The 121,896-nt window shown below is 35.2% G+C and overlaps 1 protein-coding gene across 1 annotated transcript; it reads right to left on the reverse strand.

Annotated features, from left to right (window-relative positions):
• Nucleotides 1-382: 382 nt before the first annotated feature.
• On the reverse strand, nucleotides 383-108,707 carry THEMIS (thymocyte selection associated; the record flags this gene model as incomplete). The annotated part of the gene is made up of 5 exons (XM_081141436.1): nucleotides 383-544; nucleotides 48,957-50,005; nucleotides 64,198-64,656; nucleotides 78,287-78,445; nucleotides 108,617-108,707. 5 exons carry the CDS (start codon nucleotides 108,705-108,707, stop codon nucleotides 383-385), a joined length of 1,920 nt encoding a protein of 639 aa, XP_080997562.1.
• Nucleotides 108,708-121,896: the final 13,189 nt, after the last annotated feature.

Consider the following 121,896-nt stretch of genomic DNA (forward strand, 5'->3'; position numbering starts at 1 on the left):
AATAAAAAACAATGAAGAGACCTCTCATTTGTGTGTGTTTAATACTATGCTGCACTTAAAACTATATTCCAATGAGATCTGCAGGTCAGACAGTCACTTTGACTGAATTATATATTCCAGACAAAACTAGTAGTAAGTGAAGGCTGGGGTGGGCGTGCGGGGATCAATGGGGGAAAAATAAGACATTTCTAATACTTTTAACAATAAAGATAAATTTTAAAAAATGCAAAAGCGGGAATTGGGAAAAAACACACACAACTATATTCCAATGAGATCTGCAGGTCAGACAGTCACTTTGAATTATATATTCTAGACAAAACAGTAGTAAGAATTTGTATATTGTGCATTTGTCACGTAGGTGGTTGAAACCAATATCATGTGGCTAATGACCTGTGGTTCCATCGGTGCCATCTACTACAGTTGTTCCACTCTTGCTTCTCTCTTTCTCCGGATCTGCCAAAGCATTTTGACAACCAACTGGTACTTTTAAATCCTGGCCAGCTTGATTGGTGTGCACTTTCTTGGATATATCTACATGGAGACTCTGAAATGAGACCGGCCAGAAGTGATTGATTTTACAAGTAAATTATCAGTCCAAAATAAATGCTTCCCAGAGATATGACAAGGGTGAACATTTATCATATGGCAAGTTATTTCTTATATCTGGAACAGAACATTCTATATGTCAAAGGGAGTTACAAATTATATTTTCATCAATACATTTTGGTAACCGAGGTGTGGGATTTTTGTGGCAATCTAATGGACTAGAATAAGAAGTCATCTCAGACAGAGAAAATCATCTCCAAAGGCCATTTGTATATATTGCTTTCTTCTTGTGGATCTTATAAAGTACTCTTCATTTAGAACATTTTCACTCAGTTTTTATTCCTATAGTAAATAATCCTGCATTTCTTTATATATTGCATGATTATACACTGTATAATGAAGAGATTTCACTTCTGTATTATTGTCATTCTTTATATAAAACAAATCATAACATCTGCCTAAAAATTAATCACACTGGTATCAGTATTACGCAAACTTGACAGAGCTCTTCAAGTCGATTTAAGAATAATAATTCATCATAACAATGAATTATTAAGGCACAACATCAATAAACCCCAGGATCCCAAAACTCATCACATATGAGTTGTCCTATAGTGTTTGGTATACTGGTATACTGTATGCTTCAAAAGAATCATCAGATAGGAGCAAAAATTAAAGCCCTAAACAAGAAATTGAACTTGCAGCACTGTTTTATACCCAAATTCAGACTGGGAGTTTTTCAGTTTGAGTGTGATTACAACACACTTAAAGATTCATAAAGTCAAAATGAGCTAGTTTTGGCAATCCACATAGCCATTTAAATTCACCAAAGGATAACATAATGAACATGAACAACTTTCCTTAAGTTCCTCCTATAGGTTGCTTATAGCATTAAATTCATTAAAAGCTTCCCTGAAAGCTTGAATCAAAGGCTTTAAAGCTTGGAAAAGACCAATAAGAAAGTGAGGGTCCAGCATGATTAAATGATTCACCCAAATTAACAGAATAGATAGTGCTGAGCCTTGGGGATATGTCTCCTGACTCTTAATTCAGTGTTCCCGTATCATTCTATGATCCATATGTTCATATAGTCATTCAGTGTGGTGGGCTGGTTACCGTTCTGGCCCCAATTCTTTACCCTTCTCTGTATCCATGTCCTGACCATGTAATTTTTTCAGTGCCCTCACACTCTGACTTTTGACTTGTCCATATGAATTCTGCACCATATGAGGATACTGGCCCATGTAACACACACAGACACTTGGAAGATGCTTGCATAATTGGTTTTTCTCACTTACCCTTCCACTATGCCATGAGAACATGCCTAGACCAGCCTGCTGGATGCTGACCAGGACAAAGAACAGATTCAAGTCATCCCAGTTATCCAAGTTGAGACAACCATAGCCGGAGGAACCCCAGAGATCTGGTCAAACCCAGCCTAGATCACCTGAAAATAACTCAGGTCAGCTGAACCCCATAGCCTCACGAACTAAATCAATGTTTGTGGATGTAGGCCCCTGAGTTTTTCTGGTGAGGAGGCAGCACTGTGTGGCAATAGCTAATGAGCACATCAACAACCATTTATCTGTATTATCCCAGATACAGGCTGCAGTGTGAGAATACAAGCATAAATATCACAGTCTCAGGCTCTAAATTGTTCAAACAGAATTTCTTAAATTGTTTAAGCAGAGAATTAAAACACAGTGTGGTACATCACTTTGTAAATAATTCTCCAATTTCTTTTCTAATGACAAAGGATGGGATCCTGGTGACGCTTTCAGTGACAACTTACATCAGAGTTTGAATGTTGGTATTAACTGGAACTAAACCACTACACTTGTTTACGTTGGACTCATCCACAGCCCACAAAAACATCCATTACTCACTACGAATTTATAAATTTATTGTGAGGCCTATCTTACTACATAACTTTGTTATAAGATAGGCCTTCTTACTAAGCACTTTCCTGGTAGCTTTGGGAAATACATGACTCTTCAGGTTATTAGCTGAGAATTAAATCTTGCTTTCTCCTTACTGAGGGGTACACCACACTAAAGGAGGGACTCTGCTTCTCGCTTTTTCATGCCAAATCCAATCGATAATATTAAGACATTGAGGGAAAATGTAAGAGGTCCATGTAAATTGTGTATTTACAATATATCCCAGACTTCAAAGGAAAAATGTTGAATTTAAGTAAAGTCCTTAAACCTGAAACCTAAAAGCTTAAGGTTTGAAAGGCCGAGAAAATGACTGATTGATTAGAATGAGTCAAGCATCACCAAGGCCTGGTGCTTCTTGATGCAAACCTCTGGCAGACTGTGCCTGTTATAAACATATCAGCACCTCAACAATTAAAACCCCCACATCGAGGCTCCTATAGTCAAGCCCCGTCAGGTCTTCCAATCTCTCTGTTTTACTATCACAGCTATGCTCCTGTTTCCTGCTCTCTAAGTAAAGAGAGGTAGATGTGTCTTAAGTTACTGAACCTGCCACAATCTCTCAAGCTTGTTTACTTAGTCAGCCTTCCCCCCAGTTCTCTGAGTCTCCAAACCAGGCCCAGATACTAATTTTCTGTTACAATAAAGCTCCCACAGTGCTCTGTTCTCCACTGCCCAGCTGGAGTCCTTTAGGTCCCTCCGTCCCTCCCTCCGCCTCTCTGTCTCCGCCCCCTTCCCCTTTTCTTACGTCTCAAATTATTCTATTGTGCCTTCAGAACTTCGCTCCATGGTTTGCAAATTGCACTATGTACTCAACTTCCTTTCAGAACATTGTATCTTTCTTCCTAAAGTTTCATTCTCCACTGAGCACAGCATTCCTGCAAATGAAGACGGCTGCCTCTTCCTCCACAACCTAGATGCCCTCAGGGATGATCCTCTTGCCCACAGTGCTGCCCACTGCATCCTTACCTCTGGGAAAAAGTCCCTGCTGCTTTGATATTTTTGCCATCTGGCTATGCACCATCTCCCTTCTTGTTAGAATCATCTACCTACTAATCTCTAGTTACAATCCATCCTTCATAAAAGGACTGGATTATTGTTTTCTCTTCTAGCCCCATGAGCCTGGATGATGCTCACATCTACACAAACATTACATTTTTTAAAATACCCTGACAGGATCTCCTTATTATAAATAAGCTTTTTATTTCTCCACCTTAGCTCTTCTCTCCCAGAACCACACCTGAAACCTGTCATAACCAGAATATTTTCCGCTTCCAAAATTGCTAAATGTCTTTCCCTCTCACCTGATCTCCTGTCTTCAAGTTTTTTGTTTTCACTCCAGCCAAAGCTCTTACCTTCAAGACTGCCCCCCTCGCCAACCAGGACTATTCTTGGACCTCAGTGGGAACTGAGATCCCCTGATATCTCTACTTTCTCTACAGCCACCAGCCCTCTAGGCTCTTTTCCCTGCCTTCTCTACGCAGCATTCATCCTAGTTCTAAAACTAGATGTCAGGCGAGACCTTTTTTTATCTCTCTGCAGCATTTGACATGTCTTGTCACTTCCTTTCCTGGCTTCTGGTGTCCCTCTTACCACTCTGACCACTCATTCTTGGTTTCCATTGACTGTTAAGTGTTTCTCAAGGTTTTGTTACTGATCTAGTTTTTTTTTAAACCATCCCTAGATAACTTGCATAATTACAGGGCTTAATTTACCATCTATATATTTATGACTCAGGGGAGGGGCCAGATTTAATAAATAAGATGAAGCAGAGATTGTATAACATGCCAAGCACTCTGGACTCCAACTCTAATGACCTCTAGTTCTACAATCCCACCATTCTCCCTTCCTGACTTAAGGCTTGGCTATTCCATTTACCTAGAGCATTATCACAAACTCTTCCTCCTTAATTTTACTAAATTTTTTAAGTTCATTCAAGTTTTCACTCACCATGTAGACTTTAGCCAGCATCTTTGTTTGTTTTCTAGTCTCTGAGCACCTTATACTTGTACTGCAAAGCAGTTTTCACAAATACAATGAAATAACACCTGACTTAATGTTTAATGTCTATTTCTCTGGTTAAAAAAATAAACCAAATGGAATAAGGACTACGTCTGTCTTAGTCAATGTTCTAAGTCCTTATTGCAGTGCTTTAAATATAGTAGGTATCAAATAACTATATATTAAATAAGTGGAGAAATGCTTGAATAAAATATAGACTCAAGTTTTTACAAACTTTTTCTTGATTCATTTATCAATGGCCATTACAAATTCGTATGTTCCTATGTGAAGAGTGATATCCAGTCACTCCTAACAGTAATCCTTATTATATAGTTGAAAAGCACACACCTTTTAGCTGGTTTTATTCATAGAAATACATATTGCAAGTCTTATGCTTTTAAATAAACTCATTTCTCTGGTTCAAGTTAGATTAGTCACTATATACTGAAATTATAAATCAAAGAATGGTTATGTAAGGGAAAGGGAGATCCTGAGAACTGAGTGTATATATACAGTGACCCCATATTCCTGAGGCACAAGACTGTGGCCCGACAATAATGAAAGAAATAAAACTCTCTGTCAGACACTGCTTCAAAGATGTCAAGCCTTCAACTTGTAGATGGAAATGTGGAAAATGAGGTACAGAGGAAAATGAGAAAAATAAAATGTGTGCAAAGAATAAAGAGGAAGACAGATAAATTTGAACTGGCATCATCAGGCCTTTGTGACCACTCTATAGCTGTGCTTCAAAAATAAATCCTGTTTATTTTGTGCAATTTCCACTTAACTTGTCGTTAGAAATGAGTCATTAGGATCCTGTCTGTTAATATAAAACAACTGTTAAATTATTTCTCGTGTTATTCTTGGCTTGTAGTTGGCATACTGCTTTTAGTGTGCCTGCTGAAAGCAATGATTCAATTACAAGGTTCTGAATATTTTTCCCATGAACAAAGAAAGGAACAAATAAGCGTTACCAAAAAATAAGATGTCCATGAAAAAAAAAAAGTAAAAGATTTCTTCAAATCTATCTTTCATCTCATACCTAAAGCCATGTTGTTGGGTAAACATCATCGTTTTCCAAACCATCCACTGAGATTCCCAGTGCGTGATTATATTCACTTGTGTCTCTTCTCCCCAAGGGCACATAAAGTTTGTTTTTCCTTAAAAAGCCACACAGAGCTTGTCATGGCCCAGGGACTAAATATCACTCACATTTAAAACAACATGAAGTATCCCAGATAATGCACTTCACTTTATACTTTGTAAAAAATCACTCCCTCTCCTAACGGACTAAAAAACCCTGCCTCCTTTTCTGCTTATATAAACAACTGCTCCTTCCCACTGCCTGTGCGAACTTCTTCTTTTACAAGAAAAGTAAACTCAGGTGATATTTGGGGGAAAATTTCTCAGTAACTAACTTTCTCCCTCAGAATTAAATCTGCTTAAATCAAGAACAAAAATAGTAATTCAGAGACTATGCATTAAAATAAATATTAAAATCGAATCATAAGAAATACAGGTTTGCAAGGCACATCAAAGTATCATTCCATGAGAACATGTAATCCTCTATGTAATGTTTTCTAATGTGTGTGTGCGCGCCATGTGTGTATTTTCTCTTTTGTTTGTTATACGGTTGAATCACCATAAATAATTTATAAGATTATCAAGAAGTTTAAAAAACTCCTAATATTTTTATTGTGCATTATATGGAAGAAAATGTCTGGTTTTTTTCCTGAAGAAAATGTTTAAACAAGCAAGAATGTGAAATGAAAAATCATCTAACGTTGATCATCCACATAAACAGTCCTCTCTTTCAGATGGTTATCTGATGTTTTATACAATTATCCATCTATACTCATAAACTGTCTTTTCTGCACAGAATGTATTCTTTATACCAAATGAAAGAATATGCTCTTGTGTTTGTTCCACCCAGGCCCAAAGACAAGCTGTCATTGACATGGTTCCTGTCCATGCAGTCTCAGGTGGTTTGCAGAGAGGCTGGCCAGACCTGTGACTGGTAGGCCTTATATTAGAAGCCCATTTTCATCTCTCTCACTTCTAGAGTTTCAGATTGTGGCCCTCCCTGGTGAGACTCCTTGCTGGCATCACTTACTCTTCTCAGCCAATGCTCTTCACCTCGTGATTATGCACACCTTCTTCAGATGGGACCATCCTGGCTGGGCTATGAGCTGGCAGTTGATTGGGAGCCTTAGTGGCAGTCACAGGTACATGAATGTGGCATGACATTTAGACACTCTTGGGCTCAACTGTAGTTGACAGATGGGACAATCCCTTTCTCCTCTCCCTGCTCCAAGTACCACCAGAAGTTCAGACGTTTAAAAGAGCTGAGGTTTTCTATCTGCCCTGCCCATTCCCTTGGGTAGGAGAAGAGGCAATTGGCCTATAGGAAAGAAAAACGCCTGTGTCTGCTTCCTAAGTTGTCCTGGTAAGAGACAACATCCCAATTCTTTAAAGACCTCCTCTACCTGCCGGACTTGCTGGGGCAAGACCCAAGAGAAAACATCCTTGTTGGAACTATGATTAGAGATCTTAACAAGTATTATATATCAAAGACCTTACCATGTTCTTTGGGAAAGAAATCCTTCATTTACTCTTGAGAAGACTTTAAATCTTTACATTCAAACACATGTTTCAAGAACATATTAATTGCTAAAGGAAGAGACTCACAGTACTCATATATTTCAGTTGTATCTTCCTCTGTTTTTCCTAGTGCAACTGGGAACTAGACAATTTAACATCTAGAAGTCTCACCATCCTTATTTGATGTTGATTTGACAACCCTCTTGGGAAAAATAAAATTCTAGCTCTTGGATGCAGGAAGAACTCAATATAATCACACACTTTGTTTGATCAAAACAAATTTAAGAATTTTGTTCCAGAGTACTCATGGTAGAGAAGCTCTTCACACCCTAGTCAAGCTCAATTCAATCTTCTTTTTGCTACTCTAATCTATGAATTTAGTCAAAGATGAAATGGACCCTTGAGCCAATGTTTAACCAATATATTTTTATTTTAAAATGCAGTCAGAATAGACAGCTAATCTCTAGAATTGTTATTCTTAAGAAGATAAATGAGCAGTCTGGCTGCCCTCAAAGATATTAGTGCTGTCACTCCCAGTAATGGACAAGCATGCAAAGGGGTTGCTATTTTAAAGATGTTGTAACAAGTGCATCCCCTTCAAAATACCAAGACTGGTTTACTTACAATGTTGGAATTGTGAACACTGGGATAGCTCTTTGCATATCAATTAATCTTCTTCTTTTACTTTATTTTGCTCTCCTGTAAATCTTAAAATTATTAATTCACATGGTTCTTGTTATAACTTACATAGCTCCTATTTTAATTGGGAAGTTGTAACTCTTCGTGTGAGGTAATCTGTGGCCAAAGGGGAGGAAAATTAATCTTAGTTTAAATGATAGAAATAGAAATTACAGTAGAATAAACTATATGACACATTTTCTGTTTAGATTAGCTTTTGGTGAAATTAGTTTTGAATCAGTGGACATATGAATAGCATTTGGAAAGTGTCCAGCAGAGCAACTCTTGCTGCAGATGGCAGATGGGGAATGCAGTGTACCACATAACAGTTCTGGATCTAGGAGAAGTATTCTAAATTCATTCCTTAAAAATTACATTTGAAATAATTTTAACCTTCTGGGTATTAAAACACAGCCTTTCACATGAGTCTCTGAAAGGTATCCATCCTGGCAATCTGATTGAAAACATTGCTATATTATTATTTGAGCTAGAAACAATTTTTAATAAGTATGATTCATCTCACCATTTCTTCAAGCATTCATATTATGTGAAATGGTAAATGGCATTCTTGCCACTAAAGTGTTGCTAAAATTAAAAAGCTCATGCTGTTGTGAACAAGCGCCCAACATAGGCTGTTGTCCTTGAAGGCCGGCTTCCCACCTCACCTCAACATTCCTTTGAGACCCTTTCCCACAAAGGCTGCCCTTCTCCCTGCTTCCTGCACACCCACCCTATTCTCCATCCCTTTATAAAGCACTGTCTGACACCACCACCCAACACCGTCTCCAGCTTTCTACAGCATTCAGGCATGACCCTTCCATTGTCTCTGGGATCCTGCTGCAAAGAGGGCTCATAACGCTCTCTTCATCTCAGGTCCTCCTCTGTCGTCCCTCTACCAGCTTGACAGCAGAGGCCCCTAGTGTTTACATCTAGTCGAACACTTTTTTCTATTCCTTTTTAGCCTCATGTAAGTACAGTCAGAACTTGGACCTCATTGTCCCTCAGAATTTCTCCACCATTGAGATCTTGGATTCTAAGACTTCCCTCTGTGCTCACACTTATCACTGTTCTTTCCTCTCAGTCTTCAATTCTTTTCTTCCTTTCAGCCTCTCCTTTGCCTCACTTGCTTTCCTACCCTCAGAGTCCTTAGAAACAGCTTAACAATTTTCTCACTGTGGTTATAAGATCCTCACTTTCCATTTTACCCTCTTTGCCAATCCCTAAAAATCACTTTGTTTTCTCACCTGTCAAAATTAATTCACTGATGGTAAAATAATAATAACAACAACAACAATAATTGTCTTGTAATTGTCCCAATTTGGCTCTGACATAAACTGGTGCTGCCTGGGGACATCGGGTCCTCAATGGTGCTGTTATCGGAGGATCTCTGCTTCAGTTCCTTGTGAGCAATCCATAGGAGATCTTCCAAATCTTTTCCTCTTTGATCTAGCTCACAACTGCAACCTGGCATTCCTCAATCGTAGGAAGTTATGTAATCACTTAATTCACTGAGATTGTGACCATAGGAAATCGATTCCCACAGCTCCCTTTGTCTTTTCTTAGAAGTGCACTTCTCTCTCATTTTTCCCACAAAATGTCCCACCCTCCTCCTCCTGCTTTGCCTGTGACACTTTCCCTCCCCCTTTCCTACTGACTGACTTAATCCACTGTCCTGCCCACTCCCAGTGCAGTCTCTGCCTCTCTGCCTCTCCATTGCCGTGTTCATTTTCTGCCAAGCTTTAGGAAAAGTAATCTTTTCTTCCCGCTCATTTTCCTTTCCTCCCACTGCCTTATTATATGGGTATTTACTGCAGAGCATCTGGTTTCTATTCCTACCACTTGACTGAAAATATTTTCACCAATAACTTTCTAACCATCAGTCATAAATCCCATGGCTTTTTCTCAGACCTCATAGTTCCTGCGCTTTCTGCTGCACATCACTCTGTTAACCACCTCATCATTTTTAAAAAACAATTTTCTCTTCAGTTTCCGGTAACACTGTACCCTCATCTTTCTTCTATCTTTTAAATTGTCACTCACTCCTCTCCTTTGCTGTCTTTTTTCCTACCACCCTCTAAATCACTGATCTCTAAACTATTCTGATTGTATCTTAACAATAAAACTTTTAAGCATGAACCATAAATGTGATTCATGTATATGTACATTTACTCTACTAAGATACCATGCACATCATAAAACAAACTCCAATTAGAAACATTAAAATTAGAGTTAAAGATATTTTAAGCAAAATTTTATTTTTGATAATAATATTGAGAAAAATGGTTGAGTAGTTTTCATTACTTTTAAAATCTTGATTTAATAGTTTGTGATACAGCAATTCAATTGTTTGCTTCATGATTCAGTTGACTTATATACTGAGTTTTAATAATTGTCACCACTAAAACATGTTGCTTCACAAACACACATGGATCCAAATGAAAAAAGTACATTGCTAATTGATCTGTCATTATACAACAATGTCACCTAATTTTGCAAAGTTGTTGAAATTGGCTAGGAAATTCCTATCTTCCCTGATGTCAAACTGTTTTTAAAAATTGAACAGATTAGAATGAGTAGGTAATTAAAATTTTAACTATTGCATTTAAAACCCACTGAAATTCTTCAGAAGATTTTATGAATGGTAAGAAATTTTGTTTCCTAGTTTTTAAAGTTTGCAAGATGAGAGGTTTTATAGGTTGCACTAGATACACTGCATTTACACTTATTTTCAGCAATAAGCAGTACATAACTTTATACCTATTTCATAACAATCCATTTTCAAATTTTCTATGTAGAATTATTCTTTTATTATAATTATTTTTGCCACTTTTAATTGAAAGGCCAGCTCAAGTGTGTATGTGTGTTCCTCTAGGTAGCAAGACTTCTAACAGGCACTTACTGTGAACTAGGTAGGCACATTTGAACACACCTTTTCTTGTAAAATAAATATTAATATTAATACATCTTTAATTTTTAAAAAAATGATTTGTCATAAGATAATCAGTAAATCTTTATATGGTGCAAAAGAGTGTCACAGTCACTCCCCATCTCCAAAGTGTCCTGAGGATTTTGCACATTTGTTTTACACTTTTGTTTCTGCAAATTAACCATATTCAAAACATTCTGCAGACCTTTATAAACTCCTGGCGACTATTTCTTTGCTGCAGTAACTTGCCTATAATGCTGGGAATACATTTCATATGTAGATTCATCTCTCTAAGCTTCCTTAAGGATTACTCTTAAAAATTCTAGACAATGCAGCTGCTATAGCAGTACTTGTACTTATTTAGTTTATCCATAAAGCAACGCTTTCAACTAAAGTCACTGAAGAAAAGGATAATGGCTTCTTCAATGCATTCTATTTTTTTTCATGGGTTTCATTATTGAAACACAATCTCACAAATATAATAAACATATATGTCAGGAAAAAACTGAACTCTCATGCACTTTATAGAAAATCTCCCTCACTGGAGTCACTTGTTCATTCAAATAATAACAATAGCTAACATTTATTTTGTGCTCACTCTGTGTCTATGCCTGTTTCATGTATTAGCATGCTGAAATCTTCTGCACTTTTAAAAACAACTTCCAGGAGTATTTTCAGAAAAAGAAATGGTTTTAATTTGCCATCACATTACTTCTTTGAATTAACTTGTCCATTTTTAGGAAGAACTGGTGTACTAGTAATATGTCACACTTTCTTTATTACTGTTAAAGAAAACTCAAAAGAGTTAAGGTTAACTTTAGTGAATTTTAAATGTAATGAAGTACTGGATTGAGTATAACGCAATTATAAGCAACACTGCAAAACTATAAACAACTGTTTCCATATTTTTGATGCTTAGCTTTAAAATATATTGTTAACCACCATTGCTTCATTTTCTCAGTTACTAATATAGCATAACACAGTATAAAAATATGATGAAGTTCACTCTCAGAGTGTTTGTAAATCTTCATTTCAATCTTGGTGATTTCAAATTTTTGGCTGACATCTTGAAGGGTATGATTCATCTTTTTTTCTTCTCCTAACATGGCTGATGGAGCAATATTACCAGTGTGAAAATTGTCAGTTCTACTTTTTAAAAAATCGCTCAGTTTTCCTTTGCTTTTATCATAAATACAATATTTTAATAAATTTACTTACTGAAGTATGTAATGCTTTTAGAAAGATGCACAAATAATAAGAACAGCTCAATGACTTGCTAGGAATTGAATGCCCCTATGTAACTACTACCCAGATCTGGAAATAGAGTGTTAATAGCCCTCAGCAGCTTCCTCATGCTAAACCCAGTAACGTTGCCAGTCCCTCTTCCCCAAAGCCACCTGCTAGTCTAACAGGTGAATCTACATATTATTTCTCTTTCTTGTTTGGAAACCTTTACACTTTGATTCAAAACCTTTACACTTTTACTCTTTTGTATATGGCTTTTTTTCTTTTTAACCATAACATTATAGAATACTCCACTGTATGAATACACAAATATTTATTTATCTACTCTACTACTGAAAAATATTTGAGTTGTTTCTTTTATCTATTACAAATAATGGTGCTATGGATATTCCTGTACACATCATTTAGAGCACATACATACACTTTTCTTTTGGGTACATATATGAATACATTTCTGTAGGCAGTAAATTTTGGTTAATAGGGTATGTGTATGCCCAGCTTTACCAAAAGGTTTTCTAGAAAATAGTCCAAGAAGGAGTATACAAAGTTTCAGTTTCTTCATATTCTTGCTAAGATTTGGTACTGTCATTTTATTTAACCATTCTAGCGATTCTATAAAATGTTATCTCGCTGTAGTTTTAATATATAGGAAGCCGTAGTTTGGACAATGTTGCAGGGAGGGGCACAGGGGTGCTCAGGACATGAGGTTACAATCTAACAACAAGGCTGAGCACATGAATAATACAGACTACATGATCATGATGTGTTCAAAGTCAGCACTGAGGATCACGAGAGGTACCTCGAAGAACAGGCCAGACATCTGAATCCGGTGACACTGCATTCAAGAGGCCTTGTGCTGTAGACCAGAAACAGTCTGCCTCGCACATTGAGAGCCTCCAAAAGTGACAGTCGCCAGGGCAACTCCTCTGATGTAAGGCATTACTAGGTGATAAAGCTGTTTCTCACATGGGCAACTCTGTGCTGTCTGCTCTATGACTTGGATTTGGAGACATTTATTTAATGATGATCAGTGTTTCTCCTAAGGGTCTTCAGGGAAACCAGCTAGCTAGTATGTGTTCTTTTTGAACATTTTTGGACACTAAGCCTCCAAGCATTCATTGAACTACATACATTCTTGGTTAGTGAAATCATCAGTAAATCCAGTCATGTAGATCTGGACTTTCCTGGAAGGATTTGTTGGCAGACAGTAACATAGACCAGATCCTCCACTGTGGCCAAGCTCACCATCCATCATGGCATTTGCTCTTGGTTAATTACAGAGGAATAAAGAGAGAAGAGAAGGTTGTTTGGATCCAGGTGTCTTTTCCACCTGTGTATGAAATTCTCACTTAATAACCAAAAATTTAGAAATGTCATTTCTCTTCTGATGTTTTGTAATGTATGTCTAAAGTATTGGATTGAGAGGAAATTAATTTTATGCTATGTAATTTATACAGGAAATGGAGAGATCTTAAATTTACGCTGAGAAAATACTATGAGGCAGAGCTGACGTATTCACACACACACACACACACACACACACACACACACAGAGCATTTGACATTCTGCAGAAAATGTTTTGACTCACACATTACTCTGGAGAGAAATTCAGTAGAGAAGAGAGTAGAACTGATGATAAGGGATATTTAAAAGCTGAGTATTTATTGATATGGTCTTTACCAAAATCTAGCCCCAGGATCATATAAACACTTTAAATACATTAAAACCTCTACACAAGTACATGATATGTCTTTATCTGTCAAGTTGAAACTCAGCTGACAGAGAAACTATGACAGTCAAAGCTGATAACCCAAACTCAAGTACAAAAGGATTCAACAACAGCCTCAAAGGCAAACCAGACTGGAGTCTAGGCTAAAGGTTCACCGTTTTCAGACCTATGTTCAGATTGCTTTTATTACCTGCCTTTTTTTCCTTCCTCTGTATCTGTTTTGATCTGATGTAGTCAGAATTGTGTATTACATTGCCCTTATGATAATTAGAAGGTTTATTCCAGTTTCTGAAAACTACAAAATAATGAGTAGGGAAAACTGAAGGACCAAATAAAATAAAAACAAGGTATCTGTCCTTGAGGTTTTTTCCACAGGTAAGAGGAAAGGTAAAACAGTAGAACAAAAAAACAGGGAGTTGTAAAACATTAATAAAAATATGGTAACTAATTAAAACACTGCTCAAGCGATGTTTGATTTAAAATATCATGGTGCTCCTGCTTTAAAAATTAGGTTGTCAACAAAGACTTGATCAAGCGTCAGGGAGGTTGTGACTGTACTTTGGTAGTAATTTTCTATTGCCACCAGATGGCAGTCTTCCCTGGCTCTTCACAGCCACCTTCGAGTCTGGCTATTCATGCTGACAAAGCCATGGCATTATATCTATGTACTCGGTTTGAACGTGGGAAATCTGCCAGGGCTCCGTGGCTCCAGGATTAAATGTCTCTCATTTGAAAAGAGACTTCCATGGGCAGAGGTTTTTATTTTTTCAAGGCATCCATTTATCTTCTGGACAAAGGCTATTTACATAAACTGCAGGCTTAAGTTGAGCATCTTAGATCGCAGTTGGCACCTTTTCTTGATGTTCAGGACTCCAAGAGGCCGGTAACTGCACTAGTGAGTGTTTCAGAGTATCGTATTTCTTAAAAGCACAGCCAAGTCAGAAATATTCAAATGCCACCCATATCTCTAGTATTCTCATCTAATCTCAACTCCTTTAGTATTTACTTAAAACATTTTCATTTTCTTGGCAAGGAACTATGTAAATGCACTCAATTTTGCCTTCCTTATACATACATCCTTGAGGTATTTTTGGCTAATGTGTTAGGTTTGAGAATTTTACTCTCTAACTACATGTGCACAAATATATCACAAACTAATTCCAGAATAAAAGGCTTACCTCAATGATCAGTGACATTTGCATTCAGGAATTCTGAGCAATTGAGAATTCATCCACTCCCCATTGCTAGAAAACCTAATACATTCTCCAAACTATTTTTAATTTGTACTTCTAACAGATGTATATCCCTGACATGGATCGGTATTGGTATCAGCGGATTACTTTTTCAATATGAGAATTCACACAATACTAGATGCTGTGTATCCTTTATATAGGGAGTAAGCTTCGAGCCTTCTCATAGGGTACCTGCTCAGGGGAGAGGGTGGGGCTTCGGGGAAAATGACTTCTCAGGCAAGGGCATGACAGTGACTCAGGGGGGCACCTGAGGTGGGGCTCTGTGCTCATCCCTTGGAGTTTTCTTGCTGAATGGTAGTAGAACACACCATCCCAAAATATGACTGTAAGAGTTCAGCTGGTTTGGTACATTAATTATTTTGAGTTGTAGGCACTGGAAAAACAGTAAATGCAGGGAGAAACGGTCTCTGAACTCCCCTTATGTTCCTCCAAAAGTAACTAGATTGTCATAAATCACCGCCCCCCCCCCCCAGGGGTTTCATCAACCAGAAGGTTGGGTCTTGTCACAGAAGTCATGACACCACACACAGATAACTTTGTCACAAACTGGCATACCTCCCGCCTATTCTTCTTCGGGTCCCTTCATCCTATCCTTCCTGAAACCATTTACTCTCCCCCAAGCAACCTACATCTCCCACCCCTTTCCCTATTAAGATGGTATTTAAGCTTAAGTTCTAAAGCTACCTCTTTCGGCTACTCAATTTTCCTGGGTATCTCCAGCATATACTTGAGTTCTACATGTTAACAAACTTTGTTTTTTTCTTCTGTCAATTTGTCCTTTATTGCAGGGTACTCAGCCAAGAAGTCCTAAGAGTAAAAGGAAAAAAATTTTCCCCTACATTACTCACACATAAAAGAGAAAAGCACAAGTTATTGAACAAAAACCTATGGGCAACATAACCCTGCCCTAGATTCTCAACCTAGCCTTTCACCCCCACTCCATACAATGCAATATGCTGCAAATCTAGAGAATTTAAATGATTTTTCATATGCATTAGAATTCAGTATACATTTAAAAACAATATTCATTATCCAGAACTAAATTCACAGTCATTCACAGAGAATAGGACTGTAATACAGTTGCCCAATAATGTAGCATGTGTGAATACAATCATGCACAGAAAAGGAAAATTTTCTGCACATAGCAAATTGGAGACCAAATTATTCAGGTAAACAATACAACAAGGAGAGGCTGTAGTATTGTCCATGCTAGTTGAAAACAGCTAAAGTTCTATCCTATTTCAATAGCAAAGAGTCATAGGTTTTTCATATAAAATTAGAGTTTTCGATTTAACTTCTCTACTTAAAATTCCTCTATAACTCTTAATCTATAGCCCAAAGATAAATTCCAGAGTAAATTCTGTGACCTTTAAGATATTCACAACCCAATTTCATGCCTCCCCTTCTACACTCTGCTCTGTAATTCTCTGAGTATGTCCTGACTGCTTATTTTCAAGTCCATCTTGCTACATAGTGTGCTCCTGGCAGTCTTTCTACTTCCTCACCTTTCTGATTTCCAGGGATTCCTCAATATATATTTGATGAATTAATTAATCAATTAATTAAATGACTCATAGTTGCTTTTCTGACTAGGCTGTTTCTAAAAAGTTCCAAAATACCTGGGAAATACATCTATCCACTCTTCCTTGGGAAGCCCTGGAATACCCGTGTAGTATATTTGTTTCCTAGAGTTGCTGTAGCAAATTACCACAAACTGGTTAGCTTAAAACAGCAGAAATTTATCCCCTAAAAGTTCTGGAGGTCAGAAGTTGAAATCAAATTGTCACCCTGGCCATGTTACTTTCAGAGGCTCTGGGGGAGAAAACATTTCTGCCTCTTCCAGCTTCTGGTGGCTGTTGACAGTCCCTTAGTTTCCTTGGCTCGTGGCTGCATCAGTCCAACTTCTGCCTCCATCTCCACATTGCCTTTTTCTCTGTACTTTTGTGTGTCTGAACTCCCTCCCTTTCGCTCTTGTAAGATATGTATAATGGCACTTAGAGTCCACCAGTTAATCTGGGATAAACTCCTCCTCTCAAGATCCTTAGCTTAATCACATCATTCCTTTCAGGGAAATATTCATTTTTTTTTGCCATGTAAAGTGATAGTCAAATATCAGGTGATTGAGATGTAGACATCTTTTTAGGGGTCACATGCAGCCTACCACAACCTGAGAGCAAATAACCCCATGAGAACATGAAATTCAAACTGGGTTCGGGGTTCCTATCTCCAACACAAGATTTTCTTGGTTAGACCTAAGTCCAGACATTTCTATAGTCCTGAAATGGAAATTTTACATACGGTACCCAGGTAGACTGCTATTGCTAAGTGAGCTCCAAATAAAGCAACACTTTCCTAGAGAACAAACCCATGCGGGAAACAGAAGTGATAAGAGGGTAACTCAGGAAACAGACTTGATCAATGCACTTTGGTCCTGCATGTTGGACAGGCCAGTGCTGTGAGTGCTTGAGGACAGAGATCTCAAACACATGCTGTCCAGAGAGCAGCATGTGGGAGCCAGATCCAAAATGTGGGTAAGAAGCTCAAGATGAAAAATCAATTTTCACTTCCAAGGAACAAAGATAGCGAGGGCGAACAACTGTGGGACAAAAATAAATCAAAGTGAATTCCACCTACCTCTGGGAGTGAAGAAAAAAGGAAGAACCAGCCAGTGAGAAGGAAGAGGTGGCAGGTGAAACAGGGAGGGCCTGGGCGGCCTGCTTAACGCTGTAAACTAACAGATTGTTCTAAACATATAACCTAAAATGTGGTTTTGTATGACTCTGCAACCTACCACTTTTCCAATATTCTCATACTCTCCAAGATTCCAGTATACAAATAGTTAAAAACACAAAGTGGTTTTTAATATTATTCATTGAAGGCCTCCCATTCACATGGTGTGCATATGTACTGAGCAGAACCGCACTGGTCCTCAGGCAAGGCATGCTATCGATGGCCAGGGCTCATACTCACTTTCTCCAGTGTCATCTATGACTGTATGCATGGTCATGTGAGGAGAGGGTGGGAAAAAGAGCTATTGGAGAAGGGGTCACTGGACGTTGAGGCAGAGATTATCCCCCGATTCCTCCAGAGGAAGAAGTAGGAAAATAGTAAGAGCTTTGGCAACAGGAAACTAATTGGCTTGTTTCTGCTGTATCATTTCTTTTTCTGAGCAGGTAGAAATATTTTATCACAAAGACCATCTAAAAGGGAAGGGATTAAAATGTATACAAACTGCCAGTTACAAAAACATTCATGGGGATGGAAAGAACAGCATATGGAATATAGTCAATAATGTTGGGTGATTATCTCATAAATTACATAACTATATAATCGCTATATTGTATATCTGAAATTAATATAAAATTGTATGTCAACTTTAATTGAAAAATTTTAAAAAGAAATTTTTTTAAAAGGCCATCTAAAAATAAAAATAAAATAAAAAATAAAAAAAAATAAAAAGGCCATCTAAAATCATTTAAAAGCCCATGACATCAGGTACTGCAAACTCAAACACTTTCAGAGCACATGAAGCAGGGATCATAGAATAAAAGGAAGGGCCGTATTTGTGATTGACTTCAGAGTTGAAGTTACCACTTTGTGATCCCTGATTAGTAAGAATATCTTGTCAGACAAACACTACTGAAGTCTGGAAGGCTCTAGTGGATTTGAACATTGCTAAAAATATTTATTGGATCTAAAGTTCGCACTGTTTATAGCCATAGCTCAATGATAGAAATAAAAAGGAACAAAAATGATTAATAAAATGATTTTAATCAAACTCAACTGCATAGCCAATCCAATCAATTCTCCCCAAAGTATCTCTTAATTGGCCTAAAACCTCCCAATGTCATTAAAACAATGACCATATGTAAGGCCAGCCTCATTTCACTGAGCTGCTATTCAAAGGCAGGAGAGCATAAACATCTTGACTCTCTTTTCCACTGCTATCTGAAAATAAAGCTGGTACATGGTTACAAACGGTTGTAGAGAAGGAGAGGCCTTATTTATTGAAGCAATCTGTGATGGACATAGCAGTAGGCCTCTCGAGAGCATTTGTGAGTTACTAGGACCCCAAGACAAAACTATAAACCATTTACTACAATGCTTTTTCAAGAAAAAAGAAGTAAGAATTTAGGGGGCATTTTATGAAATACATATATATTTTTTATATTACCAACAAGTGTTCTAACTAAAAATTAAAGCCTTTTTAAAATTTTTGCTTTTGTAATCATGTTTGAAAATAGGTCCATTTCTCTCTTCCCCTCATCGTATATATAGAAAGACATTTGCACAAGTTTGCCTGCCCAGACCTGAAGAGTACTTAAATTTTATAGATATCATCTATTAGGAACCAATAAAACCCTATAAATACTGTAGCTCTCTGTAAGAAATTCAGTTTTAAGTCTACAAACATATTATCCAACTTCACTTTCTCAAAAGACATGTGGTTAATAATCGTTGTTATTAACAGAAGCAGTAAAAGATAACAGTCTACAATACATAAATTATAAAAAATACCGGTAAGCTTACCATTTCTTTTAAACTTTGCTCTTAAGTTTTCTGTACCTTTAAGGGTCAAATAATGATCTACACCTCATTTAAATATAATTATCATTTTTATTTCTTTTGGTGTTTCTTCTGATCTTGATAAAGGCTCATAGTAGCATTGTTTGCTGTTGCTTATCAAATTTCATTTCAATATTACCGGCTTAGAATCGTAGTGGGAGAAAGACTCTGCCAGACATGTTATGCACTCTACTCCGTAACAAAATAAAGATGCAAAATGAAGCGAACGAGGAGGGTAAGCCAACTAATGACATACAAAGGTCCTAGAATGAATTCTTAAGGCTTGGAGCACACAAAAATCAAGAGACGCAGAAGGAAGTGTTCAGCTATATTTAATTTGATATCCAGCTTCTCCAGTTCTGTAAGTGACCTCTGGAAGTCATTTGTGGTTACTGTGCTTTTCAGCTAATCCTTTACTTATAACAACTCATTCTCATAACCGACCTCCTCGTCAATTTCTTAATCTGCAGAATGGGAATAACAGGTACTGGCTGGCCACGAGAATGGGTCGAGGCCTCTCAGGCTAGATGAAAGACAGAAGAAATCATCAGAACCCTGATAATTTTCCATTAGATTACATTTGATCCCCACACAAATAGTAACATGGCATCAATGAAAAATGACAAAAGGCTTGGTTGCTGCAGAATAAAGAAAAATAACTTAAGCAAGTTCTCTGTAGGGCAGCTAACGGGGAAAAGAGAATATGGATTATTGTGGAAAACAGTATGGTGGTTCCTAAATTAAACATAGAATTACCATATGATCTAGTGATGCAATTTCTGGACATACACCCAAAAGAACTGAAAGCAGGGACTTGAATGTATATTTTTACACAAATGTTCATAGTAGCGGTATTCACAATAACCAGAGGTGGAAGCAACCCAGGGTCCACTGACAGATGAATGAATAAACAAAGTGTTAAATATATATACAGTGGAATATTATTTGGCCTTAAAAAGAAATGAAAATCTGACACAGTCAGGCATTATGCTAAGTGAAATAACTCAAACACAAAAGGACAAATCTTGTATGATTTCACTTACATGAGGTACCTAGAGTAGCCAGATTCAGAGAGGCAGAAAGTAGAATGGTAGCTGCCACGGCCTGGTGGGGAGGGGAAGTGGGAAGCTACTGTTTAATGGGTACAAAGTTTCAGTGTGGGAAGACGAAGAGTTCCAGAGATGATGGTGGTGATGGCTGCACAACAATGTGAATGTACTCGAGGCCATTAAACTGTACACTTAAATGTTTATTAAAACGGTAAATATGCATCATATATATTTTACCACAATAAAAAGATATGAGGAATATTTCTTCCTGAGTTTTAAAAAATTTATTTATTAAAATCGCTATCATATAGAAAAGCAAAATTTCTTAGAAATACAATACAACATATGTAAAGATGAATTATTAAAGAAAGGACAGAGGTAAAGTGGACTATTCTCTTGATTCGTCAGCATGCCAAGCGGCTCATGGAGGACTAAAAGGCAAGAAGCACCACTAGGTGACTGTGTTCTCCAGATTAAAATAATGATATGTCTGCTCGGGTGATAGTTTTGCATTAGAGCATCTTAATTTGAAGTTTATCACTTGACTGCTAATCATCTGGGCACGAAACATAACAGATATGAAGTCTGAGCCTGAGAAAATGTCGTCACCCTCAATTTTTCTGACTCCCAAAGCCAAATTAAATGAAAAAGTTGGCTTGACCTTTAGAAATTCATAGATGTGAATGGAATGAAGGAAAGAAGTTCATGTTAGAAATATGCTTGGAGCTCAAGAGGGGTTAAAGAATGAGATAACTGAAAAAATAGTAGGACAGAATTGTAATGTTCAGAGGATGCACTATTCCGTCCTTAAATGTAATAGGGATGGAGTACAAAAGGTTTCTTAAGATAGAGTCTCTTAAGAAAGATGTACAAGGGTTTCATAGTTGCTATGGTATTAGCTTTGTGGGCAGATGCTTAAGTCAAACAAAAGTACAGTCATCTTATTGTGCCCGGGGAACTAGACATATGTGTGATGATGAAGACGATGATTAAATAAATTTCTTTCATAAATCTTAACTCAAATTTCTCAGGTTCACAATGTATCACAAAAGCAAATCTTGTATTTAGAATAAGTTCTGTTAAAACAATGTGTAAATAGTGAAAAGCAAGTCTATGTTTTTTCATTATTATTCTAGTCATTTCTGTATTATGCCTACTGCCTACATGTGTTTCCTTAGGCAAAAGAACAACAGCCTAGTAGGTTTTACTTCCAACAGTGTAACATGTTACCCTACGAAAACTGCTTTTGGCCCAGAAGAAAATAAACAGTAAATACAAACATCTGGAAATAAAGCCATTATTAAATCATTGAAATTGACCAACTTTCCAATATCTGATATCACATGCAATGATCAGAGTTGCCACTGGAACAGATGGCTCATTGACTACTCCAGGCAACTATTCTCCAATAAGTTACAGAAGCTACAAAATGTCTTTATGGGGTTTGCCAGAATTCTCTGGTCCCCTTAGCTCAGCAAGTTAAAGGACGTTGATCCTCTGGGAATTTTCACTGGAAACCAAGTTTCTCTTCAGTAGCCTCTTCTTGCTCATTCTCCTCCTTCAATCCCTTTATCCCCCTTAATACTCTTATGTTACCCCAGATACTTCATATTATGTCAACTATGCAATTATAAAGGAAGAGAGGGAAAAGACTAAAAGAGAAATAAAACACAATGGAACTCCTGCTGATGGCTTCTGAGCTTTAGAGATACTAAAACAGAATGCTCTAACTTTGCAAAGCAATCAACCAAGGTGATCAAAACATCATTCTCACACAATCTAACTTGGGAGAACTTAAATTATTTCTCAACCCTTATGGAACAGCTGATAGCTGTTAAATGAAAATGAAATGTATTTTAATAAACACTGCCATTATAATTATTCAAAGTGTGTATATATTTTTGGGACACCCTGTTATGTATCAAGGACTCAGATATTACTATACCCCTGACCAATAGTTCTACTGGTGGGATATCTGCCTAAGTAACAAATTTTAAATATAAAATGTTTTATAAAGAAAAATTATCAACGATCATTCAAATGACAATTAAAATCACAAGTAATGCAGAATAACTAGGGATATTGTGGTTAATCCATATGGTAGATTTTAAGTCATTTAAAAAGATAATCTATAACACATAAATATCTTTGTGCTATACTGAGAAAAGTAAATAAGAGCATAGATATATTAGATAATGTATTGTTCTGTTTGATATATAAACATGCTGTTCTGTTGGTATAAACATAATACATTAGTATTTTACCCTGTGGGTGGATTTGGATCCAATTCTCATTCAACATATTGAACTATGTTATTTGAAGGGGAAAAAAACAACTTCTTGTCTAGACTGATCCTCTTATATTTATAAACATGGATAGAATTCTCAAAGATTGCTCATACTACTAAAATAGGATTTAAAAGGATAAAATGCCTAATGTTGATATGTATACTTAGAACATTGAAACTATTTGGTTCAAACTCAGTTGATATCTAGCTATTTCTCTATTTCTTCACAAGTTAGGCTTTTATGTCCTTCTATTTCCAAGCAATAATATTTTATTAAATACCATTAGGTTCTCTCTCTCTCTTCCTCTCTCTCACTAACATCCTCAAAATACTGCTTCCTTAGCATGGTCAAGATAGCTGCTGAAGCTCCAGCCATCACATTCACTGCAATGACTACCTTCAACCTCCCTTTGAGACATTTCTTTGAATTTACATATACCATTTCATGCTTATGTTTCATTTGTCATAACTTTGTCACATAACCAACCTAGCTGCAAGGGAGGCTGGGAAAGATAGTGTTACACTTTAGCCATACCCTAAACATCAGGGATTCTATATTACAAAGGAGGAGGTACAGAAGAACAATGAGAAAACAAACAGCAACCTGCCACATAGCTTTTACTCTTCATTATATTCCCAGAGTACCTAGTGCTTGAACAAAATAAAAGTGTACAAAAATATTTGATTAATAGTATTTTTAAAATGTAATTCAACTTATGTAAGATTATTCAGTCACAAATTTTGGAGTATAATCTAGAAATGCCAATTCTAGTTATTTATATTATGTAATAAACCAAAGATGTGCTAAAATATTTAACAACAAGAATGCACTACTTATTAAAATACTATTTTTAATACTACTGAATTGAAAAGCATAAATGATCGACAATAGAAGACTGATTACATAAACTATAGTATATCCATAAATTATAACACTATGTATGAAAAATGTTGGTTTCATATGAATCGAATTGAAAAGAGCTGATTACAAATCAGATTGAGCACAGGGAAAAGGAACTGAAAGGAAATTTATCAGAATTATTAAGGTAATTAGCTAAGTATTGAATTATAGTAAAGTTTATGTTTCTGCTTACTTATCTCTTTTACAAAATATTTTTCTACAACAGTATTTATGCACAAAAGACTATTCACATTACAGTTATTTTTAGGCCATATTGGGATAAGTAATATCAGCATCAAAAGAGCACAGTGCTCACAATTCATACTGAAAATTCTTTATACTCTGGTCGAGCAATAATTGAGAGACACAAGAAAAATCCATCTTATTTTTTCTTTATTATGTATGTTTCCCAACTTTCCTCCCATTCTCTCTTAGACTCTTCTTTTTATCACATACATGCATGCACATACGCACACACAATTACATACTTGCACAGAAAACAAGCTTGCTATAAATAAAGAAAAAATAACTAAAAGAAACTTCCAGGGGAACCAAATCAGCTCTTAGTAAACTGAAAACAACCTAAAAAAAAAAAGCGACATTATACAGAGAGCACACCCACAAAGAGACCTGATGTTTCCGCTAGCATTTTCTACAATTAGCAAAGCTGTGAGTTTGGGCTAATGGCTGGCAGGATCTGCTGGTAGGACTACAGTGTTGCCTCTATTGGGCAGATTGTATTTCCCTGGATTTATTCACTTGGAGAGTCTGCTTTACCAACATATATATCAAGATTTGGTGGCCAGATGGAGGTGTTATGAATAGTGCACTGAAATGGGCATCAAAAAATAAGGTTATCTTGTTAAAGTCACAGTTTCTCAGAAACTTTGTTTCCATTTTAACATATAACGATATAATAATGTGCTATTTAGATGCTTTACTGAATTAAATTTTGATAGTCACACCTTAAATTATTTATACTTCAAATTATTTCATAATAAAAGCATGCCTGGATTGAAAGCTAAGGGACATTATATGTCCAGTTTCAGTTCCACCCCTAACTAGACAGTGTGTTCGGGGCTACCAGTATATCTCTACATGAAGGCATGGGATAAGATGAACTCTAAGGTCTCATTCAGTTTAACTTTCCATGATTCTTCAAGTACGGCCTAGATAACAATTTCACATGCCAGAATATTACCATTGGCAAGAATCTCCTTATATGTAAAACCTGACCAAGCCCTGAGTATATTATGCCTCACTGAATCTAGAGCTCACTGCAGGGTGAAAGTCGCTCTTCCTTTAGCTGGAAAAGCACATAATTATTTAGTCTATGCCTCTCACAGTGAGGGTAACTTCTTTAGTCTCCATCGTTCAAATCTGACAAGAGCATAATGATATGTGGTGATTATAAACTGCACGGAAAACAATTGAACTCATATTTATTTGAACCCCAGGACTGAAACTCTCAATGTCAAGTTAATGGGAAAGAAAAGTCTTCATAAAACTAGATATGAAGCACTGCACATCAGCAGCTTACTTTGAAAGAAGATTTGAAACAGAAAAGAATGATTCATGCTCATAAAAAGGCTCTATCACATTTCCAATTCTCCCTTAGGATTTTTGCTTCATGTGCCATATGCCTTGATAGGAAGCGGCATCCCTCATATAGCAAGCAGTAAACTTACAGGTAAGTCTGAAATGGATGCTATGATAGAACCAGAGACATTTTAGAGATCTGTGAAAAAAGGTTAAGACTCCAATTAAGTCATCTTATTCTGTAAGACCCTGATGAAGCATTACTGGGCCATAGGGCAAATGTTCCTGGACCTTACTAGATTGAACATGAAGCTTAAGCTATAAAATAAGCCTTATACTATCCTGGACACATAGCTGAACTGCAAGTTTATTAGAGCATAATACATCATGGAGAATTGCAGCCAGCTCCACTGACCACTATAACACCATGTCATGAGTTTTACAGAATATAGGAATAGATTTGGAGTTTTGAGTAGGTCAAAGTATTAATAAAAAGGCAATTTGCTTGATCTTTCCTGGGACACTAATACAAAGTCATTCCTAACCTCTGTTCATTTCTTTATGAAATAGGGCCCTACTTCATTGAGCACCTGGAAATGCTTATGAGAAATGTTCTACATAGAAAAAGTGTACAATGGCTTCATTATAATCATTGTTATTGTGGAGTATTACCATACTTCTGTCCAGGTGTCAATCAACTGAGCCTATTAAGCCTGGCTTGTAAAGAAACAGCAAGCCTCACAGGAAGAGAAAAAAATTACTGGTGTTCTAGTCTAATTCACAGCACATTCTAATCACCTTTAGTTGAAAAAAATTGTTTACTTTTAACTGAGAGAAAAACAAGGAAATATTATGGTTTATATATCATTCTTTTGAGGTAGGCATAAATTTTTGTCATGGCTTTGGCCTACATGAAAAAGTGTCTCTTCATCCGGCAGGTGTGGCTCAGCCAGCGGTTGAGTGTTGACCTAGGATCCAGGAGATCGCAGTTCGATTCCCGGTCAGGGCATATGCCCGGGTTGCGGGCTCGATCCCCAGTTGGGGGCATGCAGCAGGCAGCCAATAAATGCCTCTCTCATCATTGATGTTTCTATCTCTCTCTCCCTCTCCCTTCCTCTCTCTGAAATCAATATATATTTTAAAAAGAAAAAGTTTCTCTTCATATATACATTTCAAATATTTACTTTATTTTTATATACCTTATATTGTATTTTGTATGGTCAATATCAAAAAGAAAACACAAAACAACTCATTATTTATAGTTGATAAATTTGTGTCTGATCACAAATTCTAAACCAGGATGTCAATACATCATTATTAATACAGGAGCTGTTCTCCAAATAAATGTTTGGGTTTGGAGTCCCGTAACATTGGCACAAAACAGAGGCAAACTAGATCTTCTTATCTGATTTGACACAGGAAAAAAATCTGTTCTAAGGTTGGCTAATTACGGATACAATTTTGAGTTAATGGTTGAAATTCATGGGAAAATTATACTATGATAAAGAAGCTGTTTGGTACTCACTTTGCATTATTTAAATGCTTTACAAACAGAGACTATACAAGCAGTCTCCAGCCTACAGAGGGGATGTATTCCTACACTTCGGTAAAGAGATTTGGAGAATTTTTCTATAAAAGCTTTCTCAACCATGTGTACTGGTTTCTGGGCATTTTCATACAAATAATATTTTCAAATTGATATTTAATATATTATTTTCATTGTGAAATGTATATATATTTGCAACTCAGGATGCTATGGCTAAATAATGCTGTCATAGACCCAGACACTTGCTATCTCTCTACTCTGCCATTCTTAGGATGTCAATCCTGTCCACTGGCCAACGTTTCTCATGGTCACAAGACAGCTAGCAGCAGCCCTCAATAAAATGCTCCCAGTCCACATCCACTGGAAGACAGAGAAATACCTCCCTCAACTAAGGAATATCATTTCCTCCCTTCAAACTCATTGGGCAACCTTGGGTCATATAATCATCTTCCGAATGGTTATTAGGAAAATTGCCTTAAACAAATTATAAAATAACCTTGGAGTTTGGGACAAAGGTTTAAAAAATGGAGGGTTATATTAGGAAGAAAGAAGATAGCAATGCATTCTGGACATTCACAATACAGCTTTAAGGATTTGGGATGGCAACAGTGGAGACAATAAAAACATGAGGAAAGAATTAGTGAATTCTTTCCTATTCTTTCCTATTCTTTCACTATTCAAATTAGTGAATTGTTTATGAATGTTAACATTCATAATAAAACATGTATGTAGGGTTATATTTCTAGAAATTATTACAACTAATTAGAAAATTTTCCCAATAAGGCAGGTTAAGAATTATCTTAAAACTCCATTTTATCCATTCTTTTCAAAATACCTCATTAAAAAACGATATGACCGCTTGTTACTTTGGTAACATAGTCTTTGAAGAAAAATCTTGCTCCTCTAGTATGCAAGGCATCTTTCCTCCAAAACTGCCAGCATCTACAGAACATGTCTTCCAGGAACACATAACACTCCCAAACTGTATCTGGCATTACTATCATCATCACCAATCAGACTCAAGCAACACAGTTAGGGATTATTGCTCATGATAGGCATTGAGTCCCTAAATAAAAAAAGACCTAAATTAAATGTTATCATAAGGAACTGGCCAGTTTTGCTTCCCAGTAGAAGGAAGTTTTGGTTTTCTACTATGACAGCAATGGAGACATCAAAGAACAAGAATTATGAGGTTTCCAATAAATGTTTAATAGTTCACATTTTGATGAAAATAGACATTTTTTCCCATTACCCTACCGAATGCTGGAAGAAACCATCTGGAATATAAGATACCATTTTTTAAAGTTTTTTTTGGTTTTTTTTTTACTTTGGTATCAACTTACTGTAAATTTTAATTGTATGTTGCACAAATATTCTCCATAAAGTAAAAGCAGAAAATTGGCAACATTCTCATCTCCCATGTCATACTTTAGCAACAATATTCAACACTAACTCATCCAAATACAGAAAAGGATTCATAGTATACAACCAGATATGTCATTTAAAAATCTCCTCACCACCCTTTTTTTTTTAAAGTGTTATCATCAACTTTAAAAAGTTAAGAATGTCACTTTGGCCCTGTTTAATTTGACTTTCTAAAAGCCTACATGTAAAAATATCAATATGAAAGCAGGTTCTCATTTGTACGACTTTGGAAGAACAACTGTATAGAGCTGCTGGCAGGTTAAAAAGGTAGTGCATAAACATCTCATTAACTTGTAGATCAACGACACAAATGCAACCATAAAATCATAGACAAATTTTTACCAAACCAAAGGTTGTTACTAATCAATTTCACTTTTTGCAGCAGCACAAAAGATGAAAACTATTATATGACATTTTCTAACAGAATTATGTCCATGACCAAATTCAAATGTCTGCATGTCCATTGCCTCTAATGCTACTTTTGAAAAGATGATAATAAAAAATAATATGAGAATGATCAGTATACAAAAAACATTTCAGAAAACATTCTGGCACTTTTTAATGAAGCTTTTGGGGTTTTTTTTCTTCTGACTTCTCTGTCAGTCAACTGCATCCTCCTGTATTTTTCACTAATTATTAACTATTTACTAATATGACAGCTCCTTTATTTAGCTAACGAAATAAAGCCTATTTCGTTAGTGATAGTGTATATTCTGGTATTTTAATATGCTAATCAAGTTAATTCAAATACGAGTTTTATCAGAGTGGTTCATTGTTTACTTTTTTGAGGGTGTGGTAATGTCACTTTGAACTCCAAACGATGCCTGCTCTGCAATAACTGGACTGCAATTATTTATATCCTAATAGAAAATGTCACTGCAGTTAATCTTGAATTTTTTTCTGCTAAGTGGACAACATATAATGACTTTTCCTTCATTAGAATGTTCCTGTCAATTTGTTTTTGTGGCAAAAATAATAAAGTAGTATCATAATTAAAAAAATGAGCACCACCTTATTTGAGAAAGGCAAAGTAGGAAATCAAGAATATCTGTACTGCAAGTCAAAAGAACATCTACTTATTCCATAGTAGAGCATTCCAATATAACTTTCTGGGATGATAGACACGTTCTATCTCTTTGCTACCCATTACACTGGCCACTAGCCACATACGGCTACTGAGAACTTGAAATGTAGCTAGTTGAATTAAGAAATTATATTTTTAATTTCAGCTAACTGAAATTTAAATACCTCCACATGGCTAGTGGCTATATTAGCCATAATGTATGGCATAATATGTTACCTGATTCTATAATTACTGTCAGATTTTCTAATGATGTATCTAAACCTTGGGTAATATATAGGAAGTTATTTAATAGACACAAATATACTGAAAATGTGATCATCTCTAAAGGCACTAATATATTTAGGTACTCTATATGTAAAGTATCAATTCAGTCATTCAGATAGATAAGTAGAGTGAGAGACAGGGAGAGAGAGACTATATTAGCTTAAACTACTTAGTTGTGGTTATCAACAATCGCCAATTCTTAGCGAGTTACAACAATTTAGGTTATTTCTTATTCCTGTTATGTTTTTTTTCAGAGCTATAGGTAGGCTCTGGGACCAAGTGGGAGTGGCTACTATTTAGGTCTTAACAATTTCTTGGTAGAGAGAAGAGCACAATGGTGGATCCATATATTGGCTCTCAAAGTTTTTGCTCAAAGGTGGCATGTGTCACATACTTCACATTTCATCAGCCAAGTCAAGATATATGGACAAGCCAGATATTGGTGGTACTGATAATATTATCTACCTTCAGGCATAGCCTAGTCTGGTAGAGAGGAATCAGATAGAAAATGATAGCAAATATTTTAACAGTAACATAATTTTTTCTCTATAGATAGATATACCACAAATATGTATATATATGTATAGTTATGCATACATATATATTTACACAGCTTAATTTAAAAAGAGATGTGAATTGGTCAACAATTATATATGAAACCAACAGAATACAAAAAATAAAGAATTGAGAATACAATAAAAATACGGTATAGTAAGAAACGAGGGAGTATAAAAATATCAAATCATAGGTGTGTTGTAAATGGGTCGGTTCTGTTTTTCATTGTGTTTTTACCCTTCTACAATCCTTTCTTCATAGATGGTTGAAAGGAACATTTTCAAATGCAAATCAGATGATGTTAACTTCCCTACTTAAAACCCTCTGTTGGCATCTACTTTACTCAGAATAGAAATCTAAAGTTCTCATCATTGCCTACATGGTCTGGCTCCCTGCTAACTCTCAAATCTATATCCTACCTCTTATTTCTACTCCAGCCAGGACGGCACCTTTCTCATCTCGAGGCCTTTGCATTGCCTCTTCCCTCTGCCTCTGTTCTTCTCCCAGAAATAGGAACCACAGACTTGCTTACTTTATTCCCTGACACTCTATCTGATCAATTAAAATAGCTGTCCCACCCCCAACATTTTCTCTGCCTTTTCTAAAGTTTTCAATATTTATCAGGCACTGAAAATTATATTCAGCTTGATAAGTTGACACTGACCTTCCTCAAATTTATAATTTCTGTCATCTCTTCCTTATTATTTCTTTTGAAAAAACAGAAGGAAGACATTTTGCATTGCCTACCAACTTACCAACTTTCATAAGAAACCAACCAACCAAACAAAACTCCCAAAACAACCTAATTAATTGGTTCTCTATCTGCCCTAAAAAAGAGATAAATAATTTCTAATAACTAAATAATCATAGAGTCCTACGTAAGTTTGAAATATCTGGGTTGGGGAAAATGGGTGGAAAGACAAGGGGAACGCTTTCAAGTGTCCCTTTTCTCAATCAGTCCCAACCGAGCTTTGTTCTTTAACTTATGAATTTGAGATTTAAGATTTTGAGAAAGACAAGGATTTACCTGATTTCAGTGAATAACTTGTAAAGGAAAAGTCCATTAGAAAGGAAAGGAAGAGCATTGTTATTTTAGTTTAAGTACATGAACCAAACTTTCTGGGTGATTAAAGTATTCCTAATCCTTAATATGCATTATATAGTGCTTCACAGTTTACAGAATGCTTTCATGTGTGTTTTCTCATTGGATCGTCAAAATCAAGATGTGTGTTGTAGTTGTGACTGGATTAACTAATTAACATGATCAGAAACAAAAGTTACTTTTGAATGCCCAAAAGAATTGATAGTTGTGTGAGGCAGGTGTTTTTGAGCAACACTAGGCTTTTGCATAATAGAATAGGTTATTATTGTGATTGTAAAACAAAAACAAAAGCAAAAAGCATTTGTCCTAGCTTTGTTACACTCTCTACCTACCAAGGCCCATAAAAAATTATCGAATGCCCTTACAAATGACTGAAAATTCATAATTAGAGACGGCTTCCTTTAGCTTAAAGTTATTCCCTCTTTATATAGACCTGCAATATCCAATATGTACCTACTAGGCACAGGTGGCTATTAAATGCTTGAAGTGTGGCTAGTCAAAACTAGTATGTCGGCAAGTGTAATAGACACACCAAAAAAAAAAAAGTAAATAATCTCAATAAATTTTGATTACATGTAATCAATGAAATTAATAATATTTTGTAAGTAGAGGGATAAAACATATAAATCAAATTAATGTCACCTGGGTTTTTTGTTTGTTTACGTGATTACTAAGAAATTAAAAATTGCATATATGACCCATGTTTATGGCTCATATTATATCACTATTGGACAGATAATTCAGAGATAAGTTGTAATAGACAAATCTTATACATACATTCTTTAAAGCTGTTTTAATCAGATTTAATTAAGAAAGGATAAATGAGAACACAAAGATATCTATCTCCAGTTTAGAAAGACACTGGGAAGTGTGTAACATAATCTCTGTCCTAAGATTGGCTAATAGAGTCCCTTACAATTGGTTACAGGTACTGAGAGCTTAGTAGGTACCTGGCATTATGCATGCTTTATTCCATTTAATACTCATAAACCACTATGAGGTAGGTGCTAAATCAATACTAATGCCATTTACTATATATTTTTCCACGGCGATTTGCCAAAAATTAGTTCTTCTTTCCCTCTCATGTGGTTGAAGTCTGCAAACTTGAGGCTTTTTTATTCCAGCAGCTTCCCTCTAATTTTGGGATAGAATTAATACTAAAGAAATAGTAAAACATTAAAAAATAAAAGTGGTTATGTTGCTAGTGCATGAAACTCCCCTGTCGCTTGGGGAAGCACAGTTCTTGGGTACCGCTGAAAGAAGCATTTTTCAGAAGCCCCCACGGGAGGATGGGATGTGGAAACAGGCTTTGTTTGTGTAGTGGTACTTCTCGGGTTCCAAAGTCCCCTGCCCCTTAAGCCAGTCCTGGAAGAGGGGCGGCTGGGAGTTCAGCAGAGTCAGAAACAGGGCCAGTGTCCAGAGTTTCCATTCCATTTTGCGGCTGGGTGTGGTTCAGCATTCAGGCAGACTCAAGTCCATTAGTGCATGTGCAGTGCCTGACACGGCTGTGCGCCAAGTGCGCACAGGGGAGAGCACCCCCTGCAGCAGGAGTCCCAAGAGGGCCCGGGTCCCTGGTGCCAAGAGAGAGCCAAGAGAGCGAACTTCATTTGGAAGTTTGTATATTTAGATTTCTCATGCTTGCCGTGGCCATGCCCATCCTATTAGGGCCAATTACCTATTTCCAGGTGTGTTTGACAGGCAAGCATTTCCCATGTCACTCAGACCTTGCTGGGCATGTGTCTGTTTTTGTCTAGTCCCTTCCCCCATCAATGAGCAGGGAACAGACCTGGACTCTGTTAAATGCAGCTTTTTGGCAAAGCTACATAAATGGCATGTCTATATTTAGTCTTCCTTTCATTCCTTTCCTGTTAAGTAATAACCAGATTATTACAATGGTATCAGTTATAAAATATGTGTGTGCAGGAGAATTCTGTGGTCAACAAGATTAAAGTATAAAATAAACTCCTTATTAAGTGTACAGAGAGAGAGAATAGAGAGGGCTTGAATGGGACACTAGTCCACTAACACTGTCCCTTATCTACCCTTGACTACTTAAGACCCATTTCCTAAAATAATGCACTGGTAAGGATACAGGTTGGGCCCTAAGGAAGAGTGCTACTTGCTGGCTTTACCTGAAGGAAATGGCGATCATTGGTAATCACACTGTGAGTCAATAACAGTTTGTGTATTGTCTTACTTTTCACATTCTCTCATTCAATTTTTTAGTGTTTATATTTTTTAAGTTTTTACTTAAAATTTCCAGAAGTCGTTCCAATTCTGCTTTTCCTGAAGAGATTAATATAAATGTTGTTTGCTTTTTCCCCTCTCCTTTCTTCTTCCACATTTTAATAAAATTAGACTCCCCAACTACAGTAGGAGTTAATGCTTCATCTTGTTCTGACATCTCCATTTGTATAGGCCACCACCAGGGAAACCTCATTAACTGTGAATTTCAAAGCTTCATGTAAACTACAAGTGTCCTATTAATCTAATCCTGTTATAAGAGACCCTGGCTTTCTCAAGGGATACCCCCTGAGACTTTCTAGAATTCTCAAAGTCAAGGATACTCTTATATCACATAATTTCTTCCTTAAAAATTCAATAATGCAAAATGGGGAAAAAATATGTAAGTGGTCTCTTCAGACTTAATGGTTCTACAAACACAAGGCCAAAATCATGTATAAAGCTATGTGAGGGATAAGAATTGCTACTTTCTTAGGCCTCTTTACTTCCTACCAACAATATCAGTTGGCTATTTCCTGGGAAATATTTCACAAAGCAACAAAGTTTTCATCACATCATGAGTATAACTGTGTAGAAGATGATGAAGACAGAATAAAAACCCAAAATGAGATGAACTGTCAGCTAGGAAAAAAGGGTGGGGAAGCTTCCTACAGCACATTAGCTTCACAGCAAGAGTCAATTTCAGCTATAAATTACAAATTATTTTATCTATTGTTTGCAAAATAATGAAGAGAATTTTGTACTGCCAAATGTAGGGAATTATGCAAGCAATTTACTCAAAATTGAATTGTATTGGGTATATGTGGGTGCTAGCTGACCAGTACAGCAATCCATGGAAAAAACTAATTATCCTTAAATCGTACTGATAATCAATCTAGAGCAAGACTTCACTAGTGAAATGTAGAAACAAACAGATCAAATTCAGCAACCAAAATTCAAAGCATCTGCTCTCATAACTTGCAATATAAGGGACATACCTGAAATGGTTGCTTAATACTTTCTGTCCATGAGAATTTAACAGACTCTTCATCATCATCCAATGCACCCACCACATCGCAGCCTTAGCTCTTCCACCGACTGCTCACTTCTTCGTGATGGCCACCAGGAATCCCCAGTGTGAATGTCATACATCCCATGTAGCTTTTTTTGGTTTGTTGCATGCAGTAACTAGCAGTTTTATTGAAATGTAACACAAACTTGGTAGCATTTGTAAATTGTTGTTTTTGAAATGTTTAACTGAATGATCTTTTTGGTAAAACAACTGGTTATTAGACACAGGGTTAGCCACTCTTCCATTCTACTTCTGGAAAAAAAATAATTTCCTTCTTCAGGTAAGTAAAAAATGTAAAATATGTTCAATAGGCCCAATATAACAATTGGTGAGTATTTATTATGGTTTATGATAGAACCCCCTCCCAAATGTTCATAAGTACATTTTTCTGTTTCCTCTTACAATCTCTTTCTCTGAACTATAGCATACACAGACACACAAAAACATAATTTTCTCTATTTAGTTGTAAGTTAAGCTATTTAATGATTTTTCCACTCCTACAGGTTACACATTGGTGGAGGAATATGATGCTTCATTCATTTAACTAGAGAAGTGTAATTTCAGAGCAAAATAAGTGTTAACTATCACTATTTGTATTCTAGGGATTCATCTTCCATCCCTTCTAACTTAAGTGCCACGCTGTGTTTCTGGATTCGTTAACAACTCCAGGCACATTTCCCTCCACTTGCTTCTGTCAGCCCAGCAAGATGCTCCTTCTGACTTCAAAGCGTGAATATTTTTGCTTCACCATCAGTTTTGTAGTCTAAAGGGAGAGCTGGTTTACCTAAAATGAAACCGTACTTTACAGAGAAAACAATAGAATCGGGATACTAATTACTTCCTCCTTTTAAAATACGTGTGCCTCTTCCTCCAGAAAGAAAAAGACTAGGGAACTTCCTTTTGTGAAGGAAGAAAGGCAACGTGTGAAAGAGATCTTCAAGCAGTATTAACTATACTTTAAAAATTTAGATATTAAAATCACATAATTATCAGCTGAATTCTTTATGTATTCAGATAATTACCCAGATCAGAAACGTATCAGTTCCAAAAATATTAAAAGGTTTCTAAATAAGTTTCTAAGTTATTCATCATTTCTGCAGTTACCTGCACATAGCTCGATGATCAATGTAAAAATATCACTTTTATTCATCATATTGGCTTTGCTTTCCACTAACAGGTTCTAATCCTTTTGGTAGTCCTGGTCTTAGCTCCTATGGCACATAACGAATCTTTACTTATCAAACATGGCTAATCCTAGAGAATTTTTACCCTTAAGCAGCACAATGTTGAGCTCAGTCTAAATGTTACAGTGTTTCAAACACATCACCAGAAAACAGCATACATTTCCCTTTCACTTTGCAAACCTTTCTTTAAGTCTTTGTCTGAATTTTGGTCAACTTGTGACTCAGCAGGGAGATGGAAACATTAATTTCATTTGGGAGAATTATTTGACTTCTTAAAGCTACACTTCAAATGAAAGGTTTAATGAGGAAAGAAACAGACTGAAAAACATCTACAAATTTTAGGGATTCTATTATATTGGGTAATTCATTTGAGTTAGTGTCTTTGGTTTTCTTCACTTTGTTCTAATCAGTAATTAAAGGAGTTGTTTTAAACTTTTCAGTTATTTGTATTTATTATGAACTTACTATAAATAAAAATAGGTACCAATTTTTGAGCATTTAGGTGCTTGGCAGTGTATAAAGTGTTTCAACAATATCTTCTTTGATCTCTCCAAGGAACTGACTAGGTAGATATCATCTCCTCATTTTCAAGGGAAGAAAGAGAGGCACAGAGGTAAAGCAACATGTTCAATGTCACTAAGTCCATACACTCAGCCATTGCTGTCTACTGCCAATTATACTTACTTTTCGGGCTTAAGAAGATTTCATTTCTGCTCCATTAGATAAAAGACCTTAAAAATTAACTTTATTTTCCATAGCAATCACTAATCTCACATTGAAAGTTGGAACTGTGGAAGTCTATAATTACTTATGGTTCACCTAAAGCATGGTTTAAAGCCAAAAGATGCACCGTGGATTTTTTCTTATTCTTTTTATTTCTGCATAATCACAAAACTAATATATAAATATCCCTTACTTCACTATTTCTCCATCTTCCCTCCCCAGGGTCACTGAAATCAGCATGATATGTGTGTATCATACCACATGTATGTATCAGAATACATATATACGATTATATAGAAATGTATAATTCTGTTTTGTGGTTTTTTAATAACTAGAAAAATACTGTGTATTTTGTTTTAAACTTTCTTTTTTTACTTCATTATATATCTTGGGTACTTTTATTTTCCATTACTTCTACATCTGTCTCATTCTTTTAAAAATCTCCATAGTATGGATATTCTTTGTTTACATAATTATTCCTTTACTAATAGACATCTATATTGCTTGCTTCCATGTGTTCATTACTTGAAACATGGTAACTGATTTTTCTTATATGAATGCAGGTATGGGGGAATTTTCTTAGGTAGTGATAAGTGAAATTGCTAGGTCAAAAAGTATTCATATAGTGCATTAGAAAGGAAGCATGCTCTCTGATTAGCTTCTTAATTTTTGTTTTTTCCTATTTTTGTCCCTCGTGAATTAAAGTACCTTATTTTAAAATTTGTATATTATTGGTTTTTAGTGAGATTAAGAAGTGTTTCACATATTATTGGTCATTTGTAGTTATGTAAATTTTCTATCATTTGTTCATTTTTCAGAAAAAAGTGTTAATCTGTTCACTGAGGACATTTAAGAAAGAGTCCTTATATCAGAGCTAATAAAGTGTTTTTAAAAATAACTTAATTGCTTAAAGATTAAGCTCTTGAAATCATCCTCTAGGTAACAATCTTGGATGTGATGCTTCATTTCTGTATAAAAGAATCACTTGAACATCTTCCCGTCTCTATCATTCCATAGACTACACTCTTCTCTTTAGTAAGAATTCTTGCCAAGAGTCTAATTCCTATGGCCTCTGGGGGGAGCGGGGGCAGCAATATCCTTCCAATCTAATGTCGTTATCATGTTTACATTCCCAGAGAAGTCTAAAACTGCAAGAAGTTCTAGTGCATGATTTAGAAGTCCAATCTTTTCATTTAGGTAGCTCTCTAAAAGGGTGGGGGAAACTCAGTCTTCAATCAATTCTTATTCTATAAGAAGTAAAACTTGTTTATTAGACTTCTATTGGCTCTGTCATTCATGATCTACTTAGCATAAAAATGAAGTTATACTAAATCAAGTTGCTATTTCTGGATAAACTCCAGAATTCAATGTCTGTTTGCATATAAATACATGCTGATTCAAACTTAAGTATGTAAAGCCTGAAAGTTACTTTTTGCATGATTTTGAGGATAGAAAAATAATTAAGATGCTAAAGGTAATCCCAAGATTTTTGCTGACAAGAGAATATAACTTTAGCCTGAAATGCACTTCCTTAGGGAACATGGCAAATAATGCAGTTTTTATAATGGTCTCATATAATTAAACTAATATAGAACCATTGAGATCTATTAGAATGTTTTTGGAGTACCAATGTATAAAAGAATCACTGTTTCTGATCATCATACATACTCCTGATATATTTTTGCATGATTAGGAATCCAAATTCTTATGCTAGAAACTTCCAAAAAAGTATTATACGTCTAGAACATGTTTGGGGCTCTTTATCCCATTTTCTATCATTAAAATGAATACACTGTTAAAAATACTCAGAGATCTCTTAAAAACACTTTACGTATTTAAAAAAATTATCATCTTTCCTGTTACTGATAAGTAGCTACAAATATAAACTTCCACTAAAGGATGTTGAAAGATTTTTTAATGACAAGGAGATTATGGATATTTTCATCACAAACATGATATCTGGTATCTTCTTCCCTGCCAAGATCAACAAATAACTTAAACTGTCACTTAACTTTGTAAAAAGCAAACTTAGGTAAGAGGCCAAACAGCCAAAAGAATGATAATTAATATAGCAACAACTGTACAAGACTCTAATATTGGTGGCTTTGCACTTACATACCAGAGAAAGTTAAGATTAGCTCAAATTCAAAGAGAGAAATTAGACAATCTACTCATTTTTATTCTATATAATCTTATGTTCTTATACATAGTGGCTTACATGAGTGTCTCAGTTATCTATTCTGCATAACAAAATCACCTCAACATTTAGTGGTTTAAAACAACATCATTTTATGATCTCCACCATTCTAGGTATCATTTAGGCCCAGTTCCATGTGATGTCTTCTGGGTATGCGACATTCAAGGTGCCTTACTATAGGCCCCGCACTTGGTGAAACTGAGGTTGGAGGAAACCTCTTCTGGATTTGAAGACTATGAAAGAGAGAAATAAGCTATATGCCCTCACTTACCCAACATACAGTGGGAAAACATTGCTGAGATATTTCTATTAAAAAACAGGAATAATGCAAGCAATATAGAAGTCACTGGTCTGAAAAAAATCAGATCCAGAAGAGCACAAGTTGCCATTTTCCTTTGCTCAGAAGGAAGGGAGAATGTTGAGTGGGACTCAAGTATGTGCCCTGGGGGTTGTTCTTGGCTGCTGGTCCAAAGCTCTGGACCCGTGAAACGACCCTTTGCGTCTTTTTCTTAGGAAAAGGCCTAAATTTGCAGCTGAGCAGTGTTCTCTCACCTGCTTCCCCCTAGTAGGAAGTCTGGGGGCTCAAAGACTTTTTGTTTTGAAAGATCTGTTCCTTTCAGTTTAAGTTGGTATAATTCTTTTTAAAACCTATGAATTTAAAATGTGTAAATTATAATCAAATTATTTTGATTATTAAAGAGGTTTTTCTTTTATAAAAGAAGTTCCTCTTCAAGAACTTTTTCAATGGAGAAAAGAAATCAAACTGACAACTAGCTTAAATACATTAACTGTGCCAAATGTGAACCAAACTATTAACCAGTTATTGTATCTTTTATAGCAAAACTGCCTATAGCCAATGAGTTGTGTGGTAAAAAGATTTGTGGTAAAAGTGCTTGTAACAAAGATGTTTATGGCAAAGTGTTTATAGTGAAAACACTAGACATGGTATATTTCAAATCTACTACATCCATTCATCTGTTGATGGACATTTAGATTGTTTCTTGCCATTGTGAATAATGCTGCTATATATAGAGGAGTGCAAATAACCCTCCAACATCCAGATTTCAATATTTTGGATACATATCCAGAAGTGGGATTTCTGGTAGTTCCATTTTTAATTTTTTGAGGAACTTCCATACTGTTTTCCATAGTGGCTATACAATTTTACATTCCCACAATGATGTACAAGGATTCCAATTTCTCTATAACCTCAACACTTAGTTTAAAAAAATGAAAAGTCACCCTAACAGGAGTGGGCTAATCTCTGGTGATTTTGATTGGTATTTCCATGATGATTAGTGATGTTGAGCACCTTTTCCTATACACACTGGCCAGTCTTCTTTGGAGAAATGTCTATTTAAATCTTTGACTATTTTTTAACCAGGTCATTTGTTTTTCTACTGTTGAGGTGTTGTAGTTTCTTATATATTTTGGAAATTAACCCCTTATCCAATATATAATTTGCAAATATTTTCTCCCATTTCATAGGTTGCCTTTTAATTCTATTGATTGATTCCTTTGCTGTGAAGATGCTTTTTAGTTTGATACAGTCACCCCTGTCTATTTTCCTTCTGTTGCCTGTGCCTTTGTTATAATACCCAAGAAACTGTTGTCAAATCAATGTCAAGAAGCTTTTCCTACATGCTTTCTTTTGAAGACAGTTGTACACTCATTCAATATACGGCATCTGCTGTACAGATTATCCTAGGTGTAACAAAGGAGATAAGATATGTACATCAATATTACTATTAGAAAAAAAATAGCACACACACACAAAAAGCTAAGGAATTCCAGGGAAACTGTGGTAAAGATCACTTTATTACTTGGTCCAAAATGGAAAATTCTCCGTAGTGAATGAGGAATATTCATGAACTGAAATTTGTTCTGTCTCAGAGGAAGATAAAACAGAAGTAGAGAGACATTAATTTCATAATGTTAAAAAAATTGGTAGCAATGTTAATATGCAATCCATGTGTATTGGTTTAACACAGTCTTTGTTCACACGGTTAGCACACAGAAATACAGAATCAGTGCAGATCCAATGAGGAAAATGGTATACAACACCTGTCTCTCCAACAATGTGTCAGTAACATTGTTTTTTTATGAAAAGAAAAATGTGATTGCTCTAAACTTCTGTTACTGATGTGCCTAGTCACAATACCTTTCATCTCAAGAAAATAACTTCATTTCAAATAATAAAATTTGTAAATAAAACAAGAATAATTTAGTTGTCTTTTAGGTAGGACACATTAATTCCCTTTGATGTACTATGATTTTTAGACGTGTCATTTCTTTGGATTTTTTCTTTACAACCACCCAGTGAGAAAGATGCTATTGTTCTGTTTTGGCTATGATAAAAGCAATAAACAGGGATTCCATGCAAGAAACAGTAGGGTGGAAGAGTTGAGACATTCATATACCACCTTTCCAGGAGGTGTCACAGGACCATGTGAAGTGCCTGGGCTTTGTGGGCAGAAGAGAAGGGAAAAAGGCCTGCCCTGGCACTGGCTGCAAATCTGGGAACCTTGAGCAAGCTGCCTCCACTATAAAATGGTGATGATAATATCTGTATCACAGGGTTGTGTTACAGGGTTCAAATAAGATGAAGTATACAAAACCACTATGTATTATTATTATTATTACAGTTTCTAGGAAAGACACAACTTAAAGCATTCTTAATATATTTATCAATAACCAACATTAGGAAAATTTTAGAATCATCATTTTGATTGTTTCTGGATCTCTCTGAATGCATCTCATTTTGAACTATTTACTGAAACTCCTATGTTGCCAATCAAATCTGAATTACTGCTTAGCTCTACAGACCACTCTTTTGAAGACTGATTACCTTTTAAGCATGATTAGAAATTTAGTTTTCATAATAAGAAATAATGGTGTCTCAGAGTGTCTGGGAGGGCTTTACAGTACAGCTTCAGTCAGGCTGACATGTGTTTTTATCAACCATATTTCCCATAGCTGCAGAGACAATGAGAAATCAACTGTGAGCAGAACCAATTATAACTGAACAGGTACATTTTTCTCCCAGCCTGGTCATGATGTCAAAAGTCTGATTAGGACATTTGCCTTTAGCTAAATGGGGGTAAATTTCTTTCCATTTGCAAGAACAAGCTATTCCTGTCTTTCATTCCAAAGCCTCCTACTACCTTAATTCTGGTCTCTCAATGCCAAATAAAGTCACAAACACAACACCCTTGAGATGGGGAGAACAATATTGTTATACTTGTTTGAAAATGAATTGAGTTAGCTTCAGGAAGGAATAGGCTGCACACTGCACCCAATCAGATGCACTGTGTAAGGCAGGAGAGAACAGCGACAACTGACACATGAAGATGGGTCTCAGTGGAGGCAGCACGAGGACGGAGTTGGTAGGCCTGGAAAGGAATCTCAAGAAGGGGGACAAATACAGGGAAACTTTAAGATGACACAGATAAAAGGGTGAATGGGGATACTGCCATATGCATATTTAATGGAGTGACACAATCACCACAAATCAGGGTTTGGAAGTGCAGGACTAAAATAGGAAAGGGTGATTCTTAAAAGAGGCCGTTCTTGGGAAAATCCTCCCAGAGAAGTAAGAAAAGATAAAACTGAAGCCAATTTCCTACTAAATGCAGGATTGAGAAGACAAAACAGGCCCTATTAAGTCAAGCGTTGCAGACAAAAAGTACTCTTTAGGTGCCAAAGACAGAGAAACTTACAGGCAATGTCACCAGGGAGACTACCAACTTCCGCAAACACCACAAGCTCATTTTTGGATGCTTCTCACTTCTTCTCTTTAAAATTATTCAGCTACAGCAAAGCAATCTATTGATATTTCAAGGGACTCAAATCAAGATTTTTCAGTTACTTTTTACTCTTTACTGACCAGGATCTAGATACAGAGTCATAGATTAGTAGAATATTTAGGCTCATAGAAATAGTACTAATCATTTACTCCAACCTTATTTTATAAACAAGGATGCTAATATTATCCCAGATAACATGAAAAACTAGTAACAGAGCCAGGACAAGAATAATATTTTCTTAACTTCCAGATAATATTTATTAATGGGGAAAAGATATGTGTGTGTGTGTATTGACATTTTAGAAAATACTACATTGTGAACTACTGATTTAAGACAAACCAGGTAAATGAAAGAAATCAAGTAAAAAATTGAGAAGCTGCCTCCAGAACAGATGGGTAAAGAATAGTTTAGTAAATATATGAAACTGGGAAAATGTATTAACCATTTGTTTAAAAAAGGTTTCTGTCATATACTATATCATATAAACTTCTCATGGATTCAGGAGTTAAGTAAGAAAATATAAAATGATTTAAAATAATTATACACTGATATGATTTCAAAGCAGGTCAGGCTTTCTAAGCTTAAAACTACATAACTAAATTATGAGAGTATTTTGAATGCATTAGTAATAATAATTATTATTATAAAACAAGCAACCAACACATATGAGCTGATTCTAGATGGAAAAGCATTGATTTTGGGAGATGAAAAAACTTGGAGAGGGTTAAGGGTCAAGGCATCAGGGTTTAAAAGTTTCACTTCCTATTCCTAGCTATTCTCATTTGATCTTCAGCTAATTCACTTTTACCCAAAAGTGGATTGTTCATAGTTCCTTGAAAAAAATCAAAGAGAACAAATAGAATTCATATTTTGAGGCACTAAAAACCAGAGTAATCTGATATATTTGGAACACCTATATTGAGATAAAACATGAAGAGTGAAAAACAGTAATAAAGAAGGCAGGAGGAAACTTTTGGAGGGAGTAGATAAGTTTAAAGCATAAACCGTGTTGATGGTTTCACGGGTGTATACTTACCACTAAACTCATCAAGTTATTTAATTATGTATAGCTTTATACGTCAAAAATATAAAATTTAAAAAATGAAATTGAGGAAAAGAGTGAAGATCAACAGCAAAGGAGATCACAGGAGAAAATGTAAAGCTCCCACATACATTTTTGGAAATAAAGGGAAGGGCATTAGAATGCCAAAAATTATGTGAAATTGAGGGCTTCTCTGACTGTGGACAACTGCATTGCACATACCCACACATATGTCCTCACATACAGAAATGTGCCCAATGGGTGTCTACATGGCTGAATACTTATACAAACCTCTACATGCACACACACTCTAAGCAGGAACTGACTTTATTCTTGCTCTTTTCCATCCCTTCAAATTTCTGTTAACTAGTGGTTGTTCTAACTCTGCATAAAATCTTGGGGAAATCCCATAGATTTTAGTGAACAAATAGTCCATAAAATCTATATTTATATATGTAATAGATACTTCATTCCAGGCCATTTTAGCATAATAACCAAAGCTCAAATACTTTCCCTAGTTTAAGACTTCTCCCTGCAAACTTAAGCCCTCCTGAAGCTTCCAAATCTGTAACAGAAAATATGGCTAACTTCTTAACTATTAGCTCTCTCCACCTCCTTCCCCTACTCACTAAACTCTCCTTTTCACTTCTCCAGCATAGGGTCGAGGGAGAAAAGGGAATTAGGAAAAAGGATACACACTCTTGGGTTGCTGATATCTCTGAAATTTAGATGTGCAGACATTAAAAGCCAACCCATTAATTCACAGAATACTTTTGCAGGACACTTGGAAATCATCCCAACTGGGAATGACACTGCAGCTCACTTACCTAAGGCTAACAACTTACAACTATCACCCTCAGCTCCTGGGCATTAGGAAATACATTTATTGGTCACGATTTCTTTACATCTTGTCTCCAGAGAACCCACGCATTTGTTAAAAATATGCTAAGATTGTATCTCACAGTTGAAATTCTTCAAAATTTTAAAGAAAAATAATAAAATCCCTTTATTTTCTTTAGTCAGATTTAAGGCTCCAATGTTTAGAGTATGTCCATGTTCCACCTCTAATCTTTGGTCTTCGGAAATTGCTAAAACATTAATTTTCCCTCTTCACAGGGAAATAGACTTACATCTTCTTTGTTAGATCAAAAGCACACACCAAGAGTGGATAGCTATCAGTCTGCAGAAGTGTAAGAGTTGGTTATAAATACAAATACTCTAATGCCTTTATACCATACCAGGTTAACAAAAATATAAACAAATTACACCATTTTTGTGTGTAAAATGTCTAAATTTTATAGATGACAAACGAGTGGATATAATACCATTCTCTAAAGCAGTGATTTTCAACTGGTGTACCAAAATAATTTTTGAAACATGCAGTACCTGTTTAGTCAGGGGCACTGACCTCTTTTCCCTTAAATTGTCAATTTTAAAAAATGACAACAGCCAACACAATAATATCTATCCAGTGTGAGTGAATAAAAATTATACCTATTTTTGTGTGTGTCAGATTGGTAAAAAATATAACATATATTTTGATGTGCTGCAGAATTTTAGTAATTAGCTTATGTGTGTCATGAGATGCAGAAGGTTGAAAATTGCTGCTCTAAAGATCTAGATTCAGCCCAGGAGCGTAGGTTTCTTTAACACTTTTCAGCCACTCTAACTGTCACACCAGATCAGAAGTAAGTCTTAGCACCCAGCAGCAGCTGTTGTGTTCTCTCTGCAGCTCCCAGAAACTATTGCTTTCCTTCTGCCTTTTCCAGCCCTCACTCCAATTCTAGTACAGGGTTTGTTTTCTGCTCAGTTCACACTACCTTGCCATTACTGCCTCCCTTGCTCTTGGTATTAATGTCTCCTATGGGTGTTCTTGTCCAACAGAAATCTAGAAATTCTGGCAGCAAAGTGGACACTTGGGCATTAAATGACCAAACAGTGTTAGTGAAATGCAAGATTTCTGGTCCCAGTTGCAGTCTCCAAAGGGGTGGAATATGTCATGTTTCAACAAAAGGTTTGTTTTTCTATCCGGTTATAGGCTCTTTCATCAGAATACAGAAGTTACATTTCTCCTGTGTGGCACTCAGAAGTCATAGCCATATATATCTAGGACAGGCAAAAACTCCAGTGAGTGTGTTCTTTCACACTCTCTGAAACTACTTCTGACATAGAAACTAACTCTCAGAGAAGAAGAGTCTACCCCATAAGATTCCTATTTAAACACAATTTTAGGCCCAGCCTCATTTATTTAATCACTTTATAATATTGTTTTCATCTGATTAAGAATCAGGATGCACAAATCTAAAGATACTATTTCTAAAGATACTAAATATTTAGATACTAAATCTAAAGATACATTGTCATAAGCCTAAAATTTTTTTGAGAGGTCACTTCGTATATTCTCAGCCCTGTGTTTAAACTCCATGCATTATGCTCTCAGGTTATTATCATATTTTCCAAACAAAAATAAGCTCCTTCAGTGTAAAACTTCATAGGCCTTGAAATGTGCCACCATCTTTGTTAATATCTGTCTGCTCCCTACCTGTCCCTGCTCATATCCACATAACAATTCTCCAATTTCTATGACAATTAATTTTCTCTTATTTAGGTATTGCTAAAACTAGAGAAAAGTTGACAATCTAACCTGAGAAAACACTTATTTCTATTTATCCCAGTCTTATAACTGGCATATATATATATTTATTTTAATCCTTACCTGAGAATTTTTCCATTGCTTTTCAGAGAGAGTGGGAGAGAGAGAGAGACATTGATGTGAGAGAGACACATCGACTGGGTGCCTCCCACACACACCCCGACTGGGGCCAGGGATCGAGCATGCAACCGAGGTATGTGCCCTTGGCCAGAATTGAACCCGGGACCCTTCAGTCCATGGGCCCACACTCTAACCACTGAGCAAAACCAGCCAAGGTGCCCTTATATACTTTTAATTAACTTTTAAGATAAACTTGTAGGATTCATAACTAACAATGGATACCTGATACAGGTGAATTTGGCTAATACTGAATACATTTAGTTTCTTACTTTTTGACAGCCCATACATCTGCCCTGTTACTTAACAGTGCAAGAAATGATCTAGTAAAATTAACCATCCACCGGGAAGGCAAAAGTAAACTTATATATTGAGGCATCTGATATTCTCCTCTGCATATGTGATAATGAGTTAAGTGAGTTTGAATATTTAAACTCTGAATAACCCTTAGAAATTGTTCTCTGAATTTAAAGCAATATTCCACAGACAGTCCAAAATCTTAGAGGCTTATTTTCAATGGCAGCTTCCTGCCTTTAGAATATTAAAAAGAAGTTCTATCCAGTCACTTCAAAAGCATACATAAAAGAGCTTTAATGTAGATATCAGAAGAAATCTAAAATAAATATATGGAAGTATGACACTGTGATAATAAGAAATAGTTGGTTGCAAGACTTTTCAATAGGTTACACAGAAACTGACAGAGCTCCTGTTTATATTCCAAAAAATTATCCTCTAAGCAGATTTCTATCTTCATGGTAAGAAAAAAATGTTGACAATGAGATCAGTAGGTCTAAACACAGATAAATTGTAGTACCCTTGACATTTTAAAGTGATTTCAGGGGAAAACATAGTTCTTTACCTACTATGCTAGATTTGATGGAACTAATTATAAACAAAGAATCATAGACCCTTCTCAACTGACTGATAAACTTTCAACCAAGCAGGAATCTGCTGACATCATCACTGAAACTAGGGTTTCCTAGCTTCTGCTATAACCTTTTTGGGGACAATAAATCTTTTCCAACATATTACACCAAAATTGTCCTCCCTTTATTCTCAACCAGTGTTGTAGTGAAAAATAAGATGGTGTCTAGAAGCTAGAAAAGAAACCTTCCTCTCCAGAGCCTCCAGAATGGAATTCAGCTATGCAGACACCTAGATTTTAGCCAATGACACTCATGTCAGATTTCTGACTTACAGAACTCTGGGACAATAAAGTTTTATTGTCCAAAGTCAGCAATGTTGTGTTTCTCTGATGATTCTTCTGTAGTCACATCTCTCCTATCCTGGACTCAACTGGGAAAAGTTCTTTAAAGGAGTCTTGTGATTAAATTGGACATACCTGGATTATCCAGAATAATCTCCTCATTTTATGGTCCTTAATTTTAAGCACATGTACAAAGCCTATTTTGCCATCCAATGTAACTTATTCACAGGTTCTTAAGGTTTAGGGATGGACACCCTGGGGATGGGAGGCATTCTCTGCTTATCACTAAAATACAACCAGCAATCCATCTCTCACATCATTCAATTCAGTAATAAAAATATATTTAACAGGAGAAGCCAGATACCCTCCACATTAACAGAAGCAAGTTAATCAACAGTATTTGGGAACAGTTGTTTAATTCACAATGACTGCTTCAAAATTGTTTTTCTGGAAAGATAATTTTGCTCAATTTTATCTTCTTCTGAAGGTGAGTTTGAAGATCCTTACTGAATTTCCCCAGCATACAATCGGATGCAATCTTCGAAATGTAGAATTAAAAGTGGATCCATATCCACATACTTGAAGCCTGAGGCAGCTATCATTCCCGAGTATAGAGAGTAAACACAGCATCTCTCTTTGTTTTACTAATAGCTGTTTCCCCAAGCTGCTCGAACAACATCTGCCAGGCCAGAACGCGCTCCTTCCACACACCATAGAACCACTGCCTGCCAGATAAATGACCTATGCTTCATGGTGTAAGGGCAAGTGCTTTCAAGCACTCAGCAGTTTTCAAAAGGCAAAAACTTCAAGTAGAAATGAAGCTGCAAACCCTCCCCTCCCAAAATCTTTAGCATTATGGAGTTGTTGATTCTGTAATGATCTCATACTGTCTGTGATTTTATCGATTTTGTTTTTCAACAGAACTGTTAAAGATTACAATTCTCAGATAGGCAGAATGTGGGCAGATGCTCATATGCTCACACAGTTCTGCCAAGATATTTTTACATCTTTCTGCACTTAAAACAAAACGAAGACATGTGTTGTTATAGATGCACGCTACTGGTAACCCCCAAGAAAAGGAGAATTTTTTTGTATACTCATTTCCTAGATGAAGTATTAAAACAACTCTACCTAGAAAAAATAAACAATGCTTTCAAAATAAAAGAGATTTGCTTCTGAGGCACCTTATAAAACATTCCTAATTGCTAAAACCCATCAAAATGGCAGTTTGGGTCAGCATATCGAAATGTCATCCCTGCTATTTCTAATTCAATATAAACTGTTTGTCACATTTACTGGTTAAGCATCAAAATACAAAATGCTGCAACAGCTTATGCTCTGTTGATGTTCATTCATCTACTGTGCATCAGAAAGGCTCATTTCAAATGTGGCACGAAAGAAAGAAAAGTAAGCAAAAAATAAACTCAGGAGGGACTTGAAATAAATTGCCTCAAAGAAAACCACTCAAGAAGGAAAAATGCAAACTCATAGCCTTACCTTGGGAGACTTAGGCAGCCCCACGGTCCTCTTTTCTGCTAAGTGTAGCAGAGTTGGCTTTGCTTCCTCCACTAAGGGGTGTTTCGGAGGGCGAGGTGGGGGGTGCAAGAGTGAGCTTTCATATCTTCGCATCATGTAATACTGTTCTTCAGTGATCTCTTCGATTAGAGTCCGGACTAGAAATGATCCTGTATCCTGAGACAAATTACTAACTAACTGAACAGTCATATTCAAGCGGCTGACAGGAATTTCCCAGCACTCTGTGGGGTTGGCAAAGTCGCTTATGAGTAGATAAGAATCTGTGATAGCTTCCTCCAGCTGCAGTCCTGGCATAGCAGCCAAAATGTCTTCTTCAATGAAAAGATCTCTCACAGACACCTTCACGTTGAAGGGCAAGTGGAACTGTGCACAGAGCTCAGAAATCTGGTACTGTTTCTTATCATGAATCACCTCCACAAAGCCTCCTTCCATGTATAGAGGGAGCAGTGCTGCCTCATAGGATTTTTTGAGGATTTTTTCACAGGCCAGAACATCCACCATTTTTTTGATACCCTCACAGAGGACTTCAGTCGTCTGTGAGTGATGCACTAGAAACTGATCCCCGACAGACACGGATGACAACTCATCGTGAGGGGGATGAAAGGCTTTGGTGGCCACCACATGCAGAGGTTCCTTTTCACTCTTTGCTATCTGAAGGTCATAAACTGTTGGGAACTCCCGAGGTCGCCGCTTGAATTTGCCTTTATAGCTAGTGGGGATTAAAAAGTGTCTTTTAGGAAAACTGCTTCTAATCTCTGAAGCTAAGATCCTGGATGCCTGATACTTCTTGTGAATCACAACGGTTTTCCCAGGCTGTAAAATGCTTCTGAGTAGCTGGTTTCCTTGAGGCATTTCTATGACTTCGGCCACAATGGGGAACTCTTTACTGGTCATTTCAGAAAGGTCTTGTGTAGATAACAGCTGAAGAAACCAGTTGGCATCATAACTATCAGTAATGTCTTTGACTTCAACATCTAAACTGGGGAGGATGCGGACTATATCCTTTTGGACTGAAAAAAAAAAGAGTAATACATTTTGTGCATCAAAATGTTGCTGTGAGGCAGTATTAGAATTTCTCCAGGTGCCATAGATAAACTTAATTTTAAAAAACTCAGATGTTCATGATATAACATTTCTTATATGTGACTTTCCTTTTTTTCAAATTGTAAAATGAAATAGATATAGAAAAAAATCCAACACCCATTAACCTGTTGCTCAGCTTAAAAAATAGACATTAACCAGTACCCTGGAGCCCTAAGAACCTCACCAAAATCACACCCTCCTTATGGCAACCTAACAGTAACAATTCTCCTGATTCTAGTGTTAATTATTCCCTCATTTTTCATTATAATTTTTTCACACATGACATACATGAATATATGTGCATGTGTGTTAATGTATGTGTGTGTGTATTTTTTCTTCAAAAGGTTTATTATTGTATCATGTTCTTGAGGTCCAAACAATATATGTAAAATTACCTTAGAAGAAAGTTTGGTACTTTAAGTAAGACCCTTCCTGCCTAAGGTCCAAGACATATTCTTTAAACAAAATTGTATCATGTACAGTACAGCCACATTGTAAAATCGTGGGATATAGGTACTTAAGATTAGTATATGGAAATGGATACCATTATGCAATCATTTCAGTTATTTCTTCTTCTGCTGGTGCTACATTAACACTTGGATAGAACAGGATGGCACAGGATGGGCAGTAGCCAGAGGAGCCCCTCAGGAGCCCCAGCTATGCTGGCGGGGAGGTTACCAACGTATTCTTTACTGGTGTATCGCTGGAGACTAATGAATCTCTATATTCTTTTCAAGAGCCCACTGTCCCAGAACTCTTTATTTGAAACTATGGAGACACTTAAAATATTGTCCTGAAATTATCTGCTCTCCATGTACTAACCCACATAGTAGCTTTAAAAATGGTCTTGCATTAAAAATAAAGTTCTATGTTATTAACAGGATTTTATGATTAATATTTTTTGACAATTTCCTAACACTTAATGTTTTATTGTTTTCATGATCCACCATTGTGTCCCAATATCTCCAGGTACGCTTCCATCAATATTCTTTCATCCTTGTATGCTTTTGAAAATGAAAAATTTGGAAGATTTAGAAGACAGAACTTCCTTTTATAAAACATTACCCATATTATTATTTTTATAATCTTAGAAAAAATAATAATGCTGTTTATGTGTGCAGCATCTGAAAACTATAACTCTATACTTTGTGTCATATTATTTGTACATTCTATGTACAGAGTTATTGAAGACACAGAATGAAAATGTATTATGTACGTGAATATAAAAAAGAAAAAAATCAAAGCTTGTCTGTAGGTTGAAGGTCAGTAAAAATTATTTGTTAAAAAAAGAGAGGGGGGGGGCTTTAAAAGAACATTTCTTACCTTTATCAGTTCATTTTATAAGGTTTAGCATACCCAAACTTTTGAGATTGTTGCGACAGGCTTCTCTGAACCCCAAGGTAATTTTGGAAATTCTAAAATCTGTTATTTAGATCAAATTGAATTAGGTTTATGAATTGTAGAGATAGCAACTGACAGGTTCATGTCATTCCACAGTTGAAGGAACAGCTAGACATTGGTAGAACACATATTGTTAAGGAATTTCTGGGAGTCCTAAATTGATCCATCAGAACACAGGCACCGGAATGAGAGCTGGATCCTAATCTATATTTGGGCACACAGTGGGTACTGAGAGCAAGGGATTATTTTAATAACTTAGGAGAACTTTATTGCTGCCAGAGAAAGCTTCCAGGCCAGGCAATCTAACCTCTGTTAAGTGTTATTGTTTCAAATTCCTAACCTGTCTTCAAAACTTTCGTACCAAACCCACTGAAGATATTCTAGCCGATCCCATCCTACTTGATAGCAGCAGCATTTCACAGAATAGACCTGACCTGCTCCTGCTTGCTATATTTTCCTCACTTACTTCCGTACCTAACCTATGTTTCTTCTCTCTTCACACCCCCCATTCTTGCCTATCCCCTCACACACCTTTTCATGTGCCTTGGTTCTCTTCCTGTATCTACACTCACACCCACTGTAATCTTACACTCTCATGTCTTTAAGTACCATCTGTATGATGGGGTCTCCACAAAGAATCTCTAGCTAAATAGTTCTTCTGTCCTCCAAATATCTACTTAGCATCTCTACTTGGATATCTAATAGATGTCTCAAAACATGGCATTCTGTGTTAGCCAATGAATGGACTAGGAAAGCACTCTATATCTGTCCCTTGCCTTTCTCAGTTTCTTTATTTTCCATGTCACCCTTCACCTTCATTCATTCCATATAATATGCTATTTTATTATTACCATTGTTTATTGTTTGTTCTCCCGCATTGGAACATATACTCCAAAGGGACAGGAGTCTTTGATTGTTTTGTTAAACAATGTATTCCCATGTTTATAATGGTGCCTGATACATAGTAGGCACTAAACAAATTGAATGAATGAAAAATATTTGTGAGAACAATGTCTTTGAGCATTAAAGGATGCAGTCCAGTCAACAAGCGAGTTAAATTCCATGTAAAATTTGATTGGAGCCCGGCTGGGTGTGGCTCAGTGGTTGAGCATTGACCTAGGATCCAGGAGATCGCAGTTCGATTCCCGGTCAGGGCACATGCCTGGGTTGCAGGCTCGATCCCCAGTCAGAGGGGTGCAAGAGGCAGCCAATCAATGACAACTCTCTCATCAATGTTTCTCTCTCTCTCTCCCTCTCCCTTGCTCTAAAAAAAAAAAAAAATGATTGGAAAGAAAGCAGTTTCTACTGCTAAAACTCCTGTGATACCTCATAGAAGGTACTGTCTATTTCATTTAAAACATGTCCCTTTAGGTTGTAGTTTATCTTACTCAATGGCCTGTTAATTGCAATAAATTATTTATTGTTTTGTTTCTACAAAATAATAATCTAGACTTTTTAAAGTTTAACAATAATCATGATACATATGCATTAAGAGAAGATTCAATACAGGGAAATAGCACATGCAGTGAAAATCAACAATTCTTCTTAGATCCATCAGAGAATTGAGGTCAGAGGACAAACTCACCCCCAAAACTAGAGCGATAGTTGAGTACAGAGAGTTACCACTTATGCGGAGCAGAAACCACTGCTGGAGCCAGCAGCTGGTTAGAATACTTAATAATTGTTGGGGTCTAAGCATGGACAAGCTTGAGAGATAAGACTTCTGGATGGCCAGGATTAGGGGGATTCCCCCATACTTTCTTCAGGTTACTTCCAAGAGCCCCACCAGGTTCTCAGGGTAAAAATCAAAGAAAAATCTCTTCATGCTTTGGGCAAGTGAGGGAAAAAGTAACCATTTTGAAATATATCCAGAGCATTTAGTTATCCTTAAAAAAGAAAAACTAATTTACCTCAGCCAGCTAACTTGGGTTTTTACCAGAGTCTAACTGACATGAGGCAGAGAATTACCCAACTCCAGTCACCTCTCTCCATCCTCATGGGGAAGGGAAATATCCAGCTCCAACCTCCAGTCTCCACTATCCATTCCGTCTCACTAAGGGGGCATGAGAAGGCGAACTGAGAAGCACTTGTGAAGGTCATAACCTAGGGGCACAGGACTAAAAGATTCACCTAATTAATTACAGGACTATACAATGCTTCTCCTCCCCCACACCTTACTGACAGTATCAACAGGGCCTCTATATAATAAGAGGCTTACAATTTTTAAAAATGGTATTTTTAAATGACTCTATTTAAGAAGAGGTCTCTAGGAAAGACAACAAGAGAAGAGGCAAAAACAAGGATACTACGTACAATTTTAGCTTCTGACACCTACAGCTTAGCAGACAGTAAGCACAGCCTAACTCTTAGCAGATAAATATAAAACCTCACACTAAAGGCCTATTTACTTCAGTTTCTTTTACCATGATTTCAACAAGAAATTACAAGGTATGTTAAAAGGCAAAAGTGTAGTCCAAAGAGGCAAAGCAAACATCAAAACCAGACTCAGATATGGCAGAGATTTGGAAATTATCAGACTGAGAATTTAAAATATGATTAATATGCTAAGGACTCTAATGGACGAAAAAAATGTGAGAAAAGATGGGTGATGTAAGCAGAGAGATGGAAACTCTAGGAAATAATCAAAAGGAAATGCAAGGAATTAAAAACACTGTTTAACAGTAACGAAAAATTCCTTCAATAGGTTCATCAGTAGACTGGACACAGCAAAGAAAAAAATCAGTGAGCTTGAGCTATATCAATAGAATCTTCCCAAAACTAAAAAGCAAAAGAAAGAAGGAGAAAAAAATAATTGAACAGAATATCCAAGACCTGTGGGACAATTACAAAAGGTGTAACATACATGCTTGAAGGGAAAGAAGAAAGGAACAGAAGCAATATTTGAAGTAATAATGGTTGAATACTTTCTAAAATTAATGAAGTTTAGAGAATAATAAGCAGGATAAATACTAAAAAATCAACATCTAGGCATAGCATGTTCAAACTACAGAAAATCAAAGAAGAGAGAAAACTTGAAGTCTCCAGAAAGAAAGAACAAGCAAACATCTTATCTCTCTAGGAAGATGGACAAGAATTACATTGGATTTCTCGTCAGAAATCATGAAAAGTGAAAGACAGTATATGCTATATTTAAAGTGTTGAAAGAAGAGAAAAAAAAAAACACCAACTGAGAATTCTGTATCCAGTGAGATTATCCTATAAAAGTCAAGGTGGCAAAATATGCCACCCAAAAATATACCACTTTAGCATAAGGATTATTTTAAGCTAAAGATACTTGAAAAACAGCACAAACAAGAATGGCATTCTGATCTCCCCTTTTCTTCTAGAAACAGGATAGAAAAACTCCTATATGAAAGATGCCCTCCCCTTACCAGGAGTAAAGAAACTAGAGGGAGTCACGAGAATTCTGGACAAACAAATCTTGTTAAAATATTTCTTACCTTCCTTTAACCCACCCACATAGTTTAGTTACTTTTCCACAGTTGTCTCTCTTTGTTTAGGTTTTACCATTTCTTTGGGTCTTTATTTCCTTATATGGGCTCCTGTGTCACCTAAAACTTGTAAATTTGTCACATAAAATATATATTTATATGTTTTTCTTCTCTTAATTTGTCTAATGTCAGTTTAATTCTCAGGCCCAGCAGTAAAACCCTAATGGGGTAAAGATAAAACTTTACCTCCCCTTCAAAATGAAGGAGAAAGACTTTCTAATATAAACATAAATTAAGAGAGTTTCTCACCAGTAGACCTACCTTGCAAGAAATGTAAAGGAAGCTCTTCAGAGAGAAGAAAAATGATATAGGTTAGAAACATATCTACGTAAAGAGAAGAAAAGTGTTAGAGAAGGAATAAATGAAGGCAAATAAAATGTTCTACTTTTCCTATTTTTAATTGACATAACTGATAACAGTTTGTTCAAAATAATAACAGCAATAATATATTGGGCAATTATAGCTCATAAATAATGAAATGAATGACAGTAATGCTGTCAGGGAAAGGAGAGAGGGATTGGGAATACTCTGTAACAAGGTATCTGCACTACACAGGAAGTGATACAGTATTATTCGAAAGTAGACTTAGACTATAAGTGTATATTGCAAACTCTACCGCAACCACGAAAAACATTTTTTAAGTATAATTGATATGCTGAGAGAAGGAAAAAATGGAATAGCGTTAAAGGTTCATTAAATCCACAGTAGGAAGAAAAAGACTGAAAGAAATAACATGTCTAGTTTAGGGGTGGAGATAAAGACAGATACTATGAGAGATGTGGCTGTAACATGAGCCTTTAAGGATGGGGGAAGTCAAAGCCAGGACGGGAGGCATAAAAAACAGGCTACAGTCAGCGACTTTAAACCAGAGCACAGGGCCTGGACAGGAGACCCGCTGAAAGTAAGATTATAAAGGCGAATCAACCCCGTGAATACCAGGCAGAGGATGAAGAACAATTTTAGAAGGACATCAAAATATTTGAGACTGAGAATGACCAAATTAAATTAGGAATTTGGCAGAGTAATTTGACAGCACAATGGGAAGAGAAGCTGAAATCTGAGCATTTGCTTTTCTTTGTCTATTGCCTGCAATGAAGCCCATAGATACCCAGTGTACTGACGACTCAATCTGCTCTGTTATTTTGCATAAATTTCAAATTTTACCTATGTTGCTCTCATGTCTGTTAATACAGTAAAACAAAATCCTTCTTGTGTTTTTTTTTGTACTGTTCTCTTTACTCTTGCATGATTTAAGTTCTCCATAGTCAAAAGTTAAAATACAAATTTATATTTGTTTAAAATTACCTAGAATTTGTACCTAAGGTTTAAACTAGAATAGGATTAACTAATTTTTATGACAAATTTTATTATATCTGAGTATGTGTCTAAGAGAAAGATAAATCAACATTTTTTGTTTTGCTTTCCTTATAAAATAAAAATTGTCATGCTCATAAAAACATGTTAAAAAAAACAAGAGGGGAGAAAAACAAGATAAAAGATTTACAATCTTCTTCAACTTATCAGCTTTATGTTACTACTACTTACATTTTGGTATACATAATTGTAGTCCTGTGTATGTGTGTGTGTTACATATTCTTTAAACAAGTATTTGTTATTTTACATTTGGAAGATGTAACCTACACTCTGCTCCCCTTCCCCAACAAAAACTAGCAAACAAACAAACAAAAAGAGCTATAGAGTGTAACCTAAATTGAAAAATTTCCCAAAGCAGTTAACTTGACTTCAAAATGATTAAGAGATAAGAAGACAGCAACTCAAAGCACTAGAGAATTTCCTGGAGTTGTTTATTACAAATTTTCTAGTTTCAAACTAATTCGAAGTAAAAATAGTTTATATTCATGCAACCTTAGTTTATTTCTGGGCGAACATGAATTGTTCTTGCTTGGGTATGTTTTCTGGTATTCAAAGGGAGCTCTTGTGAAAAATGTCCTTTCCATTTTCTCTAAAAGAGCTACACTGGTTTCCTTATGCTGCTGAGTCATTTCACCAAACTTTGTCTTTCTGCCTGTTCCCTCAGGGAAAGTCCCTTTACAGTTGGGGTTAATGTTAATCATAATGTGGTGCTTTTCTGCATTTCCCACTGCAACAAATCTTTTAGCTACATGTGATTTTGGCAGACCCCACTAAACACTATTTTTAAAAAGAAAATGAAGATTTACACTTAAGCTTGGGTAATATTGGGCAATGCATGTTTCCTTGGAGAGTTAATATTTAATTCTGGAATACTCTCATTATCAACTCAGCATATGAAGACCTACCCTTTGCAATTTGTAGTATATGGTTGGAAATCTGCTGAGGCAATCTTATTCAAGGGTTAAAGGCAAGGAGTTTTTTCCTAAACAAGTTTTGTAAATTCTAGCCCTGCAGTTTCTCTCAATTTCTGGTTCTAGTTCTGCCTATAGTATTATTTAACAACAATAATAATTCATATATTTGTTGGAAATTTTCACTTTCTAAGTTTAATTTGTCATTTACTTTCAAAATTATACTTATTTTTCTCAAAAGTGCTTTTGTAAATATCAGCTCCAGCTGTCAATTACTCGGTGAATTGTTTTGTTTACATTTGCATCACATTATACTCTTTACGGTGATTATTAGATACACTAGTAGTTTCTGAGCTCTGCCTTATTCTAGACTTCTAAATTAAAATTTGCTATATAGTCACCCATTTGGTCTCAATTTTCTTTATGACTATTCTGTGAATGTTTTTTCATTTTATTTAGTTTCATTACAACTTAAGAGAAACTATACTGTAAATTTCCATTTTGTTAGATGATTCTCCTCTGGTTCTACTGCTGTTTGTATTTAGAAATAGAGAAAGTGCCTTTTGGATTGCTAACATTTGTAGCAGAAAAAAAATCATCCTGAACCTCACTGAGAAATGAAGAGTCATTTAAAATGAATATACTGGCTTGTGATATGGGTTTATTTGTAACACTGCTCTGTCTTTTACATTTTCACTTGGTTTATAAAAGCTAAGAAAATTTGAATAGTCATTTCTTATACTGGATGATACAGGTCAACATGTTTTCCCCATTGATATTTGTGGTTAGTTTTATGTGTCAACCTGACTGTACTATAGTACCCAGTTACTTAACCAAACAGTTAATCTAGAGGTTGCTGTGAAAGTATTTTGTAGATTTGGTTAACATCTAAATCAGTTGACTTTAAGTAAAGGATGATACCTAGATGATGTGACTGAGCCTCATCCAATCAGCTGAAGAAGGCCTTAGGAACAAAAAGTGAGGTTTCCCAAAGAAGAAATTCAGCCTCAAGACTGCAGCACCAACTTCTGCCTGACTTTCTAGCCTTTCAGCCTGTCCTATAGATGTAAAACTTATTAGCCCCATAACTGCATGAGCCAAGTATTTAAATTAAATAAATAAATAAATATATAATTATGTATACATAATACGAACTACATGTAATATTATGTATACTGTTTCTGTGGAGAACCTTGACTGATAAAACATTAATAGTTGGTAGTGTAAAAATTAAAAAATCCATATACATACTAAAAACTAAACTTTCCTCTGCTTGATGTTTCATATTTCTATTAGCAATAAGATGACTGCCTGAAGGAAGAACATGAAATGGAAGTTGACTAGAGTATCCACTGGTTCTAAATATCATGTTAAGTCACAGTATTTTCACAGACACATTAGAAAAAGCATCACTAATAAAAACTGAACTTGTTATATAAACATAAATAATATCAAATTTGTGCCATACCGTGAACATTTATTCCCCTTAGACATTAAATTTGTGAATATGTCATTGTAATAAATCAAATCTGGATATGGTGAGAAAACCCTCTTATTACTTAAATAAAAACTTTGTACTGTACAATATGTATATACAGAAACAATTATTTTAGTTGCTTCATTCATTCATATATTTGATTTATTGAATACTGAATATTTTCTTTATTTTAAGCATTGAGAATCTAAATAGAAATACGTAAGAAATTGACTCTAATATTTTTATAAATTACTGAAAATTATGTTTTACTAAAATTATTGTTTATAAGTTACACTTATCATTTAGCGATACTGGCAACCAGTCCTTATAAGATTATACCAAGTCCTGGTAAAACTATGGGCTAGAACTAATTTAAACAAGTAGTGAGGTTTATGAGTGAAATATGTTGCCTTCCAACCCTTTCTTCCCTCAAATTTTTGCAAGCATAAAAAGAAGAAAAAAGAGAGGGGGCAGGAGAAAGGTACAGTAAATCTAAAAGACATCTGCAATCCTTAAACTAAATGAAAATGGAATTCAGATGGAAGAATGGTAAATGATTTGGCAGACTAGAAGGAAAGCCGATGTGCCTAAGAAGTGCAATGAAAAGTCAGTCTTTTTGTCCCAAAGAAGGTCCCTTATGCTTACGAATTAGGTTCGTAAGGCTCCTCTGAAGGTGGAAAAGAAGCTAAGTGGCAAAAACAGGGAACTATCTGAATGTCTGAAAAGTGGTTAAAGCTAGGCTCCAACACTAATCTGGGGAAGATAAGTGACCACCCTTCCACTCCTTTCTCTAGAGGAAATAGTAGGTACTGGGCCCCAGAATCTGGAAACCTGGAATAGGTGGACAGGAGGAGAAGCACGGCACTGAAAGCAAAGGAGGGAAGTCTAAGTCTGTGGGGCAATAGTGAAACCCTCAGCTGCTTTCGCACTCAGCTACAGTAGTTTCATGACCTGCAGACGATTTCATAAAGATTGTTCTCAGGTCAAACTGAGTATGTTCTAGAGGAAAGATTCATAGAAACTGAATTTGAGAAAATGCCTCTATGAAAAACCTGGCAAAATGAAACCTAAAATCCATAAACAAAGAGCTTGTATGTAAATAGTGCCTCACTGGTTCATTAAAACATGTCTCACATGCAAATATGAACAAATGGCAAGTAATTTCCAAGGTCTGAGAAAGAACACTTAACAAGAATGACAGACCGAAACTTTTTCTTAAAAATCCCTAAAGAGGCAGATAAAATACAAGGAACAGTAGAAAACTTTTTAAAAATGTAAAATATTCCTAGAGAGATAAAATATTGCTTCTTTAAAATAAGAACACAGTAATATTTTTAAAATTATGTGAGAAATAACTCTTGGAAATTAAAAATATGATAGCTAAAATTAAAAATTCATTAAAACAGTTGGAAATGTAGTTAAAGAATTTTCCCCGAAGGTTAACCAGAGACAAGGAGACATAAAATAGAGAAGAAAAAAGTCCTAGATCAACATGAGAGCTTCAACAGGAGATCAGAAGTTAGAGAGAGAAGAGAAAAAATGGTTAAAGGGAAATTATCAAAGAATTAATCCCAGAAATGAAGGACCTAAATTTCCACACTGAAAACTGCCATTGCAATGAAATCACTGACCCACTCACCACAAAGTACATTGGAGTGAAGCTTCGGAATATCATAGATAATCTCTCAAAGGCAACACTGAAAGGTAGAAAATGAGGGAGCAAAGCTTTCAAAATTCTGAGGAGAAATTATTTCAACCTGGAATTCTCTGAGTAGCAAGACTCTCAGTCATATGTGAGTGCAGAATAAAGATTTTTCAAATATTCAGGTTCCCTAATTAACTAATTAACATCCTCTGAGCCTATCTCAGGAAGCAAGTGGGGGATGGGTTCCTCAAAACTGGAAGAAAACCAAGAAAGCAGTTAATTAATTTCAGAAATTGCTAGTAGACACAGAAGCAAGTCAAATGGGAACCACCAGGATGATTTTTAAAATATAAGTCCCAGAACAGCACTGTTATGGACTAAATGTCTGTGTCTCCCAATATTTATATTTTGAAACCCTAAAAACCCTGCCATCCAATGTGATGGTATTTGGTCGGGCCTGTAGGAGGTGATTAAAATTAGAAATGTCATGAGAATGAAGTCCTCATGAATGGGATCAGTGACCACATAAGATTTATGAGAAAGCTTGCTTCCTCTCTCTGCTCTCCACCATGTGAGGTCCACCATGTGAGGATACAATGAGAAGTCAGGAGTCTGCAACATGGAAGAGGTTTCTCACCAGAACTCAACCTTGAGGGCACCCTGATCTCAGACTTTCCAGCCTCCAGAGCTATGAGAAATAAATTTCTAACGTTTATAAGCCACCCAATCTATGGTATCTTTACTATAGCTGCCCAAGCTGCCTAACACAAGCACCAATGCAGTAGGTCTAGAGAACAACAAATTCAAATTAGAGCATGAAAATGAAGGGTTCCAGGAGGAATTCTTGCAGGGGAAAAAATAATAGAAAAGGTAAGATCTAACAGATTGGTCTCTGTGGAAAATTGCACTGAATGGCTTTTCTTTCTTTTTTTTTTTAACAAAGATGTTAAAGAATACTCTAAGACTTAGGAGAGGATTGAAGAAACACAAGCATGAAACAACAAGGTCATCATTATAGAAAACCAAAGAATTAGGCAAAATGGAATTGTAGTCATTACACAGCACTTGATTCAGCAGTGAACTGTAACAAAAAAAACACATTAACCACAATTTACCATATATTGAGGGAATGGGATAGAAAAGTAAGTAGAAATAGAAGAGAATTAGATCTTCACCATATTGAGTAGAGGTATTTACTGTCTAAAGTCGGTGACTTGAAAAATAGCAAAATCTCTGTGTCATTTGGAAATGTAAATGCAAATACAAGAAAACAGGAACAGCCCAGCCTTGTGGCTGAGTGGTGGAGCGTCCACCTATGAACCAGGAGATCGCAGCTGGATTCCCAGTCAGGGCACACACCCAGGTTATGGGCTCAATCCTCAATAAAGAGGAGTGCAGGAAGCAGCTGATCAATGACCCTCTCTCATCAATGATGTTTCTCTCGCTCGCTCTCTCTTTTCCTCTCTCTGAAATCAATACAAAAGTAATTTTAAAAAAGAAAACAGGAACAAAATGTTGAAAGGAGTTACACTGGATTAGTAGAATATGAGGAAAATTAGGGAATGAACAAGGGCACAAGGTTTGCTGATAACTTTATTATAAGTCTTTTTACCACTATTTGACTTTTTTTTTTTTTTTTTACTTTGATAAAGATTGGATTTATTTAAAAAATGAAATGAGAGAGTCTTTCCCTCAGAATTCTAAAAAATCATTTTCTTTCTGCTACCTTGCGGGAAGCCGTTCCATCCTTGCTGCTTGACACAGTCCTTCAAGGAGACATGAAACGGCTTCTGGCACTACCTATTTATCATCTATTAAAAAATATTCATATACTGCCCTTCTGATATCACATATCTGCTTGTGTGATTCCAGTCTTCTGCTTATAGGTGAATATGTCATATATCTGAACAAAATCTGTACCCGCAAATTTCTGAAGGCACTGGGTTTTTCTCCTAAAAGCATATATTTCAAAACCCTCCATGACTTACTCAACTCCCCCTTGCATGATTTATTTGGTATCTGTCTCGACCTGCCTTCTCCTCTTTCTTCACACCAGCTGTACTATAGCTTCAACCTCTTGCTCACCTGCTTTGCCACAAGCAGCTACCACTTCCTCCAAAGTTGTCCTCTCCTTGTTAGCCTATCTTCTATTGGTCCTTCAGGTCTTTTTATTTTTATTTATTTAATTTTTAAAAATATATCTTTATTGATTTCAGAGAGAGGAAGGGAGAGGGAGAGAGAGAGAGACAGAAACATCAATGATAAGAGAGTCATTGATTGGCTGCAGCCCGCAACCCAGGAATGTACCCTGACCGGGAATTGAACCTCGATCTCCTGGATCCTAGATTGACGCTCAACCACTGAACCACATCCAGCTGGGCTTTCAGGTCTTTTTAAAATGCCATTTCCTCAGAGAAGCCTTTCTTGATCCCTAATCTAAATTAATTAAATGTAACCATCTTATTCAGATGCTTAGGTTCTTGCTTGGCCTTCATTTGCAGCTATGTGATAGGAGATGCCAGTGGTTTTAGAAAATTAACAAGTTTTAAAATAAGAAAATGTTATCCATTATTTATGAATATTGAGGAAAACCTTTATTAATTTTGACTGCACATTTTGTGATAACTAACAAGACACTAAAGCAAGAATTAAAATTTTTGCAACCTCATTTTTTGGTCATATTAAAAAATAATCATACTGTGGCCTCAGTCTTTTACAGTATTGAAAAATAATGACTTGAGTGGAATTCCTTTCCTATACCTTTGGTTCAAGTGAATTAATCAACTTCTGCTTAAATATTTGTGTGTAACAAAATTTAACATGTAGTTTTAAAACCTACCCAAACTTTAGCATCAACTTTTTCATAATTGTATAGGTGGCCAACAATATTAATGGGAGAATAGATATACGGAATTTGAGAGGGGAGTACACATTGATCAAATATTTTTACATATACTTTATGTTCTCAAGTGTATTATATAAAGTACCTGACTAGACCGTGAATCCATTCTCAAAACAACTCCAAAAGGCAGGCAAAGGGATATCATATCCTTTTTGCATAGGCACAGTTTAATGGCTCACCCAAAGCCACCATCTATTAAAGTATTGATTCAGACTTAGAATTCAGGACTTTTGACTGCAAGTTCAGAGCTCTTTGTTCCAGTCTTGCCCTATGTACCTAATCATGAAAACTCAAGACTTTAATTCCTTTAGGGTAACAATGCTCTCTCCAGCTAGTTCTATTTTAAAATGCAAATAATTCTCTGAAGATTACATATTAAAGCACACCTATGTGTAAACTAATTTGTCACATCATTTCCCTTGTCAGAGGGACTTCCAGCTAGTAGGGAAGATTCATTACCAGTGATGGCAGCTGAAGTAAAGGTTGTCACAAAAATAGAAGGGACACATTAAGGAAACGGCATTTTTACCTCCTTTTTGACCACCTCCATACAAGAAAGCCTCTTTCTAACCACATGCACTCTATTTTTAAAAGCAGTTTTTTCTGACCATGTTGAACTAGCAGTGATAAAAATGAGTAAGTGTTTTAATCTGGCTGTATGAGACAGAGCATCTTACATTTGGATAGCACCACATAATTTACAATATGTGTTTATATACGTTATCCAATTTGGTCCTTTCAACAAATATGTGCCTTGCTTATTTGTAGATGAGAATCTGTTAGAGGGCTTAATGGACAAGTCAGGGACAGAGTCCCATTCTTCAGTCTAAAGCCTTTCTCTTTCCCAAACCCCACAATGCTCCTGCTCACAGAGAATCACTGTCAGTGGATACTTACATTTCATCACACCTTGAATTTCATAAACAGGCTTGAGTATCAGAGCACCATAAAAACCTTTAGGGAATGGATTCTTTACGTCCCACTTATTTGAAAAATCTGTAAGTTTCACAGTTCGTGTTCTGTTCTTGGGGATCTTCCATTCGACGATCTCTTTTAGGGTATAAATATGTTCATCTTCACACTCGTAGAATTCTCCTTCTTGTGACAAAGGCAAGGTAAATGAGTGATTTTGATGATTCCTTACTACTCCGCAGTTCACAATTATTTCTCCATTGATTTCCTCGACTGAGTTGAGCATGATTTGCTCACCTTGCTTTATGACGAGATTCTCTAGTTTCATATCCTTCTGATGATAGAAGCAAGGATGCCCTAGTCTACTTGGTCCAATATGGATGGTCCTTATAATTTCGTCCATAGTAAGGTATGGAGTTTTATCAGCCATAATCTTAAAAAGACCTAAGAACAGAATTATGTGAATTAAAGAGAGTTCTTACAAAGAAAGTTCTATACAAAAATCACAACAAGAGAGTTATAAAACAAATATAATGTAGCTTTTAAAAGTAATTAATCTTTTTTTAAGGATTAGATATACTTCTTTGAATCCTGAACTCTTCTAAGAAAAAATTTAATGTATTGTCTGCAGATTACTTGATCATCAGTCCTAGGCAACATAAACGGAGATGAGAAAAAGAACATCATGATTGAGAATAGGCCCTGGTTTTGGAAATGGAAAATCTGTATGAGATACTGACAGTGTGATGTTGAGCAAGGCATTTAATCTCTCAAGATCACATTTTTTAATTTTAATTTTTAAAATGAGAGGATTAGATCAATGTTCCCATAAATATAATCTCTAGATACACCAAAAGTAAGAGATATTCTAGAAGGAAACTCTTTTATAGGTAAATTAATAATTACAAAAGCAATATACATGGACCTAGATACTGGTGATGACTGTACAACATTGTGACTATACTTAAAGACAGTGAAGTATACACTTTAAAATGGTAAATTTTATGCTAGGTATATTTTACCACAATAACAAAGAATTCACATATTTCCAATTACTTTAAGATTTCTCAGAAACTTTAGATGCACTGTGATTCACAAAAGGGGAATATAGCATGCAAAATTTTAAAAATTTCTTTGATTAAAGAACTCTTGGTAAAACATCCATTAATAAATCACAATATAACACACCATGATATATTAGTGCTCCACGTAACTCTCCTTGGAAAATGCCAGGTTAGGTAGTTCTGGATTTAATACTCCTAAATACATATCATTCTTCTTCTCATTACTTCTATAATTTTGTCATAGTTTTACTATTCAATTTTTTTTCTCTAATACTATCAGAATAGTCGTTAATACAATGAATTTTTACTACTTAAGATATATCTTTTTATGCTTGTGTGTTTAATTGTTAAGTTTAATTCTCCTCCTTAAATAATTTTGCTTTTATTTTATGGGTCATCTGCTTTGTAGCACTTTCAGAATTTTATATATTGTGTAATTTTTAATAAATTCCAGAGAAAATAGAAATAAAGAGAATAATTACATAGTTGCTTTCTTAACCCAAAAGTAAATTAATGATAATATTATATACTAGCATGCGCAAAGAAGACAATGTATTAAAAAAAAACTTACTGGAATGATATAGCTTGGAAAAGTCATTTATTAGTTTTATTCAATATGAACATTTCAACCAAGTTTATCTATATATCAATCATTATTACCCAAATTATGATGCCTTTTATGTATTCTTTGGTTTACTGTACAAAGATTTATGGTCAGTTATTTTTGTAGTTGATCTTTGCTCAAACAAAAAATATATAAGATTTTGGTTATTTTTAGATATAAACTTCCTGAAAAAGTGTAGGTGATGCAATCCTGGTGGGAATGCGTAAGTAGCATGTACAACCTGTCCTGAAAAGCTTCAGAAATTGATAGAGTTCATCCACTGCTGGAGTGCTTAAAGACTAAGGCAAAGGAACATTTACTTTGAAGGAACTTCTTACTTTATTATGTTTTGTACCAGGGAAAATCTAATAAAATAATATTCCTGAATTCTTCACAATAAATGAATTTGTGTGTGTCTGTCTGTGTGTGCACATATGCATTCCCACAATGTTTAATCTCATTTGTCTGTGTGTGAAGATTTATTTCTAAGAGTCCACAATCATTATCAGGGTATAGAAAATTCAGCAGTTTTTTGTGAAATAAGTTTTAAAAAAATAGCTACCTAGAATCTTATAAATAGTAGAGACACACTGTTTTGTGTGTGTGTTTTTCTATCCTAGCTATATTGATGACATAAGTCACAGAAAATTAATTTAGCATCTTCTTTCTTGGGGAATTGGGTTCACCTAAGGTAATAACAGACCTAAAATGTTATGAAGTAGAAAAAGCCTGAAACCCTAAGGGCTACCATTAATTCAAGTTAATCAGACACTTCAGAGCTGTCTTGTTGGATGTCTCTATTGCAAGAAAAATCCATCTATAAATCTGCATGTTTTCCCTTAGAAAATGATTAAATACACAGTTTAGCATACCAAGTGGCAGAGTACACAAATAATTTGATTAACTTATTTCTTCATATACTATTATAGCCAATCCAAAAGTCCCTCCTTATATACAGCCACTAAATACCATATAAACTAGGGCAAGCTATAATATATATATGATGTCATAAAGGAAATTCTATTTCACAATAAGCTGAAGTACCACAGGCCTGATCAAGTTTAAATTAGACCAATATTTACTCCATCTTTTTCAAAAAGAGTATAGCAAGTTTTCACTGGGGAAAAAAACAATCTGTTATTCTTCCAAAGGAAAACGAAACACATTCCAGGAGCTGCGTGATCATGAGAGTGATTACAAAATAAGCCAATATGTAATCGTTATAAAGAAAGTTAAAAAACAGATAATAGATTTCTGTTCCCAAATCTGATTATCACCTATTAAAATGGGTATTATTATTATTTATAATTAGAGGAAATTGCTCACAAAAAGCATATCACATAAGAAACAAAAATGATAAGAAACTGCAATAAATTGATCTATTGAAAATTAGCCAATAATTAAATTTAGTCTGGAAGATCTTGACTCTGAATCTTAGGTTTTCAAAGAATTTTTATTTTTAACTAATTCTTATGATCTGCAATCATTGTTATTAATAGTAATAGTAACAAATAAAATTTGTTTAGAAATTTACGTTTGAAGAATTTTTTTCATTTGCGTCTTTTATGTTCACAATAATCAGTTAAGGATAGTAAGACAAATATTATTACTGAGGGATATGAAAGTGGTTATGGCTTTCATAGTCATGGCTCTAGAATCTCAAATAACAGATTTTTATGCTCTTGCCACCACAATAGGTCACACTTCCCTGTCACACATATGACTTTCAAAGACATTGTTATTGCAAACATATTTATTCCAGTTAACAAAATATGGATATACACCTCAGAGCTAGCCTTCCCCTTGCATGGATCAGTCTTTCTAGACCCTTCAGTATGAGAAGAACAAGAATAATTTCCTGGTTCACTGCAGAATTTGGGCTCATTTTTTTTTTCTTCTACTTTTTTCTCTTTCTAACTCATCAATTCCCACCCAAATAGGGAGTAATTTTTAAAATTAAATTTTCCAACTGTATATCACAATATTATTTAATATACATAGTATGAAATCACTGTGAAGTTTACAATCCTTTTTCTTGTCTAATCTTTAGCTTGCTTGCCCAGTTCCAACCCAGTATATTTCCTCCATCATTGAAACAACGAATCTTAAGAGTTAACTTTACAGAGTGATTATCATCTTTCATATCATTAATATTAGAATGATTAAAATATTAGCAGCTTAAAATGTGCTGGAAATTCACGTGTAAGATAAAAATTTAATTTTCAAACTAGCAATATGAGGTAGCTACAAATAAAATGCAAACATTTCACAGATAAGTGCAGGAATGTTTGAAGAGATGCCATAAATTCTCTACCATCACATACATCGTAAGAGACAGAGCATGCTTTTGTGTCTCTAAAGCTCAAGGGCTTAATCACAGAGCTACACATTTGAACCTTTCACTGTTTTCTGAAACCATACATTGTCTAGCCTTTTATTAGGTAGCAGGGATGGTCCAAGGTGGGTGTCTACTCTGCTTTTGGATGCAGAAAGACTTAGACCTTTTTAAATCTAACAACATAATAAAGTGAACCTCATTGATATTTAAGACATTGATGAGCACTATCTGTCCATATGTCAGATGTCCACAGGCCTGTAGGTGCAGGTGATGCCTCTGAGGACACCTGGGAATTATACAAGATGAAGGAGATGACAGTGCTGCGCACACTAGTTCATGTGCTTTCAATGTGCTATAGGTTATCTGGCCACTTTTAAGTGGACTTCTAGAATATATTATCATAGTTTTAAAAAAAGTAACCCTCACAAAATGAATAAATGACTTTAAACACTTCCTGCAAGAAAACCATGTATCAAAGTTAAAACTAATATAAACACAAGAACAACAAAAATGGGAGAGGTGACATTTCTACTCCTACTCAAGCTTTTCTTCAGCCATACTGTGAGATAAAATAATAGTACTTTTGTCTAATAAATAATTAAAGTGGCTGAAACTTCTTTAACACAAATTTATCAAAATATGGATTCACACCCACTATCATTATAAAGAAACTTGCCCTTGAGATACAGGTAAAGATATGTCAAATACACACAGAGAGAGTTTTAAATTAATACACATATATTTGAGATGCATGCTTGAAAATTTCTAATGTACTGTGCTATGTGAAAAAAATGGAGATATATCAGGCTGCTACAAATATCTCATAATGTGTCTTGTCTCTCTGCCAATAAAGCAAAGCAGGTCTCATTTTTGTGAGTGTGTACTTCCACCTCTTAAAAAACTGTTCAGCAATTGAATTTTCTAAACAGCCTTGTTATTTTATACTTGCCTATATGGACTTCTTATTTCACATGCTTCTTATGGCTTTTTGGCATTTTGTTACATTCCCAAGACAATTCTTAGGTCAGCATATCCTACAAAATCTTCAAGACTACACCAAATCCACTATTTTCACTAGAAATTCTAGCTCAAGCATCTCTATTCAACTTCAGATTGAAATGGAGTGCATGAAATAACCTATCAAAGCAAAAACCTCAAAAATCCTTGAGAAAGTATATATTATAATATCTAATAACATATTATATAATAATGTAATAATAATGTTCAAATTGTGAGAAAATTCTTCAGATTTCTCAAAGTCATTTACAGGATTATTGAAAATCATCATTAATAATCTTCATAGAAGAGTCTCCAACAGCAGAAATAAATAATGTGAGGAAAGTAAAAATTCATGATAAGAAAATTTTGTATAGTAACTTGAATATTTGGGAGGGAAAAAGATACATCAAAGATGGCGAATGACTTTTTTAAATGTTAGATGAGACAAAGTGAGGCTGTAGAATTTCTATGCTTATCGGCAATTGGAATTGTCTATAATAGCTATCAAGAGTTTTTAATACTTCTTTTACCTGGGGCTAACAAGAATACATCATAAAACCTACCAATTTATTTTTAACTCTGTGTCAATTATGGCATTAAAAAAGACCTCTTTGCCCAGTGGCGTAGCTCGGCAGTTGAGCGTCGACCTATGATCCAGGAGATTATGGTTCGATTCCCGGTCAGGGCACATGCCCGGGTTGTAGGCTCGATCCCCAACAGGGGCTGTGCAGGAGGCAGCCGATCAATGGCTCTCTCTCATAATTGATGTTTCTATCTCTCCCTCTCCATTCCTCTCTCTGAAATCAATAAAATATATTTAGGAGAAAAAAAAGACCTCTTTTCTCAAATAACATTTAAACTCCTAGAAAGGAGTGATGCTCCAATATCTAACACATTTGGGATGTTTAACAAATAACTTATACTAATAATGGTAGGTCTTGAAATCAAATGATATAATTTGGTATCTCTGCCTAAATCTCTGTTATAATCATAGTTTATTAATAAAGTTGTCATATATTTTTGTTCATGTTAAAGCTTTCTCTCTCCCAGCAGTGAGAATGAGCAATAAACCTAGGATCAGAAGGGAGAATGTGAGAAATTCTTCTCATAGACCTCGGCAGGAACACAACTCCAGGGACTCTTTAGTTCTGGAGAACACTGCCCCTTGGGTTATGAAAAGACACACAGAGGCATCAGGCCTGGAAAGAACCCCCCAGACCTCAGTCACCCCAAATCTCTCACTAGGCTTTGTTAAGAGAAACTTCAAAATACCACAGATTTGCTACTCCTGGCCCCGATGACTTTGGGCAATAGAATTTTCAGAGCCAGCAACACACAACTATTCCAACAGTAAAGTGAAGGGGTAAGAAGTATGAAGTGTTGATTCAGACAGTCTGGGTTTAATTCTGGCCTCAGCCCTTTCCTCACTGTGTAAACCTGAAAACAAACTCTCAGGGCTACAACTTTCTTTTCTGTAGAACGGAAAAAAATACATCATCTGCATCATAAAATCAATGTGAAGATTAAATGAGTTAATAAATGCAATATGCATAGAAAATACTTAATATATAACATGCACCTAAAAAAGAAAACAGCAAGAAAGTAATGATTATTACTTCTCTTCACTTTTTTTTACCTAGAAGTCTAAGTCAGAGCATTTAGTATCTATACGGTCAAAGAGGACAAACCAGATATTCCAGCCTGGATCAAATTCAATGAGACAAACTATATAGAATCCACAATTCAGCATCTGACACAGGTTGAGCAAAAAATCCCAGCAACAATATCTTTCACAGATTTTGCCAAAGTGTTTGAATATGGAAGTGAGTCTCAGGTGATCTCTTTAGGTGGACTGCCTTTGGGGAAACATTTCCAGGTTGCTTTGAAGAGTTTGTCTGACCCCACGCTTTGATAAATTGCTTAGAATTTAACCACCCTAATTTTATGCCTATAATGAGCAGATTATAGGGAGATGTAAGCACTTTTAAAATGCAAATATTGTGCTGCTTGTAGTTATTCGCAAGGCATGCATTAAACACAGTTGCTGAAGCTCCCTTGAACAAAAGAAACAGCAAAATGCCAAGTCATTTTTCAAAATGTGTTTTATTCATGGCTCTGAAAGGTAGTTGAAGCCAATTCAGGGAGGAATATACCCTCCCTCTATTTTAATGATCATAATTTTGCTAATGGAATGTTAGTGGAAAGAGTTTGGGAGCCATGTGGCGCTGATTGCGTTGTTCAGTATTGATGCTGCCTGCAAATTAAATGTACCTAAGTAGCCACCTGTTTATGCTTACGATTATGTAAAGCCCCATATGTTTCCTTCTCTACACATGGGAGGTAAATATTGAAAAAATTATTCTGGTGTGAAGGGTGAAAACAGCAGCAATTCTTCTCTAACTGTCACATATGTGGCAGTGTTTGCTTAAATGTTGTGCTTTGTCTGACATATTTGCTGATTTTTACCATGCAGTGTTCAAAAAAATCTGTTACCCATGGCTATACAAAACAATTAAAAATCAGTTTACATTAAATTCAAATTAGGAAGAGATATAATTTTTCAATATGGCTGTAAGGTTTAAATGAATATCAGAGCTTATGATTTAAATAGATTTTGATTTGCATGTTGAAGAAAACTCAACTTTTTCCCTAAATTTACCAGCATATAAAAAGGGACATTTTCTTCCTAAAGGTATCCTTTTGATGCCATATTACTAGGCAGACAACAAAAAACTCAAATAACATGAATTTGAAAATCCCACCTATAATCAGCATCTCTTTCACTGGTTAGCCCATCACCATGCCTGCTGGATTTGCTTTGGAAAGCAGGTTGCTGGACTCCATACAGAACTGACCTGTTCAGCAAGTGTTCCTGAGCAGTTTCAAGATGATGATTTGTCTTAGTGGACTGGGAGATTGACACAGGTAACACCTGTGGAGATGCCTCAGACTATTGGGAGACTGGCCAGGCAGTAGCTCGCAGGAAAGACCAGAGAACTTGGTCTTGTTGATTACTTCAGATACTGAAGATAAACAAAGGGGGGTTTCATATGGTTTGTATCTGATCAAGGGGGTTTTAAATATCAACTGTGTAGTAGCCTAGACATGACAGTTCCTGACTTCCCAATAAACTATTTGCAAAAGACATAAAATATTATAGAAAAAAATGAAAATCTACCACACCACTGAAAACTAACATTAGACAATAGGGAAGAGATGCCTTAAGAGAAGCTGACCCAGAAACTTTGGAAGAATAGCCCATGATTCCTTAAATAGTAAATTATCCAAATGGCAGGTACCCTATTTAGGGCCTCTCTGAATCATGTCTTCATAACATCCAGATGGAAAAATAGGAGCAAATTCTGCCTTATATTTTGCTGCTTTTAACAAAAGTCCTTCAAAAAGCAGGAGTTAAAAAGGTTATTCACTATAAAGCTACTAAATATATTTTAAATATTTTTTGCAAACAATTTTCCTATCAGGTAACTTCTAAAAGGAATTTAGAAGCTGATATTTTAGTCAGCTTCTAAAAAATTAGGTGCAATCACAAAACGGAAACCATAAAAGATTAGTCATTTCAATGGTAGGCAAACATATAATGAATGCCCACTGAATGTAATATTATATGTTTTTTATTAAGTATATAGCATCCCAAATAAAACAGTGGGAAAATTCATTTTGAAAAATGTTAACATAATAGGTATTTTGATATCCAGGCACAAGAAGCAGGTTTCATTAATTTCAGTCATTTAACCTCAATCAGTTTCTTGAAAAAAATAATTATAATATTAGTCTAATTTTTTCATTGGTCATTCATTGTACCTTTCTGTGTTTTTCACATTTGCAATTAAAATGATTTTGAAAAGAGTATAACTGTCAAGGGAAATAGATACGTTGGTAGATAACTCTCCATGACATATCTACATGATTCAGAATCTGGAGATAACAGATTTGCTTCCCAACCAGTATAGAAATAATAGAGACTCTCTCCCTCCTTGCAGGCATTCTAAAATTGTAAAATCTTCCTTCTCTCCAGAAAAAAAATTTTTTTTTACATTCCAGAGTAATGAAGACAATGTTTTCCTCTAAGGCAATGATTGGCAGGTTTACTAGCAGCCCCTTACACATTTGGGATTTCCTAAACTCACTGTTCCTCCTGGGCCTGCTCTCTATTATCCCGTGGGACGTGGGGCTCAGGGAAACCATTAAGGCATGAAGCTCATGCTGTCTGCTGTGCCATCAGAAATAAACTGCTATATTCGTATGGGCTCATTATTTTATTACTGACCTAATTTCTGGAAATGTGGCAAGTCAGTCTAGCTACTTAAGGATGGGTAGAACACCTGACAGATAAAATCCATCCAATCATTTCTCTGGTCAAAATTAATTAAGTGGGAGGCACTGCCTGAAGCTTGTATTTAAAGCATGATTTAAATTCATCCATTATATGAAAAGAATTTTATATTAACTAAATTTTCTAACGTTTATCTAAAAATTCCAATTTCATCCTGTTTTAGGAGTGACATTAATTTAGATCTTTTTCCCTTATCATTAAAATGCTTACTGCATGTAACAAAAAAAAATCAGAAAAAAAATGACACATATCCAGGGGATCTGTGGACCTTCATTACAATACTGATTTTGGCTGACAACAAACCATCTCACTCTTTTTCTATGATTAAGCAAGAAGTACACCAGAGTACAGACTCTGGAACCATACTCTTTAGATCTGTATTTGTGCTCTACAATATAGTACAACTACTGGAGGCAATGTACGGAGCATCTAAGATGTGGCTACTTGAAATTTGCATAGCTGGAATTGAGATGTGCTATAAGTGAAAAACATATGTCACATTTTAAAGTTTAACATGAGAAGAATATAAAATATCTCAATGAATTTTATATTGGTTAAATGTTAAAAGGATATTTTAGGTATATTTTTAATAAAATGTTATTAAAATTAATTTTACATCTTTTAACTATTTTTAAATTTCTGTGATACCTAGCCTACAAGATAGCCCTCAGTGATTTCTGCCTCCTGATGGTCACACCCTTGTATAGTCTCCTCTCAGAAGATATACACTTGGTGAATAATCATAAGAAAATGTGCTCACCATTATCGGTCACTAAGGAATTAAAAATTAAAATAATAAACACATACCATAGGTGTCTACAGTTTAGAATGATCAAAAACCGAAACACTGACAACACAATATGCTGGTGAGAATGTGGAGCAGCAGGAACTATCATTCATTGCTGGTGGGAATGCAAAATGGTACAGACACTTTGGAAGAGAGTTTGGCGGTTTTTTTAAAACCAAACACACTTTTACCATACGCTCCAGTGATCATACTCCTTGGTATTTATGCACACAAAAATCTGCATATGAACATTTATGGTAGCTTTATTCATAATTACCCAAACTTGGAAGCAACCTGTTCTTCAGTAGGTGAATGGCTAAATTAACAGTGGTACATCCAGACAATGGAATATTATTCAGTGCTGAAAAATAAGTCAGCTACAAATCATGAAGAGACATTGTGGAATTTTGACACTGGGGAAGCTGTGCATATTTAGAGGCCGGTAGAATATGGAAAAATCTCTGTGCCTTTTGCTCAATTTTTTTGTGAACCTAAAATTGTTCTAAAAAAACAAAGTCTATTTAAAAAACAAAGGAATTGAAATGATACACTAGAAAATATATATTGAACACAAAAGAAGGCAATAATAGAGTTATGGAGGGACACGAAAAGCTAAGTACATATGGAAAACAAATGTTTTCCATAATTAAAGAGATATAAATCCTACATTATCAGAAGTTACATTAACTATATATAAATTGAACATTCTAATTAAAAGGCAATGACTGGCAGAATGGATTAAAAAACATCATCCAACTAGGGGGGCCAGAGCTGGGTAGAGGGGAGAAAAGGAAGGGGGAATGGGGACATCTGTAATAGTTTCAACAATAAAAATAAAGGAAAAAAACTGGTTTATAAGTTCTAGCTTTTCCTAAACAAACAAACAAACAAACAAACAAAAAACATCATCCAACTATATGCTGTTTATAAGAGACATACTCTAGATTCAAAGACACAAATCCTTTTAGAGTAAAAAGATAAAAGAAGATAAGCCATGCACATACTAACCCAGAAAAAACTGGACTACACTAATATCAAACAAAATAGACTTTAAAACAAAAAATTGTTATAGAGACAAAGAAGAATATTCTATAATGATTAAAGGGTCACTCCATTAAGAACAGATAACAATTATAAACACATATCCACCTTATATCAAAGCCCCCAAATACGTGAAGCTAGAGCTGTAAAATTGAAAAGAAAAATAGACAATTCAATGATAATAGTTTGAAATGTCAATACTCCACTTTCTATAATGGGTAGATCTAGACAGAAAATCCACAAGAAACAGAAGACTTGACAGTACTATAAATCAACAGACATCTGTAGAACATTCTACCCAACAACAGCAGAATACACATTCTCCTTAAGTGCATATGGGATATTGTCCAGGATAGGCCATATGTTAGCCCATAAAACAAATCTCAATAAATTTAAAAGAACTGAAATTAAACAAAGTATGTCTTTTGACCACAATAGAATGAAGTTAGGAATCAGTAACAAATAAATTTGGAGGAAATTCCCAATAAAGAAAGGATGTTTAAAAAATATATTGAAGTTTTTGAGTTTAAAATCTAACTATAAGTTGAAATTGAAAATTTTTAGTAGAGCATAAAGAGATTTCTCTGTCGAAATTTATAAAAAGATTGGCAGCCTTCATTTTTATCTTCCTCCCTAGTGCTGATATCGATGAGTTAGTTCTATATCTGGGATCCCTTTCATCATTACCTAGAAGGGTATTTTTTCTGAAAGAAACAATTCTCTGATCATCACCTATCACTTTACCCCTTCATTGTAATCCTTATCCTTACAATAAAACTAGCTTTGTATATACATCTTCCAAATCATTGCTCAATTCATGCAAGGTGATTATGTTAACTGAAAGTTCAATGGGATATTCTAAGTAGCAACTCCCCAAGTTAAACTCCTAGTCAAAAGCTAAGTGTTTTAACTATTATAATAAGACATGCTTCTTCTACCATAAGACTCTAGTTATTTTAACTCACTAAATGTTTATTATATATATCTTCTAAACAATGTGGGCATTACAGCAATAACTGAGATCCAGAGTCAGTCCTCAGCAGCCTTGTGATCTATTAAGCAGATGGTGCTCATAAGACAAGCGCACAAATAACTTCGATTACATACAAAATGTAGTAAATGCAATGATTAAGGCATGAACACCTACAGTAATTCAAAAGGAGAGTTGATACATCCAATTAGAGTACTTAGGAAAAGATTCTTCTAAAGCAATGGTTCTCAAATGTGGCTGCTCATTATCATCACTCTGGGAGCTTTAGAAACCCTTGATGACCAGACTTTATCCCAGGCCAAATAAATCAGAATATCTCAGGCAAGTGACCTGAGCATCAAGATTTTTTAAAGTTCCCTTGGTGATTCCAATGTGAGCCAAGTTTAAGAATTATAAAGGATGGGCTGAGGAAGGAATGATTAGAATTAAATAATGAGAAAGATTTCAATTGAAAGGGGTGGAATGTTGGAGTACTTGGAAGAATCCTTTCCTCATATAGCTAACTCCTATTTATTCTCCAAACCTCAGCTCAAGTACAACATTCTTTAAAAAGCTTTGCCTGACTCCACCAATGATAATAACAATGTTAATAATGGTAATAAAAGCTGATACTTTGCAGAGCCCTTGCTCAGTGGTAAGTACCATTCTGAGCTCTTTAAACATATTTCAATATTTAACGCTCCCCCAAACTCCAGGAGACAGGCAGCACTGCTATTATCATCATCACTTGACATAAGGGAGGAGAATAACTTGGCAAGGCTGCACAACGAAGAGCGGCAGAGCTGGCCTTCAAATGACGACTCAGACATCCATGCTGTGAAACGTGACCAACTGGAGTTAGGTGCTCCTTATCAAGACTCTCGGTGAAGCCATGCATACTTCCATCATACAATGAACCACACTATATGGTAAATGTTTATTAGAGTTTTCTCTTCCACTACTCATTCATTCAATAAACAATTAATGAGCACATTCTCTGTGCTAGAAAATGCACTTGTTACTAGAAATACTAAGTCACTTACGTAATATTTTATCTGTGAAGAAATTTTAGTTTAGAGCAGAGGTCAGCAAACTACAATTCACAGGCCAAATTCTGCTGGCCACCTGTTTTTATAAGTACATTTTTATTGAACCATGCTCATTGGTTTGTTATCTAGAGCTTCTTTTATGCTACAACATCACAATGTTATAGTAACAATCTGGCAGCCAAGTCTAAATTTACTATCTAGTCCTTTATAGAAAAGGTTTGCCAATCCTTGGTCTAAAGAATAGTGCAAATAAGAAAATCACCAATGGTCAGAATAAGGCGCATGCTATGGTGCCCACTATACTATGGGAACACAAAAGAGAGATTTCTAGGTTATATTAGATGGTCAACAAAAGTTTTCCAAAAGACATGATATTTGGGCTCATTTTGTAAGGCCGAGTAGAATTAACTAGACAAAGAAAAGCAGCCAGACTTGCCAGTAAGATCAGGCAAGAACGTTTGGGGGTGATCCTGGGAGCTGAAATAATGGCAATAGGAAAAAAGAGGGTCAACATGTTTAATATATATTCATTAGTTCCATATAACTTATGAAAATATATCTTGGATTATTTTATTTTAACTATGTACCATAGTTAGTGGTGCTTATAGTCGAAACTCACTAAATATTTGTTAACAGAAAGTATTAAGTCCTAAGTAAAGGATGTTTATTTAAAAGCGGAAGAAAGTATTTGCCTTCTATCAGTCCTTAAAATCACTGAACTATAAGAATTATGATTCTTTCACCTATTGCTCTAGAGTGGGAAAAAAACCCCACAACTACCCCTTTTTCATTGTTTTCAATTGTATAGATGCATATGCCTATTAACAATGCAGTTTTACGAATAAGAAACGGTTCCAATATACTGTACCTGGAAAGTTCATAGGCAATTCAAATGGTTGTGGAGATTCACCACCTTCAATGTGCTCACAAATTTCAGCTATGATCTTCTTAATTTTGAGGCCAGTAATTTTAATCACCTCTCCTGTTGACAAACAGCATTCATTTCCACTCATTTCATAAATAGAACCTGAAGAAAAGAAGAGTAAAAGCAGCTCTTAAAAAAGAATTCAATCATGACGAACAAGGTAGGAGTCAAAAGCTTTATATTATGTGTTTTTATTCAGTTCCTCTCTTAGCTACCTACTAAACAGGAATTTAACCAACCTTGGCAAAATGTACAGCATGTACCAGGGAAAATATTAGATTTTCACTTTATCCACTGGGCAAGATAGAAACAATCTTATTTTTGTTATTATTGTAAATCGAATTTATGGTTTCCTCAGCACCTTTAGCTCATCTTTCCAAGGTCAAACTACAAACATGTCTTTCTCTATTGGGATTTATGATCTTTTTCTGCAGGGTCACAGAATTAAGCTTATATGAGTCAACAATGATCTAAGTAAGTACTGCAAACAAGATCGTAATACAATCCAAGATCCAAAGACAGAGAAGTTTGCACACCAGGGCTTTATATCAAGAGTATCATATCTATTTCTTAGACCTGGTTCTCTTCATTAACGTGAATATAAGACTTTTGTCCATTTTACCTCTTGCTTTTTGACAAGCTGGAAACTCTCAATATTTTTATGGCAATAGGGGGCAGGTCAGTCCCGATAAACAGGAAGACTTCATTTTAGTGCAATATTTCAGTCTCCTTCCTAACAAACCTTTTACCATAGAGGCTAAAGCTAAGCCTTCCACTCATTTATTTTCCTTTCATATCTCCTAATGGAAAAAGAGCAAGCAGTGAAATGGTCAGAAGATGAGCAACAGAAAAGGGAGGAGTGAAAATTTCTGGATAATCTACCCCTAGTGAAAAGAGAACCACCCCAAAACTACAGCTCTGGAATATTATAAACAAAAGGCTGATGTAAATCAGCATTACAAAACTGTAGGGTTTAAAAACATATCAATCTTTCCTTACCTCCAATATGATTTATATCATCTTTACCACACTAAAATGTGGACAATAAACACACAACATTTTAGGTTTATTTTTGTTTTCTGAATTTTTCTCTATTGAACCCCCTCCTCCTAGAATCTTGCCTGATACATAGCAGGCACCTAAATCACTTTTATAGCATTAATGGTTATCATGAAAGCTATTAAGAACTGACATCCAATCTAGCTTTAAACAAATCTGCAATTGTATCCGAATCCCAATAGAGATCAGGGGGAATATTCAAATTAAAATAATTTAAGAAGGTTGTAACAAAGGGGCAATTTACAGAGAAGCATTGTCAGTTCTAGGCAATGCAAGAAAATAAATATCCTGATCTCAGTGTCCTCCCTCCATTTGACCCTCCGCAGGTCACCTCACTGGCCAAATTCAGCCAGAAGCCAGAGGACAAGGGAGGGGCCGATGTCCCCACAGCAGTCACCTCCCAAGCAGAGAGTGGAAATGAAAATCCAGCACACCACCCTTACTGCCCAGTATTTAGTAAGAACCACCCTTGCGGCAAGCCAGTGTATGTGCCCCTCGAGTTCTAGGGTATCTCCCTACCCCCCCTATTTTTCATCCTCGCCCCTGAACCACGTGCTCGTACTTCTCACCAACTCCAATGCACAGTGTTGCCAGCTAGCACAAATCCTTTGCAGAACAAGTTGGGATATTAAAAATAATAATAAATCCATAGTGACATTTCCCTCCAATGAACTCAGAACAGTTCATTTCTATGATCCTCATTTGGCAATTAATCACATACTAACATTTTATATCTTCAGTATTATCTCATCCTGTACTTAACTTTTTATGACTTTAGTTTTTATTACTCCCAATTCAATTTTAAGCTTTATGAAAGAAAATATTGCATTACATTATTGCATAAGTATAACATATCAACTTCCCTTCTTCATTTATTCAACAATATTTAATTAAAACCTACTATGCATCAGGCATTGTGATTGACAGTGGGCATCTAAGATAAAATGCATAACCTTCCCCCATCCCCCAAAGAAGCACTGTCTTGAAGGAAACAGACAAGTAAGCAGGTACTGCAACAAATTATGAGATAGTTATAAGAAATACAGAGCACAGTGGGAGGATACTGGAGGTATTTAATTAAGAAATTACATGGGAGAGAGGTTAGGGAAAGATTCCTGGAGGAAATAACAGCTGAGCTGTTTTAAAGGAAGCCCCACAAGATGTTAGGACAGGCAGAGGAAATAGAATTTGAAAAGGTACTGAAGTATGATACATTCCAGAAATTTAAAGTAGCTTGTTATGCCTCAAATGTAAAGAAAGGGAAGTGGTAAGAAAGAAGACTAGAGAAGTAGAGGGAGTCTAGGTCATGCAGCATCTTTATGAAATAATCAATAAACAAAAAGGCCTATAAAAACCTGAGACAATCGCAAAGTCAAAGAATCTACATTTTCAGTTACTAGGGTCTAGGAACTAATATGAATTTGATGAAAGGTCATACATATCTAGGTGCCAAAGTCTAGTCTATGGCATCACATGGAAGCTTGTTAGAATCTTGACCAGACCCCAAACCTGATGAATCAGAACCAGAATTTTTAACAAGACGCTCAGATGATTCATAAGCACACTGACATTTGGAAAGCACTGTCCAAGGCAGCAAATGTATAATGGAAACAGTCTCCGTTCTGAGACTGTTGCAGAAGTAACCAGAGAAGGAAGAACATGCCCTGTAGAGGAAGCATTCAGTGCCATTGAAGAAAAGGATGTTGAACATGGGAACAAGAAAAGGAAAAGATTTTAAGTAGGAAAGTGATATGGTAAGGCTTTTCTTTGTCACATAAAATAGAACATAATGTAACCTATTCCATTTTAGCTGAAGTCTTTTGGGCTTAATTTCAATGCAGTGAAAATCTAATTGTAGATGTAATGTATATTAAACTGACTGAGTTGGAATGCCATCCTTTTCAAACGTCCACTGGAATTCAAAATTAAAAGATGGATGTATGTGAGATTACATAACAATTTATAGGGAATAGAAGCTAGAGAATTCTAGGAGGAGAAAATTCTGTGAGTTTTAGCCAACACACAAAAAAACTTTTGACTCTTTAGGTCTCTTTCCAAACATGTCTCTCTTTTAAATAAAAAAAAATCACTTCAGTCAAAAATAAACCACAACACCTCATGAAAATACTAATTTTAACATTTATCTTTAATTTTTTGTGGTTTCCAATTTTCTCTAACCAAGAAAGCTGTTAATTCACTTTTAATAAAGAGAATATCAGCAATGCCCAACACTAGAAAGTTATGTTCATGATAGGTGACAAGAACATACCTGAAACTCTTAAAGGGACCTTGTACTTTATCATCAATACGGTGTCTCTTAAAATATACCTTTTTCTCAGTAAAATTATAAAATGATTAATTTAAAAAATAGCCAACTTTCATAATCTCAGCTCAAGTGCACATAATACGTGTAAATGTCTTTTAAAGATTTGCTGAGATGTGTGTCTGAACTGTTTGTATATATAGGCATTGATATTAAAACTGTTTTTATTTCATTTTAACAAGACATGTACTTTGAATATGCAAATCTATTAAGTCTTTGCAGACTGATTCTTTCCAACTCAGAGCATATGTATTCAGGAGAATGTCAAACATCAGAGAAAGCTGGAACAGAGAAGCCTGTTTTCAGTGATCAAACATTGCCCCTGAAGGCTGTAATGAAAGAGCCATGTGCCTTTGAAGTCACCTTCTCTAATGCTACTTTGTTCAATAGAAATGACACATTAATATCCTTTTATGAGCTCATCCCTTATTTGACAATTCATATAAGCAATACTGTGATCACATCAGAAAAGCCAAAACAATTGATTCAATAGATTTTCTTCCATTTCTTCTACAAAGTTAAAAATGTATGGCAGTCAGGGCCGAGGAAACATCATTTAGAGGTTTGTTTTTCTCCCCCTTTACTCAAGATTCACCCATTCCCTCAATTTTCCACCCCCTTCCTCAGCCATAACAGGCCACTTGTCTCTTTATCTCCTCATCAGCCTGTCAATGAATTTTAATCAACCTGAAGATTCCGCTCATCAATCAATCCTAAAGATTCAGCTCATGTTCCTGGTTTTCTTCACAGCCTTCCTTGATTGCCACACCTAAGTGAGAATTCATTATCTCCTCTGTGCTCTAAAAGAACTTTGCATGTATCTCTGGTATACACCCTACGTGATTATTATCACAGCCTGATATTAAGGCATTATTTTCTAACCAATGATACTATGTTTATTTTAGAATTTATTATGAGTTCCTAGAGAAGAGATATCTTAACTATATTTAAACTTGTCCCCCCACACACTGCTAGTAACCCAGTGTTTGTCTCTTAGTAGATTCTTAGTGAATGTTGAATTATATCAGTTTTACTGTAAAATCACAGTAAATTATTTTGAATACAGTAGAAGTCTTTCTGCATTAGCAGTTTAAAGCATGGTGAACCCAAGGTTTTGGCATGGGTTTTATCTTCATTTGGTACGTTTACTATGAAACGTACAATCATATATGAGAGTAGCTGGCCATTCTGTGAATTACCTAGGAACATTAGGGCAGGTAATTCTACCGTATGAATCTCTACTCTAGTTTGCCATTTTACAACTATGTTTACCATTTTTATATTGCTGGACTTGAGGGTGAAATGAAATGATGAAATGAAATTATTTGAGATAGTTTGGAGTTAAGTTTGCTAGATATTGTATTATAGTGCATATATAGAACAACACCAGATTGCTGTTGCCAGCAGAGTTGTATCTTTACTTCACTCCTCATAAATAGGTATTATTATTCTTTAGAAAGCAGTGAAAAAAAGTAAGCATGAAACAATAAGCTTGCAGCTTTACTAGAGGTAGATTCAACTACTTAGATATTGGATATACCACAGAGAGGTATATCTGAACATTGATAAGAAATGATCTTTCAAGGTCATAGAGACTCTCTTACTTCAACTTCAAAATATCAAAATAAAGACAGCAAAACATGGGCATTAGGTAGTAAGAAAAATGTCCACACTAAGAAGAACTAAGGTATAATCTCTTACCTCTAAGAATATAGGGTTCTTCTTGTAAGTTGGGGATTTAAGTGTTATCCAGAAAGTTAAGCTTAAAGATAGAAACATACTAGAGACTGCAGTGAATGTTGATGAGTCTTAAAAAGTCTAAATATGGGGAAGCAATGGAAGCCACAAGTTGGAAAGGCTGGAGACTGAGAGCCAATAAAGCAGATTAAAATAGCAGTGAGACCAGAAACTAGAAAATGCCCAATTTGCAAACACCCTGAGTGAAGTGTATGTTATTTAAATGTTTTAGTGGTTTAGGAAGAAAGAGTCATAGTTTTATACACCAGCTAAGAACTTGACGTTTGCTTAATGGAAGAATCAATTTAATAGATTAAATAATACTGTGCTAAGAGGGTTTGCAAGTTGGTATTATGACAGAAGACATCATTGTGGCTCTTTGTGTTAACAATTATCAAAGCAAAGGGATGGGGGATGTGAGAGTATGAAATGAATATCCCTCCTACACATCTGTGAAACATTTCCTTATGATGATGGAATGAATCACTGGTTCTGCATCTCCTGACACTATTATTAACCACATTTTGCTCAAATTTTAACCTTTAAAATGTCATTATAAATAATAATTTCTTATATGAACAATGTTGCATTAGAAATTTGATTTGTTTTAGGAAGCACTTGGTTTCTAGTAATTTTATATACTTTATATATTTGCCTATGTTTTATATCCTAAATGTTAAATAAAGCTACCATAGACCTCTATAGCCACTTAAAATAGTAAACCTGTTCTCTACATCCACTTAATGACTATGAATACACTGGTTGAACTGATTATACAGGGGCTCCAATGCACTATAATGTGTTCATCCAATGTATAAAAAAGAAAGCATCACCATATTATAAATTTTCCCTAAGTTCATTAGTATTGAACACTTCATTAACTATTCTGCTTATGAAATATAGTTCAAATATTGAGAGTAAAGGTTTAGAAACTCATTGGAACTTTGATGTTATTTTATGCTCACTGAATTAAATGAAAATATGATCGTATTTTTACTTTTAAATTTTTATTTTTATAACTATTTATTTTTATTGTATGTTCTTAAAGTAACTGTCCATGATAGATTGGGAAGAGAAAATAAATTGGACCTTCACCACAGATAGGTTGAGAAGCATCTCCGTAAAGCATTTATTACAAACGAATGACCACAGTCAGTGCAGAGAACCAGGATCTAGTCTGAGGGAGTTAGAGAGTTAGAATAAAATTTGAGCATATGTAAAAAAAGAAAGTTAGAACTTAATACACAAAGTCTTAATTGATATTATTAACTTATCTATCTCAATGTCACCAGCAGCCTGGGTGTCCTGGCTAAAAGACAGGAATTTTAATCAACTTAACAGTAATAGTTCTAATTGCAAATTATTATGCTGGCATTCTCATTTGTACATTATATCCTTGTTGAATGAGGCAGTGCTTGAGCCTAGCTGACCCTGGATGCTTTGAATTGTTAGACCTATACAACCAAAAGTCCAAAGCCACAAGCAGATAGAACTCCCTAGGAAGTGAATTCCATGAGCTCTACCTACATAGTGTGTCAGTATTCTCCATGACAGAGACAGCAAATATCTAGAGCATATTCTACCATTTTCCCCTCCCATCACTAATCATCCATGGACATTTCCAGCTGAATCCAGATGAGATCTAAAAATTCTCTTCAACATAAAGTTCCAGGTGACTATCCATCAGTTGAAGAGGTCATGCCAGGTATAAATTATTCTCAGCCCAGTCCTACACTATGACTTATCTCGCATTCTTTAAGCCCCTTTGGTTGATACTTATTTTTGAAGATTGTAATCTTCAGATTGGGCTAATTTACACCCAAAGTCTTAATTAAAAGAAATCTGACAGAATACAGACTCTCTCAATCCATCATTTTTTTCCAGGGCAGCCATCTAAATTGAGGCATAAAACATCTAATTTGATAACAAAAACAACTTTCTATACTCTGATGACAGCTATAAGGTGAGTTTGTTTCATTTTCATCTCTAAGCAAAGTGTCACTAATTCTAATAATATTTTTCCCCCCCTTAAATAATCTTTTTTAAAATTTATTTTTAGAGAGAGAGGAAGGAGAAGGAGAGAGAGAGAAACATCAATGTGGGAGTGAAACATTGATGGGCTGCCTCCTGCATGCCCCCCTACCAGGGATTGAACCCAAAACCTGGGCATGTGCCCTGACCAGGAATCAAACTTGCAATCTTTCAGTGCACTGGATGATGCTGCTCAACCAAATGAGTCACACTGGACAGGGCTCTAATAATATCTTAAATCACTGAATCTTAGTTGTCAGACAGGAATTTAAATACCATTTTATTCTACTAACATACTACAATATCTGAGTTTACAAATATCTCTACCAAATGGTTGTCCAAACTATATTTGAACACTTTCATTGATGGAACTCCAGTTGTTTTGGGGTGACCTACTCTACTTTTGAGCAATTCTCACTGCTAAAAGCTCCGCGTTTTATTAAGTAGAATATGTGTTACTATTGGATATACACATTAGAACTGTTTTTAGCCCTTGGAATCATACAGAAAACAACAATTTAATTCTTCCTATAGCAACCTTAAAATGTTTGAAGACAGTTTTCACCAATTCTTTATAACATATCAATCTGTCAAACAAATGAAATATGTTCAGGACCACTGCTTATAGCTTATGTTATCCATTGTAAAACTACTTAAAGCACAACTTACATGGATGTGAATGCCATCCTTGGTTTTGTGGTAACATGATAAAATGTGTGCCCTTTAGTGTTCCAGGGGAGGCTTGATGGTACCTGTCCGGGATGTCCAAAGGAAGTTTCCTGCCATGAAACTAAAAATCTTTATATAAGAAAAATAACAGCCATTTCATACTAGCAAAATTTGGCTTTACCAACCAATGAGTCAAATAATTCCTATAGTATAAAAAGTAAATATGTCCTAAAGCTGAGTAGTAAATTTAAGAAAACAATATATCTCACTAGTAGCTGGATTCCCTCTGCATTCCTTCCACCATTAAAAACAAGACATGAAGATTATTTCCCCAGGAAAGGAGAGACATTTAGTCATAGTTCAGTTCTGAGACCTAAAGATTTTTTGAAAACTTGGGAGATAGTAATCATAAAAAGATAAGGCTTTATTAGAAGGGGAAAATCTTTTTTGTTTCTACAATTGACATAATATTTTTGTGTGACTATAAAAATAAAATGATTAAAGATTATCATATAGTAGATTGTAGACAAGATTCAGTGCATGACATAAAGAAATTTTTGTCTGGCTAAAAAGAGAATTAAGATTTTTTTAATCACAAAGATTTTTAAAAATCCAGTATTCTCATTTTTACTTCAAAAATTGGCTCTTTGTGACACATCAGAGAGAGAAAAAAGTTTTATAAATCAAAGCTATTTATTTACAAGATTTGTTTCTTATTGAGAGAAGTCAAAGTTAGGCCCTAAGGAAGAGGGTCCTAGAATTTATACTTTGAAGTCAGTTTGTACAGAGAATAAGAGGAAGTCCAGGGTACTTCTAGGAGACCAACTGAAAGGAGAGATGAGTTCAAATAAAAGTCATCTTGGAGAAGATTAGTTGGGATGAATTTGGAGAAATCACGTGGAGAGGTATAGAAAATGCCATAAATAGCCTACCTAGCATCCTCTATGTTCAGCTTCAGGAAGCTGAGACTGCAGTCTATGCAAACTGGTGGGAATACAAAATGGGAGAGCCACTTGGGAACAGTGCTTGGCGGTTTCTTAAAAATAACTACCAGCCTTTCACTGTTGAGCATTTATCCCAGAGAAATAAATAATTATTTTTACATAAAACTTGTATACAAATGTTTATAAAAGATTTATTTGTAATAGCCAAAAACTAGAAACAGGCCAAATCTCCTTTAGCATGGGAGTAGTTAAACAAATCATGGTACAACCATACTATGAAATACCATTCAGCAATAAAAAGGAAACAACTATTAATATATTAAAAATCCTGGATGAAGCCCCAGAGAATTATGCTGAGTGAAAAAAGCCAACCCTAAAAGGTTACATATTGTATGATTTACTTTATATATAGTTTTTGAAATAACAAAATTATAAAAATGCTGAACAGCCTGGCTGGTGTGGCTCAGCAGTTGAGCATCAACCTATGATCCAGGAGATCACAGTTTGATTCCTGGTCAGGGCACAGGCCTAGGCTGCAGGCTCAATTCCCAGTAGGGGGCATGCAGAAGGCCACCGGTCAATGACTCTGTCATCATTGATGTTTCTCTCTTTCTCCCTCTCCTTTCCTCTCTCTGAAATCAATAAAGACATATTTTTAAAAAATAAAAAATAAAAATGCTGAACAAATTAATGGTTGAATTCTATTAAAGATAGGATGGGGGCCTTGGCTGGTGTGGCTCAGTTGGTTGAGCATGGTACCGTGCACTGAACGGTCCCTGGGTTCATTCCCTGTCAGGGCCCATATCCAGATTGCAGGTTCAATCCCCAGAAGGGGCGTGTGCAAGAGGCAGCAGATCAATGTTTCTCTTTCACATCAAATGTTTCTTTCTCCTTCTCCCTTTCTCTCTCTAAAAATCAATGAAAATATATTTTAAAAAAAGAAGGGATGGGGGAAGTAGGAAGGAAGTAGGTATCCCTATTGAAGGGCAACAGGAGTGATGTGATGATAGCCATGTTCTGTGCCTTGGCTGTACCGATGTCAACATCCTGGCTGTGATAGGGTACCATAGTTTTGTAAGATGAGAAGACAGAGGCAAACTGGGTGAAGGATACATGGGATCTCTTTGTATTACTGCTTACAACTGTGTGTGAATCAGCAATCATCCCAAAACAAAGAATTTAATTTAAAAAGATAAGAGTGTGTGTGCGTGTGTATGTGCTGCAGTGCAACTATTCACACTAGTGACACACTGAGAAAGTCTGAGTCAAACACAGAAACACATGTGGACAAGGTAAAGTAGTAGAAACATCCTGAGGAAAATTTATAACCCTAACCTACAGTAAGTCCTTGGGAGAGTCCTGACAGCAGAGATAGAGGTAGAGGCAGTGGGTTATCCTGATGTTGGAGAAGATGTAAGCCGCTTTCCAACTTTGGGACTCCCAGAAGAACTCCAGAGCAACACTGTCTGATAGAGCTTTATGCAATGATGGACGTATTATAATTTGAGGTGCCCAACACTGCACCTAACAGCCACAGGAGGGTAAAGAACATTTGAAATGTAAATGTAACTGAGGAACTCAGTTTTTAAATTTACTTAATTTAAATTTAAATAGCCACATAAGGCTAGTGGCTACTGTATTGAGCAACATTTTTTTTTTTCTACTAAAAGGAAAAATGGAAGCTTAATGAGAACCTAGGTTTTGTTATTCAATGTGCTTCAGAGCTTTGGTAATTTCAACATCCTTGTATCACCTTGATTGTCCTCTCATTCTAATGAAGTTGGCAACAAACACCTTAAAGTATAATGTCTTACATATTTAGTAGTTGATGTATGACTGTGGCCAAACAGGGTCAATCTGGATGGCTGGTTATTAATACTGATGAAAAGGGCATTTCAGAAAGTACAAACATACTTTTCAGATTTAAACAAATTAACATGTGTTAAAGGATTATCTGACATCTAGTGCATTTCTAAGATGATCTGATTACAAAATACAAAGTCAGTGGTTGGAGAGAATTTAAGGAAAGTGTATTCAACCTTAAGGCAGTATAGTGCTATTGTTCTAAGAAAGTTCTAAGAGCAGTTTACAGAGTAACAAAAGACACTAGGGGAATTGAGACGTGTTGCCATGTCCTACAGTGACAGAAGTATGCAGTGAGGAGAACTAGAACCTGAATAAGAGGGCAGCCCTGAACACTGATGTGGCCTTGCGGGAACTGGCAAAAGAAAAGCAGAGACCCGAAGAGTGATCGCATACTCAGATGTGGAAATACTGAGAAGAAAACACCAAGCTCAGTTCTTAATATATTGTTTCTAATGTCAAATGGTCTTCCTTCAGCAGAGATGGCCCTATCTACTTCCTCTTAAACAACTGTTTGCCAACAGGCTGTACCAGAATGAATTCTGCACAACTTAAAGATTCTTGGGCTATAGTCAAAAAATTCTAAAGCATATTCACCAGGGTGCAACCCAGGAATAGATATTTTTTAATGTTCCTTCGTAGATTCCAAAGTTTACTTAGGTTTGAGAACTACTGTTACAAATCACTAAATAGGTAGAGGGAAGTCAGGACTACATATGTCAACCTGGAAAATCATACAAATTTAGGATTAGTTAAAACTATAAGAGCAAAAATGAAACAAAAGTAACTCTACAGATAAATCGGCTCCACTACAAGTGAGAAAAATAGAGCATCTGGGACACATGTGAAGGTAAATGTTTAACATTATAATAGACATGTAATTTACTTGAAATACTTCAGCACAGACAGTGAGACACATAAGTAGAGTTGTTTAATTGTTTTAACCTATAGACCTGGGAAAGAGATGAAGAAAATTCCAACATGTGCAATACACTAATCAGAAATATTTCAACCCAGAATGACTAGTTAACATGCAAAAGATTATTTAGAAGTCTATATATACTCTTAAAACAACTGCCATGTGGGTCATCTACATTTATTTCCTATGAACAAAAAAGTTTTCTTGATTACAATAATGGATATTAATATGACTGCTTCATTGGTGAAGTGAGTGGTGTTTAAAATGTGTTGATTAGTTCCAAATAGAACATAGGCACTCCTGTTCTTGCAAAGGGGTATAAGAATATAGTGAGTCCAATATAAACCCTGTGCTTTATAGTCCCAGTTCAGCTGCTGATTCAAAGCTGTTTTGCCACCTAACTAGAAAGGTATCTGGATCCTGCTGCTGGAATATTGCTGCGGAAGTCTCTAATGAACCTTCCATGCAAGGTGCTATCAGAGCATCTAAAAAGACAAACAGCTGGGATAAAATCAACTGACACACAGGGCATATAACTTTTTTTGCCTGCTTGCAAATTAATGTTTTACATCTGGTAAAATTTGATCTAAGGTTTTCTTTCATTATATGAGAACATGTGCTTCCAAGGAATAAAGGCTATCAATATCTACCAAAAAAACCTAATCATGGTGAATGACCTAATCAGTTCTGGTCAGTCTGCAACAAAAGTAATTTTCTCTGGAAAGTTTGGCATGATTTTTTTTTAGTTACTCTTAATAAATAGGATGAAATTAATATTCATCAATGGGTTACATTAATAAATAGGAGCTGCTGAATCTTCCTGAGCAGTGAGTCTGTGGTTTTTTAAAAACATGGTGCTGCCTTGAATAATTTAGCTTTGTTTTTAAAAGGAATCTATTTAGAAAAGCAGCCAGCACGAAGCCCAGCAATAAAAAGGCAAAACTATAGGTCACTTGTCAGATGAATGGCATCTATCAGTTGTTAATTTCACTGTCAAATTTTTAATGAGACCTTGCTAAATAATGGCTTATTGTTCCAAGTAACAGACTGCTCTTAATAGCAGAAATTAAAATTTCATTCTTCTGCCTTCTGTGGCTTAAAGCACTCATTTAAACTTTAAAGCATGTGTTACAATAAGAAGTGGTTTATTAAATGTCAACTTAAAAAAAATGTCTTCTTCAAAATAATGTTATTTCTATACTGAGAGAAAAAGTGTTCCCTTAGGTACATTATCTGAAAATTCATAGTTGACCGAAACCATATCAATCCAGGAGTGAGTACATAACTTGTTGAGCATGTTTGTGTGGAGCAGGTCATGACATCTTTTTAAGTGTTGTGCTTGACTTCAGGAGGAGGCCTTGACTTCTTTGAGAAGGCCATGGTTATTTAACAATCTTGGTTGCTGCAAATTCAGCATACTGCCAGGTATTAGGCAGCCACTCCCTGTTAGCTGAATAAATGGATATTCTTTGAGATTTATTTGTTCATTTTATTGTTTATCTGCTTCCTTATATTAAGTATCATTAAGAAAGGTAATTTTTGGTTCTGTTATTAGAATAAGTTTTAGTCTTCTCTTTATTAATAATTGGTGAATGGAGTAATTGCACAAAAATGGGACTTAAATAGGTTTTTACCTTTATAAAATGAGGTTAAGTTGTATTGATCTATAATGTTGTCTCATTTTAAAATGAGATTGACTAGAAATGTAGAAAATTACTTTTTAAAACAATAGGCAAATTATGCAGGGGCAAGGGTAGGGGAAAAAAGAAAATGGAACATTTCCATTATTAGCAAGATTTTATAAACTTTTTCAGCATGCTATATCATTGCTGATCTTTTTAAAATTACTATAATAAATGCATGAATTCTATTTACATAGGAATTTATTTAAATTAGTAGCTATGTTACTAATGTTCAAAATGAAAGTGGTCTCTGTTAATGAACAGTTAAATCAAAACTCACGTGATTTGATGTCAGGGGTTTTAGAAAAATTATTTTAAATACGCTTTATGCTTTTTCTGATGACAAAAGAAAAGTTAAAAAAAAGTTTTCTGGTCTGTGGTTAGAATTCACATCATTTACGGGCCAGGTGTTCTTCCTTCAACTGACACAAATGCTGACTCATTAAAACCAACCTTTCTAACCTAGAATAAAAGTCTTGAGGCCTAATTTTTCTTTATAAGAATCAGAATATTGGAGAGCTAATTTCATTACATAAATTAGAAGAAAACTTGCCTCAATTTCTAATAAATTATTTTTCTTTAAAATAACAAGAAAATCTTTTTGAAGTGTGACTGTCCATTGCCATTTATAAAGTATTATTTTATGTGAAAAAGGTATAGTTCATTTAAGTAAATTTCAATTCACAGTTTTTGCTAGAATCTTAGTTTTAAATAGGTAAAGTGATTCAAAATATTTGTTAGGAGTGAAACAAAGTAGATGCCTTAATTAAAATGTAATGTTTTTAAATTCAAGAGTTTGAATATCACATCAAAGATAGAAATTTGTAAAAAAAATTTGTCATACTTTTTTACGCTTTATTTGAAGTTACTTTCATTTCCATTTTCCATATTTACTCATTAGTCATTTAACGGTGCCTAACAAAATGTACTGATATCATAATATACAAAAACATAAACTACCATACGTAAGGTAAAATTTTTAATTTTCTTTTCCTTTAGTAAATGTTGTTCAATGTTAAATAAATGATCAATAATTTGTACCTATTAAAATGAATTTAGGTAATTAAGATCCCTAACCAAAATATCCATTTCACAGCATTGGAAATCTAGCAGCCAATAAAAAATATAATTTTTATTTAATCTCTTGCTCAGTCCTTTCTTTATACTTATAAAATAAAAAACATATATGAATAATCTATGTTTACATGATTATATGCAAAAATATAAGCTACATTCCACTTTTTAACTTTGTGTTGCATAGTCAAGTTTGGTACTTAACAACAAATAAGTTAGAAAATTTTAAGTGTAAGTACTTTACTATAGATGTAACTAATGTACTCCATTATACAAAAATGTCTGCATTTTAGAACACTCCAATTCAGTAAATAACACAAAAATTTTTCTGGCAGTCATTGTCTTCTACAGCTTTTGAAAATAATATAGCTGAAATTACTCTTAGCTGAGCTTCTTTTGCTTGTTCTTAATGTACTTGTTTTAGGACATTTTCCTAAAATAAGGCTTCAACTTGAGCTAAATTTTAGGAGAGTAAACTATTTCATTCAAGCACACACACACAAAATGCACTGAACTTATAAAATTCTTTTATAGTTTATTTTTTATTTTTTAACATGAAACAAATGCATCTTATTTGTTTTTACAGTTAATGCCTTTATTTATATTTATTTTTATTGTTCAAAACATTACAGATGTCCCTTTTTCTCCCCATTGACCCCTCCCACCCCTTCCACCACCACCACCACCCCTCCCCAGGCCCTCACCATGCCACTGTCTGTGTCCTTGGGTTATGCATATATATTCTTTGGTTAATCTCTCCCCTGCCCACCTGATCCCCTCCTTCTCTATGAGATTCATCAGTCTGATCCACGTTTCCATGTCATTGAATCTATTTTGTAAAATTCTTTTATGTTTCTAAACTTGAAATATTTTGATTCTTGTTTCTAAAACTGCTCAACTACATTGAAAGAGTAACTTCTTATTGATCTGCAGTGTATGGCCTACAGGCATTCTAGGCACCAAATTGGACATTAGCTGGAGTATCAAGTCTCAGACAAAAAATGGTTCAAAAAAATTCAACATAATTTAAAACAAGTTTCTGCTTTAAAAATGTAGCCATAAATGTAATTTTGCATATTACCAAATCAATATTATTCCAATGTAAATTTCTTAAATGAAAACGAACATTGAAGTTTTCCAAATTTTATTCTGATAGTCATTTTAGTATCCAACCATATGCTACTGACACAAACACAGGAAATTTAGATTTATTTAATGAAACATTATCAATTTTAAATTTGGGATATAACAAGTTTTACTTAATTTTAGAGTTTAAATATAAAAATTTTTCAATTTTTAACATCTGTGAACTTAGGCTCTCCTGAATTGCAATCTGTGAAGCTCAACAGAACATGTTGTAAATATGTAAAAAAAATTATATGATAAAAATTTAATACTTGTCTTTAATAAATCCTTATAAACATTTGCTCATGTAAGAAATATGGCTGTCCTGTTTTCTTTCAGCTGAAATTTCTTTTTAAAAATGTGACAGGCCATATTTCATTAGACTTTTAAATAATTTCCTTCCTCTTGAGTCTATATGAACCAACATCAATATTGCAAATACATATAGGAAAGTGAAAAAATGGTTTTACTTTGTCTTAATATTTGAAGTCTATAAAATATGAGTAAATACACATTGAATACAATGTTATAATTTTCAAATTTGCCCTGATCTTACTACCATGTTCCCAGCTGATTAAATTAAGCCTGAAGAAAATTAAATTAAATTAGCCATAAAATAATTATGTTGGCATTAAAATAGGCATAATTTGTTGCCATTTGAACTCTCATAGATGCATCAAATTCATACAAATCATGTTCATATAATACATAATTTACTAAGTATCATTATTCAATATACTTATTCAACCAGCTCTAAAGTTAATACTTCAATATCATACTTATCAAATTGCAATTGCAATCAGTAATAAGTAATGTTATTAAAAGACAAATGTGTAATTAGTACTAGTTATTTCTTGTGAATGTTTACTTTAGCAATCCAATTTGTATAGTTAATGTCATTAGTAAATTGTTATAATATTTCTTAAAAACAGTGATGGTTCTATAATGATAGGATTCACTACAGAATTTTGTAAACCCTTCAGGTGAGCAGAGCAAGAATAAACTTTACTATAGGTTTTATCTCTGGGCATATGCAGGTTATATGGCAAGTAAGTGACCTGAAAAACGGAAATAATAATAATCTCATAAGATACTCTCAGGGATTAAATTTCTCTGTAAATATAATAAATTAAATAATTTAAATAAGATGAAATATGTGAACATATATACATATGATACTAAATTTGTACATAGATGAGCATATATAAAGTACTGTTTAATTATGTGTTATATTAGACATATTCACATGTATCCATCTGTAGACATATACATACATAAAATATATTTATATATGCATTATATATGCTTACATACCCAAATTTATTTACAAAGGGCATGGCATAGTGCCTGGCCCATAATAAGCCCTCAATATATAGGGCTATAATCATAATTAATAATCCATCATAAACTATGTGCTAAAAGCAAACATTTATTCTTGACACTTTCACAATCTAGTGCTGCTCTATGTCATTTCATCAACAAACTACTCCACTTTCTCCATCTTCTCCTCCAATGGAGACTTTTTTTGACAGGCTCCTCCTCTGTCCATACCTTCCATGTTGTTGTTCTCCGAGACACTTGAATTTCTTCTCATGTGGACTATAGAGTAATTTGTGAAATAAGACTTATTTCACCCACTTCCACACATGTAGTGTTATACGTGACACGTTTACTACTCCTTTTATTTTAGAAGTACTTTTTTGCTGGTCTAATGTTCATTTGCATCTGAATGTCCTATAGAAGCTTCAAACTCACTGGAATATAACTGAATCATGCCTCCATCTCTAAAACCTCTGCCACTCTTGTAGTAACCCTTTCAAGTAACATTTTTTAGCATCTACCATCTTTACTTAGTTCAGGAACCTCAGTCCCGTGATCGATGAACTCCTCCCTCTTGCTGGCTGCTTCTCATAAGCTGCGACATTCAGAAGATTCTACCCAAAAGACCATAGATTCTGTCTTCTCTTCCTTTCTGTTAATAGGTGCTATTAGCACTTACTGTTTGACTTAAATCCATCTGGTCAGTGTCTACTAGAATCAAGTCTAACCATTTGAGCTGATTTTTTTGCCTTAAGTATCTCAGAAATTCTTTAGCTTTTTGTATCACTTTTAAATTATTTACAATGAACAAGTTTTACTTTTATCATAAGAAAAACATATTATAAAAATAATATCCTTTTATAGATTTTTATTGATTACAGAATAAATTCAATATCCTGATTATAGTTCAGAAGCCACTTAAAATGAGACCACAGATTAACTAATTACCTACTGTTCCCTGAGCTGTTCTTGGACCATATTTTAAATTTTCAAACTCTCATAACCTTCTAAACACTTCTTATTCTGAAAATTTCTTATTTACCCCCTCATCTTCTATAAAGTCTGCAAAAATATCTCTATCACTTGTTAAAAGCTTCCTCTGATTTGAGTGATAAGTTGTGCTCTTTCCAATGTTCTCAAAACAGTTTATGTCTAGCAGAGAACCTTTCACATTACATGATAAATACTGATTTAAAAAATCTATCTCCTTTTACTGTCCTGTGGAGTTCTTTAAGCAAGAATCATACTTTAAGCAACTTCTAAGCAAGAATCATACTTTATTTCTTTTGTAAAAGGAAGAAATAAATAAGGAAGAAATGAGGTGAGATAGATATACAATTTAATGCAATAATTTCCCTAATTTTAATATATTTTAGCAAGAAAAAGAAATACAACATTTAATATATTTAAAACATGGTGCTTAAAAATCATACTGTTCAAGAGAGGGAAGTCATCTTTATGGTATTTAAAAACTGATATAACTTTGAGCATTATATTTATGGGCTCATTTAAACAAAACTATGCTCTGACTTCTGCAAATATACGTGTGGTTTCATCAACATTCTTTTTCTTGATAGTTAAAAGAAATGGCTCATGGTATCTAAATACATAATGAAAAGTTCTATCATTGTTTTAGTTGTTTTTGTTAATTTACGTTAGTATATCCAAGTTTCCAATTCTTCTAAGAGTAAAATTTTTTGAATGTCCAAGAGGACCATATATGGTTCCCTACCATTTCCTCTCTGTTATCATTTCTGATCACTCTCCTCCTTCTTCCAACCTCACTGGTTTCTCACTTTTTCTGAAATATATTAACACATTTCTGCTACAACATTTTGATGAAGTGTTCACCCAGATATCTGTTTGGTAAACTCCCACGTCTCTCTCAACTAGAAAGTCTTTTCTGAGTTGTTCCCAGCATCCTTAGTAACTGAACAAAGTTGCTTAATTTTTCTATTACTAGGATTTAAGACTTTAGAAAATTGTTACTAACTCAACTGAAAATTAGGTGTAAAGATAAGAGATAAAACTCTTTTCAAAGAAAACTGGGAAGCAAAGGGTTAACTCCATGGGCTTCCCTGGTGCTCAAACTCTGCACTTTCCAAAGACAGCACTAGCCTTGACACACAACTGAGAGATAACATCTAAGCCCTTGGAACATCCAGCCAGATTAGAGTGTTATCAGGTATCTGAGATCTTGGGCCACTCCAGATAGTTTATGCTAACAATGTGATTAATGGTGAATTCCTGTTTTTGTTCACCTGATAGTCCTGGATCACACTTATCACTTGACCTCTGGAAGGGATGAAGACTCAGTAGCTATCAGTCACAAAAATACCCCATGCCTATGTCACTGTTCCAATAAAAATCGTGGACACAAAGGTATGAGTGAGTTTCCCTAGTTGGAAATAGTCTGTCCCTCTTGTGATACATCATTGCTAGAAGAATTAAGCACTATCTAAATCTCTCCACTGGGAGAGAATAACTGGCAGTTCATGCCTTTTCCCTCAAGGACTCTGCCATATGAGCGTTTTTCCTTTGTTGACTTTATATCTTTTCCCTGTAATAAACCATAACTCTAAGTAAAATAGCTTTTCTCTGAGTTCTGTATTTCCAGAAAATCATCAAAACTGGGGTGGTCTGGGAGATGCCCCCATGTAAAACATAGGAGAAAATTTTTGTGGTCTTGTTAATAGACAAGTGCTAAAGAAAGAGAAATCAATAAACTGGATTTCATCAAAACTTTAAAAATTTTGCTTTAAAAGACATTAAAAAAATGAAAAGACAAACTACAGAAGGGTAAAAACATATAACTGCAATAGTAAATTTGCAATTTCTGAAAATATCTGTAAGTCAAATATCAGAATACAGAATATAGAAATAATTCTTATAACTCAACAAGAAGACAGACAAAGATGGACAAACAATTTGAAGAGACTTGTATCTAAAAAACAAATAAACTGCTAATAAGCACAGAAAAAAAATGCTCAACATCATTTGTCACTAAAGAAATGCAAATTAAAACTACAATGAGATACCACTGGCCATAATATAAAAAATAGACAATACCAAGTTTTGGTAAAGATTTGGAGAAACTGCAGTCCTAATTCATTTTAAGTAGAAATGTGAAATGATACATTATTCATAGTATCTTCAAAGGGTAATAATATACATGTGCTTTACAAAATATAAAAGCATGGAACAGACTGACAAATCTCAGAGGGAAGGCTGGGGTGGATGGGTGGGTGGGTGCAGACAGATTAACACAAGAATTTATGTACATATATGCATAACCCTTGGAAACAGACAATAGTGGGGTGAAGGCCTTGGGGGAGGGGTACAGGGTGGAAGGGATCAATGGGGGAAAAAGGAGGACATTTGTAATACTTTCAACAATAAAAATAAATTTAAAAAATAAAGAGTGGGTGATTTACATGTAGTTGAGGAAGAGCAGAACACACATGTAAGGAAAATCCCCCTAGGTGGCTCAGAAACTCTGGGACAGCGGGTACTGAGCCAACAGGCACCAGCCTGAAGCCCATGCTTAATTCAATTAGGCTAAGGCAGCATCCTAAAATCTCCTTCCTGAAGCAGGTTTAGCAGGTTTCTTTGTTTGAATCTCTTGGGAAGGAAAGGGGGCAGGGTCAAAGGTTCTGAATCTTTTGTGTCTTAATAAACAGCTTAAAATCAATATCCCCAAAGCAGCTTCAGGGTGGCATAATTTTGGTCCCCTCAGTCCCGCCTTTAAAACATTAAATAATAAAGTTTCACACTCCAGAAGCTAAGTTGGTAGATTGTTCCCAATTTCATAAGTTCGATCATTCAGTTGTGAGAATAAGTCAGTTCAGTTAAATGTATTGAGTCTCATTTCAGGAGGCGATGATGTACAATGGATTCCCAAAAAGCGAACTCACTTTTCCATGAACATGTGGTAGCATTATTACCCAAGTGACTTCTCTGGCACTGCATGACTCTCTCCAGAACAAGTCTGACGTCTAATTTACAAAACGGGTAATTAATAAATGCAATTCCAGCAATAATATATACAACTTGTATCAGTCAGGAAATTGTTTAAGTTATGCTGAAATAACAAAAAACTTCAATGTCTTACAAATTTAAATAAGGTAGGTATATTTCTTATTCTACTACATGTGAGGGCAGGTCTCTAATAACTCTAGTCCTCCAGGGAGCCAGACTGTTGAAGGCTCCATTTTGAATGGTCTATCAGGATAGAACACATTAAATTATAAACTGGTTCTTCAAGTATCTGCTTCCCAAATGATACACATTACTTCTGCTCTTACTACATTGGCCAGTGCAAGTCTTATGCTACAACAGTGTTGGGAAGTGCAATCCTATGATCTACTCAAAAGGAGAAAAATAGAATAAATGAACACTAATTTTTAAAATTCTTCAAATTTTTTCTTAGCTAAAATTCTTCAAATTTCTTTCTTAGCTACAAACTGTTCTTTCAAAGAATTTAGGATGCCATGATGACACAGATCAAGGTGTCTATATTGTGTATCATAATTTTTCATGAACTAGTTTACCCAGATCTTTAATCTGGGATTTGTGATACAATTATGTAATCTTCCAACAGGGTTATCTAAAGTGGGTTACATATTCCATAGAGTGTTACAAGATGTGAGGTAAGAAAAGAAAACATTAGAGCTTCAATTCATATTCATTTTGACATAAAACAAATAAGAAAATTATACAATACTAATATTTAATAGAAAGGCTTTCTAATACTTAATTTTAAACTTTACTAGTACTTAATATTTAAAAATCCTAATTATGTCCTACGTCAGATGGTCACATGACATGTATAGTCTATAATATACTAAGCTGGATTGGGAATTCCAAAAACTGAGTTAAAAAATCATTGTCCTAATTCAGTCATTTGCTTGCATATATCCATATAATGGATTTTATGTGCATTAAGTTGATTTAATAATTGTTATAATCTATTTTTAACTACACTAACTCACAAAATAAATAATAACATTGCAAGATGCCTACAAAGACACTTGAGAATTAAAGACTGCAGAACCTATCAATAAGAAAATGGAGTGACACTTCTATTCCTAGCACAAACTTGTCATCAGCTGCACATAATTGCTATCTAAAGAAACTGCCAAAGTCAGATTTATGGAGATTGTTTCACGTACAGTTTGATAGTCACCAACATAATGATAAATCTGCTCTAAGGGCATATTATATATGGTGTGTATATATATATGGTGCTTATTGGGCCTTTATGAGGTATCTTTAAGAGCTAGCTTTCAAAACAAGTACTGACATAAATAAATTACAACCATGTGTTTGAATTATTATATCACATGATATTAAATCAACATTTCCATAAATATTGATGTATTCAGTAAAAATATTTAATATTTTCAATAATTTTCAGTAATATTGCTTTCACTAAAATATATTAATAGTTAATATAGTATAATAAAGTTAACCCTTATGAGAGAAAAATGGATTTTATTAGTAAAAAATTGAAATTGTTTAAAATATTCTTAATTTTACCTTTATTCTCTTACAATTTTTATTATTGTGTATAATTTAGACTGACCATAAATATTAATATAAAGAGTTTGTACTTTTTTTTTTTTTAACTGACAAGGTTTGTGATCAAATAAAATCCTGATCAGTTATATCATGGGTGGGGCATTCCAGCCATGAGCTTACTCTGTGGCCAAAACAGTGTTTTCAATAGTCTACTAAAAATTTCCACTTGGATAAATTTTTATATTTAATATGTCAAAATAGAACTTTTGCTTTTCCCACCAAACCTCTTCCTCCCTTGGTCTTCACAACTCTGCCAAATGCACAAATACCAATCTAGTGTTTTAAGTCAGAATTCTTGCAATTTTCCTTTACGTCTTCTCTTCACGTGCATACATGTGATCCTCACATGGATTTATTAACAAGTTTTGACATTTCTATCTCCAAAGCATATCCTGAACTGGCCATTTCAAGCTAAATAAAATCACCATGATCTCTCTTCAGGATTATTGCATGGTCTCCTGATGTGTCTCATTGTAGTTTTGCCAGATTCTCCCAAGAGCTGCCAATGATTCTTCCAAAACAGCAATCAGGTCCTGTCAATCTCCTGCCTCTAACTGGTGATTGGCGGTTCTTATAAAATCTAAACTCCTTGAAATGCTCTTGCCCACTCCTTAAACATCTTCTTATAGACTCTCCTCTCTGCTTTCTTCTGTATGTTTGAGGTACAGGGACATTTTCCTCGTCCTCAAACAGACTAAGCCCCTTTTGGTCTCCAGCTATTTGCACTAGCTGTTCACTTTGTTTGGAACATTCATCTCTCAGATCTTTCCTTGGCTGATTCCTTCCCAACATTCAGGTCTCTGTTCCTAAATCAGCTCTTTAGTGTAACCTTCCCTGATCACCTTATCTTACAGGCCCGCACCTGTTCCCAAGCCCACTCTGTACCATATTATGCATTACTCTGGCCTTTCAGGCCTATGCAATCTGTACCTCCCCACCACATCTCCCACCATCCTTCCCCTCAGGTGCAATGCTTCATCCCCACTGGCTTCTTGCCTGTTTCTTAGATGAAGAACATTGTTATGTGATTTGCACTTGCTCTGTCCTCATCAGGAATGTTCTTCTTCCAGATATGTGCAAGGCTCATTTCTTCAGTTTATTCTGGCCCCTGCTCAAATTTCATCTCATCTGACATATCTGCCCTAATCACCCTTTCAAAAAATAATCTCTTCCCTCCTCCTTGTTATACTATTTAGTTCTTCATGACACGTGCATATATTTTAAAACTATCATATGTTTTTCATTTGTCCCATCCACTGGAATATAATAGGGTGAGGGCTTTGCTTTCTTCCCCTGCTATAATTCTAGCCCCTTGAACACTGCTTGATACTATATTATTGTACTTTATATAAGCTATTCCATGCTCAGATTCACTTGATGTTTGTGTATAAAACATGCTCCTATGATCATTCTCATATAATCACTGTTTTTGTTTTTTTGTAAGTATATTTTAACTTAATTTCTAGAGGTCATATGTTTATGCACATATTATATATTGATGCATATTGCCCTGTTGATACCTAGAAAGTCTGTAACAGTTTACATACCCAACAACTGTGCTTCTCCTAATTTTAATACAGTCATGCCTACATTGGGTTTTGTGAATCTTTATTTGCATCTTATTAGTAGTAAATCTGACAAATTTTTAATATGATTGAGGCATGTGAACTGCCTTTTTTATACATCTTTTCTCATTTTATTTTTTAAAATATATCTTTATTGATTTCAGAGAGAGGAAAGGAGAGAGAGACAGAGATAGAAACACCAATTATGAGAGAGTCATTGATCGAGCCCGCAACCCGGGCATGTGCCCTGACTGGGAATCGAACCCCGATCGCCTGGATCCTAGGTTGACGCTCAACCGCTGAGCCACGCCTGGCCGGGCCTTTTCTCATTTTAAAATTTTACATTCACTTGGTGTTTACTGTTATTTAATAATTTCTTATACACTTAGATATTTACATTCTGTCTGCTATATATATTGTGACAATTTTCCCAGTTTGTAGTTTGACTTTTATCCACATTTATGTATTTTTTTAAATAAGAAAGTTTTCTACTATAATAAGAAAAAACAAACAGTTGTAAAACATAGGGAAAAGATACAATTCTTGATATTTTCTAATGACATCAATATCTATTTAGGAAAACCAATGAAATAAAAAGATAAGCTATTAGAATTAATAGGAGAGTTAATAAGTACTGCTATTATTTACTTGCATTTCCCACTTCAATGATAACCAATGAGAAAAAAGGAAGAATATGATCATCAGCTGACATTATATATATATATATATATATATATATATATATACACATATATATACACACACACACACATACGTGTGTGCATTCTAGGAATTTGTCTAAGATATATAAGATCTCCACGGAGATATTTTAATAAACTCTATACATAAACTAGAAGAAGGGTTTTTATTTTTTGTTTGTTATAATAAGAGATGAACTATCCTGGTGAATGGGAAGATATTTTTAAAAATTGAAGTCATAATTAAAAACATTTCTACATTAGAAATTCCATTTTAGAGTGGCTTTTTTGAAATTCTGCTAAGTAGTTAAATAAGTAACATCAAATTTGCATAACATTTTTAGAAAATAGCAAAAGTCTCTACCCAAGAAGTCTCTTAAGTTTAATATAACTCAATAGAAAAACCTGGCTGGGAAATTATAAGAAATAAAAATTTTAAGTCAATTTCATTCCCTAAAAGAGATACAAATTCCTAAAACAAAAAAATTTGTAAACCATTCAGTGTTATATGACCAAATTTGTTTTACTCCACAAATAAAAGTCTTGTTAAACATTTAAAATAATTAATCAATGTAATATACATATATATGTTTAATTTATCAAATGTCATTTTTGTATATCACAAGTCACAAAAAGGATATTTGATAAATTAAACACAGTCATAATTTTTTAAAAACTATTAGAAAATTAGAAACTTTTAAACTTAAACATCCTATTTAAACATGAATTATTGAAACTTTCTCTCTGGGGTTGTGAACGAGAATAGAAGGTCCTTTACCATTACTCTTTTTCAAAATTAGATTAGAGGCACTAGCCAGTTCTTTAACTAAAGAAAAACAAAACAACAATCATTGAAAATAATAAACAAGATCCACCAATATTCACAGAAAACATGAATGTGTACAAAAACAAATACAAAGTAATCTAAAGATATATTCTTAGAATTCAACAAAGCAAAAAGAAAATGAGAGCTTCAAAAGATATCATTTAAAATTTTTTAAAGCCCCAAATAATTAAGAATTAATCTGAAAAATATGTGAAGAATTCTATACACAAAAAATATATAAAATGAAAAAAAAGCTGTATAACTGAATGGCTACATGAGGTTTATGGATCAGAAAATTTTAAATGATACCTATTCTCTCCAAACCAATGCACTGTTAATCAGAATGCCAAAAGGATTTTTGTGGAAGTTGAGAGGTTAATTCTAAAAGGTCTATGAAAAGTCAAGCTGCCAAACTTGAAGGAGAATAATAAATTGGGAGAACTTATTCTATAGTAGTAGAGAATTAGCAGTTTTCAAATTTGGCTGCATGTCATAGTCATCAGGGAGCTTTTTTTAAAACCTCATGGTAACCCTTATCTCCTACATAATTAAATTCTTAGACTTTGAGGAGAGACCCAGGCATCTATATTTTTAATACTTCCCAGATATGTCTAATGTGAAGTCAACTTTGAAAATCATGGCTCTGCAGCATATTACCATATGTAATATAAGTTACATATAACATTGGCACAAACCTACATTAATTAAGACAGGGTGAAATTAGTATAAGTATATCAATTACATGAATGGAACAGAATAAAAGCTGTGCAAAGAGACCCAGACATGTATGGACACTGTTTATGACTAATACAACACAGTAAGAGAGAAAGAAAAGGACAGTTTTTCAACAAAAACCACTGTAACAATTGGCTCCATAGAAGAAAAAAATAAACACTGATCTCAATCTCAAACCATATTTTAAAAAATAGGCAATTCTAGGTAGATTGCAGATCTTAAAAAGACAGTAAATAATAAACAAATAGAATCTCTAAAAGACAATATAAGAAAATATCTTCAAATGGGACTACATCAAACTAAAAAGTTTTTGCACAACAAAGGAAACCATCAATAAGATGAAAAGGCAACATACTGAATGTAGGAAGATATTCACCAATGATATATTTGATAAAGGGTTAATATCCAAGATTTAAAAAGAACTCAAACTCAACACCAGGAAAACTAACAATCCAATTAAAAAATGGGCAGAGGACAGGAATAGACACTTCTCCAAAGATGACATACAGATGGCCATCAGGCATATGAAAAGATGCTCAACGTCATTAATCATCAGAGAAATGCAAATTAAAACCACAATGAGATATCACCTCATACCTGTCAGAATGGCTATAATAAATCCACAAACAACAAATGTTGGCAAGAATGTAAAGAAAAGGGAACCTTTACGCACTGTTGGTGGGAATGCAGATAGGTGCAATCACTATAGAAAACAGTATGGACCTTCCTCAAAGAATTAGAAATGAAACTGCCTTATAACTCAGCGATTCCACTTCTTGGACTATAACTGAAGAAAGCCAAAACACTACTATATGCACCCCTATGTTCATTGCAGCATTATTTACAATAGCCAAGCTATGGAAGTTACCCAAGTGCCCATCAACAGACCAGTGCATAAAAAAAGTGGTGGTACATATATACAATGGAATTTTACTTGGCCAAAATAAAAGAACAAAATCTTACCACTTGCAACAGCATGGATGGACCCAGAGGGTATTATGCTAAGTGAAATGTCAGACAGAGAAAGACAAATACTATATGATCACAGTTATATTTGGAATCTAAAGAGCAAACTAAATGAAAAACCACGCGGAAAGAGACTCATGGATACAGAGATCAGATGACTGTCAGAGGGGAGGAGGATGGGGGACTGGGCGAAAAACATGAAGGCATTGAGGAGCACAAATAAGTAGTCACAAAATAGTCACGAGGATGTAAAGTACAGCATATGGAATGTAGTCAATAATACTGTAACTATGCACAGTTCCAGATGTGTACTTGAAACACTGGGGGGACTACTATGTAATGTATATTATTGTTTAACCACTATGCTGTATACCTGAAACTAATACAAAAGAATATTGACTGTAAACTGTAATTGAAAACAATTAGAAATTTAAAGTGAGAGCATATCTTCATGAACTTAGGGTAATAAAAATTTCTTTGACAACACATAAAAAAGAAAGCAATTGTAAACCAACTACACTACCACTAAAATTAAAATTTCCATTAAAAGACACCATTTTAAAAATGAAATATGAAGCTATAGACTGAAATAGACATTTGCAACAGGTAACTGATGAAGGGTCACAAAACCCAATATATATATATTTTTTGTTCAATCAATAAAAAAGTTTATAAAACCCAATAGAGAAATGGGCAAGAAACATGAACAATGTTTTCATAAAACAGCATCTCCAAAAGGACTTTAAATATATGAAAAGGTGCTCAATCTCATCAGTCACCAGGAGGTGCAAACTACAACCACTATACTCCAGAATAACTAAAATTATGAAGACTGATAACATCAAGGGTTGCCAGGGACATAGATTAATTAGCGTTTTCATACCCAGCCAGTGGAAATGTAAATTGATAAAACTACTAGGGAAAATTGTTTTTCATTATTCACCAAGGCTGAACATACATATAACATGACATGGCAAATCCACCTGTTTATATACCCAACTGAATGCATATACATGTGAACACACCTGTACAAAAATGTTCATGATGACATTACTGGTAACAACTCCAAACTAGGAATCATTTAAATGTCCAGTAGAAGTAGAATGCATAAAAAAGTGCGGTATATTTATTCAATGGAATATTACACACAAATGAAATGAATAAACTATATGGACCATCATGGATTAATTTTTTAAAGATGATGTTAAACATACATGCCAATCAGAAAAGGACACATGCTATAATTTTCCATCTATATAAAGCTTGTAACTGGATAGTGGCTTACAAGCTTTATAAAAGTCATGATAATGTCTATCTTTGCAGAGGGTGGAAGATAATGATTGAGAAAAGGTACAATATGAGATTTCTAGAATACATAACTTTTTATTTCTTGTCCAGTTTGGTGGTTACATAAATGTGCATACTTTGTAAAAATTCACCTAAATATACACTTTTTTCTAGCATAGTAGTAAAGTGTTTGAGGGGGGTCTGAAAGCAGAGGGAGACATACTATGTTCTTCTGTAAAACAATATAAAAATAGCAATTCTTCTGAAGTTAATCTACAAAAGCAATCCAATCCAATACAAATTCTAGTTGAATTTCTTAAATAACTGATTTCTTTAAAAACATATTTTAAAAGTCTATAAATAGCTAAGTCAACTTAGAAAAAAAAGAGCAAAAACAGGGAGTAGTCTACATATTAACACTTATTTCGGAGCCATAGTTACAAAAATAGGGTGATTTTGGCGTAACTGCGAAAAAAATAGACTAATGGAATAGAAGTGATATTTCAGAGACAGATTAATCCAGTAACTTAAAAGCAGCAACGCAAATCAATGGGGAAAGGATGGTTAGCTTAGTAAATGGTACTGGGAAGTTGGGTTTCTTATAGCGAAAAAAATAAAATTGGATCCCTCTGCACCTCAGAGCAAAGTGTCCTCCAAATGGATTAAAAACTATAGGAAATATAAAACTGAAAAGGTGATATACAGTAATATAGGAAAATATCTTTGTAATTTAGACATGTAGACCAACTTTCTATGCAAAGCCTCCATAACACAAACCATGACACAAAAACTGATTGGGGGCTGACTTATGAACAAAAAAAATATATTTCATAATATTGTATAAATGGAAAAATATGGTTTTATTTCAGATAATCAATTTACAAATAAACAAAACCCAATATTAAGCTGATGATAGCCTGCACCAACAGGTGAGTGTGTGTGTGTGTGTGTGTGTGTGTGTGTGTGTGTATTGGATCTGGCCTTTGTCAGTCTTATTTTATAATATGATATCTAAAACATTCTTTTGTCTACACACAGAAAAGATTTGCCTACCAACATGTCTTTAAGTTATTTTCCCAGTAGTTTTTCTGTATCTAATTTTATTACTGTCTGAATTCTACCACTATTACGACCAGAAATATATATTTGCTGAGAAAATGAATCTTTTTCTTGCATATATTCAAACTAACTGCTTAAAAAATTCTAGGGTAGATAGAATCTCTAGGCTTTAACATTCTTTTGCTGAATTAATATAGTAAGTTACATCAAAACACATTATTAATCGATAATCCAAATTGAATTCTGACTTTTCAACATACATTTTTTAAAGTATCTTGCGGTTAGAAACCATTAATTTCTATACCTTCAAATAAAAATGTCATTATTTTTAAAATTAGGAATTAGGTCCCTACAGAAAGAGTACAAGAAGCATTGACGTAGGCAACCTTGAGAAGTAGTTAAGAATTTGGTAAATTTTTCTTTCTAAGCATTGTTCTTTTAATAGTTACTTTTGTTTTAGAAAAACTAAATTTTATTTTTTATATTCTAAAACCATAAATATGGGTAACTTTTCACTATTTCATTACAACCAATTTCAAAGAAAAGGTAGAAGTAATTCACCATTTATGTAGAACTATTTGGAGGCCTATGAAATCTTGAGAAGCTTCACTCAGTTCCTTGCCTTTGTTCACCCCCCTCTCTTCTGCAACACTCTTGGGTCTTGACCATTGGTAAGTTAATTACTTTCTTTTATAATTACCTTCCCTTTAACAGAACTCATATATGTCCTATAAAAATTTCTTCCTTCAGTTCCCAAGAGTCTACACTATATAAGCACTTCTAACCAGCCAAGACATCAGATGGTGCTTACCTTCAAAGTAGATGCCAGACTGGATTTCTAGGACTCTGGGGAGGGTCCTGAGGTCAAGAGAGTGGACAAATTCTTCCAGTGACATTGCCATTGTTCTGACTTGCCTCTTGTGCAGACCTGGTACTTAGAGAAGCTTGTGTTTGCTGGGTGTCACTTGCCTGAAATTGCAGGCCCTGCTCATCCTTCCTCCCTCAGGCTGACAGGGATGTCACACTAGAGCACCACTGGGGTGGAGTAGTTCTATGTGGGGAAGGCAGTGAGGAGGGAGGGAGGGAGGAGATAGGGGACAAAAGGTGTGAGAGCTCTTTTTGTTCTAGTTGTGGCTTCATTTCCTTCTGACATTGAAGTAGAACAGGATGGGGGTGGGGTGAGCATGTCTAAACAGACATTGCCCAAAAAGTGAGATTTGATAAGTAGCTCGTTGTCTGTCGTAGGTCCAGGTGTGCAACCACAGTTTGGGGTCAGAGCTTCTTGTTGACCAGGAAAGAACAGGAATGCAAGACTAAAGCCTAATCTTAAACAAGGCACCATGTTAATTCTTTATCTCTTTAGTTCATGTCTAAAGTTTGGCTTTGTGCCTTGTTTGCATGCTCTGTGCTTTTATATTAAATTTGGTTCCAGAAGGGCTTTGTGTCAGCAATTTTCAGAAATCTGATACTCTGGAGAGAGAGGATCGAAACCACTTTTTATTCTTTCACATTAAAAATTTTGCTGAATCTTAAAGGAGAGTGGGACAGAGGTGCAATATGCAAAGTGATACAGTAAATTAATTCAGTAAATTAATATGAATTTTCTAATCTCCACGCTATAGTGAAAGTATCTAAATCTGTCATTAGCAAACCTGGATTTCCTGGGTTTAGCTCTGCTTCTGATACACAGGTTACTTCAGCCTTGTCTTTGCTGTTCCTTATTCGTCTCATTTATTAAATGGAAAAAACGTAGAAGGAATCAAATAAATTGTACAATTTCTTTGTAGGCTAAAATTCTACAGTTCTGATTCTGTGGTCCAAATTTAGGGTGGAAATTTCCCAAAGTCAAAGGGAGCTAGAGAAGCCTTATAAAAACAAATCTTAAACATTTTTCCCTCTCTATTCTTTGTTATTTAGCTGAAACAATGTTTTAGAGCTAGAGTATACAACTCAAGGCAATATTTTCTAAGTCTCTTTAAGGGTGAATAAAGGAAGGCTGGTTGGTATAGATACACGTGAAAGATGTTAAGAAGCTGCATCTATACTGGTTCCCTGGGTCTTATCCCACTTTTTCCTCTGCCATCCCCTCTGCCAAACAATCACTGAGGAAATCCAGGTCTATTGTTGATACATTTCTTTTCTATCTCTCCCCAAGCCTATGTAATGAAAGCCACTACTATCTCTTGACTATACTAAGGTAAATGTTCTTAGACTATCAAGTTTTAAAACCTCCTTCCTCACCATTTACTATAATCCAAAGAAGGAGAAATTGGTGTTTTATAAGCAAAATCATAGTATGTCTACTATAAGTGTTCACAACATTGCATGATCTCTAGTTGTAGTACCTTAATCACCTCACTTTTCCATCTTCAACTGGAGATATAATTATGTTCATTCTTAATTTATAAGAATGAGTATGAATTATTAGGTTAATCTGCAGATGTGAAACCTGTGGATATAGACGACTCACTGTTTGTAGACTTGATAAGATGCTGAAAACAGGACAGGGTCCAAGGCAGCAGGATCTGGAATATGTGGGCACTGTACCTAGTCTTTCACATTAACTCCCAAATCAGCAGTTGTAAGTGCTTCATTGAGTCAAAGCTCCTCTGGACGGCCATTGTTTAACATACTGCTGATCTATCTGCCCAGCCTCTGCTCATAACTTTCTTTCTCTTCAAACAATCAGCAGGGAAGACCCTCTCAGCTGTATCTGTATTGTACGATCACTTTGTGGACCATCACTGATTGAAGAGAAACCAACACAGATCAGCTGGGCCAACCAAATTCTCTTCCTTCAAAATTTAGAATTTGAACTAAAAGACATGCTGGAAATTATAAATTAACTTTAAAAGACCTAACCACAAACCTCTGCTTTTAAGACCTGTTTTTCCTAGTTTCCACATTCCAAAGGCCAAACGGTTCAACATTTCCTTAGATTACATAAAATATGATATGTTTCTAACAAATTTCTCCATTCTGCTTAAACTAGCATGAGTCAGCTTATCTCACTGGTATCTGAGAGAACCCTGATCCCTACACTTTCTAGTTAAGGTCCCCATTTCAAGACTCAGTCTTTAAGATTATTCATGGCTGGATTAATTTTAGATGCCATTTTCTTGGATTAGGCCCTAATTCCAGTATAAAGAGTGCCTCATCACCGGGTATGGCTCAGCGGTGGAGCATTGACCTAGGATCCAGGAGATCATGGTTCGATTCCCAGTCAGGGCACATACCTGGGTTTCAGGCTCCCCAGTGGGGGGCATGCAGGAGGCAGCCTATCAATGACTCTCTCATCACTGATGTTTCTCTCTCTCTCTCTCTCTCTCTCTGAAATCAATAAAGATATATTTTTTTAAAAAAAGAGTGCCTCATAGTTAACCCCAAACTGGCACAGACTCCCACCAGTAAAAATAAATAAATAAATCCATGTATAACACATGCCCCATGAGCAGCATTTAATCCTAAAGAAAAGGATTATCAACCTGATTCTGCAGGTAACAGTAATATTTTTTAGAGAAATTTTTATCTCGTCTACATCTCTGTAATGGCTGCTTGCAAGGAGAAAACCCTGAAAGTAGCAGTGATAACTGTGGCCCTTGGAAGTCTTATGCAAGAAAGATTATCCTGCAAAGAGCTGCACCCTTGATCACAGAGACTGATGCTAAGGATCGATATCTACATAAGGGCATTGGAACAACCCAGGTCTTCCCTTCCTCTTCAGCAGGGAGCCATAAAAAGTCCCTCACTCCCACCACCAGCAAAAAAGAACAATGTAAATATAAATCTTATAGATGTAAATATAAACCTTGAGTCTTCAAAATGTTCCATTTGTGAACCTGTGTGTCTACAAATGGGGTGGAGCTCATAAATCTTGATGTGGTTAAACTCATATTGGACCAGACTCAGTATTTCCTGCTGTATTAGCTGAAAGTAACAGCAACTGATTCCAGGTAGATTAACCTGAAGAGTCAAATTATTATAAGGTTTCAGAATTGTTTAAAGGCAAGCTTGCAGCTGGGGATCAGGTAAAAACTAGAACTACAAATCAAAAAGACATCTGGAACTTAAAGTGTTCTCTCATCATCTTTCATTTTTATTTTCTCTGCAAGTCTTAAAGAGTCCAAGTAACACTTTCACATTCACTCAGCTCGTTTGTAATAGAGGTGGAACTGAAATCCAAATCTTTTGACTTCTGGGTTTGAGCAATTACTACTTCACTTTACTCTCAACCTTGAAAGCAACTAAAATCAGCTATGCAAATCTAATTGCTTCCATGTTTTACTAATTGGTAAATTGCACCAAATGAATACATATTAAATGAGGTTGATGAATAGTTGCTTGAAGGCCCAGATAATTACCACCTCCCTTCTGTCTGCTTCTTTTCTAACACAGTGTAGTAGATGGAGTCATTGACCACGATGTTCTTTAGCCCTGATTCTGCACCACACTAGGCAGAGCATAAGAAAGTCATTTAAATTCTCCAAGTCTCACTTTCTCATCTTTAAAATAAGATAGTAATCATATCAACCACAGAGCATTGCTGTGAGAGGGAAATGAGATATTGTACATTCATGACACCCATAATGGACCAGGACTTGGTAAACCTTTTGATGGCTCTAGAGCTATTAGTACCAATATTTCCATGTCAGTCCTCCAAAAACCTCTGCCATTCCATCTCTAGTTCTAAACACAAATCCAATGGCCTTGAGTATTCTTAAAGAAAGGCTATTGATAAAAACAATTTTTCCCTGTTTGTTGTGGAGGAGGGGGTGTGGTAAACAGATAAACTGACATTCACCGATGACCTAATCCAAGTGTCAAAGTTTGGTTTCCCAAAGAGAACGGCCAGTATTTCTGTGCAGCTGTCAAGCCTTCAATTTACACAGGTGCAACAGCACCTGCTGAATTAACCTGTGGCATTTGCCCAAGCCAACCTCTGCCAAAAACAAATCTCTCTTGTCCTAGCATGCTGAATAAGAGATAGGGATGCATTAAACATTTACTGAGATATTTCAAGATAGTCTCAGATAACAGGAAGTGTTTTGAGATTTATTTGGCATACTTTAAGTACACATAAGACAGTAGAAGATACACAGGGAGTATTCCTGAGATTTTTTTTCTTTTCAATAAACTCCTGTAACTTTTACACTATAATTTATTTTTAAAGAGGCATCAGAGTTTTCTGGGTGCCATATAAAATATCAAATAAATGTTTTCACCCAGATAAGCACTATTAAAAGGAAAGGAGACTGAATTCATTTAAATACATTTGCAAAAGATTGATTTTCCCAAAGGACAGTGTACATATCCTATTTCTTTAATTATTCTTGAAGTTTTGCCTATCAACTGACAATTTCCCACAGAGAGAAGCAAAACAGCCTGGCTTTCCTGACACCAAAAAGTTATAATAATACTAGAATGAAAACTGGTTTGTCATTTTCCTTACCTGTTCTAATGTCTGAGTTACTGGGAGTCAGAAATGAAATATCCCCCACTCAACTCAACTATGTTCACAGTTGCTAAGAATATATTAAACTGAAAGTTAAATTCAAAGTCAACTTTTAGTTTTTAAATATTGTATACTCATTAGCTCTAAGTAACCAGTACAATGAGTTGTACAAAATTAGAATATGATACAGTTATATTTGCTTTCTTTTCCTGCTTTACTTTTTTACGCTTCTCTGAAACCTAGAACCTGCCATCTGGCTGTTAACAGCAGGGTTTCTCAGCAATGCATTCACATCTGATTAAGCCCTCCCCAACCCCTGCACTAAGCCTAAATCACCAGCCCCCAATATTCTTTCTATCTTAGCATAGTTTTTCTTTAGAAGCTGTGGTTTGTTTCTTGTCAATGATCTTGGTTCAGGTCCTCCTGAACCTGGTCCTCCTTCAAAAGCAATGATCTCTGTTGAAGAGTGGTGGTGGTTATACACTATGAATGTACTTAACGCACAACATTGTGAATTGCATACCTAAAAATGGTTAAAATCTTAATGTTGTATATATTTTATCATACAAAAAAGTATTTAATTCTAACTTACATTTCTAGGTAGTAGATGAGCTGGCTTCCTGGGAGGCCCTGACCTTTTTTATCTAATAGGTCCACTATCTCTATATCTTAGTATACCAAAGGCAAAGGCATTTTGTACGAATTGAATTACAAGTATACAAAATAAAACTGTGTTTATACTCTTTCCCTTCTCCTTCAAGAGATGCAGTATAACTTCTCTCCCCTTGAATTTTTGTGGCTTATGATTGACTCTCTTAAAACCAATAGAATGTGTCAAATGTGTAAATTGCGAGGCTAAATTATTAAAGTCAATTTATCTTTTTCTCTGCTTGCCCACACTCTCATGTTGGCTTCCTCAACTACCGTGAGGCCACCATGCTGTAAGGAAGCCCCAACAAGACCACAGAGAGAGAGAGACCAATGGAGAAGCTCTAAGACTACATAGAGAGAGATGCAGCCCTCAACTGTTCACATTCAGTCACTATCTGACTGCAAATCCATGAGACTCTAAGCCAGAAATCCACAGTCAAGCCCTTCCCAAATTCCAGACTCACCAAAACCATGAGAGACAAAATTACTGTTGTCAATTCTGATTAATAAATTATTATGCAATGAGAGAGAAATGGAACAGAATTAGTACATGAAAACGGGATGCCATAATAAAAACCAAATATATGTGATACTGGGTCTTGGACCATGCAGAAATTATCAGAGCCTTGAAGAGACTATTAAGAAAAGTCTAAAGAGCCTGAAGAATTTAGCAGAATCTTAAAAGAACTGAAGAAGGCTAGCTGTGAAAGCTTAAAGGAAAGTGAGAGACATACAGGGTGTTCCCCCAAAATGTATACACACTTTAACAGCTGATAGCTCAATTTTAAAATGAAATGTATTTTAATAAACAGTGCCCTTATAATTATTCAAAGTGTGTATATATATATTTTGGGGGGTCACCCTATAGTAGAGGTTAAGGAAAGGAGATCCTATCATGTAGTGACAAAAAGTTGAACGAAGCTGTCATCTGAGGTAACTTGGACAATGGGAAATGTATTCAATGAATTTAGTGATCTAGCTAAGGAGATTTCCAGGCCCAGGGTTGAGAGTGCTGCCTGGTTTCTTCTAGCTGCTTATTACAAAATGAGAGAACAAATTAGTTCTAAAGAACAAATTATTCAGGTTTTGAATTGGATTTGAGAGTATTTAAAGGGCCCCCGAATGTTCTTTTGATCTAGCAAAAGCCTCTCTAATAAAGGGTCTCAGGGCAAAGATCACTGTAAAATGTGACTATGGAGTTATCCAAAAGACCTAAGGCAGTGCCTCATGGTAAATTTCAGACAAACAGAAAGGCCTCAGAAGAACTTAGGGCATGGCTTTCAGTTAAATAAAAGGAGTTCTAAAAATCTTAAGGCCATTGTCCCTTAGCAGTCTCATAAGTAAACCCAAGAGAGAAAGGAGATTTTCCTTAAGAGATCTGTGGTTGTGGATTTTGACTAATGAGGCAGATTAGAAATTAATAGACAGGAGGCCTGTAGCATTTGAACAGAGTTGTATTCAAGAACACTGAAAATTTCCAAAGGCAGAAAGCTGAATGATAACACTAATCAAATGCAAATACAGGCTCCGGCTCATTTTGCATGCTTCCTGCCACAGGAAGGAAATCAGCTATTCTCCAAAAAGTTCTGGTTTCTTTTATTGAAGGATGGTGCTAGAAACCAAGACCTGAGTACTAGGTGTATTTATTGCTACTGGGGTGTAATTGCTTCTAGGCCATCTCAAATAACAAAGCAAAGAAATACATGGGTGTGTAGTTTTACATACACACACGAATATTTATAGTAAGCTAAACATGAGTTCATAGTGATGTCTTAAATGCTAACCTATTATTATTTACTTGTTTCCCATGGAAGTATGGGATAACAAGTCTGATATCGCTATTGTCAAGGTAAGAAACATTCAAACCTGTAGAGAATTCTTGTAAGAGTTTATCTGTGCCCTACTGATGACAGGCAGAAAGCAAAATCTGAAATGCTCCGAAGAATGACATTTTTGGAGCTTCTTTTATACATGTGGAATTAAGGAGGGAATGTAAGGAAGACTATATGAAAGTGGACATAGGAAAGACAGGGAAATCTCTATGACTGGATTACAGGATAGTTAACAAGATTATGTGCTCTCTGGAGGGTGGTTACTTTTGAATTGCAAAGGATCTAAAAAGGAGGCATTTCAAAGGTGTGTTAACCCTACCTGGGTAAAAACAACAGGACAAAGATAATCTTTTACTAGGGAAGTTATAGGCTTGAGACATGACTAACCACCATGAACTATCCAGTTTAGGAATTTCTGATCAGATTACCCTGTAAGGTTACTTTCAATTAGATTTATTACAGAGCCTCTTTTTTATCCAGACTATACACGTATACCGGTATTGAAAAATTAAGTGAATGGATGACTGATTTTAAGCCTTTGGCAAGAAATATATAAGATGAGATGAGCCTGTAGCATTTTGTAGTGCCAGAAAGAAAGTACTCAAACACACAAAACAAGCACACACAGGCACACACACTGACACACACACACATACTCTCTCAATGATGGAGTATGTCAAAGGGACACAGGAGCCAACTAAAAGTCTCAATGGCCAAATCTGGAAACAATTTGAAAAAAAACCACATAGTACTGAAATATAACCCAAAGTACAAAGTAAATATTAATGAGCTCACACCCATATTAAAAATGATTAAATAGATGGAGGAAAATACAAATATTCCAATCAGAAGAATTCCAAATAATTTTTATAAATATTCCCCTTCAAGAAGGTAGAGCATAACACTCCATGCTTTAATGACTTCCTTTCAAAGAGTACAGTTTGAAAAAGGGCAAAGGCTAACTTTACAAGTGAAAAAACCTAACAAAACACTACTTTAATAGGTAATAAAACTCAACGTCACATTACACCAATAAGTCATGCTGATAGTGTGGACCCTTGATATGATGTAATACGAATAGCACTTCATCTTTAGAGGTTTTTCCCCCCAAAAACCCATAACTCCAGTTTAATAATGAGAAAAATCAGACAAATCATAATTGCGGGGCATTTAAAAAATACCTGACCAGTACCCCTCAAAAGACAAGGCAAGTCTGAAAATTTGCCATGGTGAAAGAGACATAAATGAATGTAATATGGTATCCTGGATAGGATCCTGGCATACTGAAAAAACATTAGAAAACAACTAAGAAAATCTGAAAACAATATCAGGTTTAGTTAATAATACTCTATCAATATTGGCTTCTTAATTGTGACAAGTGTGTGTAGTAAAGTAAAATGTTAATAATGGGAAATTAGGCACAAATGAGAATTCTTTGTATAACTTCTGTAATTCTTCTATAAATCTAAAACTATTCTAAAATAAAAAGTTTGTTTAAAAAAAGACATTATGAGAGGAATTGGATCATCTGAAAAACATCACAGAGTTACTATATCAATTCTGGATTACCTACTGCTAAATGTCTTACTACATCAGGAAAATCTCCCTGTTGTTAAATTACCCCTGATGTAATTATCTAATCCTCCCCAGGAGAGCAAAAGCAATGATAAATAGGCATGTGAGAGAATGCAGGGCTGAGAAAAGAAAGGACTAAGTTCTTTCAGAAGCAGGACCATTATCTTAGGTACTCAGATCAAGAATATTAAGAAAACACAGTGAGTAGACTCTAGAAACAACCTGAGGTAGCAAATTGAGTTTGGAAGTAAAAAGGGAGAAGTCCAACGCTGATGGAATATTTGGGAGGAATTTTTAGATTTGGTGTGGAAGGAGGATAGTTGGACATAAAAGGTCATATTGCATAGTCAAGAATCCCTAAACTTACCTGTAATCCTCAGATAATCATTTCAGTTTGGCAGTCCCTACCATCTGCAGGGCAAAGGAGGTGATAAATCTGGCCGTCCCTTGTTTGTCTTTGGAGATTTTGTGCATTTCTGAGCAGCAGCCACAGAGGCCCATTTCCCACGTGAATATCTCAAGAGACTTCACAGAAAGGGTCTGGGCCCCTCTTATTCACTGTTTGGGTGATTCAAAGTTACTGTTCAAGGTCAAGGATGCCTCATTCACTTCATCAATTAAAGGAGCAAAGAGGAACTGGATTTATGTTAGAAACACAGATATTAGAAATAGGAAAGCAGAATGTGGTAACTAAGAAAAGCCCATAACCCCAGCAGTGAGGGTATGATGACTCAGAGGGAAGATGCTATTACGAAGGAATACCCCCAAACAAGTCACTACAAATAGGATTTAATTTATGTTTGCTTCTGGTTATAACTCATTCTCTAGAAGCCCCTAAAGGTCATACTTACATCATTCCTCACCGGGTTTTAATGGTGGGAGGGATAGGTGCAATTGTGGTCTTCAACTTTGACACCCTAGGAATAAAAGGGGTTCTATGGATGCACAATTCATTTTACTTCCTTTCTTAGAAAACCCTATGTCTCATTTCATAAATTAAAAACATGGCAAGATATATTTAATTGTAATTTCTTCCTCGGCCTATGTAAAGTTCAATCTGCAACAATTTCAGAGTGTTTCGTTTTAATGACTGAAATGTGTATTCAATTCCTATAAAAATCCAAAGCTTCATTCTGAATGCAGTTGACATTCTCTAGCACATCATTTAAATTTCTCCCAGTAATTTTCTGCCTTCTGTGAGACAGTAATGTTACACTGCCTCCAGGCATTTTGCATATTTTGTTGATTTTAACATTTAAAGTCCTGGTGGTTTTTACTCTCTCATTATGTCCCTGTGCATGACCCACAATTCCCTCTACTCTTCTCTAGGAAGCAGTGAGAAAGTTGAAATTATTTGTGTGAGTTTAAGAAGTAATTTCTCTGAGATGGAGACCGATGAGACTTTGAGACAGAAACTCTGATGAAGTTATCAGGAATCAGGAAGTTTTTTCTGGTTATAAGGGCTATGAGGATATTATAATTGAATTCTTCTAACTACTACATAGAAGTCTTCCAAATAAAATGCAAGTTGAGGACTAGAATTAAATTTAGCACTTAAGGAAACAAAAAATAAATTTATAAAGCCACCACATTATTTAAAATTTCTTAGGCAAAATAATAAGGAAAGCACGGGGAAAATGACAGACTTTGATTTTTCAAAAGTAAAGTATCACATGGAGAAAAAATATTTGAATGAAAACAGAAAAGAATAAGCTAATCTGACCAAAAGGCAATGTCAAGAGCCATTATGTCTATTAACATTTTCAAGATACCTCCATTCCAATGTATTAATATGAAAAGAAATGTAACAGTGGGGAATTGTAACCCACCTCACCATTCTTTCGACATTGTTTCTGTAAATGCTGACTCTGACTAATGTGCGGCTTGAAGATTAACGGCATGTTTTTATAAGAATCCTAGGAGCTAACTTCAGAAGATACAGACTCTACCTTTAGTCATCCCAGCCCTAGGAGAACGCTGACCTTCACATGTAAAACCAGGATGACAAAGACCAAGATGATGAAAACCAGGAGGATTCACAACAGAGCATCACTTGACCAGTTTCAAGGTCCTTATCAGAATAGGCTGCTGGCCTGCACGTAGAGAACTTTTCAAACCCCTCCCCTTGATTTCTTTGTTCTGCTTTCCCTCTCCCTCCTTATAAAAACCTCTGCCTGCAGTGAGGTGGAGAGATGGGATTTGTGACAAGAATCCTCCATCTTTTCAGGTGGCTGACACTTGAATAAACCTCTTTTCTTTTTAACCAGAACCTGTCTCATGTGTTTGGCTTTTGTGGCAGCCAAACCTTGGTTTTGTTTACAGAAAGGGTCTATTATCTACTTGCCAACATACATAAATATTACATATTTTACTATATATTTTACACCATAATCTCTAGACTATGATACATATTTCCAGGTACTTTTAAACTTTTGTAAGGTGTTTTCTTGAATTTAGAGAGAGAAAGAAAGGGGGAGAAAGGGAGAGAGACATTGACTTTTTGTTCCACTTATTTATGCCTTTATTGGTCCATTCCCATATGTGCCCCAACCGGGAATCAAACTTGTAACCTTGGCATATTGTATCAGGATGGCACTCTAACCAACCGAGCTACCCAGCCAAGGCTAAACTTTAAATAATAATAATCTTTGTAAGTATTTTCATTTTTAATCTTCACCCCTCATTTCTTTTCATCCATCTGTTTTCTTTGGCCTAGATCTTTTTCATTTATCAATGCATTGATCCACTTATCAAATACTCACTGAGAAATGCCACTGGGGCACATTAAAGATGGCCACAAATCCTTTGACACTTTTCAAATTGCAAGTTGGAAGTCTTTTCCCCCTCCTTTTGAATCTAGGTGGGTTCTGTAACTGCTTTGGCCAATTAGAATAATTGACCGAGCAGAATTAATATTGTTCTATATTTTGAGACATGTCTTAAGAGACTGGAAACTTCTACTTCCTATTTCTTGAAATGCTTGTTCTGGAGGAATTCTGTTACCATGTAAGAAGTTTGATGCACCTAAGTCAACCATGGTATGAAAAACCCCAAGTTAGCCACATGAAGAGGCATGCGAAAAGAGATGGCCAATTAGCCCTGGTGACAGACATACAGGTGAGAAAGCTTTTTTACAACTCCAGCCATAAGCCATCTGATTGCAGTCATATGAATAACATCAGGAAACAACTAACCACCTGAGCTTGTCAAAACCCAGAAGAGATAAAAATGTCTTTTTTTTATTTTAAGCAAACTCAGTTTGAAAGTAGATTATTATATATAATTAAATAATTGAACAACCATTCCCAACATTAAGTCTGGGAAGATACAATGAAAAGTAAAACAAGAACCCCTCCTTCAAAACAAAAGTAGAAAACAGTTTTAATTAACATTATGAGAAGTAGTTAAAAAGCAACTAATTCTACAGGGACATAGAGGAATAAGGGATTAATTAGGGCTAGGATCAGGTTTCATAAAAGGTTACTCTTGAAGAGGTGAGTTGGACTGTGTGAATAACAAATTCTCTGACTCTCAGTTTCTGTATTTGTAAATCTTATAAAAATTAAATAGTTTAATTATGTAAAATACTGAAAATATGGTCTGGTCCATAGTAAGTGATTAATATATATTAGCTGCTATTATTATTATTATCATAATTATTATTATCAGCAGCAGTAGCAGTGGCAAATACCTCCATCCCAAGATGTAACTAAAAAGACTGTTAACACTGTTCATTCTGCTGACTGTTGGTCGGCGAGTAGTCCATAGTTATGATTCTGCCTCTTATACTAATGTTCTTCTGAGCATCTTGATCTCCAACAACCATTAAGCAGCTGTGTTGCTGCAAGTCATACTAGTCTGTCTAAAGTCACTGTTTCTAACTAGTATATAACAGGAAAACATTACAGCATAAGGTTTAAGAGTGGGTTCAAATCTTGTTTCAGACATATATTGGTTGCGTGACTTTCTGTGCATCAGCTGTCTCCTCTTCAAAACTAAATTTAATTATTTACCTCAAGAAGTGATAGTGAGGATGAAATGGTATAATACATGTAAAGTCCTTAGCACATAGTGTTGAATAAATGTTGGTTGTTATTGTCATTCTTATTACTACCACTGGCAAGTAAAAATAACGCAGTTCTTACTCCATGCTAGTCATTTTCATATATTATTCATCATCTTAATAACCTCTGATCATAATTATTATTATTTCTATGAGAAAGTTGAGGTTCAGAAACAAATACTTTTCTTCTGTCACCTAGCAAGGAACTAATTAAGTCACACTTTAATCCACATCTGGCTGATTCAAAACCTCATTCCTTTTCTATGTAATTTCTTTTTGAAAAAACAAAAACAATAATACTTACCATAAACAGGAATTAACACACATTCTCACTTTATTAGGGTTGACAGATTTAAAAAGTAAAAATAAAAAATATGCATTGTTTGTGTGAAATTCAAATTTAACTGGATGTCTTGTAATTATCTGATATCACGTCTTTAGGTCTTTTTAGCTGTTAAGCCTAAAAGCATTTTTGCTTTTTCCTAACCATTGAAACTCCAGGGACCTTCCCTTTTGAC

The sequence above is a fragment of the Miniopterus schreibersii genome (assembly GCF_964146895.1).
Source record: "Miniopterus schreibersii genome assembly, chromosome: 6".
Lineage (NCBI taxonomy): Eukaryota > Metazoa > Chordata > Mammalia > Chiroptera > Miniopteridae > Miniopterus > Miniopterus schreibersii.